At 40.4% G+C, this 144,179-nt stretch overlaps 1 protein-coding gene and 1 long non-coding RNA gene across 5 annotated transcripts; one reads left to right on the top strand and one right to left on the bottom strand.

The window, feature by feature from the left end:
• Positions 1-1,391: 1,391 nt before the first annotated feature.
• Positions 1,392-7,909, bottom strand: LOC118004133. The gene is made up of 2 exons (XR_004677494.1): positions 7,871-7,909; positions 1,392-1,518 (listed from the first exon to the last, which is right to left on the bottom strand). It is a non-coding gene; the product is annotated as an uncharacterized LOC118004133 (long non-coding RNA).
• A 53,371-nt stretch (positions 7,910-61,280) lies between these two features.
• Positions 61,281-143,554, top strand: RAB30 (RAB30, member RAS oncogene family). Of its 4 annotated transcripts, none has more exons than XM_034995399.1 (5): positions 61,281-61,465; positions 123,825-123,925; positions 126,976-127,059; positions 131,403-131,586; positions 135,745-143,554. In XM_034995399.1, the coding sequence occupies exons 2-5, from the start codon at positions 123,833-123,835 to the stop codon at positions 135,993-135,995; spliced, it is 612 nt and encodes a 203-aa protein (XP_034851290.1). In that variant the 5' UTR covers positions 61,281-61,465; positions 123,825-123,832; the 3' UTR covers positions 135,996-143,554. The 4 variants fall into 4 exon arrangements, with proteins under 4 accessions (XP_034851290.1, XP_034851291.1, XP_034851292.1 ...); XM_034995400.1 differs by lacking the exon at positions 61,281-61,465 and adding an exon at positions 96,588-97,001; XM_034995401.1 differs by lacking the exon at positions 61,281-61,465 and adding an exon at positions 111,494-111,799.
• Positions 143,555-144,179: the final 625 nt, after the last annotated feature.

The following is a 144,179-nucleotide window of genomic DNA, read 5'->3' as shown; positions in this document are numbered from 1 at the left end:
CAATCATAAGTAATCTCTTATGAGCTTTATAGTACAAGAAATGGGAGTCCACTGAAGGATTTTTATGGGAGAGTGGCCAGATGTTTGTATCAAAAAGATAATTCTGGCAGTGCCAGGTTTGGTAAAAATTAAATTACATTTCTTTAAAAATACTTAGGGTTCTCTTTTTTGTGTGTTTAAGGGGAAAATGATGTAGTACAGTGTAAGTTTCATGGGGGGTAAAGTGGATAAAAATCATGTTATTTTGTAGGTTTGTTTATAAAGTTTACTCTGAGAATTACATGAATTAGTTTTAATTAAATGCATCACTGTCTAAAATTCATTTCCCAGACTGTATGGTGGCTGAAATTCTGTGAGTCAAAATAAAAAGCTCTATTCTTCTTATCACTTAAGGAGTTTTCTGGTACTGACTTTTGCTTTGAGCGGCCCAGTTCATCTAATTCCAAGACTGTTCTGTGCCAGGAGATAATTTAGGCCAAGGCAAGAATAGAGCCTGTTATCAGATCACTGAATATGTACATGTATTGCTTGGAGAAACCATAGCTCAGAATAGTGGTTCAAAGTCTGATAAAATGGTTTCACTCCTGTCTGCAGCAGCTTCTTAGCCTGACGACTCTAAGACAGTCATCTAACTTCTTTTTTTTTTTTTTTCTAAGATTTTATTTATTTTTTTGACAGAGAGAGACACAACATGAGCAGGGGGAGTGAGAGAGGGAGAAGCAGGCCTCCTGGCTGAGCAGGGAGCCTGATGCGGGGCTCGATCCCAGGACCCTGGGATCATGACCTGAGCCGAAGGCAGACGCTTAACCACTGAGCCACCCAGGCGCCCCAGTCATCTAACTTTTTTAAGTCCCCATTTTCTTATACATAGAAAGGAATTAATGACAACTCTCACTTCATAAGGTTATTACGAGGATGAAATGAGATGATATACTCTGTATGACTTTACCATAGTATATTTGACCCAGCAATTCCACTTCTAAGAACACAAGATGGATTTTCTCACACATGTGGGAAACAAAATATGTAGAAGAGTATTCATTTTGGCATGGCTTGAAGTTGCAACTAATTGAAAATAACTGAAATGTCCATTAGCAGGGAATGGGTTAAATTAAGGTACATCTGTGCAATAAAACAGCCGTTCTCAAGCTTTTTAGCCTCAGGACCATGTTACACTCTTAAAAATGATTGAGGACCCCAAACAGCTTTAGTTTATATGGATTACATCTATCAATGTTTATCGTTTTAGAAATTAAAACTTAGAAAGTATAAAAAATATTTATTCATTTAAAAATAGCGATTATAAACCCTTTACGTGGAATATAAACAACATTTTTTTAAAATAACTCTGTTTTCCAACACACAAAAAATCAATAAGAAAAGTAGTCTGGTTTATATTTTTGTAAATCTCTTTAATGCCTGGGTTAATAGGAGACAGCTGGATTTTTATGTCTGCTTCTGCGTTCATTTTGTTGCAGTAACACACAACATGTAGGCTCTGGAAAACTCCACTGTACTCTGGTGAGAGTAAAAAAGGAAAATAACATTTTGGTGTTATTATAAATATAATTTCTACCTCAACACCCTCCTGTCATTTTGAGAATCACTGCATGGGAATATTACATGGCTCTAAAGAATGAGGAAGCACTATATGTGTTGTTATAGAATAATCTCTAAGATGCATTGTTAAGTGAAAAAGAAATAAATAAAAGCAAGGTACAGAACCCTGTAATAGTATATTAACAGTGCATTCATTTTAAAAAGTCAGGGAAATAGAACATATCCATACATATAAATACATATTATGTTTATATGTGCAGGTAATATCACTGAAAGAATATGGTAAAAAAAAAAAACTGGTAAATTAATTGTCTCTAGATGTGCAGCGTGGGACACAGGGTAAGAAGGAAACTTTTTCTTCATTTGCTTTTTTGCCTTTTGAACTTTCTACCTTATGAAACTATTAACTAATCAAAAAAGTAAATTTGTTTTTAAAGGAGGAGATGATATATATACTTTTCACAGTGGCTGGCAGATGCTTAATAAATTACACATAGTGTCTTTTTATTCTGAGGTAAAATAATTATTTTAAAAGCTTTTTAGCAATCGGAAAAATGTAAAACAATTGAAAATCTTTTATTCTGAATATACACACTCTTATTAAACTGACTTAGAATTAAATACACAAAATCTAAACATCCTGATAATTGTGGTTATTTTATTTTTATTATTTTTTTAAGATCTTATTTATTTATTTGAGAGAGAGCAAGAGCACGTGTGAGCAGGAGGAGGAGCAGGGAGAGGGAAAGGGAGGGGAAAAGAAAATCTTAAGTAGACTCCATGCTGAGCACAGAGCCTGACGTGGGGCACAATCTCACAACCCTAAGATCATGACCTGAGCCAAAACCAAGAGTCGTACGCCTAATCGACTGAGCCACCCAGGTGCCCCGATTGTGGTTGTTTTAGATTTGTTATTAGACTGACCATAACAAACATAGAGATAAGCAAACAAGTGTCTGAAAATAATGTCCAATTCAATCATGCAGCAAATAGATGAGCAACCTGATCCAGAAAGAAACCTTAGACAAATTAGAAAATTTCATAGAGCCAAATCAGCATTAAATTTTATAAAAATGTCTAATACTAACCATTGGTTTGAAACAGTTTAGCCGTATATCAAACAACTTTAAACTCTCAGGGGCTTTTATTTTTAAAGATTTATTTATTTATTTTAGAAAGAGAACACAGAAGAGAGGGGCAGAGGGAGAGGAAGAGAGAGAATCTCAAGCAGACACCCCGCTGAGTGTGGAGCCCAACAGGGGACTCGATTTCACAACACTGAGATCATGACCTGAGCCGAAATCAAGAGTCAGACGTTTAATCGACTGAACCACCAGGGCGGCCCCTCTCAGGGGATTTTAGCAACAAATATGTATTTCCTCTTTCACAGGTCCATAGGCTGGATGTAGCTCCACAAGGCTAGTGTGGAATCAGTTAGGCTTGACTCCACTCCAGGCTGCTGGTTGGGTGCAAGCCTGCTCTGCATGTTTCCTCCTTCTCCTTGGACCAGTGGCTACCTGGGACATGTTCTAGAAGTAACTAGAGTCCAAGAGATTAAGCAGAAACATAAGATGCCTCTTGAGGTTTTTGGCCTGGAACTGGCACGCTCGTTACTTTGGCCCATATCTCGTTGACCAAAACAAGTTAAAAGGCCAAGCATGTCATCATTTGGGGTGAGGAGAGATGTCCTCTGCCTCCTCTAGTGGGAGACACCGAAAAGTCCTATGACAAAGACATAAATGTAGAGGGGTGCCTGCGTGGCTCAGTTGGTTAAGTGACTGCCTTCGGCTCAGGTCATGATCCTGGAGTCCGAGGATCGAGTCCTGTATCAGGCTCCCTGCTCAGCAGGGAGTCTGCTTCTCCCTCTGACCCTCCCCCGTCTCATGTGCTCTCTCTTTTTCTCTCTCTCTCAAATAAATAAATAAAATCTTAAAAAAAAACATGAACATAGAATTCCAATGTAGGAAGGTCATGAAGTATTGGGAACAATAATTCAATCTATCATATAATTTTATTTAATTAATTAATTTATTTATTTGAGAGAGAGAATGAGTCTGAGCACAGGGGAGGGGGAGGGGGGAGGGAGAGGGAGAGAGAATCCCAAGCAGACTCTATGCTGGGCATGGAGCCCAAAGCAGAGCTCAATCCCACAACCCTGAGATCATGACCTGAGCCGAAATCAAGAGTTAAAGGCTCAGCCAACTGAACCACCCAGGAGCCCCTCAATCATATAATTTTTAAAGAGCTCAATAAGCTCCTTAATGTTTCAAGAATAAGGACTGGGTATATGCAGCCCAAGGTACAACATCTCTGGTCCATAAACCATCTTATCCTGCTGAACTAAGAACCTAGGTTCCCTTGGGTGGTAAACATAGAGACAATGAAGTGAATCAAACACTTTTGGAATAATCTGTATAGATTTGGTATTTATCTGAGGAAGAGGGAACCAAGATAGTGGCAGTAGTAGGGGTTTGTGGCCAGTATGAGCTGCCACTTTGCTCTGGCCTGAGGCTGGGTCCTCAGCTTTGAGCCTCGCTGAGCAGAGCAGCTCGAGGCGCCTCTGCCACCACACACTGGGTTGTCATGAAAGACAAGAATACCCAGCAGCAGGGGTTTTGCTATGTGCACGGCAGAGCATGCAACTGAAGGCTGGGCTAGATTGCAAGGACAAGGTCTTGTGGTACTTAGTTCCCAACATGCTACTAGAAGAGAGTCCTCTAATATACACAGAATCTATCTTTTCCTCAAGTCAAGACTAATTAAAGATGCAATCCATTCCTGACCATCTCAACTATTTTTTTTCCACCTCAACTATTGATTAGACCAAAGTGATCGGCGACTCATCCCAGAGGCCTAACAGACAAAAGGACAGGGAGGTAATATGTACTCCAATCTCTATGGTTTGGTTTTTTTTTTTTTAAACAATGGCTGACATAAATTAAAAACTAAAAGACTTGAAAAGAAGCAGGGCACTGTGACCCAAAAACAAGAGGAAAAAAGTCAATGGAAATAGATCCAAAGACGACCCAGACGTCAAATTAAAATAAAAGGATTTTAATACAGATATACCTTGTTTTATTGCACTTAACTTTAGTGTGCTTCACAGATAATATCTTCTGTACAAATTCGAAGTTTGTAGCAACTCTGTGTTGGGCAAGTCTATTTAGGCCAATTTTCCAACAGCATTTGCTTACTTTGTGTCTCTGTGTCATCTTTTGGTAATTTTCACAATATTTCAAACATTTTCGTTATTATTACATTTGTTATGGTGACCTGTGACCAGTAATTATGAGTCACTGAAAGGTTAGATGATGGTCAGCACTTTTTAGCAATCAAGTTATTTTTAAAGTTATTTTTACTTTAAAATTTTTTAACATTTTTTAGACATAATGCTATTGAACACTTAATAGACTACAGTATAGTGTAAACACAACTTTTATATGCACTGGGAAATCAAGAATGTTTCATTTGACTCACATTATTGCAATATTTGCTTTATTATAGTGTCTGGACCCAACCCCGCAATATCTCTGAGGTATGCCTGTACAGCTATTATTAATATGTAAAAACAAATTGAGGAGAAAAAAGAACAAAATGAAAGAAAAGAAAGAAGATTTTAATAGGTAAATGAATCTCTAAAAAATGGAAGTTACAGAAATAAAAGAAATAATATGAAGTTAAAAATGTAGCTCAGTAAATTTCTGGGCATTATTTCCTAGTCACCTTGATTCAGTATGTGAGATAGTTTGGTATAGCTGATAGACACCTAGATCCCATCGGCAACATATTAACATGCTACTTCTAAAGTAAATCTAAAGTAAAGTAAAGAGGATTTGTTTCATTCTCTTTATGTTAACAGATATGTTACTTTTTGCCAAAAGTCTGTGAATGCACCCTGTTTAGGACTCATGACCTTGTACACCTTCACCATCCAGAACATTTCAGAGTTCTATTATAAACAAACAAATAACTGTATTTACTTTAAAAATTGTTTTTGTGTTTACAGATTAATCCAGAAAAATCAGCTGCCCTACGATCTCGGAGGAACTAGGGTTCTCATATGCTTCTGTTTATTCAATTCATTTTAAATCAAAGAAAAATTCTGATTGTAAGACATTTTACATGGTTTGATTATTTCCATCCTTGAAATGTTTTTACTCTCCCTGCAACAAATCAGAGGCCTCAACAACTAAAGCCTTTTTTCTTTTCTTTCTTTCTTTTTTTTTTTAGATTTTATTTATTTATTTGTCAGAGAGAGAGAGAGCACAAGCAGGGGGAGTGGCAGGCAGAGGGAGAGGGGAAGCAGACTCCCTCCAAGCAGAGAGCTGGACATGGGGCTCAATCCTAGGGCTCATGATGTGAGCAGAAGGCAGATGCTTAACCAACTGAGCCACCCAGGAGCCCCCAAAGCCTTTTCTAAGAACATCTGCCTCTGAACCAGAACTGTGACACTATGCCTCAGATAATATTTTTTATACCTTTTATGATATGCTGAAAGAATTCTCATTGTTTTGAGATGAATAGTATTATTTAAATAAACTGATATTACATCAATTTAAGTAAGTCACTTTTAAAAGGTTCTATTTGTAGGGCACCTGGGTGATTCAGTCATTTAAGCATCTGATTCTTGATCTTGGCTCAGATCATGATCCCAGGGTCGTGGGATCAAGCTCCGTGTCAGGCTCCGAGATGAGCGGGATGTCGGTTGGAGATTCTCTCTCTCCCTCTGCCCCTCCCTGCCATGTGCTCTCTCTCTCTCTTTCTCTAAAATAAATAAACAGGGGCGCCTGGGTGGCTCAGTCGTTAAGCGTCTGCCTTCGGCTCAGGTCATGGTCCCAGGGTCCTGGGATCGAGCCCCGCATCGGGCTCCCTGCTCCACGGAAAGCCTGCTTCTCCCTCTCCTACTCCCCCTGCTTGTGTTCCCTCTCACTATGTTTCTCTCTGTCAAATAAATAAAATCTTTAAAAAAATAATAATAATAAAATAAAATAAAATAAATAAATAAATCTTTTTAAAAAGTATTATTTGTAACTTTACAGAATTTAGTATATTAGAGAATCTGACATGTAACTTTATAATTTTGAAACAAAAATATGTAATTGAGGGGCACTTGGGTGGCTCAGTCGGTTAAGTTCAGACTCTTGATCTCAGCTCAGGTCTTGATCTCAGGGTCGTGAGTTCAAGCCCTGTGCCGGGCTCCACACTGGGCATGCAGCCTACTTAAGGAAAAAAAAAATGTAACTGAGTAATTGATTTTAGACTTACAAAACAATTTTACTGTTCATAAATATTATTGCAATATTTAAAAGAACTCAGGAACTTGGAAAGGTTTTGCTTATGAGATCAAGCATTTAAAGTGCTTAAAAGAAAATAGAATGTACTAAGTTTACAAATGCAGTTTAAAAGTTTAAAGAAATGCAATTAACTATGTTGTAAATAGGGTTAGTTGTCTGATGAAGATTTATTTACTCAAGTGGAGTCGATTGAACTTTAATCAGGCAATTTGTAACATTTTTTAGGTGTATAAATAAAATAATCGAATTTGTTATTTTAACTTAAAGACATAATGAATACCAAGTTTCTTTAGTTGTCATCTTAATATGTTGAATATTAATTTTTAAAAACTTCAATACTGATAAAAAGTCTTTTCAATGTACAAAGGGACTCTTGGACAGTTAAAACTTTGCATTAATGAAGTCCTTTGTTGAACCGGGTGAGGTAATAAAAATTAAAAGTATCTCTGATTATTTGAAACGAATCTATCATTCTTTTGTTTTAAATACCACAATAATCACCCTGTTGGAAATCTTGGAATACATTCTTGACAGCCTGACCTTCTTCACTTTGCCAAAGACCTTAGAGGCCAAGCAGTACAGTGTAGGTTCCTACTTTCTCTATTCTGCAGTCAGAACCATCATTCTAAACATCTGCTGCAAAAACTTACACCCTTCCAAGCTTCCCATTGCCCCCAGGATCAAGTCCCTAATCCTCCAGTGCTTGTCTGCCCCTGAGGCTCAGGAAGTCAGTCTGCCCTGGTTCTCTATATTCCAGCCACTTCGGCAAAGCTCCAAGCCTCTTCTTTTCTCAGGGCTTTAGTGATGGCATCCTCTGCTTGGATTGCTCCCCTCAGTATTTCCGAGCCCCATCATGTGCATGGCTACTATCACATGCCCAAAGAGGCTTTCTCTGACCCTCCAGACTAGGTTAAGGACTCCTGGTTCTAAGTCTTCGAAAAAGCTCAACAGAAACCATCTCTTCATCCTAAGGTTGTTCAGGCAACCTTAACCAATCCCCTCTAAAGAGTACTTACGGGGCGTCTGGGTGGCTCTGTTAAGCGACTGCCTTCAGCTCAGGTCATGATCCTGGGGTCCTGGGGTGGAGTCCCACGTTAGGCTCTCTGCTCAGCGGGAAGCCTGCTTCTCCCTCTCCCACTTGCTGCTGCTCCCCCTGCTTGTGCTCGTGTGTTCTCCCTCTGTCCAATAAATAAGTAATATCTTTAAAATATATATATATACCTACATTGTTTATTGTGTTTAACAATTTTACACAATGACTCATTTAACATCTTTGAATGTTATTAATACACTACAACAGATGCTGTTGGCGCCCTGCAGATATTCCTTTGGCCCTCCCTGTTTCGTTATACTTGGGGATCTCTTTCTACTTCAAGCACTCAAGACTCCTCCGCCTTAGGCTTTCTCAGTGGGAGGAGAGAGTTTGGTCCAGGTATGGGCAGGGCATTAACAACCCAGCAGCCCACCATCCAATGATGGATGGGAATTTGTGGAAAACTACCTCAAGTTTTTGGGTAAGACACCTCTGAGCCAATTCTGTATAGTCCCCCTGAGTAGGACTGAGCCCCAGTTACCCTCAGTAGTAATCTGGTAATTAATCTTGCACCCTGTATGGCTTCTATCACTTTCCTCTCTCACTTCCCTATGCCCTCACCAGTGACTCAGGTCACTGTCCAAAGAAACCACCTACACTGAAATCCTCGTTCAGGGACTAGCACGGGAAGAACCCAGCCTAAAATATTATCATATATTTGCTTACTTAGATTCACTTGATAATTACTAAGGTAACTGGCTCAAGGGATAAGCATTTTAAAGTGTGATCTGTAATGCTAAATGGCTCTCTAAAAAAGTTGGTCTAAGGAATTCTTATATAACAAGGACCATTTAAATTAAAAAAATTTATAACATATATCCTATTTTATTTCACATAGAATTTGAGACACATTTGTAGCAGGATGCAACTGTTTGCCAAATTATTTACTAGGATGTTTTGGTAGCTTGTTATGAGAACAGGGGCTTTGGAGTCAGGTAAACCCAGGTTGGAGTCCCAGATCTACTTATTAGCTTACTTGTTAATCTTACTTGGTAACGATGTGACCTTGACAAGTTATTCACATCTCTAAGCATCATTTTCTTTATGTCTGAAACAAGTAAAAAAAATTTTTTTAAATAATAATACCAATTTCACAGGATTAATGAGATGATATAGTTTAAAAATTTTTAATAGAGTACCTGGAGAGCCCAATAAAGAGTAATTATTATTATTACTGGAAAGAAAGAATAATGACTTATTCATACTTATGACCTATGGTACCAAGCACAGTATATGGGACCTAGAAAATGCTCAAATGCTTATTGAATTGAACTACCTAATCTACACAGCTGCTGTAGAGATCAAGTGACAGAATGTGTATAAAAGTGTTTTGAAAACTAGAAAATACTGTAGAAATGTGGTGCTACCTGTCCCCTTGCCTGGTCAGGCAAAAAGAAGCCTCACTTCCTTTTCAGAGAATAGTTGGCTAAGTGGGTGTCACTCTTCCTGATATTCTGAAAATCAATATTTTGAGGCATTTTTATTTTATTTTGGGGGATCTATTTTCTTTTTTTTCTTTCATTTTTTAATTTAAATTCAATTAATTAACATATAATGTATTATTGGTTTCAGAGGTAGAGGTCAGTGACTCATCAGTCTTATATAGTACCCAATGCTTTGAAGCATTTTTAAACTTCACTTTGTGTGAAACTGCCAATTCTGGGCCCATCCTGCTTCCAGCAGCCCCGCTGATCTGTCAGGAGCAACAGCTCTGTGCAGACGTCTACTGCCAGTCATCCTAAATCAAACTGCCTGGGCCCACGGGTTTGTGTCACAGGCAGTCAGTTTTTTTTTAAGATTTTATTTATTTGTCAGAGAGACACAGAGAGAGAGCATGCGCACAAGCAGGGGAGCAGCAGGTAGAGGAATAATCAGGCTCCCCACTGAGCAGGGAGCCCGATGCTGGACTCGATCTCAGGACGCTGGGATCATGACCTGAGCCGAAGGCAGACGCTTAACCGGCTGAGCCACCCATTCATCCCTGACCCAGAATTTTGGGGACAGTCCGAGTTTTAAATATCCAAAGATTTTTAAAAGAGGTTTGTGAATAGTTCTATTTCTTTTTCCTATTAATTCATTATCAACGTATTCCTTCCTTCCTTACATTTTTATTGAATACCTATTATAAGATAAGCAAGTCACAATATTGAACAAGACAAATGTGATCCTGCCCTCATGGAGCTTACAACCTTGTAATTATAGGAGTCACTAGATAGGGTTTAATTTTTATGCTTTTGTAAGACTTTTTATATGAAGAAGTTGGCCAATTGAAAAAAAGTTTTTAAAGCTTATGTCCACATTTTTCATTTTAAAAAATATGAAATGGGGCTCCTGGGTGACTCAGTCAGTTAAGTGTCCCACTCTTGATTTCAGCTCATGATCTTGGGGTCATGGGGTTGAGCCTTGCGTTGGGCTCCATGCTGGGTGTAGAGCCTGCTTGGGGTTCTCTCTCTGCCTCTCTCTGCCCCTCCCCCCCACTCCTCTAAATAAATAAATAAATAAAGTAACAAAATAAAAAATATGGTCACTTTAGCTGTGAAGAGGTACAAAGGATCATATAAACTTTCCCAATAGGCCTCTCAAGAAAGAGGAGGAGGAAGAAGGAAGAGAATTTTATTTTAGAACCAGGCACTTCACTTAAGTTATCTAATTAAATCATAACAACTTGAGAGGAAGATGTTCTCATCTCCATTTTAAGAAGAACTGAGACTCGGAGAGGCTAAATGTCTTGCCAAAGTCTATCACTAACAAATGCCTTTGCTAAAATTAGACCCCAGCACTGCCTGATTCTCCGACCCAAGCTCTTTCTCCAGCTCCATTCTACCCCAAATTAAGCAACCAACTAGTAAGCCAAATAAGTATTAGCGAATGTTATGCATCATGGATGAGTACAAAAGAATGTGGTTCTTAAATTCCAGAGGCTTAAATCTGTTTGTGACACAAAAATAATAGGAACTAATCTAAGTGACTCCAAGTATGATAAGAGTTCCCAGAAAATACACATAAAAGTGATCTTGAATGGTTCAAACAGTTTCATAGAAAATAGATAAGTTGGCAGAGGACATAAATAGACATTTTTACAAGGAAGACATTCAGATGGCCAACAGACACATGAAAAGAGGTTCAGCATCACCCATCATCAGGGAAATACAAATCAAAACCACAATGAGATATCACCTCACACCTGTCAGAATGACTAAACTCAAAAACATGAGAAACAAGTGTTGGTGAGGATGTGGAGAAAAAGGAATCCTCATGCACTGTTGGTAGGAATGCAGACTTTTACAGCCACTGTGGAAGACAGTATGGAGGTTCTTCAAAAAATGAAAAGTAGAGGGGTGCCTGGGTGGCTCAGTCGGTTGAGCATCCAACTCTTGGTTCTGGCACAGGTCATGATCTTGTATCTTGGGATCAAGCCCTGCATGGGCCTCCATGCTCAGCAGGGAGTCTGCTTGAGATTCTCTCTCTCCCTCTCCCCCTACCCCTCCCCCCACTCATGTGCATTCTCTCTCTCTCAAATAAGTAAATAAATTTAAAAAAAGGAAAAGTATGATATGATCCCTGGGCTATTTACCCAAAGAAAATGAAAACACTAATTTGAAAAGATATATGCACCCCTATGTTTTTTGCAGCCTTATTTACAATAGCCAAGATATGGAAGCAACCCAAGTGTCCATAGACAGGTGAATGGATAAAGAAGATGTGATATATAGATATATACAAAAACACACATATATATACACATATACACAATGGAATGTTACTCAGTCATAAAAAAGAATGAAATCTTATCATTTTCAACAACAAAGATAGATCTAGAGGATATAATGCTAAGTGAAATAAGCCTGTGAGAGAAAGACAAATACCATATGATTTCACTCATATGTGAAATTTAAGAAACAACAACAAAGAAAAAAAAGGAAAAACCAAAAAAAAGAGTCTTAAATGTAGAGAACAACCTAATGGTTGCCAGAAAGATAGGTGAAATAGGTGTTGGGAACTAAGAGTATACTTATTGAAATGAACACTGAGTAATGTATAGAACTGTTGAATCATAATGTTGCACACCCAAAACTAATATGACACTGTTAATTATGCTTGAATAAAAAAATTAAAAATAAATAGATAAACTAAGGGTAAAAAAGAGAGAGAGAGAGCAAGAAAATATATAAGTTGGCCTAAATTCTTCCAGGCATACGTAGGTCCTGTGTGGCTCAGTGATATCTTTGGTCACATTGTATTCAATGAGTTTTCCTGCCTTCCTTCTCTCCAAGAATATGGGCTCTGTGGGGTGAGGAACCACATTCTTATTTCACTAACCTTTGCGTCCCCACAATCTAACATAATGCTTACTATGTAACAGATAGTAGGTGTTTGAGAAAATTTGAATTAAATCAAGACGGCTCTTGGGTATGGGTATGGGAGGATGATTTAAGATTAACAAGGGGGGCGCCTGGGTGGCTCAGATGGTTAAGCGTCTGCCTTCGGCTCAGGTCATGATCCCAGGGTCCTGGGATCGAGTCCCACATCGGGCTCCCTGCTCCTTGGGAGCCTGCTTCTCCCTCTGCCTCTCTCTCTGTCTCTCATGAATAAATAAAAATAAAAATCTTTAAAAAAAAAAAAAAGATTAACAAGGGAAGCATACTCGGTGGGGTGCGGGTGATAGTGGGGGCAATGGTGAGGAAGTAAGATTGAATACGGTGAGTGTGGTAGAAGCAGTCTGAAGGGAGTAGAGGGAGAAGGCTGAAAAACTAAACGCCATAGTTGTTGCAGTGTTCATGGGGGCATCTGTGACTTGGAAAGGAGGACTTTTCAGTCCAAACAACTAACCTGAGATTATAAGCACCATAAGGGAAAATGGGAGAAGGTAGTCACAACCATCATGAAAACAGAAGCAGTCGGAGCGCTGGAGAAACGTGCAAAATGCTCACGATCTCCGAACGGCAACGCAGACCCTCTGCAAGCAGCCAGCGCAGAGGAATCAGACTGTAGCTATCACCTCATCGGTGCTGCTAGACCGCATTCCAAGGCTGAGTTAGTGATCCCATCTTTCCATTTGATCCTAAGTATAGCTCTAGGTGAGGCCCATGAAAACATCCCTGCCCTTCTTCCACCCTCTCCACTAAATCATAATGACTCCCTCTCATTGGCTGAGTTATTAAATTCCTTAGCTTGCTAGAGCAAATCAAGGTGAGACTCAAAGGACAAGAGAGAAACAAAAAATGAGTTACACTGTTTCTCACCGAACTAAGAGGAGGCCAAGTTTTAGAGGCTGAGGGAAGCAGGGAGGCCAAGTTTTAGAGACTGCTGAAGCCATGTAACCCAGTTTCCAAGCACAAGAAGGGATTTGGGCTGTTATTTAGTGTTAGATTTGCTGAGGGCAAGGAAAGGCCTTGTCAGAAATATTAATCCTGAATGAAACATGTGCGTGTCCAGGACTGGCTATATCAGAGGAAAGGACAGATCCGAGATGAGGGGCCTCCAAACAGAGGACAGCGTCCCAGAGAAAGTGATGATGAAGCTAAAACTTCAGATTTAAGTAGGAGTGTGCCTGGGGGATGAGGGAAAAAGGCATTCCTGGCAGAACGCACAGCTCATGCAAAAGCATGCAGGAGTGAAACAGTGCGACTTTCTGGTGCAGCTCCTTCCATCAGCACACCCAGCCCTGCGATTTGTACCAGGTACCATTCATTTGTTTTTTTCATTCATTTCCCAAATATTTATCAAGCCCCTGCTGTACAACAGACTCTATTCTAGGGGCTGGGGCCACAACAAAACAAGCAAAATTCCTGCCTTTAAGGAACCTACATTCTAGTGGGAGGAAACAGGAAATAAAAAATAATACATTAGGAGGTGATAAGGGTTACGTCAACATGTATTCACCATAGTATAGAACCTCAGTTCCAGAAATACATTACTTAGTATTTGTTTGGCTGTCCATAACAGAAAAACCCAATATTATAGAGACTTACATAGTATAGAGTTTATTTCTCATGTAAAAAAGGTAATCTACTGCTGTAATGGCAAGTTACCAAGCAGTCAGAGACCCAGGCCCCTTCTAATTCTCTATTCCACCATCCTTAGGGTGTGGCCCTACTTCTCATGTTCCAAGACAGATGCTGGAGCTCCAGGAATCACATCATCACCCAGACAGCACGATAGAGGAATAGAGGAGGGTGGGCCCTCTTCCTTTTCAAAAGATATATGAAGAACAATATATCATTTCTACTTACTTGTGGTTCCACCTAGCTACAGGAAACTTGAAAAATATATTTTTTTAACTGAGGAGCAATGAACTCAGGTAAAAATGAGCATTCTGCTTCTGAAGAAGGGAAAAATGAATACTAGGAAGTATTAACAGTCAAGATCCCAACAGGAAACAATTAATCTCAAAATCAAGGCTGATTCATTTTCAAAGAGACTTTTTCTTTTAATCCCTTTCATCTATTTCACCCATCCCTCTACCCACCTCCTCTCTGGTAACCATCAGTTTGTTTTCTATAGTTAAGACTCTTTTTTTTCCTTTTTCTTTGTTCATTCATTTCTTGAATACCACATATGAGTGAAATCATATGCTATTTGTCTTTCTCTGACTGACTTATTTCACTTACCATTATACCCTCTAGATCCATCTGTGATTTGTTTTGTTCAAAATAGCAAGATTTCATTCTTTTTTATGGCTGGGTAATATTCCTCTGTGTGTGTGTGTGTGTGTGTGTGTATCACATCTCTATCCATTCATCTATCCATGGACACCTGTTGCTTCCATATCTTGGCTATTGTAATAAGGCTGCAATAAACATAGGGGTGCATATATCTTTTCAAATTAGTGTTTTCATTTTCTTTGGCTAAATAACCCAGTAGTGGAATTACTGGATCATATAGTATTTCTATATGACCCCGAGATCATGACCTGAGCCAAAGGCAGACACTTAACAGACTGAGCCACCCCGGAGCCCCTTGTTATTCTTTTTCAAGATTGCTTTGGCTATTCGGGATTTTTTGTGGTTCCATACAAATGTTAGGATTGTTTGTTCTAGTTCTGTGTATTTTGATAGGGATTACATTAAATCTGTAGATTGCTTTGGGTACTATGGACATGTTAACAATATTTGTTCTTCCAATCCATGAGCATGGACTATCTTTTCATTTTTTGGGGCATCTTCAATTTCTCTCCTCAGTGTTTTATAGTTTTCAGAGTACAGGTCTTTCACCTAAAAGGGACTATTACAAATGTGAAGATCAGGGTCCCACAAAGCACAGTGGGAGCTGGTAGTGTCAGCCTCGCAGCTGAGCTCTCTTGAAGCTCAACCAACCTCAAACCCAACGTCCTTCCTAACTAATATAGAAATGCCCACCATTAAAAGCATTAAATGAGGAAGGTAGGTCTGAACTAGGTGAAATAGAGGGAAGGTAGAGGTTTAAGGACCTTGATTAAATGAAACAGCTAAGAATAGGGTATAAATGTGTACAGATTATTTTCTAAAGTGTGTATAGTATTTTCTAAAATACTTGCTTAGAAATCATGGTTTAACTTTTTAATTACAAAAATTATATGTAGCTACAATTATAAATTACTGCATACTCATTAAATTAAATACAATTTGGAAAAACAGAAAAGAAGAAAAGATTAATTTCCCATAGACTACAAATTAAAAAGAACCACTGTTATATTTCAGTTATTTTTGTCCATTTTTATTTGGTAATATACATAAAACTACACTATATTTTGAACACCCTCTGTGGTTTTGCTGATTTTATTAATTTATACCCTGAGACTGTAATTCCCAAACTTTTCACCATTTAGGCCTTTCTTTCTTTCTCTCCTTCTTTGTACACATAGACCTTATCCCTGCCATCATGGATCCCAGATTTTGAAACATATTGTTAACCAAACTATACTAATTCACAATAATTACTTGTTTCATTATTTTTTAAATAGTCAAGACCATCTGTGATGGACCATCAGAGCTGATTTGTCCCACTGAGTCGACCATTACAAACCCAAAGTTACCACTTTCATTTCATACCCCTTAAATATCCAGGAACCTCATACCGTGAATTAGTCTTACAGGAAAGGTATTTGCTAAGCTAAGGTAAATTTACCCTAAACCCAGTCAAAATTATCACCACAAGTCTAAGTAGGTGATATATAGATTAATGAGGGTTCAGAATCCATTTGTTCTTATGCTAAGTGCTCAGTCCTCACCTTGGAACTAGAAATTTTTCTCATTAAAAACATGCCTTGAAATGGAATAATTTTAGAATCTCTTTTTGAATAGAGTAGAGGTTCTTCTTGAAAATATAAATGTGTGCAGGGCGCCTGGGTGGCTCAGTCGGTTAAGCTTCTGCCTTCGGCTCAGGTCATGATCCCAGGGTTCTGGGATCGAGTCCCACATCGGGCTCCTTGCTCAGCAAGGAGCCTGCTTCTCCCTCTGCCTGCCTCTGTCTCTCTCTCTCTCTGATAAATAAATAAAATCTTGAAAAAAAATTAAAAAAAAAAAGAAAATATAAATGTGTGGAAATTCTAGTGGTTACACTGCTTACTTCAAGAAAAGTCAGTGTCCCTAATGATTTCACTAAAAAATATCAACGTAAGAGGTGTCAACCATATTTCCAGCCACATCGTTGAATGTCTTCAGAGGCACACAGAGCAAAACCTACCCAGCAAGGTGAGATGTTAACATTATTGAATCAGAGTTAAATATAACCAGAATCCAGAGGTTTTACAATTGGTCTTTATCTTCAAGGTATTTTGGTATCATTAAATTGATGGATAGAGCCACAGACTACCTAGAACAAAATGCTCTCCGGCCCTTATCATGGCTTTAAGTTGGAGCGACTAACTTGGTGTCCCAAAGATTTACTCTAAACGTCATCCTCTTCACACCCTGGGGTGTTTATTATTACAGAGTCGCTGGCCCTGGGGGAATTAGACCTTTGACAGTAGAAGACAGCCCAGTTTCCCCGGCTCCTTTGCACCAGACTGGGTTGGAATTTTAGCCTATGTGCAAAGCAGCTAACAGTTTTGACCAAAGAATAGGTAAGGGGTGCTTTCCTGGGAGTGTGTGGTGGTTCTCTTTACTTTGGTCAAAGGACTTAGAAGGAAAGACTTGAATATCTCTTTGGTTCCTACTATGTGTGAGGCATGAGTGAGAAAAGTAGAACACAGCGGTTATGAGCATGAACACTGGTACTACATTCCCTGCTCTGCTTCTTACTAACTGTGAAACTGTAGGGATGTCAGTTTCCTCATCCTAAAATTGGAGTTATAATAGTACCTGTTAGGAGGATTAAATGAGGTAATGCTTACAAAGTGCTATCAGTAGAATAGGTGGCGATAGGAAGTGCTACGTGTTTGATAAATTAATTTTGATTGTATTTAGTGTTTATCTATGTAAGTCTTGTTTTTTTCCCCCCACTGAATTATAAAACCCCACGGAACGAATAAACCTGGGAAAAAGAAGGGGAAATTCACATTTCCCTTTGTGTTAGAGAATGCCTTTGTATCTACTCTGACTTAGATTGTATCTTATGCTTTACACACGTTTAATTCCAACCCTCTGAGACAGATGTTATCACCTTTTTACAGTCAAAGAAGCTAAAGCTCAGAGAGTACAGTACTGGAAACAGATCCAAATCTGGTCTAATGACAAACTCCATACTCACTACCTCAAGAGTTACAAGGATATGGAGGGAAAGATCTTGTGCTGGTCACATGGTCCCATTCTCCTGTTGTTCTCTCTTATCAGTTGCTCTAAAGTGTTCAGTGTATGTTTCTGAAAATATACAAGGACATATAGTTGGGGTGCCTGCATGGCTCAGTCGGTTAAGTGTCCACTCTTGGTTTTGGCTCAGGTCATGATCTCAGGGTAGTGAGATCAAGCCCCATGTTAGGCTCTGCACTCAGCACAGAGTCTGCTTGAGTTTCTCTCTCCCTCTCCCTCTTCCTTCTGCCCCTCCCGCTCATGCGCTCTCTCTTTCCCTCTCTCTCTCTCTCAAATTAATAAATAAATCTTTTTAAAAAATACAAGGACATATAGTCAATATCAGGCCAATGGGTCTTAAGCACAAAAGCATTCATCCTACTTTCCCGGAGTAAATAGAAATTTATGTGAGAGGAAAAGAAAAGAATAATAATTATATTCTGGGGGGGGGGGTAAAGGAGTGGGAGGGATAAAGGGGGAACAAGAAGAAGGAAAGGGGGGATATTTGGCTGACTAATAAATTCTATAAACTTAATTCATAAGACTGATGAACGCAAACATGCAGGAAGGATCATAAGGAACATAAAATGAGCTTCTGCCTGGAGGAAAGAAAAGGCCAACAGACAAGCATATCACAGGCCACCAGGAAGCACCCATGTGAACAGACTCAGGTGTGGTCAAGCATAGGCAGCATTCCGAGGACAGATGAGTTTCAAGCCAGGTATTAATAAAATAAGAACAAGAGTGAAGAGAAGACTGGGACCCATTGTCAATGCTGCTAACCTTCAGGTAAGGCTGACAAATCAGCGGCTTTTGGAGTTGGGCTTTGAAAATGCTGTTCAGACACTTATGAAAGATTGTTCCATAAGACAAGGAGTTTAATGAGAAGGAGAAAGGAGATTGAGAGAACAGATGTGGGCTAGGCAACAGGAAAGGAAGAAGGGAAAAAGAGAATAGGGTCAGTAGAGAAGACAATTAAAGGTACAGATTAAAAAGATCAGACCATCAGTCAGATATTTTAATTAAGGACCTACTATATGCAGAACACTAAAACTATCTGCTGAGGACACAGCAGAATAATAACACAGATACCACCATTTTCTGAATGTTTACAAAACATCAGGTACTACAGGGGTGCCTGGATGACTCAGTCTGTTAACTGTCTGCCTTTGGCTCAGGTCATGATCCCAGGGTCCTGGGATGGAGCCCTGCATCAGGCTCCCTCCTCTGCGGGAAGCCTGCTTCTCCCTCCGCCTCTGTGCGCGCACTCTGTCTCCCTCTTGCTCTCTCTCTCAAATAAATAAATAAAATCTTAAAAAAAAAACCCATCAGGTACTATGGTAACAAGTTACACACTTTTCCTGTGTTTTAATCTTCACAGCCCTGTGAGCCAAAGTCTCTAGGCTTGAGAGGTTAATCACAGCTAGTTAGTGGTAATCATGGATTCCTAAACCAGGTCTATTTGGCTTGTTTTTTTGTTTTAAGATTTTATTTATTTATTTGAGAGAGAGAGAGCATGAGTGGGAGGAAGGAGCAGAGGGAGAGGGAGAAACACACTCCCTGCTGATCATTTGAATTAAGATAAGGTACTCTCCTTCTCCTCTCTCCTCATCTATCTTTAATTTTTATAGGATTTTTTTTTAAATGCATTTGTTTATATTGTTAATCATAAAAAGGATCTATATTTATTGTAGAAAAACTGGAAAACACTATTTGTACGGTAAAAAGGTAGTAAGATTTTTCAAACTTTTGCTATTTTAAAAAAGTATAAAAAACATCCTCCTAAAGCATGTGTGAAAGATCCTGTTCTTGCACTCATATCAACATTTAAAAAATGAATAGAATAACTCATTTTTAAAAAATGCCCATTTGATAAAAGGAAAGGAAGCTCGTTGTTATTTTAGTTTGCATTTCTCTAATACTACTGAGGTTTTATGGCTTTCTATGTTTCTGGCTTCTTCTACTTTGTTCCATGTGTGATACACTAATATCTCTTCTTCATTTGCTTTTGGAATGTCTGTTTCACACTGATTTGTAAAATTATATTAAAAATATTAACTTTATTACATGTAGCAAACATTTTCCTAGTTTCTCTTGTTTCGTTTATAGGACATTTTGACATAAAGAAGCTTTTCATTCTTGTGTAATCGAATCTATTGAACAATTTGTGTTTTCCTCTTTTGTTTCCTTCCCCTTGGAACGGCCTTCTCCACCCCCACGGTTCACGGTGTTATCTTCCAGTGGGTTGGGTTTTGAAGGAGGCAAGGGACCTGGATTAACCCCGAGGAGGAGGAAGGGACTTAGGGACTCAGGGCAAATGCAAAGATGGGGCTGACGCAGCCAGCAGCAGGGATGAGGCCCAGGGACGGGCAAATAGAAATTGGATTGCCTCAGTCTATAAAAGGCCGACAAGGAGAGGAAACCATAGAGAGCTGGGGCCTGGAAGGCCGGGGTGCAGAGCCCAGTATTGATTGGGTAAACAGAAAGTGGGGACTCCCACCAGCTTCTCCCAAAAGGGAATCCCAGGTGGGAAAAGGACAGTAAATAAGCATAAATTTGCAGGAAGTTGCACAGATCCAGGGAGCCAGAAGAGCTGGGACACTGTTGCTGTAATCCAGGCCCCAGGTGATGACATACTGAATTAGCACAGCTAGCTAGAGAAGTGGAATGAAGAGGCAGGTCCAGGAACTGTTTCTGTAGGGAAAGCAACAAAAAATAAATAACAGCAATAAGAACAAACTCAGGACTCAGTGATTTGGTGCACTAGGAGGCATACAAAAGACAGAGGCTGTGATTTCTGGGTGTTGATGGCAGATCCACAACACCTATCCAGTGGCTGGCATGGGAGAGAGCAGCTCCCTGGTGGAATGAAGGAAGCTTGATGCAAGCAGGAAACCCAGGGGCTTGAGTCTCTCTTCCCCAACACATGACTGTGAGCAAGGCCTGTGCTTAAAGGAAGATAAAGCAGCTTTCTGTCTCCTTGGGGATGTTTGGGAACCAACTGATCAATGAGCACAGATTCTCAAAGGTGTAATTTTGAGAAATGACAACATCCATGTTGGTATCGTTGCTTATGGTAAGACCCTCTCAGAAGGGTTACCAGGTAAAAATACAGATCTCAGTTACGTATGAATTTCAGATAACAGTAAAAAAAATTTTTGGTACAAGTATGACCAAAGGCTTATATGGGAGATAGTTATATCTAAAAAAAGTATTTCTTGTTTATCTGAAATTCACATTTACCTTGGTGTCCTGAAGTTTTATTTGCTAAATCTGGAAACCCTACCCATCAGGAGAGATTCCAGAAGCCTCCAAGAATATGGTAATTTGTACTAGAGGTTGGTGACAGTTGGGAAATGGAAACCATGGCCGGAAATTTCAACTTCCCAAAGCAAAGAAGATGAAAATCAAGTGGGAGGAAGAGATGATAAATGCTGAATTGATGAATTAATCAATTCTTGTTTCTTGAGCACTTGCTTTGTGTTGGGCTGTGTACTTTGGGGGCTTCACTCAGGAGCTTACGGTGCATGTTAAATTAATTCCTAGAGGGCGCCTGGGTGGCTCAGTTGGTTAAGCGACTGCCTTCGGCTCAGGTCATGATCCTGGAGTCCTGGGATCGAGTCCCGCATCGGGCTCCCTGCTCGGCGGGGAGCCTGCTTCTCCCTCTGACCCTCCCCCCTCTCATGTGCTCTCTGTCTCTCTCATTCTCTCTGTCTCAAATAAATAAATAAAATCTTTAAAAAAAAATTAATTCCTAGAGTCAGTCACTTAACAAGCATGTATTGAGAACCTATGTGCTGGATTCAGGCCTTGGCACTAATGTCTCAGTCGAAGAAGATAGCGTTGGAGCTTAAAACAATAGGAGAGCTTAGAATAACTCAGGAAAAAACATTTGGAGACCAATTCAAGATGGAATCTAACTGGAAACGAAAAGCATGGCTTCTAAGAGCAACAGGGTGTGCTAAGAAGTGATGTCTCCTCCATCTTCAGGGCTTTCCTTAGTTAGCTTAGTTAGGCCATAGTTCAAGGGAAGTATCGATCAGCTGAAGGTCACACATTAATTAAAGGACAGGGGCTTTGAGGCAAGCCTTGAGTCACTCCGAAGCTCTTTCCATGACACCACACTGCTGCTGTAAGAAAGAGCTCATGAAACATGCCGATTGTTTGCCCTGATGTGAAGGTGGAAAAAGTCTGTTCTCCTCACAGGAATATCTTCTGAGGAGAAGTGCTGAGCAGGAGCATTCCTCCTCCAGCCTTCTTTCTCCCAAGACCCTGGATTCTTTGGGAGAGGAATTTCTTCTGTGAGACAGCTGAGAGTGTAGGTGAGTTTTCCTGATGAGGATGAAAGCTGGTGAAGGGGTCCTTGCTTGACCAACCTGGGATAGCTGACCTAGCCCTTCCTTGTGCCAGAGCTCTCCTTCATGTCCTCCTCCACCCTGAAATGTCAGTGGCTCAGCCTCTGACACAGAGTGGCTGGAAGGTTATGAGACATCCACAGTCCATCTGCTGGGAAACCTGGCACCTCCCTTACAGCACTGTATCCTTAGGGCACGACGAGGATAGGACCAGTGACAAAGGGACTAGTGTTTTTAAGAGTACTTCACGATTTATGAAGGGCTATCATCCACGTATTTCTCTTGTTACTTAGAAAAATCCTGGGAATTGTTTTCAGATGGAGAACCCAGATCTCAGAGATGATAGGTGACTAATCCAGGTGCTCACTGCTTAGAAACGTTAATTAGGGTTGGGACTTGGGGTGTAGGTTCTTCTAATTCTAAATCTCACACTTTGCTCACATCATAGCCGCCTGTCTTCTTGGCAATTCCTTCTAAACCTGCAAATAAAACTCTGTTTCTATGACCCATCTTCTGAAGACTTGAGCCCTTGGATATGAGAACTTATTACAAGGGATTTGCCTCTAACTCTCACCCTTCTTTCTCTGGCAATAAAAGCTACCATTTACTGGGCACATTCTGTGTAGCATGCATCATTGCGCTAAGTAGTTTACAGACTCCATCTATTTAATTCTTCACTACCATCATGTATGTGTATATATACGGCTTGTACATGTGTGCGTGTGTGTGTGTGTGTGTGTGACTTGCTCAACCTCACATGATAGTACTTGATTGGGCCAGAATTCTAGCATTCTATACTTCACTATTATTGTATGTATTTATATTATATACTTTCACATTCCTCTTTCTAGACCGTTGTCCTCATCTCTGAAAGGCACAAAGTGACAGTCAAACATGCTTTCATTTTTAAATTTTCAAATTTCTTTTGAAATTTGTTTCAAATTTCACATGTTTTGTCACAGATATAAGAAAAGAACAAACTATACTCCCCAAAAGGACATTCAAATTTGGGCTTGATTTTACTAGTTGACGAAGAGCAATCATTTGTGAATACAGTTTTAAGATTATATTTATATTTCTACTGTAAGTCAAAATATTTGTTTAAGCTCTCCAAAGCTTAACTATTGATTTATTTAGGTTTCAACATGTTCTTTTCCAAAACAACAAGAGTCCTCCTATCTCTAAAAATGTTACAGTCTTTCAAGAACCTACCTTTAATAAAGACTCTACCACAATTTCTCAATTATATGTGAATGGCTCACTTTTTTTTTTAAGAGAGAGCGCGGGGTGGGGGGAGGGCAGAGAGAGAATCTTAAGCAGGCTCCAGGCCCAGTGTGGGGCTCAATCTCATGACCCTGAGATCATGACCTGAACCGAAATCAAGAATCAGATGCTTAACCAACTGAGTCACCCAGGCACCCCAGTGAATGGCCCATTTTTTAAACTTCAGGTGAAATTTGCAAGGTTGGGATTTCAAGGAAGGCTCAAGTTTTTTGTTTAAGGCATATATCTTCTCACCTTTCAGTGAGGAGGGCCCTGTGTTGATTTTCCTGAAGCTTCAAGATGAGGGAGGAAGTCACAATGAAGCGGGGGGTTGGGACAGGAATGGGGGCCGATATAGCTCCTGGCAAGGAAGATCCAGAACAGAGTCCCTGTGTGCTCACCCCTTACACTTAGTTGAATAACCAAATAATTACTGAGCACCCTACAATGCCTATGTGCTGGCTGCCTAGATCTCTAGCCATACCCTCCCAGCACATAGGAGTAGACAGAAAAGTTAATAGGTCATTTCAAGTTTCTTCTTCCTACACAAAATGCATGCAGAGTATTATAAAGGGTCAGTGCCTGCCTTTAAATTCTAATCATAGATCCTGATCTACTGGTTGGAGACCATCGATTTGTCTTTTTTTAAGGTCACATATTTTGAGTTTTTAGCATTTGCCTGGTGATGTGCTAAATAGTTTTAGATTCTTCATCCAAGACTCTGTTTCCTTGTCTGTAAAACAGAGGCAATAAAGCTAGCCACCTTTCAGGGTAATATTAAATGAGATGATAATAATAGCTACAATCTGTTGAGAGTGAACCCTGTGCCAGGCACCTACGTGTGGTAATTATTTCATTTAACCCTTGCCAAGCCCATGAGGTGGGTACCATTTTTTGAACACATTTCATAGATAAGCACATTGAGGCTCAGACTGGTTAAATAAATTACCCAAGCTCACACACACAAAATGAGTGGTAAGAGTTTGGACTCTGATATAGGTTGGTCAGAGGTTAAAGCTATATGCTCAATTACTGATCCATGGTGTGTTCACATAGTAAAAGTACAAGAAGATTCTAAAGCATGGTTTAGTGATGGCTGCTCTCTGTTGGTTGTCTCCAATTCATTCTGCAACACTACAGATAGTTTCGAAAATTAACATCTTAAAATTTTCTCCATTAAACCACATTAGACAGACTTATTTTTGACCAAACAAATAGAAAAACAAGGCCATCCCTCGGGGGTTTGGAAGCTAAAGTGAATATATTTCCACTGCATGCTCCCTTTCTGCCTTAATTATTTTTTTTCTGGTTAAAAATAGGCTTTGGTGACCTTCAGGAGTAACCTTGAAGGGGAAAAATTCACCAAAGGGCAACACATACACTGAAGTGAAAGTGAGAAGGTGCAGAGTGGGAAGGGAATTAATATTTATTAAACTCTTGTATATGCTGGTTATCTTACGTATGTTATTCACTCACTTTGCTTAACAAGATTTATTGAGCACCTATTGTGTGCTTGGAACTGTGCTGATGATCTATCAAGTTCTCAGCACAACATTGTAAAATGAGGACACAGAACCTCAAAGAAGTTAAGTAATTTGCCCCAGGTCACATGATCAGTTGTTGACAGAACCTAGTTTCAAATTCTGGTCAGCCTACTTTCAATCTGTGCTCTTTTCTTTTCTTTTCTTTTTTTTTAAGATTTTATTTATTTATTCGAGAGAGAGAGAGAGAGAGGCAGGAGGAGCAGAGGGAGGGGGCGAGCCTGACGCGGGGCTTGGTCCCGGGACCCTGAGATCATGACCTGAGCCGAAACGGAGAGTCCGTCGCTTCCCGGCCGGGCACCCCGGTCCGTGCTACTCGCCTTAAAGCTTTCTGCGTTGCCCAGGTGACGTCGGGAAAGGATTCTCTGGGACTCTAAGTAGACAAGCCCATGGTTTTCTGTTTTTTAAATTGGATTGGATTGTATCACTTGATTTGGAGGATTTTTTTGCTCCAGATGTATTTTACAATGTGTGCTCAGGTAGATACTTTTCTTCATATACTTTATTTACTTATTTTAAAGATTTTATTTATTTATTTATTTGAGGAAGAGTCAGAGAGCAGAGCACAAGTAGTGGGGCGGGGCGAGGGAGAAGCAGGCTCCCCGTTGAGCGCAGAGCCCAGACATGGGGCGGATCCCAGGACCCCGAGATCACGACCGGAAGTGAAGGCAGACGCTTGACGGACCAAACCACCCAGGCGCCCCGACAGGCCCGCGTTTAAGTCCCAGCTGGTAGACCCGTCCCTTGTTCTCCATTGGTTGACTCATACTTCCGGAGAAGGTGGAAAATTAGGGGAGACCAATAAAAGATTTCTGTAAGAAATCTTTCTTATAGACTCAGGAAACTAAATGTTGCTTTAACACAATTTTGTAACATTTTCAGTAACTTTGAGTTTGGGTTTGAAGAAATGAATGCCTTTTAGGCATTGCTGATTGCTCTGGAAAGTCTCTGAATACCGTGGTTTCCCAGAGGCTGGAAGTACTGAGTGAGTGTAGTGTGTGCACATCTCAGAGGCAGGTCACTACAGTTGGGGGGGACACAGGCTTATTCACTGACATGTGACAGAATCCTCCAGCCACAAATAGGCTGGGGGCCAACCCCTGCTCTGAGCAGTCTCAATGGAGCTAGAAACAAGAGGCAAGGAGTAGGTATATTGAAGTGGAATAGTCACACAGAACAATTTGACAAAGTATGTCATTAATAAAGTGGTTTTGCAGAAAGGAAAAAAAAAAAAAAGAGGCAACGAGTAAAATGTTTCACAGGATAAACCACAGGGACAGTCTTACTCTTGCCCCTGTCAGCTATGTGGAGAAGCACATGTTTTTAGAAAGTTTTGAATTATTCTCTTATGCACTGGAAAACAAACATCCAAAAACCCAGCTTGCTCTTTAATTCTGTGGCTGCAGCGATGACCATCTCTATCTCATTTTTTCCTTCTTAAATTGCTTGGTATGATGAAGACACAAATAAACATAGTCTACCTGTCTGCCTGGTGAAAAAAAATGTAAATAGTACTGAAGAGTATGAGGTGTAAGCTCTCTACCCCTACTCCCTAATTCAGCCCCTCAGAGGCAACAACGCTCTCCAATCCTTTCTATATCACCCCAGAGAGGTTTAATACTTACAATATCTATCACATATATATCTTTTAAAATTTCATACAGATGATAGCATCCTATACATACCGCTCTGATTTTCGTTTTTTATTTTTGAGATCTTTGTATATGAGTACACATAGATTGCATCATTCCTTTTTAGTGGCTCTGTAGAATTACATTTTAAGGACATACTGCAAGTTACATAACCATCACTCCATTGATAGACGTTTTGGTTATTGTCCATCTTTTGTTGTTACAATGGTGCAATGAATATTCTTCACTTATATCTTTGCATGTATATTTCTGTAGGATAAACGGGATGTTGGGTCAAAGTTATGGTCATTTTTTTGTTTTTAAAGATTTTATTTATTTATTCATTTGACAGAGAGAGACAGCGAGAGAGGGAACACAAGCAGGGGGAGTGGGAGAGGGAGAAGCAGGCTTCCCGCGGAGCTGGGAGCCCGACGCGGGGCTCGATCCCAGGACCCTGAGATCATGACCTGAGCCGAAGGCAGACACTTAACAACTGAGCGACCCAGGCGCCCTTATTGTCAAACTTCTTGATCTTTGTCAAACTGATGAAAAATAATATCCTACTTAGTTTTAATTTTCAGATCTCTTATTTTAAGTAAAGTTGAACATTTTTATCATATATATATTTTTTTAATTTGAGAGAGAGAGAGTGAGCACAGGAAGAAGCAGAAGGGGAGGGAAGGGACAAGCAGACTCTGTGCTGAGCAGGGAGCCCGACGCGGGGCTGGATCCCAGGACCCTGGGATCATGACCTGAGCTGAAATTAAGAGTCCATCGCTCAGGGGGCCTGGGTGGCTCAGTTGGTTAAGCGACTGCCTTCGGCTCAGGTCATGATCCTGGAGTCCCAGGATCGAGTCCCAGGATCGAGTCCCGCATCGGGCTCCCTGCTCAGCAGGGGGTCTGCTTCTCCCTCTGACCCTCCCCCCTCTCATGCTCTCTCTATCTCAGTCTCTCTCTCAAATAAATAAATAAAATCTTAAAAAAAAAAAAAAGAGTCCATCGCTCAGCTGACCGAGCCACCCAGGCTCCCGGCACATTTATATCATATTTTTGAATCTTTTTTTAAATTATATGTTTAAAAGCCACCTGTAGATCTTTTTGTTCAGACATAACCTATTCCAATAACAGATAATTGAATAACATAATAGAAGACAGTGGTTAACATAGAACCCTGTTTGGGGTGCCCGGGTGGTGCAGTCGGTTAAGCGTCCAACTCTTGGTTTTGGCTCAGGTTGTGATCTCAGCGTCATGGGATCAAGCCCCGCATCAGGTTCCGCACTCAATGTAGAGTCTGCTTGAGATTCTCTCTTCCTCTCCCTCTGCTCCTCCCATTCATGTCCCCCTCTCACTCTCACTCTCTCAAATACATAAATAAATCTAAAACAAACAAAACAAAACAAAAAACCCCACTAAACCCTGTTTGACATCAAAGACAAAAGTTGAGGAATACAAGATCTGTGCAATAAAAATTGGACATTAAAAGTATTTAGACAAGGGGCGCCTGGCTGGCTCAGGTGGTGGAGTATGCCACTCTTGATCTCAGGCTCCTGAGTTTGAGCCCCATGTTGAGGGTAAACTTACTTTAAAAAATAAAATCTTTAAAAAAAGTTTCTCTAAAAAACAAAAGTATTTAAGCAAGAAAAGTTGACTCATAATCAGAACTGTGTTTTGAGAAGATCTGCACAGTGTGGAAGATGGATTAGAAGTAGCATTACTGGGAAAAAAAAGCAGCTAGACTTGGAGACAAGGGTGTAAATTAAAAAGTTGCGGCAATAATCTAAGCAAGAGAAAATAATATCCTGAACTAAGGCCTTGCCAGAAAGAATGGAGATGATGAAACCAATTTGAGAAGGCTTTTGGAAGCAGAATGACCCAGTAAATGTCAGATATGAAAGAAAGAAGTAATTTAGGGGCGCCTGGGTGGCTCAGTCGTTAAGCGTCGGCCTTTGGCTCAGATCATGATCCCAGAGTCCTGGGATCGAGCCCCGCATCAGGCTCCCTGCTCCGCGGGAAGTCTGCTTCTCCCTCTCCCATTCCCCCTGCTTGTATTCCCTCTCTCGCTGTGTCTCTCTCTGTCAAATAAATAAATAAAATCTTTAAATAAATAAATAAATAAATAAAAAGAAAGAAGTAATTTAGGCGAAGTAATGGATTAAAAAAAAAAGGAATACATGGTAAAGAATTTGGCCTCTAATATTACTAAATATTAAGTAAGGGTTTTGTTAAGTGTATATACATTTATGAAAATCAAACAAGGGGGGAACCTGGCTGCCTCAGTTGGTAGAGCATGTGACTCTTGATCCCAGGGTTGTAGGTTCGAGCACCCATTGAGGGTAGAGATTGCTAAAAATAAAATTAAAAAGAACATGCATTGCATTTATTCAATTTCACCTTATTAGAGAAAACATTATAATCCACTTAACTCTTAAAAAACTAAATTAGAAAAGTTAAGTAACATGCAAAATTAAAAAAAAAACCTGTCAGATTGTCCTGATTCACATCAGAATTCAAAGTCAGACATATCTGACTGCAAAACAAATGCTCTTTATGCTATTCCAAGTTACCTATGCTTAAAGAAAAGATTTAGGGAGAGAAAATTATCTTACATCATGCAGGGAAGTAAACTGCCCACAACACTTGCAAAACACCAGGAATTATTCCCTGAGCTACTGTATCATCAGTTTAGTTTAAATCTGACAATTCTCAGAGGAACCCATTATAATTCACAGCTGTCTCCATTCTGGATTGGCCAGGGTCATCCTCTTTACAGAAAAAAACCTCTTCCTTTCTCCCCTGTCACTTCTCTGCAACTCATTTGGGAAAACCTGTCAAATTGTATTATGTCTTTTGACACTGTAAATATAGTCATATTCAAATGTTACACAAGAATGCCTCACCAAGAAGATAACATGTTCATTAAATATATTGACCGTTAAATTGGATGGGGATTGTGAACACATAATTAACATAACTACTTTGGAAGAGTAATGGGCTGTTGGGGGCGGGGGGTGGAAAGCCTGATTATTTGGAACTGGATGTTACGTAATATGTGTAGAAGTAGACTCTATATTACTGCCTGTCTTGAAGAAATCATATATTTATATTTTACTCTTAACACTAATCAGCTTGCTAGCTTCCTTCCATGTGCATTATTATTTTATTCTCAGTCTTTTCATTGAAAAAATGCCTTCAGCCTTGTAACAACTAGGGTTTGCTGAGCCTAGCAATGTAACTGATTGCACGGCTATTTAGTTTTTTGTTCCCAAAGCTAATTATACACTTCATACGTTAAGTCCTTAATGAAGACAGTCTTTTAAAAAAGATAAACACTAAGCCAAAACCAAAAATATGAACAAAGTTATCTAACAAATGAACATTAACTTCCCAGGTATTGAATTATAAAATAAAGGTTAAGAAATGACATAATAACGCTTCAGAAAAGTAACACTGAACTACAAGTTTCAAGTTTCCCAAATTTGGATCAAGATAAAGAGGGAATCTGATGTCAGGTCAAGCTCAAAAAAAGGGGGAGGAAGGCTGCCTGGATGGCTCAGTCAGTTAAGCGTCTGCCTTAGGCTCAGGTCATGATCTCAGGGTCCTAGGATTGAGGCCCACATCAGGCTCCCTGCTCAGCGGGGAGTCTGCTTCAACCTCTCCCTTTGCCCTTGCCCCCCACTGTTTTTCTCTCTCTCTCAAATAAATAAAATCTTAAAAAAAAAAAAAAGGAAGAGAAGATGAGAAACCCCAAAAAGCGACGATCACCTTTGCAAACACCTGAGGAGTAAGCCGCCCACGGAGAGAGGTCAGTCTCGTTCTGAAAGAGGATTAAGACAGGAAACTAGAGGACAGGGTCTGCCAGGAAAGAGACCTTCGAAGAGAGTTGTTCCTCTCTCTGAGCTTTCCCAGGGAGGGCAGTGAGGGTTGGTTATTCATGTTTCCTAGAGCCCCGTATAGTACCTGACAAAGAGCAGGGTTTGTGGAGTGAAATGAACAAATGGAAAAGGTGCCATGGGAGATAGTGAGTTCTCCTTCACTGGAGGTGGTTAAGAATTTGGAGTGAATCCAAAAAAACATAGGGTTGGAGGACACACTTGATTATATTTATGGTCCATTCTAACTATGATTCTTAGGTTCTAAGGTTTCCAAGAAGTTGGCAAATTATTAGCATTATATAATCAGCCTGTTCTCTGCCATGCTTCAAAATACATTTCCAGTCTACCTGTTTCTGTCCGTCTCTGTTGCCACTCTCTTAGCTGGGGGACCATCTTTTGGTATCTGCACTATACTGTACTGGACTCCTAAGATGGTTTCTTAGCTTCATTTTTGCAGCCAATGTAGTCTTTATTATTGCAATCTGATTAAACAGCCCTCCTGTTTAAAACTCCTAAATGGAAAAAAACTAAGAGAAATGGAAAGTAGAAAAGAGGAAGTAAATTGTATGTTGTTTATAGATGATTTAACTGCTTACCCAAGGAAAAACAAGAGAATCAACTGAGTAACTATTACAGACAAAAGAATTTACTTTGGTGGTTGGGTTATAAAATTAACCCACAGAAAAATTAATATGCAACCTTTAAGCAAACGAATAATGACCAGTTTGAAAATATAATGGAGTAAATATTTTCATTAACAATATCAACAAAAAGGACAGATGTCTAGGGAGAAATTGTTAAGAAATGCACAAGGTCTATATTAAAATGCTAAGGAAGACAAAAGATTTGAACAATTAGAAAAGCAGCCCCTGTTCATGGATAGGAAGACTCAAGAAGAGACACAGAATCTATAATTTAAAGCTTACCTGGTGTGCCTGGCTGGCTCAATGGGTAGGGCATGTGACTCTTGATCTCAGGATCGTGAGTTTGAGCCCCATGTTGGGCCTAGAGATTACTTAAAATAAATAAATAAATAAATAAATCTATCTCACCTAATAAAAATTCTAACAGAATTTTCTTTTGGAAACAGATAAACTGGTCTCAAATTCATATGAATCAAATAAATAAGAATATCAATACGTATTCTAAAAATAAATTTAAAGTACTATCAGATATTAAAACATTTTCAAGTTACAATAACTAAAGCAGAAATCAGTGACCAGAAGAAAAACTATTAAAGATACAATCAAATAAAAAAATACAATCAAATATATGTGAGAATTTAATATAGAGAGAGGTCTCATTTCAAATTATTGGAGAAAGGTGGCTTATTCAATAACTGTTGCATAGAAATCAGGATATCCATCTGGGAAAAAAAATGGGCTTAAGGCATACCTCATACTGTATACCAAAAATAAATACCAGATAAATTGAAGATGTATCATTATTCTAAAATTACTAAGAGAGAGGAAGCATTTTATAATTTCAGAGTGAAGAAAAGCAATAAATAAGTTACCACTATTCATACACAATATGGTTATATACAAAGAAAATCCAAAATAATCTACAGATACATTACTAGAATTAGGCTATTGAATCACAGACCTGTACCTCTGAAACAGACAAGATCGGGCGCGCTCAGGGTGGGATGGCCGTAGATTGTACCTCTGAAACAAATAATATATTATATGTTAAAAAAACAAAGAAGAAGAAGAAGAAGAAGATAGCAGGAGGGGAAGAATGAAGGGGAGAAATCACTGGGTGTTATATGCAAACAATGAATCATGGAACACTACATCAAAAACTAATGATGTAATGTATGGTGATTAACATAATAAAAAAACAAAACAAAACAAAAAAGTGAGTTTAAGAAGGTTGCTGGATAAAGAGCCAATGAACAAATCAATTCTATTTTCTATATGCCAACAACAACAAGAATGAAATTTTTTAAAAAGATAACATTTAGAAATTGCAAATACTTAGGAATAAAGTCACATACACACAAATCTGCAAGACCTCTACATAGAAAAGCATAAACTTTATTGAGAGAAGTTGAAGAACTAAATAAAGGGATGGCTTTACTATGTTCATGGATTGGAAGATTGAATGATTTTTTTTTTAATTTTTTTTTTAAGATTTTATTTATTTGCGAGAGAGAGAATGAGAGACAGAGAGCATAAGAGGGAGGAGGGTCAGAGGGAGAAGCAGACTCCCTGCTGAGCAGGGAGACTGACGTGGGACTCGATCCCGGGACTCCGGGATCATGACCTGAGCCGAAGGCAGTCGCTTAACCAACTGAGCCACCCAGGCACCCCAGATTGAATGATTTTAAAGATGTGAATTTGCCCCTTATTATCTGTAGATTCAATGCAATTCCAATCCCAAGAAGACTTTTGTTTTATTTATATAAACTCTATAAGCTGATCCTAACATTTATAGAGACATGAAAAGGACCAATAATAGCCAAGACATTTCTGAAAAAGAACAAGATGGAAGTAATTGCTCCAGCAGATATTAAGACTTATTATAAAGCTATAATAATTAAGCCAGTATATTAATGGTACAAGGAAAGAAAATAGACCAATAGAATAAAACACAAAGCCCAGAAAGGAACTGCCAAATGAACACCTGATTTATAACAAAGGTGGCACTTCAAAACAGTGGGGAAAGGACAGTCTTTCAATAAATGGTGTTGGGTCATTAGATATCCGTATGCTAAAAAAAGGAAAGGCAATATATAAAACTATAAAGAAAAGCAAGAAGTTATCACTATGAAAATTCAGGATGATGGTTACATCTTGATGGGTGGGAGGGGGCATAAGGAGGTTTTGGGGATGCTAGCAGTGCTCTATTTTCCTGATACTGGTGGGGATTACATGGATGTTTGCTTTGTGATCATTCCCTGAGTTATACATGTTGTTTTGTGGACTATCCTGTACATGTTTGTGTTTCACAATTTGAAAGAATGTTTAAAAAAAAAAAAAAACCCTCTCTCTCGAGCGAAAGCAAAGGTGGCAAAATGTTAACTATTGCTGCAACTAGGTGAAGGGTGTATGGGTATTGTACTGTTCTTCCAACTTTTCTGTAGGTTTGAAGATTTAAAAACGTTGGAGGAAAAAAATAAAATAAAAGTAAAAGCAGTTAGAGGAAAATCTCTTTTGATCTAAGTTCCCCTGTGGCCACTGCCCCGTTTCATTCCCTTACATTATGGCAAAACTCCTTGAAGTATCTAGAGTCAGGGTCTCCAGTCCCCTGCCTCCAACCATCTCCCTGACATACTCCTACAGGGTTTTGCTTCCACGCAGCAGTGAAACTGCTCTTCTCAAGGTTACCAATAACCTCCCCGTCACTAAACCCAATGATCACGCCTCAGTCCGCATCTTTATATACTATCTGCAGCATTTTACACCGTTGATGTCTCTCCTCCCTAAAACACTTTCCAGCTTCCAGGACATTTACTTGACTTTCCTTTTACTATTCTACATGCTTCTTGTCTTTCTCCTTTCCTTTTCATCTTCCCTGACCTCTAAATACTGGAGTGCTTTGCCCATGGACAGCGTAGAAACACTTCAAATCTTTAGTTAAGTGTAATTTTTTTCAGGGACGCCTGGGTGGCTCAGTCAGTTAAGTGTCTGACTTTGTTCAACTCAGGTAATGATCTTGGAGTCCTGGGATTGAGCTCAGTGCTCAGCAGGGAGTCTGCTTGTCCTCTCGCTCTCCTCCTCCACATCCCCCTCATTACCCCCTCCCCAGCTCGCACTCTCTCTATCATATAAATAAAATCTTTAAAAATATATAATTTTTTTCAGTGAGGACTTGTCTGGCCACTTTTATCTAAAATTGCAACCCTATACTTCTTAACTCCTTTTCTTAGTTTGTTAAAATACTCTCCCTGGAGTGCCAGGCTGGCTCAGTCTGTAGAGCATCAGACTCTTGATCTTGGGGTTGTGAGTTCAAGCCCCATGCTGGGTGTAGAGATTACTTAAATAAAATCTTTAAGTGGCACTTGGTTGGCTCAGTCAGTTAAGTATCTGACTTTTGGTTTCAGCTTGGATCATGATCTCAGGTTTGTGAGATTGAGTCCTCCATCAGGCTCCATGCTGGGCATGGAACCTGCTTAAGATTCTCTCTCTTCCCTCCCTCTGTCTGCCCCAAACCCCCGCACACACACACGTGTGCAAGAGCTCTCTCTCTCTCTCTCAAATTAAATAAATAAAATTTTAAAAAGGAAATAAAATCTTTAAATTAATTATTATTCTCCCTAGCACTATCTAAAAATGCTATTTTACTTATTTACTGTCTGCCTTCTGTGATATAATGTAATTTTCAAAAGTTACTTTCAGTACAGGTGGGACTAATGCAAAATTGCTTGTCAACTATACTTTATATTAAAAAAAAATTTTACTTTCAATGTTACTGCTGCATGTTCAGAGCCTAGAACAGTGCCTGGTGTACATTAGGCGTTCAATCAGCGTTTGCTGAATATTTAATGAATTGAACTTAAAGTAAAATCCATACTCCTGGCTTATCAAATCCTGCTTTATTTGTCATCTGTCAGCCTCTCCCCTCTTACTTCATACCCCTTTAATTTCTCTACACATACCAAGCCCTACCCCCTACTCAGAGATTTTTGCATTTACAGTTCCCTCTGCTGAGAAAGCTTTTTTCTGGCTACTCACAAAACTGGCACCTCAGGGCTCACTTTAAATACACCCTCCTCAGAAAGGCCCACTCTGGCCACTCTTCACTTCCCATTCTATCTAATTACTCTTTTATACATTTCTCTGTTTAGTTCCTTCATAGTACTCATCTATCACAATTTTTTAAAAAGATTTTATTTATTTATTTGACAGACAGAGAGAGATCACTTGTAGGCAGAGCGGCAGGCAGAGGGAGAAGGAGAAGCAGGTTCCCCACTGAGCAGGGAGCCCAATGTGGGGCTTGATCCCAGGACCCTGGGATCATGACCTGAACCGAAGGCAGACACTTAACCGACTGAGCCACCCAGGCACCCCTATCACAATTTTCTTGTTAATTTATTTGATGACTTTTGTTGTTGTTGTTTGTCTGCCCTGGTAGAATGTAAGCTGCCTGAGGGTAGGGGTTGAGTCTGTCTCTTTTTCATTGATAGATCCCCCAGATCTAGCACAGGTTTGGCACATAGTTAGTGGTCAGTAAATGTCTATTGAGTAAATGAATAAACAACTAAGTAAATAAATGAAGAAAACAACTTTTTCGGGGCTTAAAGCAGGGTTCAAATAGACACAAAGAAGCTGGGCCATCTCTATTCAGAGGACAAAGGACATTTGTCCTGATGCATCAAGAGCCCAAGAAGCACATACTCAGCATTCTTTTAGAGTCAACTTCTTTACAAGATCCTTTTTCCGTCTGAATAGTCTGACCAGTTACTGAAGGATAAAGAGCAAATGTAAAAACAGTCCACCTGCACCGAAAGGGCTCCTTTTGATGTACCAATCAGAGATGCCTTGAAATTCTTGGTTATGGACAATTAAGGAATGACTGGCCTTTGAGACCCAGTAGTTTGTGCTGGAAACAATGACGACTGTGTGGGAAGAGGAGTGGGAGGGTGGCTTCCTGATGGGGGGCAAAGTACACTCTGTGTCCCACCCACTTCTCCATTTATTTTATTATTATTATATGTTTGAGAGCTGGTTTTACAGCAAATTAAGATCAGGCTTAAAGGGAAAAAGAAACCACAAAGAAAAATGCAACTTGGAATGGAGAAGTTAGAAGGACAGACAGCCCATCAATTCATGAGAAGGAGGAGCCACTAAGGGCCAGGCACTTCACTTAACTGACACCATAGGATCCTCATTATAATTTTTCACGGTAAGTATTTAATTCCCATTTAGCAGATGAAGAAATGGAGGTCTAGAGATATGAAGGATTTGTTCAAGTTTACACATAAAGTAAGCAGCACCTTGCTTTAAACTTCCATCCCTCTGATGCCAAGCATATGCATTTTTCACCATATTTGGCAGTGTACCTCCTCCTCTTCCCCCAAATGAACCCCCAGAACTGTGATGCCTGAGAAGACCGTCCCAGAGTTCCTTTTTTGTAGTGCTAACTTACAATATAATCTTCTCCATTCTCAATGACTAGCATAGTGCCTAGTACATTGCTGGCTCCTCAATAAAGATCTATTGCAAAAAAATTAAAATAAAATAAAAGAATGAACAAATAAACAAAGGAGATGTCTTATACAATATGGCTTCCTTTGTAACTCATGCTGAGAACCAAAAGCACTTAGTTTGTGGGGGCCTTCTTCCCCACTATAGCTCTCCAGAGAAAGGATATCTCTTTAAATACAGTACAAAAGACCTGGCAAAAAAAAAAAAAAAAGAAAGAAAAAAAGACTGCAGTCAGTTTGGCATTGTGCTTCCTCTACTCTGATCTGGGAAATATTCTGATTGTAAAACTTGTAGGATTATCTTCTAGTGACATAGTAGCTGCCAATAGCAATAGCTAGCATTTACTGAGCACATACTATGTGCTAGGCATTGTGCTATGCCCTTTTCATGTTTCACTTTAATCCTAAAAAGACTGAGAAAGAGAAAAATTTATTATCTCTCTTCACAGGTAAGAGAAAGGAGGTTTTGGCTTGACTATAAAAACGAATTGCGATTTGTGAGGAAACTACTGTAAAGTCCCTACTCTTCGCTTTCCTTGCTCTCCCTCTCTTCCCTTCCTAAAGTGTAAAGTATAATGCCTACAGAAACTCAATTGTTTGAGAATAGAGGCATAGGGAAAAGATTTGTTCAGTCAAAAGACTCAAGACCTTGAATTTGCCCTGATGAATGTACCATGATGATGGTACAACAGGGCTGCTCTAAGAAATGCATTGTTTTTATAGAAGATAATCCATCAAATTTGGTATCAAAGGCCCTGGATTCATGACTGACTGTGGGTCTTTGGTTGCCTCAGTATTCTTATATAGGAAATGGGATAATACAAATCCTTTCCTCTCAGGCTTGTACTAAAGGTCAAAAGAAGGAATGTGATTTGGATGGAGTGAATCCATCTATAAATGTTGACTATTCTTCTTCTGTTTGGAGATGAGCTGGGCTTTCCCAGAACTTTCAAAGATCAGGGTCTACCATGTAGACGCAGTACAGTCCTTGCTAGACCTGGTGACAGTGAGCTTGTTTCCAGGAATGGACACAACAGTGCTAAGACTATCAGGAGCTGTTTCTTTAGTTTTGCTTTCTAATACAAGTGTTTGTTTACAGCAACAAAGAAATGGAGGCAGAAAGGTCTCTGAGGCACCAGGACTTGGGTTCCAAGCAGGGTACTGTATTCAGAGCACTAAGAAGCAAAGTAAAGGGGTGCTTCGCTGGCTTAGTTGGTAGAGAAGGTGACTCTTGATTTCAAGGTTGTGAGTTCAAGCCCCATGTTGGGCATAGAGCTTAAATAAATAAATACATAAATAAATAAACAAATAAATAAATAAATAAAAGGCATACATGTATTTAAAAAGAAGCAGAGTGAAGAAGACAGTCTGAACATGGTACACTTCTCCATTTCTTTTTGTCTTCTCTAATGTCTCTGAACAAAGTTTTAGTCTTCCCTTTAGAGATAGACATCTTTTATTAGATTATTCCTAGGCTCTTGGTATTTTTAGTGTTTAATTGTAAGTTGTCTATTTCAGATACTTTTAAAAAACTATATATATTTGTGATATATAAAATGTAATTGATTTTTATATATTATTAGTCTTGTATCCAATGAACTTCCCAAGCTCTTTTTATTTTTTATTTTTTTTAAAGATTTTATTCATTTGACAGAGAGAGACACAGTGAGAGAGGGAACACAAGCAGGGGGAGTGAGAGAGGGAGAAGCAGGCTTCCCACAGAGCAGGGAGCTGGATGTGGGGCTCTATCCCAGGGCCCTGAGACCATGACCTGAGCTGAAGGCAGACGCTTAACGACTGAGCCACCCAGGCGCCCCTTCCAAGCTCTTTTTAAATTTTAATAATCTATATGTAGTTGTTTTGGATTTTCTTTCCTCCTGAATATCTATCTCTCTCTCTCTCATCTATCTATCTATCATTTAAATTTTTTTCTCCTTAGCTGGCTAGGATCTCCAGGACAATGATAAGTAAAAGAAGTTTCTTATTCTTTTTTAAAAATTATATTATATTTTATTTATTTATTTATTTATTTATTTATTTATTTATTTATTTATTTATTTATTTAAAAGTAATCTCTGGGGTGCCTGGCTGGGTCAGTTGGTAGAGTGTGTGACTCTTCATCTTGGGTTTGTGAGTTTGAGCCCCATGTTGGGTGTAGAGATTACTTAAAATTAAAATCTTAAAAAAAATAAAAATAAAAGTAATCTCCACATCCAACATGGGGCTCGACTCACAATTCCAAGATGAAGAGTCACATGCTCTACCAACTAAGCCAGACAGGCATCCAAGAAGTCTCTTATTCTTGACCTCAAAGGGAAACTTTTCATCTTTTTGTTTGTTTGTTTTTGTTTTTTTATTTTATTATGTTAATCACCATACATTACATCATTAGTTTTTGATGTAGTGTTCCATGATTCATTGTTTGCATATAACACCCAGTGCTCCATTCAGTACGTGCCCTCTTTAATATCCATCACCAGGCTAACCCATCCCCCTACCCCCTCCCCTCTAGAACCCTCAGTTTGTTTCTCAGCATCCATAGTCTCTCATGGTTTGTCTCCCCCTCCGATTTCCCCCCCTTCATTTTTCCCTTCCTACTATCTTTTTTTTTTTTTTTTTAACATATAATGTATTATTTGTTTCAGAGGTACAGGTCTGTGATTCAACAGTCTTACACAATTCACAGTGTTCACCATAGCACATACCCTCCCCAATGTCTATCACCCAGCCACCCCATCCCCCCCCCCACCACTCCAGCAACCCTCAGTGTGTTTCCTGAGATTAATAATTCCTCATATCAAGGGGCGCCTGGGTGGCTCAGATGGTTAAGCGTCTGCCTTCCACTCAGATCATGATCCCAGGGTCCTGGAATCAAGCCCTGCATCGGGCTCCTTGCTCAGCGGGAAGCCTGCTTCTCCCTCTCCTTCTACTGCTCCCCCTGCTTGTGCTCTCTCACTCTCTCTGTCAAATAAATAAATAAAATCTTAAAAAAAAATTCCTCATATCAGTGAGATCATATGATACATGTTTTATGCTGAGCGAAATAAGTCAATCAGCGAAAGACATGTATCATCTTTTTTTTTAAAGATTTATTTATTTGAAAGAGAGAATGGGGGGAGGGGCAGAGGGAGAGGGAGAAGGAGAGAATCTCAGACAGACATGGAGCCCGATGTGGGGCTGGATCTCATAACCCATGAGCTCATGACCTGAGCTGAAATCACAAGTTGGATGCTTAACTGACTGAGCCACCCAGGGGCTCCACTTATTTGTCTTTTAACCATTAAGTATGATATACTTTTTTAAAGTTATCCTTTATCAATTTAAGAAAGCTTTTGCTTCTTTAAGCATAATTTTTAAAATAGCTATACTTTGTCAATTTAAGAGGTTCTCTTCTATTCCACTTTGGCAGGAGTTTTGTTTTTATGAATGGATGTTAAATTTTATCAAAAATTTTTCTTTATCTATTGTAATGTGTTTATCCCATCAATCAGTTAAGATATAAACTACATTTTGATTTTTAAAAATATTAAACCAAACTGGGCGCCTGGGTGGCTCAGTTGGTTAAGCGACTGCCTTTGGCTCAGGTCATGATTCTGGAGTCCCGGGATCGAGTCCCGTATCGGGCTCTCTGCTCGGCGGGGAGTCTGCTTCTCCCTCTGACCCTCCCCCCTCTCATGTGCTCTCTCTCTCTCTCATTCCCTCTCTCAAATAAATAAATAAAATCTTAAAAAAAATATTAAACCAAACTTACATTCTTGATATAAATAAATGGTTATGAGGTATATTTTGGATTTGGTTTGCTAGTATTTAAGATTATTGTATCCATATTCAAAAGTGAAATTAGCCTATATATCCCACTTACCTTTGTAATGTGGGTTTTACCATCTCCATTTTAGTTGTAACTCTTAAAAAGTTGAATAACTGACCAACGTCATATATAGCTAGTTGGTGGCTATGCCGGGGTTGGAAATCAAGTCTGTCTGCACACAAAGCCTGTTTGCTTCCTCTAAGCCACATAGCTTCTGTGACCATTTATCAAGGCTTCAAAACCAATTGCCTACCTCCAGAATGTTTTGAAAATATAAGACTGAGGGGAGGAATTTGATAAGGATAATAGCAACAAAATGTCTTGGAAGGCTGTGCTACTATTCTAATTCACCAAAGTCAAGAAGAAATAATTTATCTGCATTTGAGGAGTAAATGTGAAGCCAGGAGCCTAAGTAGTTATCCGTGCAATTCCATAGGAATCAACTTTGCCAAATAAGTATGAAGGAGGAAGAGGAAAATACAATAGTAGTTACTACATAAAAAATATGATATGAGATCATTCAGAGACCAAGGCCAAATTATAGGAATTAAATTTCTCAAGATTAAAAATACAGCTCCAGCTAAGTACTATAATGTCCAGAAAATGTGTTAGAGCAAAGGAAACTACTCAGAGAGAAATGACTTGAGAGTAACTTGAGAGAGAAATCTAAAACACACATTTTAGCTCTTGAATTTGAATAAATGAGGAAAACTTAATCAAGATGGAGGAAGGAGGGGTGCCTGGGTGGCTTAATCAGTTGAGCACCTGACTCTTGATTTCGGCTCAGGTCATGATCTTAGGATCCTGAGATGAAGCCCTGAGTCAGGCTCTGGGCTTAGCATGGAGTCTGCTTGTCCCTCTCCCTCTGCTTCTCCCCACTACAACCCCGCTCTCTCTCTCTCTCTCAAGTAAATAAATAGAATCTAAAAAAATAAATAAATAAATAAAAAAGATGAAGGCTTCCCAGTACATGATTAAAAAATGTATTTGTACTTATTACATATTTTTATAAAACTTAGGGAAATGTGCTGAACTGATTTAGCAGGCTACAGAGTATGAGGTACTGCAGGACTGGTATCTCTATTTCTTGAGGTCTGCCCAGTGGTATCTATGAAAAGCTTTGGAAACCAGAGTGTATGTCAGTGATTCCTGACATTTTCTCACACTCTATCCAGAGGAGTTTTAGATAGTTGCTCATAAGCCCTCTCCTAAAAGTAACCTTCATGTTTCTTAATGAGGTTAATCAACTTTTTTATTGTACATCATGTGCCAGACACTGTAAACAATTTATCTCTCCCTTCTCTGGGTTCTTGTCAAATCTTGTTGTATTAGTCAGGATACGTTAACTGCTATGACAAACAACCCCCACATCTCAATGACTTAACACAATTAAGAGTTTATTTCTAGTTCATATCACAATCCAGTAAAGTTGGAGGCGGGGGGAGAAAAAGACAGGCCCTTGCACTACTGGTTTTGCTGGATCCTCTCCCAGATGAGAGAAGAGAGCATGGAGAATTAGAAGGGCAAGTTTCATGGGCCAGGCCTGAAGGTGATGTTGATCACTGCTGCTCATTTTTCACCGGCCAGCACAAAACAATGTGGCTGCAAGGAAATGTAGTCCTTTTGTGTGCCCAGGAAGAACAGGAAAAAAATTTTTTAAGATTTTATTTATTTATTTGACAGAGAGAGAGCATAAGCAGGGGGAGCTGCAGAGGGAGAGGGAGAAGCAGACTCCCCGCTGAGCAGGGAGTCCGATGTTTGGCTCTATCCCAGGACCCTGGGATCATGACCTGAGCTGAACGCAGATGATTAACCAACTGAGCCACCCAGGTGCCCTGAAAAGGAAAATGTTTTAGTGAAAAATTAGTTAGCTTCTACCACCCTAGTGTATCATGAAGACTAAAAGAATTCTTGTAAATAGTTTAGCTCAGCATCTCTGCACATAGTGAGGGTTCAATAGTATCACATTAAACTTCGTAGTGAGGTAAATACTGGCATTAATCATTCTTATTTCAGAGATGAGAAACAAACTACAAGAGGTTGTTGCTTTCCCCAAATTGCATGGCTAGTAAATAGCCGAACTGGGATTAAGCGTAAGTAGTACTGACATTTTCTTCAAAACTAGAATGTATTTCTTTGAAGCACTTAACGAATATAGGCTCTGCCTTTGTACAGACAGGCCACATTCTCAAAGTTCCACCTCTGCTGAGCTCTTCTGATTTCCTGAGAAGTCATATTGTGCCCTTCTCATTTGTCATTCATAAATGAATCTGGATCAGTCATTGCTGAAGATAAGATTGGATATTCCCACTTCATGGCCACAGGTCCTGTTGCTTAGACCACTGATCTACAAAATGGAGTGTGCTCACTCTACAGGTATGCAAGGCAATCTGAGGTGTGACAAGAGTTTTTCTTATACATGTTTCTTATTCATAAAAAAAAAATTAACCTCTATTAATATAGACTGAGTTTGGCATCTCCACATTGTCCCTGTATTTAGTGCTCACTTGTCACATGAAGTGTGAATGGGAGTTCTTTCACTTTCAGAATTTAGTGACATATTGCAGTTCCAAAGAGGATTTAGGGGCACCTAAGTGGTTCAGTTGGTTAAACGTCCCACTCTTGATTTTGGCTCAGGTCATGATGTAGGTCGTGGGATGGAGCTCCGAGTCAGGCTCTGTGCTCAGCGGGGAGTCTGCTTGAGATTCTCTCTTTTCTCTCCCTCTGCCCCTCACCCCTGTGCACACGCTCTCTCTCTCTCTAAAATAAATAAATAAATCTTTTTTAAAAAAGAGGATTTATGGATTTTTTCTAGTCTAATTTTTGCTAAATTAAATCTCACAAAATAAACAATTGATTTAAAAAGATTGCTTTAAAAAAACTCTGAATTGAAGATGATACATAAGAGGACCAAAAAATTGGCAGAACTGACACTTCTACTTAGTATCAGTCATATTATGATCGTAAATAAAATGATCATTTAATCAAAACTGACAAATGACCAAAAAAAATCCAAAACTATTAAGTAGCCTATTTGAAATATTAATTTATATCCACTATTAATAACAACATGCAGAATCCCAAGAATATTTTGCCCTGAGATAAAATAGTTTATTTCAACTTCATTTCATCCCTTACAATTTTTGGTTGTATATCTGCATTTCATAGTGGACATCTTATACTAGGAAGTAATATACATATATTGGGGGTATTTACCCAAATTAAGTGTACTTAATTTGAGATTATTGGTTTAGACAAAGTCTTTCCACCTTTCTCTAGTTAAAAGTTCTGCTCTGTGAGGGGTACCTGCATGGCTCAGTCGGGTAAGCACCCAACTCTTGATTTTGGCTCAGGTCAGGATCTCAGGGTTGTGAGATTGAGTTGGGCTCCATGCTGTACAATAGTCTCTCTCCCTCTGCCCCTTCTCTCTCCTCTCTCCCTTTCTAAAAATAAGAGAGTTCTTGCCTGTGAACACAGTAGTGACTAGTATCTAATGATCATGCAGTAGGAATTAGTTGCTATTATTGTTAGTTCAGTTACAAAGCCCAAGGAGGTACAGATACTTCTGATGCAAACAGACATTATTTGTATATAACTCCTACCATTCCACTTCAAGTAAACAACATAATCTGTGACTTGGAGACACAGAAAGACCTCTCTTGAAACCCCTCCTCTACTAGCAAAAGCTCCACTATTATTTATTTATTCCTGTGAAGATGATGAACCTTATTCCACCCAGGCACACCCCTGCCCGGTTCACCTTCCCTGTTCTCTGCTCCCAATCATGTAGTATAAACCTCAATAACATCACTTTGAATGTAGATATTTGTTCATGTGTCTGACTGCTTGCTGAATAATATGTTCCAATGGGGATAAAGTCTATTTTATTCATAGGTTTTGGAGTTACAGTTGCTGACTATACAATCTTAATCATGCTACTGAACTTCTCTCAACCTAGGGTCTCATTAATAAGGTAGGAAAATACTTTGTAGGGCACATTAAATGAGAAAATATGTTTTTAAAAATATTTGGCTCATTTTACATGTTCAACAAAAGTTGTTACTGTTTTCAGCATCCCTGCCACTGAATACAATAATAAATGCTTTTTGAATGTGTTAAGTAAAAGAAAAATAAATCAATTAATTTAAGCCCAGAGATTCTTATAAAATACGAGTTTTCTCTGAATGACTGTTTTTCAAGAGAATTTACTATGTCTCAGGTACTGTGACATATGCTTTATACTCACTTTAACCTTCACAACAAGTATATGAAGTAGGTACTTAATCCCCATTTCGCACATGAGAAAACTGAGGCCTAGTAATCAATTTATTCACAGGAGAGTGGTAGAGCCAATATTGAAATCGAGGTCTAACTCTAGGATTCATATTCTTAAATGCTGTATTTACTGCAGAGGAATACTTAAGATTTAAATACCCAATTTTAAGCCATGCTTAGGTCTGATCTTGTGGTTTTTATTGCTAAACCTAGAACAAGCTGTGTATATTTGGATTTAGAGCAAATACTGCCTTGGTCTTTTGCAAACACTTTCTGGAGGCCATCCTGTTCCCTCCCCCATAAGGTTCTGCCCTCTGAAAAACAACGTGCATAGCAGTGCCAGGAATCAGATCCTTTGAAGTATAAAGCCCATGAAATTAACCTGCCTGGGCTTTGGCCCATCAGCCAGCTCTGAGTCAGCTGGCAGGCAAAAGGGCCAGAGGCTCAGATGTAATCAGTTCCTGAACAGGTTCAACCATGCCACCTCCACCTTCTTCAACCTTTTTTATCTTTCCAACCTGATTTCAGCACAAGAAACTTGTTTGTGGGGGAAGGTACCACTTCTCTCAGAAAAGGCTCAGTAACTCCCCCTTAGTCCCACATTTATGGCCTCCCCCACTATGGACAGCCATACGGACTTCGCAAATGATTGCAAAGATTAATGGTTATATGCTAGAAGCTTTGGTAGTGTACTGGAATGGAGTACAGACTTCAGAGTCAAATCAGCCAGGGTTCAAAGTCTCAGCTTTGCAACATTGTTGGGCAAACTGTCTAATCTCTTTAAATTCCAGTTTTCTTATTGTTGGTGATGACAATGTTAACAGTATTTTACTGAGTTATTACAAAGATTGAGAAACATGTGAATGAAATAAATGCAAATGCACCTGGAACAATGCTTTTGCTTACAGTAAGCACTCAAATGTTAGCTATAACTCTGTATATAGCCTGGGGTAAGTGTACAATGGAGACTCTGTTATTCTTCACCCAGAAATTAAAAAGCTCCTGGCACATAATAAGTGCTTAAAATACTAATCCATTTGATCGACAAACTCCCTATTTTTCACTTTAAAAATATAATAATAATAATAAACAACTCAATTTTCCTCTATCACAAGCCTGGATGAGATGCTGTCTTGCTGTCAAGTAAAAGCACAGGAGATATTGGAAATTAGATAAGCATCCAAATAACTTCTCTGTACTAGACCCTGGATTTTATATCAAGGTAAGGGCCAGTTGTGTTTAGAAAACTGTAGAGTTTACACAACACTGTTTTCCTTCAACCAATTTGATTCTCACAACTTTATGGGGGAGTTCTCATACCATATTTGGAATTACTTAGAATATTTGTTTTGCAGGTCATTGTCTTCCCTTATGAGACAAGGTCATTTCTTTTCACCATCTTTCTCTACCCAGATGAAATTTCACAGATGAGGACACTGGCCTAACAATACTTTAAGTGGGTTTCTGAATGAGAAGTATTGAAGGAAAGGGAAGGGAAGGGAAGGGAAGGGAAGGGAAGAAACAGGGAGGGACGAAGGAAGGAAGGAAGGAATGAAAGGAGGGAGGGAGGGAGGAAGGGAGGGAGGGAAATAATTCCATTTAGAAAGCCAGAGATATGATACTCACATAAAATAAACTTTGGGACAAACCTAATTTCTTCATCTGTACAATTAAACAATTCCTACTTCAAAAATCTTAAAAATATAATGATCTTTGGTTGTAGCACATATTAATGAACCAAAATGCAAGTTGGATATAATTTCTGCTCATAAAAAAACAAACAAAACAAACTGAACAGTCAGGAAGCATGGTGCGATTTTCTCAAACCTATAAAGGACCAATAAAGATGACAACTCTATAAGCATTACAAGTTAATGTAATTAAGCTCCTAGGCTGTCTAGATATCCAGAGATGTTTCCAGGCCTGAGTTCTTAACCTGGGACACATGAATAAATTGCAGAAAGGCAGAAAACATTCCAAAATTATGGATTTTGCACAAATACAGACATGGAGGTACTTAGGGCAAGGAGAGGGAGTTGGCTGTTTTTTATTTTGTTGTGTTTGGGTAGTGAGAGAGGAGACATCCTAGGTGGGTCCATAGCCTTTATAAAATTCTTAGAGGTCCATGGACCCAAAGAACCACTATTCTAAGGACATGAGAAAAGTCCCTATTCATTCAATAAATATTTGCCAAACACTATGCAGAAGCGCCGTGCTGTTTGTGCCCTCATATGGGAGAAAGACATGAAAAAATATATATTCTGAATAATTCCAATGATTTGTGGGACGAAAGAATTTTTTCCTTTTTGTTATCAAGATAAATAGGCTCCCTTCCTGTCTGTTTTAATCAATGACCTAAAGAAGATAGGCACATACAAGGTACCTAGCACATAGTAGGTCCTCAACTGTTAGTTCCTTTCCCTTCACTTACCAATTGGAAGCCACACACATCTTCCTTCCCTTCTTCCCCTCTCTAATGCTACTTGTAATATTTACTGAAATGAGATCTTATTGTAGGGATATGTTATCCAGGATAGGGGTGGGAGGCATGGTGTGATTTTCCCATACTTGTACACCTATAAAAGACAGCAGCAGTGTAAAATTTCTTAAATAACAGAGGTCAAATACCATACATTAAAAATTCTGGCACACAGACGTACTGAATGAATAGTGACTAATACCTCAAAAAAGCAAAATCAGAATAGGTACAGACCCAGAGGAAATGAGAATAGAAATAGCACTGTTAAGTTTTAATGGGTTTCATGTTCATAAAATGGGAAACTGCAAGGAAACTTAAAGTATATCCAGTCATTCTACAAATGAGAACACTTGAGGGCCAGACAGCTAGATCACTGGAGTCCAAATGAGATCAGCATTAACTTTGCCTTGCAGCTTCTGACATCAAACTACATGACATTTTAAGAGATTTTAATACTTGTTAGTTTGATTGTTATCTACAGATGTGCCTCTACAGTTAAAATGGGACAGAAACTCAGAACCAACCCCCAACCCAGATACACATACCCAAAAGTTTCACCTCTAGTTGGAGAATACTCAAATAGACTTGAGAATATACTTAATCCAACATTTTTTTTTTAAATAGATAATGAATTTGAGGCCCAGAAAAGGAAAGTGACTTTTCAAGAATGAGTTACTAGCCGAACCAGTTCTAGAATCCCAGGACTGTAGTTCCAGATAACGATATATTGACCAATCTTTACGTGAAGACCACCCCTCTTCAGGACTCATCTCTTCTTTGGTGCCCCCTGAATCTTTGAGAACCCAGGGATCCTATTCAAACATGTTATCCTTATCCTTCTATGCATGCTATTCCACTGTCAGGCCCTAATCTCCTCCTCTACCCCAACTCCTTTCCTCTTTCTAACCTAATGTAACATACCACATACACCCTTTACCTTTTTGAGTCCTAATTCTTTTCAGCAGCTTGATCTACGTAGATGACTTATGATGGTGTAGTGATTTAGCCCTTCCTTGGATATATATATTCTCCAGAGGCTTATTAGAACTTATTAGAAAAGGTACTATCTTAACCCAAAGACATACTTTTTTTGATAAGGAAAAGATGTACATGAAACAGTCAAACCTTATTTTTGGAAAATAATTTTTTTTTACCAAAAATTATGAAATATATAAAATTATAAAAGGGGCAGTACAAAAGAACTTTTTGAGGTGATGGAACTGTTCTGTATCTTGATGGTGATGGTATTACAGGACTTTCATGCATTTGTCAAAATTCATGAAATTATATACCAGAGTGAATCTTACTGTATGTAAAATTAACAAAAAGGTTTTAAAAAGAGGGAAAAAGTAATTCCACAGCCCATTGATGCCCCTTAGTTCTCCTGCCCAGAGGCAATCACAATGCAATAATGGTCTTATAAAGAATGACATCCTAATGGTAGAAATTTAGTCACTGAGGCAAGTTTATTAGGGAGATATTTTTGGAAATGATTTTTTAGTCCTCTTAAACCAGGAAATGTCCTATTCCACTATAACATCATATTATACTGCAGGGTTTTTGGTTTTGTCTTTTTGGCTTACAAATATCTTTTTCCACCTCTCTCCCACCAGACAGATTCCCAAGGGCATGTCTGTACCTAGTTATCTTGGTGTTCCTAGAATCTACCTAGTATATCTGACACCTAGTGGATATTCAGTGAATATTTGCCGAAGAAATAAAGGTCCCGTTTTAAGCATACAGGAAATGCTCTCAAAGAAACGTACAATTTAGTGGTCAGGTACCTTCAATATAGTTACTACAAAAATGTAAGTAGGAGATAAAAGAGGGCAGAAGGTAGGGAAAGATTGAGTGTAGGCAAAATTATGGAAGCTTTCAACCTATCTTAATGTTCTATTACGAACATTAGTGCTATAGTGTGTAACAGGAGACTCTTTAATGTCCTTTCAGAGCTGGTTGAGGATGAAAAACATTACTGGGTAACAGGAAAATAGACCAGATGGATGCAGTCTATCCAAAAATGCTTTACCTAATTTTATTTTTTTAAAGATACTGAAGATGAAACAGTCTTTGACAAACTGCATCATTTTGGAATCTGTTACGAGAAAGAATCAGGTCCCCTAAGAAAACAATAATTAATGTCACTAAAAACCAAGTCATTCTGGGGTGCCTGGCTGGCTCCGTCAGTAAAGCGGGTGACTCTTGATCTCAGGGTCATTAAGTTAAAGCCCCACACTGAGCCTAGAGTTTACTTAAAACAAACGAACAAACAAAAAAAAACCCCAGGTCATTCTGGAGACATTTCACAAGCTTCCTTTAGAAGATAAATGTGTTATAGGAATGGCTTAATGGTCATGGCATTAAACACAAGGACATAAAGCTCAGCTATAAATAAACAAGATTTTATTCTCAAATATCATGGCCCTCTCTACCTCTCCCTTTCAGACTAGTTAAGATATACTGGGAATCAAGGACTCCAATTCAGTCTCCTGTCCAGGCCAGGGAAGGGGGGGTGGGGTGGCTTTCATCAATTAATTAAAGTTCTGTTTCCTTCATTGTCTGAAACAGTCCACTAGTAGAAAATCTGTCACAAAAGCATCAGGTGAGGGGTGCCTGGGTGGCTCAGTCGTTAAGCGTCTGCCTTGGCTCAGGTCATGGTCCCGGGGTCCTGGGATGGAGCCCTGCATTGGGCTCCCTGCTCTGCAGGAAGCTTGCTTCTCCCTCTCCCACTCCCCCTGCTTGTGTTCCCTTTCTCGCTATCTCTGTCAAATAAAACCTTAAAAAAAAAAAAAGCATCAGGTGATAAGGGGTGAGGTAAGTCAATGCTTACTTATAGGACTAAGCAATCCATCAAAATTTTAACAACTGACTTATCCATTAAACAATTGTTGCATGCCAACTGTGTAGGTACCAAGCAGAATAGCATGTTACCTACTGATAGCAATAACACCTGACTGGTTTATTAGCCAGTCACTTTGCAGCACCGTGCTAAAAGGAAAGGAGATAATGCTTATTTGCATGAAAGAAACTTTGGTTGTTGAAGTTGCTAAAAAATAAAAAAATAAAAGGGAAGGAGAGTGTGAAGATAGAATTAAGCTGTTTCCTAGATATTGTAATCAGCTTTGAAGGAGCACTGTGAATAATAAAGGTGATTTTCTAACCCCGCCTTTGGCCTATAATTAGTCACTGGTTCTACCTTTTTCAAGTCAATGAATGATAGTTATTTATAATTATTTTCAAAATATAAAACTGTCATGTGGCCTGCACAAGAACCACAAGTTAAAAAGAATGCTTGAGGGCGCCTGGGTGGCTCAGTTGGTTAAGCGTCTGCCTTTGGCTTGGGTCATGATCCCAGGGTCCTGGGATCGAGTCCCACATCAGGCTCCCTGCTCAGCAGGGAGCCTGCTTCTCTCTCTCTCTCTCTCTCTCTCCTTGTGCTGTCAAATAAAATCTTTAAATAGAATGGAAATAAGGTCCATACACCACATGCTGTGAAACGTCCCCAGTGGGGTCCAGGGCAGCACACTGTGATCAGTATTTCTGCAGTGAAGTCAAGGAATGTTCACTCCTAGTAACATAGGTAAAACCTATAAATGGCTTCATATTAGTACAGGTCAGACCAGGTATTATTTCCCAGCTATTCAATATCATCTATAACATGAAGTCCTGTTTAACTTCAAGTTATGGATTGACCAACATGACTGCTTCTGTGTTTAACTTCAAGTTATGGATTGACCAACATGACTGCTTCTGTATCACACGCTAATTTAGATATTGGTCTGGGTCTCCCTGTGTGACTCAAAAGTTGAAATCACTCTTCACTTTCGTTAACATTTTCTTAGTCCAAACAATGATGCCTTTGTCTAAACTGCTTTACTGCCTTCTAAACAGGCTAGGTGAAAACATACCCATCCACGGTGGGTGGGAAGAATGGGCATTTAAAAAGCTCTATTAGGGCGCCTGGGTGGCTCAGTTGGTTAAGCGACTGCCTTCGGCTCAGGTCATGATCCTGGAGTCCCGGGATTGAGTCCCGCATCGGGCTCCCTGCTCGGCAGGGAGCCTGCTTCTCCCTCTGACCCTCCCCCCTCTCATGTGCTCTCTGTCTCTCTCATTCTGTCTCAGATAAATAAATAAAATCTTAAAAATAAAATAAAATAAAATAAAAAATAAAAATAAAAAGCTCTATTAGCTGTAAATTACCAACACAAACCCCTGAAACTTTCAAATGCTTTTCTTGGAGGGTAGAATATAAAAGATGAAAAGATAACAAGTACATTGTGAACACAAAGCAGAAAAAATAACTTCAGCATAGACTGTAACTTACCTATATTTAAAGTTAAAAAAAATATTTTTAAAGACTTTATTTGACAATATTTCTAAATAAAAACTTTTAAAGATGTGCTTAAATAGCTATGGAAATTGTTTTGTTACCCAGTCTGTTTCACACGACTGTACCTCTTTGTGAAATGTGAAAGACCACGTTTGTGTCTTGGCCAAATGGGAGGTAAGATACTTAGGTCTGGGACAGTCATTTCGTATTGTTTTCCAATTCCTCTACTAGTTAATGGGTAACTCTGGGCAGATTTGTGCCTTAATTTTATTTTATTTTATTTTAAAGATTTTATTTATTTATTTGAGAGAGAGAATGAGATAGAGAGAGCATGAGAGGGGGGAGGGTCAGAGGGAGAAGCAGACTCCCTGCTCAGCAGGGAGCCCGATGCAGGACTCGATCCTGGGACTCCAGGATCATGACCTGAGCCGAAGGCAGTCGCTTAACCAACTGAGCCACCCAGGCGCCCTGTGCCTTAATTTTAAAATGATGGCAATTCCTATCCTCAAGGACTGTTGAATGAAAATGGTAGCTAAACTTACTAAAGGTACTAAACTAAACACGACAGCATTTATTAGCTTTCTGCTGAGGAGAAAATAAAATATCCCTCTTTATTCACTTACTGAATGTCTAAGGAAGAGGAGCTATTTTTAATTTCTAGTTTGTGATAGGTTAACGCTAAAATGTTTCAGCAGCATCTAGAGAAATGGAGGTACACAGATCTGAGGCTGATCAGGTAAGTAGATTAGCTGTGTGGCAGGCACTTTCCTAAATTTTTGGAATAGATCAGATACAATGAACAAAACAGACAAAAATCCTACCCTCACGGAGCTTACATACTAGTAGGCCCACTTGAGGATGGTAGCCCTACTCGATTCATCTACAAGTGACATCACTTGGGTTACAAACAACCCCTCAATCTGTTCATTTATAGAGCAATGAGCATCTGGTCCCTATTATAGTATTCCACACATGGTGTTGTACCTTAATTTAATGTTCTCTAAAATTATGAACCCCTTATGGAAAAGATAATGCATTTTATTGCTATTGAGCCCTTACTATATACCCAGTGTGGTAGATACAATCTTAAATAATAAACCCATACTTTCACACAACTGCAGCCTCTCCTCCTGTTCATCCGTGATGAAACAAATGAAGTACTTTGGTACTTTTTCAGAAATAACTTTGTACTTTCTAAAAAGTATCAGAGTCTTCACCAGGAAAAACAATTGCATTAATCTACTTTATGGTGTAAATATTGATTTTGAATTGCATCACAAGTTTTTCAGTGCCTACGTACCTAAAGATCTTACTTAGGCCTTGCATACAGCGTGAAAAAGAGAAAGTTCCTATATTAAATAGTTTAACCAGGGTTCTTAATAGAATTCAGTGGGCCCATGAATTTGGATGGGAAAAAACTGCATCTCTATTTTCAATAACTTCTAATAAAATTTGAACGTAGGAACAGATCACAGTAGTACTAGCAGTAGAAGATAATTTTTTATAGTTCAAATTGAACTATACTTTCATATATTACAACTGTTGGAAACAACTTGAAATATCATTTATGCTCACCACTGTTGAAACTGCAGATTAGAGTTACTGCTAGATCTTGTCAATGAGTTAATAAAGCATTTATATTTCTATATAAAAATTTTTGGTAACTATCACTGGCTCCCTTTGTAATCCAATATACTGTACTTTATACATTTTAAAAACTTTTTTGGAAAAGTGATCCATAGACTTCACTAGATTGACAAAGGGGTCCATGACACTAAAAACATTAAGACTGTAATGTGTAGAGGGTCATAGTCCTCTATCTCCAGGGCATTTAACTTGGGAATTCCTCAATACATACAGAATCAAAGAAATGGATTTAGGATTGAAACTGTGCCCCCAAATATTGACACTTTGGATGTCTATAATACTGTAGGGCTTGATTTTTTTTTATCAAATGCTTTAGACGAAGATATAATTTGTTCATTTCCCTAAAAAAAACCTGTATTACATACCTTAATTAAGCAATACTTGTTCATGTGGTTGAGTTTGATTTTTCACTGAATATATGTATGCAGAAGTACTTTATAAATTTTGGCATCTGTGTCTTGGAATAACAGCAGGAATAAGAGCTACTGAGCATGAAGGAAAGTTAGGAACACAAAAAAAGGGGGCCTATCTTTAGAAGTAACTATGGCAAGTTATTTCACCTTGGTGCTTTCAAGTAAGATTAGGTAGAAAGAAATCATCTGGTGAATTTATTTAAAATGCATATTCCCAGGGGACACCTGGGTGGTAGTCAGTTAAGCATCCAACTCTTGGTTTCGGCTCAGGTCTTTTTTTTTTTTTTTTTTTTAAGATTTTATTTATTTATTTGACAGAGAGAGAGAGAGAGAGAGAGCAGGAACACAAGCAGGGGGAGTGGGAGAGGGAGAAGCAGGCTTTCCGCAGAGCAGGGAGCCCGATGCGGTGCTCCATCCTGGGATCATGACCCAAGGCAAAGGCAGACGCTTAACGACTGAGCCACCCAGGCGCCCTCGGCTCAGGTCTTGATCTCAGGAGTCTCCTTGAGATTCTCTCCTTCTCCCTCTGTCCCTCCCCCCATATGCTCATGCACCGCATACGTACTCTCTCTAAAATAATCTTTAAAAAAAAAATAAATGCAGACCCCTGATCCCACCCTCAGATTTTTAAGCAGTGTATCTAGGTGGGACACCAGCATCTGCATTTTTAGCATGTATCCCAGATTCTGATGCTGGAAGCCTGTAGATCATACTATAGAATGTCACCGAAAACCATGTATTTGATGTTAAATGCTACCAGATTCTTAAACACAGATTCAGGGGTGCCTGGGTAGCTCAGTTGGTTAAGCGTCTGCCTTTGGCTCAAGTCATGACCCTAGGGTCCTGGGAATCCAGCCCTGCTCAGCAGGGAGTCTGCTTTTCCCTCTCCTTTGCCCCTCGGCCCACTCCTGCTCTGTCTCAAATAAATAAAACCTTAAAAACAAACAAACAAACAAACAAAAAACAGATTCAAAGTTAATTTGCCTAGGCTGACACCTTAGTTAATAATTATCAGACCAGGAATCCAGAACTCAGGCCTGACTCCACAGTATTTCAAGCTATGCCTTTGGAGGTTTTTTTTTTTTACAAATTAACATTAAGTGGGCCATAAAGGCTTAAGTCACTTCAGGTATTAGCAGACCAAACTCTGAAAATGGTTTTTAGACAATACTTCTTTATCTTCTCAATCTTTAAACTGTGTGATACAGTTCTTCAGTTAATTATAAATCATGATATAAACATTATATATAATACACATTATATATACACACACACACACACATTGGTGAGAACATGCTGTTAAAATATTTGTGAACTAGTTGAGGTCAAAACAGAACTACAGCCTATGCTGTAGTGTGTATAATGATATAAACATTATACATTTTTTTATATACACAAATAGGCTGTAGTTCTGTTTTGACCTCAATTAGTTCACAAATATTTTAACAGCATGTTCTTGTATTACTGGAAAAATTACTTTCCAGTTACCTGCGGACTATTAAGTGCATTTGTTTTTTTTTAAGATTTTATTTGAGACAGACAGTGATAGTGAGAGAGTGCATGAGCAGGGAGGAGAGGGAGAAGCAGGCTCCAGAGCCGAAGGCAGATGTTTAACTGAGCCACCCAGGTGCCCTATTAAGTGTATTTTAAGTGCATTTGACACAGTACCAAAATATATTCCAGAAATTTAGGGTTATCTCAAGTTACAATGGGGTCCTATGTAACTTTCAAGTTTCTACTTAGATTACTGAAAACCAGAACGGGCTCAGGCACATGAATGAACGCCTATGTAAAGTCTACCTCTTAGCTTGGACAACTGAGCAGGTAGGTATTAATTAATAATTACTTGCATTAACTTGGTAGTGTAAGCAGGAGTATCAAATAGGTCTCTGAATCTGGGTATAACTTTGGTCCCATGACAATAAACAATTACACAGTTAACATTTGTTTTCATGTCTTTCCCTCCCTCCAGTTGGAAGTGGTAGAAGAGTGCTGTATAGGCTTACATTCATCAGAAATAGGTATCAGCTTGGATATAAAGTGTTAGCTAACTGGGGGAGTTACGCTGCATGTACAGTGCCTTGCACTATGCGTTGTAGTTTGAAATGTAACTTGTAACAGAGAGCAACTCAGTTGGTAGCCACAAGTGTCTTTTTTTTTTTTAAGATTTTATTTATTTGCGAGAGAGAGAATGACAGACAGCATGAGAGGGAGGAGGGTCAGAGGGAGAAGCAGACTCCCTGCCCAGCAGTGAGTCCGATGCGGGACTCGATCCCGGGACTCCAGGATCATGATCTGAGCCGAAGGCAGTCGCTTAACCAATTGAGCCACCCAGGCGCCCCACAAGTGTCTTTTTAAAAAATACCTCAAGTTGGGGCGCCTGGGTGGCTCAGTCGTTAAGCGTCTGCCTTCGGCTCAGGTCATGGTCTCAGGGCCCTGGGATGGAGCCCCACATCGGGCTCCCTGCTCAGTGGGAAGCCTGCTTCTCCCTCTCCCACTCCCCCTGCTTGCGTTCCCTCTCTCTCTTTCTCTCTGTTAAATAAAATCTTTAAAAAAAAAAAAAATACCTCAAGTTATTTCTTCTGGTGCCTATCTCATCAAAGGAAATGAAATCACATTTGGACAGTGAGTTACAGTGTCAGGATCTAGTAATAACCAATCTCTTTTGATATTTTTGATTATACTGAATCCTTACCTGTCTTGGCTATTCCCTTCTTTTGCTGACATCTTTCCATTTATTTTGCCCGTTTTAGTTAAACCTCTGAGGGGAAATGGCAGCTCACTTAAATTATTAGGTAATGACAGTGAATTCAAGCAATGGAATAGTTCATAACTGTCAGAACTGGATTTTCCACTTTTTGTTGAGAGTTCTGTTGCTGTTAATAAGTTAGTTGATGATTTTCTCTTGTGCATTTTTCTGTTTCTACAATCACACCTTCCTCCCATAAATAATTAAAAGAATCTATCTCAGACTTCTCCTCCAGGTAATGTGTCTTGGTAATCATAGCTAGGCAAGGACAAGTTTTGTTCAAGTTTAATCTCCTAGTCAAATGAGCAGTTTTCTCTAATAGTGGTTGTGAGGATCCCAGTCAGGTTTGGTTGGTAAGTATTAATGATACTGGTATAAAAGGCAAATACCACCTTTTTAGGACCAGTAATTTCTCAAAAGAAACCTAGACTCTTGGTCATTGCTACGCTTTTTTGGAATGGTCATAAAAATGCACTATTCTTCCAGCAGAAGGTTGGTTAAATATGCAGCCATCAAAGCCTTGAAGGTACACGAACAGAACAGGAATGGAAAGGAAAAATAATCAAATGAAAAGTATGGAGTATTCAGAAAAAAATTACCTAAGTACTTCAGAGCTCTTCCACTTTTCCCCTGGCTCAATCCTGATTCCTTTGGGAAATGGTCAAACTGCCCTGAAGTAGACTGTGATTTTGGCCTCTAAGTAGGAAGATTTAAATAAAAACCCTCTTCATTCCCACATACCCTCTTATTATTTCTCATTATTTCTTGCCTCTTCCAGAGCCAAACTTCATAAAAATAAGTTCTCTACATTCAGTACCTATTTCTTTTCTCACTCCCCAAACTCCTGAAATGTGGCATCTTAGTACTCAATTCTTCAACTTTTCCATTACAAGCAACCCAGAACTCCAACAAATGCCAAACAGGTCCCAGGAATGTGAAAGAGAAGAGCAGAGTTTATCTGGAAAATGAAAAAATCCAGCAACCCATTTCAGGCAAATACACAGCAACATGAAAAGCAACAAAAATTGCTCATAAATTATCTCAGGACCAGCAGGAAACAAAGAAGAAAACAATTTTGGAAAGACTCACAAAGATGAATACTGAAAACTGTTCATGGGACTGAACTCAAAACAAGCATAATGCCCAGCATTAAATATACAAAGAGTAAACAAAGCAGACTTGAAATGAACATTCTTGCATTGAGACTGTCAAATGTAAAAGGTAATAAATGTAAAATTCATCACCAAAGTAACACTTAACTTTCAACACATTCACAATTGTTGAGACAGAATAAATGTACCATACTATTGTTAGTATTCCATTGAAATAGCAGAAGACGGGACGCCTGGGTGGCTCAGTAGGTTAAGTGTCTGCCTTCGGCTCAGGTCATGATCCCAGGGTCCTGGGATCGAGTCCCGCATCGGGCTCCCTGCTCCGCGGGGAGCCTGCTTCTCCCTCTGCCTCTGCCTCTCTCTCTATCTCTCATGAATAAATAAATAAAATCTTAAAAAAAAAAAATAGCAGAAGACTGGTAAAGGTCATTTACTACTACACTTCTGTAAGATGCTAGTTTCAATATAGCAATTTTAAGTGCACTAGTATGACAATGTTGTTTGCAGTTTACTTTTATGTTACCACTTCTGCAATTACTTTATTTCACCATGTGTGAAAACTTGAAGAATTTAAGTTTTTCTCTATTTTTGTCTTATATATAAAATAGTAGGAAACACAAGGAAATGGCTCTAAATATACCTACATTGAGCCAAGAGAATAAACGCCATCTAGTTTGATGAGGACAATTACTAAGAAACTGTAAGATCCCACTTCATACTATACTAACAAGTAAGAGTCTGCAGCGAGAGGGTAAGGAAGGAAGGAAAGCTGAGTTCTGGGCTCAAAGTGTTAAAAAAAAATTGTCACTTAGGTTATATCAAAGATTATGGTTCCTAATTTTTGTCTTCTGGTGGTGGAGTAGCTCAAACAAATCCCCAGGCTATTCAATTTGATAAAGACCTATGTGCTAAATTCATCAAATCAGGAATTAGGTGTTAAGAGGGAAAGTGATGAACATTTCCTAAAAGGTTTTAAGATACAACTCACTGAGAATTAACCTTTACAGCAAATTCAAATCCATATAGCATCCTCAAAAGACTCTATATCAAGTTAAGAATTTTAAGTATGTGCCCACTTGCATAATTGCTTACAACTGCACATCTCTATAGTTCCCTTAAAAGGCTTTATATTCATAAACATTTATATTTGATTAAATTCATCTTCACATACTTACTCTTGCAAAGAAATATTTACTAGTGCTACAATTATCCAAACCTATTAAAAATTGAAAAATAGAATCGTAGAATAAACAGGGCTCACTTTTCTGGTTAATCATTAACTCTGCACATTTGGATTTTAAATCTTGACCCAGGGATATTTACTGCATTTACCTTCAGTGGCCTATAAAATAAAGCAGCTAAAATTATGCCAATTTGTTACAAACATAATGGGTCAACTAAATAAGACTAGGAAACATACATTTCAGTTATTACTAGTGTAATGCACCACAATAAACACAAATACAGGATGTGGAGGACAACTGTACCCTACCCCCGTATACTCAGTTTTAAAAAATATAGAATAACTGGTTCCAACCTGGCAGAATAATTCAACAGGGATGAGTGGATGATAGCTATACATTTTTAGAGTTCTACAGGTGATCCTGACACTTAACACTGCTGAAAAAACTCTTGCCTTAAGAGCAAATGACTCAATACTCTTTAATGAGCTACCTATAATTATAATACAAATCAACACCCTAATTGTAAGTTGTTTTATCCGCCTAAGGCATTCTTAATCCCACTTTTCAGTTCTTCTAACCCAGTGTTTTCTCTGGGACACTGAGGTTATTCTTTCAGAAGCTGGTATCACCAATCCTCAAATATTAACTTTGTAAAAATTTCTAAGGAAGACTGCAGAATTTTTTCCCTAAAAGTTAAAGGTTAAATCATGGAGTTTTTTTTAGATATTAAATAGATGTTTCATTTCATTATGGTTAGATGTCCACCGGATAGAAGCCTGGAAAAACTTCAAACTACCCAAACATGTGACAAATTATAAATTATAGAAATCACTGCATTATATAGGTCTAGTTTCTCACCCATAAGATATCTAAGCAATCTGCCCCCACCCCCAGAAAATTTGTCTTCCATAGTAACTCAGACTGAGGTTATTGCTTATATAAAGAAATATTTTATACCACGAACAAGAGTCACTATAGGTTTGTAAAATAAGACACACCAGCGAACCACCAACCCATAAAAATAATTTGAGTTTGAAACTAAGCCTAAATGCAAAGCTGTCCACTGTTTTCCTCTGTTAAATGTAAAATACCTCTATAGTTATACTGAAGGTCAGAAAGAAAACAGCATTTTGTTTCCTTTCCTATACTTACCACAATTACTTGCAAAGGTGTTTCTGAATAACAGAAATATTTGTATGAACCTTTCCCAGTTTGTACTGCATGGATGAGACCAACACATATTATATCACCTTTGTCAAAAATGAAACAAAGCCTTTCATCTTGTGACTTGTGTCCAGAAACATGACAGACGATGATTCTTCTGTTTTTGTAGTTATCATCTGTATACATCTGAAAGACTGTTTCTACCATGTTTTATTATTTTCAATCACTCTGCCTAGCTTTTCCGGATAGGAGAATCCATCCATCAGCTGTAATATTACTAACTACTAACAGAGAGGTGAAATGCATATCCTTAATGACCCAAAGTAACAAGTTAATTTTGTCTTCAGAATAACTGTGCAAAAGGGAGGGAGAAAAACATAAATATATCGCATTTTTAACCCTTCAGACACCCTCAGGAGGAAAAGAAATTTTCCATCTTTCATAGTGTAGACTCTGAAAAAGAACAGATACACAGCATTGTTTTAGTAACACAATTGGAAAAAAAATACAGTTCATTTGAGATACTGAGCAAAGTAACTTAAAGACCAGTAACTTTGGTTTCAGTTAGTTAAAAATAATTAGTTCTTAAGGTAATTGTATATATTGAGTACCACAAATTAAACACTAACTGTATTTTTAAAATAAGTTGGTGATCCATGCTAATGAACATCCTGCCTTCTCAGTACCTACACTCAGTCTATCCAGGAACCCACGTTACTTCGGAACCGACCGCCAGCGGTCAATAGGGCTATCATCAATAATACCCCTGGCACTTTAAACCGGCTGTTACTCCTTTAGACCTTAGTCTTTTCTTAATTGGGGCGCCAAAGCACCGTCCCTTTCCAGGTTGGCTACTAGAGCCAAAATCGATTTCTTTCGGCAAGTCATTCTTGTATGAAAAACCAATGAGGGTCCGAAACCTTGCGGAGGAGTAGTAAGGATGGTTGGAATATAAGTGACAAAAAGATAAAAATAAAATCGGGAGGTACAACCCAATTCCGTGGGTGGAAGCTGGCTTCTCCGACCGAAGTGTGAAGGGTCGCCGTCCCGGGTCTCCGCACCCCAACAAGGACGCCAAGCGCTCCAAGGGTCCTGCTAGCGTGCCTAAGTGACGCTCTGGGCCCAGAAGTAAACTGACTCCCTCAATCCCTTGGTAAGGAAAAGGACCAGGACGGGTAGGGCGCCTATACAACCTGCTGGACCGTAAGGCCGAGGCCCCGTCAACCTCTTGATACTGCCTCCAGCCGGATCCGCCCTACAATGTCCCCAGTTGCCGCGTCCACACCCGGGTCCCCAGGTTTGGGCCCTAGGCTCTCCAACCGGTTTATCCTCCGCCTCACCGTCCCCACCGCACCACCAATCGGCTCGCGCGCTGCCTAAAACCTCGGCCAGGCTCCGCCGACTGTTCCCGGCACTCCTAACATGGCGGCCGAGTCCCCTTCGCTCCTTTGGCCCACTCTGGGCGCGACCGACCTTGGCGCATTTTGGGCATTGTAGTTCCCGCGATAGCCTCGGTGTCCTGCCAGGCCTTTAGAAGACTACGATTCCCAGAATGCACCGCTCCCGAGCATGGCTATTGGGGCCTTTCGGACAGAGGGATGATGTCATTGCAAAAACCCCACTGCATTCATTGTGCTACGGTCTATCCACCCCCCTGCTGCTGCTGGGCTTGCGATTGCCGCTTGCTCCAGCTGAGCTAAGAGTAGCAGCAGCACCAGGGCAGGGACTGACTCCAGCCCTTGGACTTAGGACATCGCAACACGTTCCCTTGCCTGCGTGACTCATTCGCACATCAGTTCTGTTTATGCCTGGGGTGGGGAGAAATATCCCAAACCAGGTGAGTTGAAGTGATTTATTCAAACGGTTCTACCAAGTTATTCCTCCCGCTTAATTCTCAAGGCTTTCTTTTGGGAAGATGGGGGCGGGAGGATTAGAGAGGTGTTCGCAAGTGCTGCTAAGTGAAAAGCTCTGTGCAATTTGGGTCAGTGCAAAGAACAACTCTAGCAACCTTCCCCCGCCGGAGGACCGATTCCTGCCAATTCCCTAGTCGCAACTCCCCTCAACCTTTTTGAGGATTGGAGAGGGGGGCTGGGTTGGGGAGGATGTTGGGAAGTGCTCTTAGAAAATCAGAAGAAGGCAGAGGTGGGGGACTGCAGTCCTGTCACATACGGCCCCGAGTGCTGAGGTTTGAGTGGGAAGGGGTGACGCGTGGGGAGAAATGGAGACAGTGATTTAATGTGGTTGCACTACTTTAGAACATTTCTATGTCGCTTGGGCAAGTACACGCTATTTATTTTTAAGATGAGCGTGCTTCTGAGTAGGTTAAGTTTCGTGGGGCTCTATTTCGTGTGTATGTGTCTGTGTCGTTTGTCTCGCCTTTTCTGCTGATTTGAGGTGACAGTGTCCTTTAATGGTGCACTCCCCTGCCAGTCAGAAACATTTCACGTGTCTGGGGAAGCTTCTTTTAGGCTGCTGGAAGCAGCATTTTTGTTAAGTCTTTTTCTTCTTCCCACTGCAGGATTGTTTGGAAGTGGACAGATTTGTGCTCGTGTGAGTGTTTTAAATTATGTTGCAGTAGGCTCCTTGCCACTGACAATGGTACCATAATGAGCTGCCTTTTCGTGAAGCACAGTCACCAGTCACAACTAACGGTTTGGAGAAGGGGTCATTAGGGAAACCCTGGTTCATTTTAACGCATTAGGGAAAGGGAAAGTTAGAAGCACTGTTAACCTTCATTTGCCATTACTGAAAGGTACCCAAAAGGTACCTTCTGAGAGGGAGAGTGATCCTAGCCAGGGAAACCAAGGCGCATAGAAGTGGAGGTTTTTTTGGTTTGTTTTTTGGGGTTTTGTTTTTAAGCGAACTGACACATTTAATAGGACAGAAAGCATTCTGGCTTACATGATTTTGGCTCTTGTGAGAGTTATTAGGATGATTAGTGCAATAAATGTTACTTTGGAATAAACAGCTGGCTGACTCCAGAACAGATGGGGCCAATCTTAGCTGAGAGATCTACAACCTTGGAAATGAATGGACTTGGGGTCAACCACACCCCCTGCTGGAATGTCAAAAGAAGGAGAAATGCCAAAGTATTTTATGCTTAACTCTAAAATGCCAAACCTTTTTATAGCCAGGTCAGGCATTGGGTGAAAGTCATTCCTGGTTCGCTTCTGCTGCTGAACAAATTTTCTTCATTTTCCATTCAGACCCTTAGGTCTCTAAAGTTGCAGCTGGGTAATGCTTCGTTAAACGCTGCTTGTTACTGAATGCAAAGGACAGTCCATTGTATGGGCTTTGTAGTAGAGTGATTTATTGAGATGCAATGAGCAGCTTTGGGATTTGGGAAAAGACTGCCTGGCTTTGCTTCTCTCTATGTTTCTCTGATGCTTACTGTCTATTCTCCTGGGCACCTTACCCTTTTTGCCTGTACCTTCCTTGCCCCACCCCTCTATGTCCCTTGATGTTCTTTCAGTTTCTTTCCCTGTTTCTCCATTTACAATTCTCACTTTTCCTCTCTGTTTCAAAATTTCCCTCTTATCACCAATACATCAAGTCTCTTTAAGTCTTTTTCCAATCTCTGAATACCCTCCCCACCCCTTCTCTACCTCACCCAGAAACTCCAGGGTAGAGGTAGACTGTGTATTTATTCCAGAGTCCTCTTGGAAGCTTTGACTTTTCTTTTTCTTGCAGTGGGTGCTAGGCAGGATGAGCAGCAACGAGCCTGACACTTTGGCCTGGTTTGTGGCTTCTGTGACAGACATAATTTGGCCTCAGCAGCTTGTGGACAATGCAATGTTGCAGTTGAGCCCATGTCACTGTAGTTTTCATTGGTACCTGTATTAAGAACTGCCAGTGCATTAGCAAGGTTTTAAAATACTATATATGAGGGGCACCTAGCTGGCTCAGGAGGAAGAGCATGTGACTCTTAATCTTGGGGTTATGAGTTTGAGCCCCACGTTGGGTGTATAGAGATTACTTAAATAAATAAAAACTTAAAAAGAAGGGGCACCTGAGTGGCTTAGTCAGTTAAGCATCTGCCTTTGGCTCAGGTCACGATCTCACAGTCCTGGGATCGAGCCCCGCATCGGGCTCCCTGCTCCGTGGAGAGCCTGCTTCTCCCTCTCCGTCTGCCACTCACCCTGCTTGTGCTCTCTCTCTCTGTCAAATAAATAAATAAAATCTTTAAAAAAGAAAAAAAACTTAGAAAAAAAAATCAAATGCTTTACATGAAATGTTCTCCTAAGTCCCAAAGGAAAAAAAAAAAGACTTCAAAGGGCTTCTTCCTCATTTAATACTTTTTTTTTTTTCCTGATTCCTGCTCCAGTAAGTGGTGCGAAGGCCATCTTTTCTGTTGATTGCTGAGGAGCAATCCAGGTGGACAAACTGCCCATTTGTTTTATTTTTTTGAAGACACTTGGAGTAACAACAGTGTTGCCTCCTGTGGTGTCTTCTTTATGGATGAAAAAAAATTTTTTTTATTTGTTCTCTTAAGGAGAAGGGTGTGGTGGTGGTTACGTTTGTCTGTTTTAACGTTTATGCTTTATCAGGCATAGAGAGTCTAACTGTTGTTGGTATGGAGGCAACTAGTGTGACAGGCAGATTCAGAAGTTGTCTTCCTAGACCTCTCTCTCACCACCTTCTCATTCCTAATTTTCTTATTCTAAGATGCTCCATCTCCTACCCATGCTGTTCAGTGTTTTGGGGGGACAAATGGGCTAAATGATGGGTTAGATTTGTCTCCATCACTATGTCTGTGACCTTGAATAACTGTGCATTTCTTTCTGCCTCTGTTTACATATTTGCAAATGGATAATGATCCTTGCCCCTTGGCTTACTTAGCCTCATGGCATAGCCTGCTACAGTTTGCTCCTAGCCCATAATTCTGATGACAAATATTAATTGAGCAGCTACTGTGTTTTAAGAACTATGGATACATCAGTGGAAAGAGAAGCTTCCCTGGGTGCCTCAGTTGGTTAAACGTCTGACTCTTGTTGGCTCAGGTCATGATCTCAGGGTTGCGAGATGGAGCCCCACATTGGGCTCTGCACTCAGTGTGGAGCCTGCTTGAGATTCTTTCTCCCTCTCCCTCCGCCCCTCCCTCTGCTTGCTCATGCACATGTGTGCTTTCTTTCTTTCATTTTTTTAAATTAACATATAGTGTATTATTTGTGTCAGGGGTACAGGTCTGTGATTCATCAGTCTTACACAATTCACAGCACTCACCGTAGCACATACCCTCCCCAATGTCCATCACCCAGCCACCCCATCCCTCCCACCCCCCTCCACTCCAGCAACCCTCAGTTTGTTTCCTGAGATTAAGAGTCTCTTATGGTTTGTCTCCCTCTCTGGTTTTGTCTTGTTTCATTTTTCCCTCCCTTCCCCTATGACCCTCTGTCTTGTTTCTCAAATTCCTCGTATCAGTGAGATCATATGATACTTGTCTTTCTCTGATGACTTATTTCGCTTAGCATAATACCCTCTAATTCCATCTACGTCATTGCAAATGGCAAGATTTCATTTTTTTGATGGCTGCATAATATTCCATTGTATATATATACCACATCTTCTTTATCCATTCATCTGTCGATGGACATCTAGGCTCTTTCCATAGTTTGGCTATTGTGGACATTGCTGCTATAAACATTGGGGTGCATGTGCTCCTTCGCATCCCTACATTTATATCTTTGGGATAAATACCCAGTAGTACAATTGCTGGGTCATAGGGTAGCTCTGTTTTCAACTTTCTGAGGAACCTCCATACTGTTTTCCAGAGTGGCTGCACCAGCTTGCATTCCCACCAACAGTGTAGGAGGGTTCCCCTTTCTCCACATCCCCACCAACAGCTGTCATTTCCTGACTTGTTAATTTTAGCCATTCTGACTGGTGTGAGGTGGTATCTCATTGAGGTTTTGATTTGTATTTCCCTGATGCCAAGTGTAGCTTTCTAAATGAATAAATAAATAAATAAAATCTTAAAAAAAGGAGCGAGAAAGAGAATTTTCCCCTGCCCTTATGGAGTTTCTGTTCTAATAGGGAGACAATCATTGGACAAGTAATCACAGTGTGATGAATGTTACTGCCAAAAGGGGATGTACTATATGGTGGAATAGGAATGCCTCACTGGTACTTTCACCTTCTCTAGGGAAAGCAGGGAAAGATTCCGGTAGGAGGTGACACTTCAAGAAAGTTTTAAGAGTGAGTGGAAGTAATTTAGATTGGCAATGAGAGGTGATTACAGGGAGACAAAGAGGATTTCTGACAAGGGAAACTGCATGTTCAGAGTACAAAGGAAAGAGTGGTAAATATGAGGATTCGAAAGGAGGTCAGTCTGTATATGGGAACAGAGCAAGGGGAGAGAGACCAAACCAGACTGGAGAGGTGGGCAGAGTCTAGAAAGTGGACAGTTTTCTGAGCCTTGCGTGAATTTTGGTCTTTATCCTAAGAGCAATAGGAACCTAATAAAGGGCTTTAAATAGCTAGGTGAATTATATATGTAGAATGATATGAAAAACATCACCTTGGCTGTTAAGTGAAGAAGAGATTGGAGAATATTGGCCAAAGTCAATGTGTGGAGGACAAGTAGCAAGTCATTCTTGTAGTCTATGTGAGGGATAATGGTGGCTTGGATTTAGAGTGGTGGCAGAGGGCTTGGAGAGAAGGAAAGAGATTAGGGAGATGCTAAACTTGAAGATTATAATTGATAAGATTACTGATGGATTGGATGTGGGGATAGGGAGAAGGGGGAGTAGAGATGTCCTTGAATTTTTCCTTGAGCAACTGGCAATGCCATTTTCAGAAAAAGAGAACACTGGACAGAGACCAGATTTTTGTTTGTTCAAGGAGGGACCTTTGGCCATCTTGAGTTTGAAGTTCCAGACAGACATCTAAGATCTTTCTCTCCTTCACCCTGTCCAAGTGTAGGATGTAGCATAGTGGACTTGAAGGGAGCTCTGGTGAAGCTTGCTACATTTTTATTGCTGTATGATGTTGGACGTATTATATTCTTTTTCTGAACTTTAGTTTCCTTATCTGTGAAATATGTTAGTCTGCTAATTTATACTGATTTCCCCCTAGCTGTATATGTATGGTGCTAAGAATACAGAATTGAATAAGATAGTGTTTCCTTAGAAAGAATTCACTCAGGTGAGGGAAACAAACATAAGTAGCTACATAAAAAGAGTTATGTGGGCCATGCTAGGAGAGCACAGCCCCAAGGAAGGCTTTCCTTCTTTCTTATTGGTGAGAGGGGCTGGAGACCTTTGACCTGAGACATAAAGCAAGAAGGAGCTCTCCAGACCATTCCCAGGCACCTAATAGCATGTCTTGCAAAGATTAAGGACTCTGAATGTTTGTTGAGTATATTAACTTAAGCCACTGAGGGTCCATTCAAAGGAAATATCAATACATTGGAAGAGGGCATTTAGTAATGCAAGTGTCAAATCTGAGACACTTTTAACAAATCCATTAAAATGTATTCCTGAGACCTGCACCCTTTGAGGTGTTATGTAGATGACTTGTAGGGAAATTCAGATATATTTCAGATCTGGTTTCTTTTTGGGCTGAACTTCCTTTATTCAAGTTAGTTTCTCAAAAAATAATTTTATAATTGTATAGAGTTCCCTAAATCAATGGGTCTCACACTTATGAATTGTATAGATAAGCAAAATTACAAAAAATAAGGTAAAATTGGCTGAGCTGTTGACAATGGTTATTTTTCTATAGTAGAGATAGATTTTTTAAAAAATGACCCCTTCACTTTTATCTCATAAAATAAAGGACATTTAATAACAAAAATTGAGGGAGACCATACTTTTAAAATTAACAATATATTGAGCTTTATGAAAAATTCTCTACATTGTCTTTATTTTTCTCATTTTGTTGCAGACTAGTAAAAAAAAAAAGATGAACAAAACATTAGAATGTTATAATAATTTATGGAACCATTGCTGTATTTTCTTGGCTATGGTAGAAATGTGGCCCATCTCCAAATAAGAACACTTCCAAGTATGGAAGAATTTTGTACAGACCACAGATAATTTATTTTCAGTTCCTTCTCCATAGTAATCTAATTGCTGAAAACTAGATAGGTCTACTCAAGATGTGTCTAAGGTCACAGTTCTTCACTTGTCCCTGGAGGATCCTCACGAAGACCATGATCCCTGGGATCATATGTTAAAGTGTGTGTGTATGAGAGAGAGAGAGAGAGAATTCACGTGCATATATTTTTCTATCACTATATATGTGTCTTTGGGCAAGTTATTTAACTTCTTTGAACCTCAGTTTTTTTGCAAGAGGTTTAAATGAGATAATACATTTTAAATGTCTGGCACTATGCCTGGTATAGCTGATGCTCATAGTAACTGTTTTTAACATTATATTTATTTATTTATGTTATTTTTTTTTAAGATTTTATTTATTTATTTGACAGAGAGAGACATAGCGAGAGAGGGAACACAAGCAGGGGGAGTGGGAGAGGGAGAAGCAGGTTTCCCGCGGAGCAGGGAGCCCGACGCGGGGCTCAATCCCAGAACCCTGGGATCATGACCTGAGCTGAAGGCAGACGCTTAATGACTGAGCCACCGGTTTAAATATTTTATTTATTGGCTGATCCTTGCTTAGTACCCATAGTGGTAACACAAAGAAAAAGATAACAGTGTAACTAGACAACCTGATGCAATGAGAAGTAAACAACATCACTGATGCAGAATTCTTGCCAGAAATGCTTACCCTAAATCTAATCATGAAGAAATAATCAGGCGAATCCAGACTGTGGGACATACTGCAAAACAGCTGGCCTGCGATCTTTGAAAATGTCAGTGTCATGAAAGACAACCAAAACAAAATAAAACAAGATATATAGGGGACTGGTCTAGATTAAAGGAGACTGGAGCTATGACAACTAAAAGCAACATGTAACCCTTGATTGGATTCTGGACTTAAACAAACAAACAAAAAGCTGTGAGGGACATTTTGGGGGACAAATGGGGAAATGTGAATGGGAGTTGTATATTAGATAATCAGTAACAATGTTAGTTTTCTTGGACATGATAATGCTTCCATCTGCTTAGCCTGACATGCTGTGGATATTGGTGTCTAGATCAGTTGCCATTCCTGAATGTCGTCGTTAGGAATGTCACACCAAAGCTAGAAGACATCAAGGGCTGCTTCAGAAGGTAGTGATTTTCTTGGTCACTGCAAGTATTTAATCAGCCTACAGGCTGTAATACCACTTACTGGGAATATTGTAAGTGATTTTTAAATGTCCTTTCTAGGGGTGCCTGGGTGGCTCAGTTGCTTAAGTGTTCGACTCTTGATTTCAGCTCAGGTCATGATCTTGGGGTCCAGAGATCGAGCCCCACATTGGGTTCCACACTCAGTGCAGAGACGCTTGTGCTCTCTCTCTCAGATGAATAAATAAATAAACAAATAAATAATCTTTTTTAAAAAGTGTCCTTTCTAAACACTATCCTGTCATTCTTCTGCAAGAAGAATGCAAACTTCTAGAGCTGGTACTCTACCTTTGATATCACTAGAGATAGCAATACAGGTGGAGTACTAGCTGCTTCCAAAGTGAAGAGGAAAGAATGGCAAGGGGCACATAAATATATATATCTTAAAATTTTTTTTGAGTCTAGACGTACGATTAATCAAAATTTATTTTAGAAATACGCAATGAACTGGATAGGGGAAATTCCCCTTAATTCCACCTCACAAAGATAATCAACTTTGAGGTTTTGATGTATATTCCTCTGTCATTTTTTTCCCCACCCATATACTAATGATATTATTATATATAATTCTGCTTGCTGTCTCTTAATATATTTTGAGCAGTTGCCCCACATATTTGCATGTCGCTCTAACTTACCTGTTTTCATGGCTGTTAGGCACCGCTGCAGTGAGCATTTGAGAAGGCATCCTTTTGTGATGAACTTGTGGGAATATTTTTGTAGAATACATTTCTGGGGGTAGAAATACTGGGTCAGAGTTCCTCTTTAATTGCCCCCTGATTTAAATTCTTATCATTTCTACATACCTTTGCCAAGTCCATTAGCCACTTGAGCTAAACTCTTACTAAAGGAAGGAAGTTGTGATGGGTGAACAGAAAGTGGGCAAAAATGGAATCACAGAGTTCCTGCTGGTTTTTGTGAAGGCTATAATAATAAAGGTTAGTATGTAAATAATATGGAAACCTCTGGAAAGAGACATAAAATACATCATCTCTACCTACAACACAGCATGATATTTAAAAAGTGAACTGAAACAATAAAGCAGCCAAGAGTTTTCCCCAGAAAATTCTGCAGAAAATTTTTATTTTTGAGTTATGATTAGCTTCACTAAAATGTGGCAGCATCAACCTTGAGATGAAAATAACCCCTTCTGCTCACTTCCTCTCTATCTCAGTCACACCACCACACTAGAAAGGGGAATTTAAGCTCCACTTTTTAAATATCTGAACCAGGTGGGTAAAAGGTCTGATTTTTATCTTTCTGAATATTGATAGAGGCAATCCCAGGGCAGATTTTTGGCATTTTTCTGTAGAACAGGTATGAATTTAGGAGTGGTCATCAGTGACTCACTGTGCCCTAGCAGAGACCCTGGGGAAAAGACTGTGAGAATCACAAGCTATGAATTATTTCTATTCTTATGTGGCTGGGTGGAGCAAACACAGATTTGAGCTCTGCACTATGTGGAAATTTATCTTTTCAAGTCTCAGTTTCTTCTTCTGTAAAATGGGGGTTATTGTGACACCGAGATGAGATAATGTATATAAAAGGACTTTGGCAAATTTATATGTGCGTGCTGTTGTTAAGGTGCTGCTGTGTCTGACTGGGCCACCTCATGTCGTTCTTTCCTTTAATTCCAATGGCATTTGTATGCCAAAAGATTTTTTAAGGCATTCTGTCTCATAATGTCTTATTGTTACTTCTTCAACATTTTTGAGCATAAACTAAATGCGAGATTCTTTTTTTTTTTTTTTAAGATTTTATTTATTTATTTGAGACAGAATGAGAGAGAGAGAGCACATGAGAGGGGGGAGGGTCAGAGGCAGAAGCAGGCTCCCTGCCAAGCAGGGAGCCCGATGCGGGACTCGATCCAGGGACTTCAGGATCATGACCTGAGCCGAAGGCAGTCGCTTAACCAACTGAGCCACCCAGGCGCCCTAAATGTGAGATTCTGTGCTGGGTTTTCTGGTAAGTAAATAAAGATGAAACCATCAGGAGCCTTCCTTCTTCCCCACTTTTATTCTAGGAGACTAACATCTTTTAATGAGAGTCTTCAATAAAAGATGTTTTACAAAGGTATATTATGTATGCTGTTTTATAATCTTAAACTTAGGTGGTAGATTTTAGTTCCATTTTTTCCAGATAAATGAGGAAATAATTCTTAGTGAGGTTAAGTAACTTTTTTTTTTTTTTTTTTAAGTTACCTAGTTTAAAAAAAAGTTGCAGATGGAGCTAGGTAGATTTTCTGGAAACAAAACCAAAATAATCTCCAGCTGCTTCCTATTTTTGCCTTGCCTTCTGATCGAAAGCATAAGCTTCATGAAGGCAGGACTGGCTGGTGGCATTTACTTTGATATGGCTCATTTTACCTGCAGGCACACAAGGAGGAGCTTTCCTTCTGCCTGTTGAGTTTGTTGAGTTAGTTGAAGCCATGATGTGAATTATCATAGCATCTATTAGGTGCCAAATGGTTTACATGTTTTATTTGATTTATTTCCCCCAACTCATTTTGAAAAGTTTCAGATATGTAGAAAAATTGCAAAAATTTTACCATGAACATTCATATACCCTTCATCCAGATTAATTTGCTTTCTCTTTCTGCATCTGTGCACACATGTGCGTCCACACACACACACACACACACACACACAGTTTTCCCCAAGAAATCACTTAAAAGTGAGTTGCAGACATTATAACACTTTATCTCTGCCCACTGGAGCATGTATCTCTTAAGATGCAGGAAGTTCTTCCATCTAACCATAATACTGTTACCCTGAAACATTGAAATTTTGAAGAGTCCAAGTCTGTTGCCTTGGTAATTGGATTGGTCTGATTGTTTTCTCTTTATCAGACTCAGGTTCAACACTTGTAGTAGGAATTCCAAATAGACAGTGTTGCATCTTTTTCTTTGTATCACATTAGGTGACACATAGTGTCAGTTTGTAACATCACTGGTGATGTAAGATTTGGTCATTTGGATGAAGTGGTATTGCCTGATCTCTTCATTGTAAAGGTACCTGTTTCTCTTTGTAATTAATACAATAGTCTGTGGGGAGATACTTTGAGATTGTTTGAATATCCTGTTCCTCAACAGTTTTTATCCACTGGGTTTGACATCTATTGATAATCATGGCCTAGGTCAATTGGCATCTATAAAAGGATGATTTTCTAATTTGCTCTTTCCTTCTATATTTATTACCAGGCATTTTCTGATAGATCAGCTTTCAGCTCCTTTTCTTCCTCCTCCCCCTCCTCTCCTCCTCGTCCTTTATTTAAGCATTATCTGGACCCCTGGATTATTTTTTACCCTCAGGGTGTTATAATCCATTACCAACCTTCTGCCTTTTTCCTCAGAGATTTTGCCCATTTTACAAGTGAGGAAATTAAGACCCAGAAAATACAAGTAACTTTCTGAGAGTTCCAGCTAGTTAGCAGAGAGGGCCAGACGCAGACCTAGTTTTGATTAACTCTGAAGTAGTTTCTGCTCCTTTGTGCCTCGCAGCAGTCCAGGGACAAAAGATTACCTGATGAAATCAAGTTAAAAAGAAAAAACAAGCATTGCATCATTGTTGCTAATAGCAAATGATTGGAAACAACCCTAAGTGTATCAGTGGAAACAGGTTAAATAAATGGGTATGTTCACACAAGGGAAAACTATTAAACCACACACAAGAATTAAGGTGTTCTCTAATACTGATATGGAAAGATCTCAAAGGATATACTAAATGAAAGAAGGAAGAGTAGGTATTTTGTGAAAGAAGTGGGGAGAAGAAAGTATATTTGAATTTGTACAAAGAAACCCTGGAAGGATATAAAATAACAAAGTAACTTGTTACTGGAACAGCACTGTAGAAGTGAGTGGGGTATGTGTTGTGAGATTTCTTAAGATTTACTATTTTATAATGTTAACTTATAAAATAGCTTTATTGAGATACAATTCACACCTCACACAATTCACCCAATTAAACTGTACAATCAGTGGTTTTTAGTATGTTCATAGAGTTGTGCAACCATCACCACAATCAATTTAGAACATTTTCATTATTCTAAAAGGAAACCTTTTACTCATTAGCATTCATTTATCATCTCCTCCACTCCTGTACCCCACCCTCCCAAACTGCCCCAAGCAACCACTTTCTTGTCTTTACTTTCTGTCTCTATAGATTTGCCTATTCTGGACATTGCATACAAATGGCATCAGGTAATATGTGGTCTTTTGCGACTGGTGTCTTTCATCACTATGATCTTTTCAAGGTTTATCTGTGTTGTAGCATGGATCAGTTCTAGTTTTATTACCAAATAATATTCCATTGTATGCATATACCACACCAATTTATGGACATTTGGGTTGTTTCCCCTTATTATATTATATTATATTTTATTTTATTTTATTTTAGAGAGGCAGAGGGAGAGGAAGAGAAAGAATCTTAAGCAGGCTCCACACCTAGCGTGGAGCCTTATACAGGGCTTGATCTCACAACTCTGAGATCATGACCTGAACCCAAATCAAGAGTTGGACACTTAGCCAACTAAGCCAGCCAGGCACCCCTCACTTAAAAGAAAAATTATTTAAGTAATCTCTACACCCAACATGGGGCTTGAACTCAGGACCCCAAGATCAAGAGTCACATGCTCCTCTGACTGAGCCAGACAGGTACGCTGGCTTGTTTCTACTTTTTGACTATTAGGAATAATGCTATCAACATGTACATACAAGGTTTTATTATTATTTTTTTTTATTTGAGAGAGAGAGAATGAGAGAGAGCACGAGATGGAGGAGGGTCAGAGGGAGAAGCAGACTCCCTGCTGAGCAGGGAGCCTGATGCGGGACTCGATCCCGGGACTCCAGGATCATGACCTGAGCCAAAGGCAGTCGCTTAACCAACTGAGCCACCCAGGCGCCCTACATACAAGGTTTTAAATGTACATTTGTTTTTATTTAATTTGCATCTGTACCAGGAGTGGGTCAACTGCTAACTCTATGAGTGAACTTTTGAGGAACTGACAAATTGTTTCCAAAGCAGCTGTACCATTTTACATTCCCTCCAGCAGTATATGAAGGTTCCCTTTCTCCACATCCTTGCCAATAGTGCTGGTTACTATTTGTCTTTTTCATTATGACCATTCTAGTGGGTATGCCACATTGAGTTTTGAATCATAGGAATGTAATACCAATGTATTTCAAAAATAAAATTAAAACAAAAAATTTAGAAAGGAATGGCAGCTCAAAAAGAAGTTTCAGTTGGAGAGCCAGAGGTCAGTTTGTGACGAGATGGCCTTCGGGTAGGGATAATTTTAGGTTTTCCTTGTTCAGCCTGGTGTCCTGATGCATATACATTTCCATCTTCTGCATTTTAGTACCAGCTGACTTCTCCTCCAGTGCTCTCCTAGATTCATTGTCCAGAGAGTAGGGGGCTTGGGTATAAAGTACTGTCCTCAGAATTTCTAGCACTTTAGAAGCAGTTCTAGAGATTCAGTGGCTAGGACCATGCTAGTTCTTAAGACCAGAGAAGTACCAGGATTCTGTGGGCCATGATAACCTCATACTGTTTTCCCCAGTGCTGATAGTAAGGGCATTAGAATAAGATGCTTTAGCTATTGGCGACTGGTCTAGGAAGCAGTGGGATGCTTTTGAAGAATCTCAAGTGTGAGAGCCACAAAATGGAGTTTGAATTTGTGTTCTGGCATGTTTAAGCTGTGTGATCTTGGACAACTCATGACTTCTCTGAGCCTCATTTTTTTTCATGAATAGTAGAGGAGCCTACCTAAAGTATCTCCTCACAAGATACTTATTGGGTATAAAGGAGGCGAGAGTGACTTTACAGTGGAGAAACATGGCAGACACCACTTTTACTAGATGATTAAAGTTAATACCAGTGATGGGACAAATCATCATCTGAGAAGGACACATCACCTGTGTGGCATTCCTGCCAAAAATGCATAACTTGAATCTAATCACAAGGAAATACCAGATAAATATAAATTAAGAAACGTTCTACAAATCAAATGGACTGTATTTTTTAAAAATGTCAATGTCATGAAAGACAAAGACAGGAATAGTTCTAGATTAAAGGAGACTAAAGTCACATAGAAACTAAATACAACATATGATCCTGGATTGATTGGATCAGAGAAAAGTTTTCTCTTTCTTTTTTAAGATTTTATTTATTTATTTGTGAGAGAGAGAGTGCGAGCACACGAGTGGGGCGGGGGGGGGGGGGAGAAGCAGAGGGAGAGGGAGAAGCAGACTCCCACTGAGCGGAGAACCCAATGCAGGCCTTGATTCCAGGACCCCGAGATCATGATCTGAGCCAAAGGCAGCTGCTTAACTGACTGAGCCACCCAGATGCCTGGAAAAATTTTTTCTTTTGCCATAAAGGACATTATTTTATTTGGTCAATTGATGATATTTGAATAAGGTTGAGATTAGATTATATAAGTATTAATATTAATTTTCTGATTTTGATCATCATATTGTGAAGATAAAAGAGTATGTCCTGATTTTTAGGGAGATACTATGTTTAGGGATAAACTAATATCTATATCAGAGAGAGAGATAAAGCAAAGTGGTAAAAAATTAACATTTGGGTAATTTGGGTGAAGGGTATATATGAATTCTTAGTAATTTTCTTGAAGTTTTTTTCTTTTTTAGTTTAAGTCTGAAATTAATTAAAAATAAAGAGATAAAAAAGGAGGGAAGGAAGATGCCAGTACTTAGAGCATAGCGTTGCCATGAGGATTAAACAAGGCCCTGTATGTCAAGGCTCAGTATGGTGCTATCACCTGGCAGCCTTCAAGTACACGTGGACATCCTGGGATGGGCATGGCAGCCAGTCGCTCTTAGCTATTATTGGGGAGCCAAACTGAAATTGACATGTGGCATATGGTGACAATACTGTTCCGAATCCAACATTGGGATTCATGGTCTGAGAAAGAATTTATTTAATTGCAAGTCTTACCAAAAAGAAAGAAAGAAATACATATATACATATATATGTATATAGAGAGAGAAATACAATCATATTTGGTTACCCATTTAATACATTATCTCAGTATAGTGTTAAATTTACAAGAAGGCATGATTATCCTAGGAAAGTTAGGGGTTATGGTCCCTTAGGGCTATTTTTGGACCAATATTAGCATTTGGGTCACTTCCTCTTACCTTCTCTCTCTTTTTTTTTTCTCTTCCCCCAACTACACAATCAAGTTTCTGATTTTGTCTGTGAGAGTCATTTGAATTAGCCATGTCAAATGTTAGTTGTTTTGGCAGAGAAAAAGAAGCTTGGATAAGCTTTTCCTTCTAAGACTCAAAAACTTGCCTTTCTAAGAGCTAACTTTGGAAGGAATGTTTCTGGTCTGGAAAATTCGGATAGCAACCTCAAAAGGAATTTATGTCCTAGAGGAACTGGGAGTGGGGTGGGGAGCTCAATTTCCTCTGAGACAGATTGAAATAAATTCTTCTGTCTGAAATAGTAATAAAGATCTATTTATTTCTTTCATCTTTTTACTAAAAGCTTCAAAACATGAATTATGATTAAATTCAAAATAGATTTAGCCCAGGCACCAAAAAAAACCTCAAGTAATCCTGATTAAAAAACATTTATGAGAATTTGGACAGGCTGCTTTGCTGAATAAGATGATCCTTAGTATAACGTTTAAGTCTGCCCCTTTGATGTGACAAAATTTCCAGCTCGTGAGCTGCAATTGTATAATTCAAGATTCCACATTCAGTGATACCAATCCAGATTCATTGTTGCTGCTGTAGTAGGGGCTTTCTGTGTTGACTGTTACCTGCTGTAAATTGTTTGGTCTCAGAATTTTTCATATTCTTTGCTTTTAAAGTTACCATGGCCAGGAAGCTAAATGGCATGTTTGTATGTGCAAGTTTGTTTGTTTGTTTGTTTTAAGTAAGTTCTATGTCCATCGTGGGGCTTGAACTCATGACCCTGAGATCAAGTGTCGCATCTTCTACCGACTGAGCCAGCCAGGTGCCGCCAAGTTACTTTTATTATAGAACTTAATAATAATAATAATAATAATAATAATAATAATAATAATAATAATAATGGCAAACATTTTTTATGATCTGCCAAGTGCTGTTCTACTGCTTTCCATAAGTTATAGCATTTAGTTGTGGCAAAACCACATGAGGAATCTGAAGCTCTGAGAGCTGAAGTAACATGCCCAAGATTATATGACTAGTAGGAAGCAGATCCAGGGCCAGAAATCAGGGCAGTCTTACTGCAGAGCCTGTGCTTTTCTGCTGTGTGATTTGCCATTTTGCAGATTTTTTGTGGAAGATGATTACTTTTTTGCTTCATCTTTGGAGCAGAATCCTGTCTTAAGTGATGGGTATTTATTGAGTGCCCATCACATGTTAGCCACCTACAGAAGATTGAAACCCAGGCTTTGTCATTAAGAAGTTCACATTCAAGTAGAGGAGATAAAACACATTCATTCCTATATATCCTATATATCCATGTTCATAACATTATTCATAATAGCCAAAGGGTAGAAGGAACCCAAATGTCCATCAACAGATGCATGGATAAGCCAAATGTGGTATGTACATATAGTAGAATATTATTCAGCCTCGAAAAGGAAGGAAATTCTAACACATGCTACAACATGGATGAATCTTGATGACAATATCCTAAAAGAAATAAAGCAGACATGTATGGATGAATATTTTATGATTCCACTTATATGAGGTTCCTGGAATAGTCAAACTTATAGACAGAAAGTAGAATGGTGGTTGCTAGGGGCTAGAGGGAAGGAGAAATTGGGGAGTTGTTATTTAATGTGTGTAGAGTTTCAGTTTTGAAAAAAGAAAAAGTTCTGAAGATTGGTTGCACAGCACTGTGAATATACTTAGCACTACTGAACCCTACACTTAAAGATGGTTAAGACTGGGGGCGCCTGGATGGCTCAGTCCGTTGAGCGTCTGCCTTCGGCTCAGGTCATGATCCTGGGGTCCTGGGATCGAGCCCCGCATCGGGCTCCCTGCTCAGTGGGGAGCCTGCTTCTCCCTCTCCCTCTGCTGCTCCCCCTGCTTGTGCACTCACTCACTCTCTCTCTCTCAATGTCAAACAAATAAAATAAAACCTTTTAAAAAAAAATGGTTAAGACTGTAAATTTTATATTATGTATATTTTATCACAATTTAAAAAACGCAAACAGATATACCCCCCTACTATGTGGTAGAAAGCAATTAGTGAGACAAGAAGGACTGATGAAGTCTTAAGAGTTAGAGAGGCTTTCTAGACAGGATAGATCTGGCTAGGCAATGGAAGATGGGTCAGATTTATGTGGCAATGAGGAAGGTGGAAAGAGCAACCCAGGTGAAGGGAACAGTGAGCAGTTATAGAGGTTTGGTGCTGCTTAAAGATCCAATCCTAGCAAGGAACAAGTCTCCAAATGGCTCTGTAATTATGGGTGTCCCAGCCACCTTCCATGTGGGCAGACTTAAAAGCAAAGTCTAAACCAGGTTCATGAAGTTGTGGTGCACTGGACAGGGACTCATTCATGATTCATTCAGTCAACATGTATTTAGCACATAGTGTCCGTGCTATGCTAGTCACTTTATGTATGTTGGCAGATGCAATACTCCCAACAACTCTGAAGTTATTAATAGCCCTAATTAACAGATGTAGAAATTGTGATTCAGAGAGATGGGGTAATTTGCCCAAAGTCACATGACTGATAGGTAGCCGAAGCAAGACTTGGCCTGTGGAGCCCGTGCTGTCTGTGTCCACGAAACTACACTATCTCCTCTTGGGGGTGAGTGTGAAGTGATGTCTGCCTTTGAACTCACAGTAAAAATGGCATGTGACTGCTAACATTTGTCATTCTCTTGCTGCTTTTGAGACTACCTTGGCTGAGTTACCGACAGGTCTGAGACTCTGCTTCCCTATTTGCGAAACGAAGACCTTGTATTGGACTAGATTATTTCTAAAGCTTCTCCCAGATCAAAACCCCCTATTTATTCATTCATCTAATCCATATGTCCATCCCCCATCCAACACCAGTTTGGTATCTATTATATACCAGGTACAAGCTGGTGGGTGCTGGGACTGGGAATTGAGGTTTGGCCAAACACTGTTCTTTCCTGAAAGGAGGTTGTAGAATAGTGAAGGAGATGAAATGGATGGTTATTGTACAGTATGGTCATAGCACTGGTAGGGGTATAAACAGAAGACTGGAGCATAGAGAAGAGGCACCTGTCCCTATCTTGGATAAGGGGATGTCAAGAGGAGAGGAAATCATCCCAGAGACCAGGAGGGTAATGAGGAAGACTGTAAGAACCTCATCCTTCCTGTTGTTCTAATGGTTGTAAGCACAGTACAAATTTATTAAATTCAGTTAAGCTTTTTTTTTTTTTTAAAGATTTTATTTATTTACTTGACAGAGAGATAGAGAGCACAAGTAGGCAGAGCAGCCGGCAGAGGGAGAGGGAGAAGCAGGCTCTCCGCTGAGCAGGGAGCCCGATGTGGGGCTCGATCCCAGGACCCTGGGATCATGACCCAAGCCGAAGGCAGCCGCTTAACTGACTGAGCCACCCAGGCACCCCTAAATTCAGTTAAGATTTGTTGACCTTAGAGCTCCTTTTGATTTTAAGCCTTGTAGAAAGTTTAGTTGAATTTAACAGTTAAGTGCAGCCAAACATTGATATAGTTTGGATTCTCTTTCAGATTGGAGAAAGATTATAAAGTTGAAGAGAGACCTAGGAGTTAATTTTTTTTAAAATAGAATTTAGGAAGCATGGGGTAGACTAGTAAGAGGCCTAAGGGCCCAGGGTTATTTGAGGTGTTCACAACTAAAGTCACAGATGATTAAATTTCAAAGAGACAAGTGAAATGGCCAACATATTGGATAACATATATGATTCTTTCAAGACTACTAAGGACCAGTGGATTGCTAAGAATTAGAATGACTAAATATTAGAATTCCAATACCAAGGAATTGAAATGAGGGTTGAGGAAAGGAAGTTAAAAGAGCTAACATGTATTGCACAATTAATATGTATAGGCATTGTGCTATGCCCTTTACGTTTATAATTTTGTTTTATTCTCCCCACAGTCTTACAAGGGTAGGTGTTCTTATCCTTCACAGATACGGAAACTGAGGCTCAAGGAGGTTTGACTTGCTTGTCATAACTAACAGGAGACTGAGCAGGGACTCAAGCCCAAGTTTGTTAAGATCAAGGCCTTTGCCTTTTCTACCCCATGCTTCTTCAGGTTTCTGGAATTTCTACTTCTGGAGAAACTGCACCAGGGTACAGGGCTTCCCTCTCATCCTTGGAGCATAGAAAGTAGTGATATTTAGGGGTGGTCAGCTCTTAAAATTTTCCAACATGCCAAAGGATAGCTCCCCCAATTTCCTATGTCTTCCTTCTGAAGTGGTGGGTCACCAGCTCCCAGAGATAAATGGCTCTTACTAAAATACTAATCCTCCCACTCCTTTTTTGCCTTTCCCAGGTAGTATATGAGTGTTTGATCTTGGCAATTTGTCTCTTAGAAGTGGCTCATAAAAGTCATCTGAGAGAATGCTGATTGAGGCCAGGTTAGTTTATGTATTTGATCCCTTCTCTTTCCCCAACAAAGGGTAACTTCAGGTCATTTGCCCCAGATTCTGTCTTTGGGGTCCTGAGAGAGCTTGTTGCCAAGCTCTCAGAGACCTCCAACTCTGAAGTTCTGACAGGATCACACGGAGGTCTCCACCATTAACCCCTTATATTTTAGGCTCCTTCCTCCTCTCTCTCAAGGTTTCCCCGTGGGCAAAAACTATAGTGTCTTCTCAGGGAGCATTTTCCCAGCTTATTTTGGAGGCCGGCCAGGCATTTGGCCCTGGGCCTTTAACCCCCTAGAAAATTCCCACATGTGGCTGCCCAAATAGCAAACTGTTCCTCCAAATGGGTTGATGAATTATGGCAGTGGGGAAAAGTCTCCAGCAGGCCATTTCTCTGCCCTCGTATTCCACAGTTTGGGCTACTACAGTGAAATGGACAAAGGATGTGGGGTAAAGAGATTGGAGCTCAAGTCTTGGCTCAAGGCACAAATTCTGGGGCTGTGAGACTTGACCTGTCTGAGCCTATGTTCTTAGCTCTAAGTGAAGGACTGATGACAATCCTAACTTCATACTGTTGTTGTGAGAGGCAGATACCTCGATGTATAGTATTGAAGTGCTGTATAACAAGCCCATAGAATGTATAACAGATGTCAGTGCTTGTTGTTATAAAACACATTTGGCTCAATGAGAGACATTTCTGGAAACTGAGCAGGATGCATGCTCTGTCATCTCTGGCCCCAGTTCCTGGCAAATCTTTTCATTGCTCAAGTAGGCATGCATGATATTATTCTCATGTTTATTTTTGTAATCTTTTCACTTATAGTCATAAATACTCCTAGAAGCTTTGGTGATTCTTGAGTATTTATCTTTGAAAACTCTGGTCAGGGTTGTACACTCATACCCAGAGCTAGTCACCCCAGAGCAATTATTTGGATTCTCAGAGCTGTATGTGGATCCATTTCCCAAGAAATCCTGGGACAGCAGAGTTGGCTGTGTATGATAAATGAGGTTTGTCTTACTTGCTAGGATTCAGATGGTTGAGAACTCCTAAGGATATTTGATTGTAGGTATAACAGGACTGTTATAACTTCGTATATGTTTCTGGTAAAAAAATGAGAATGGGAAGAGAGTACCTTACTGTAAGTGGTTTGTGAGTTTAGAGCTAGAAACCCTTGGAAACTGATGAGTCTTTTGTGTATTGTCATAAATTTGTTTGGATTCTTACTCTGTTCTGAGAAATTTTCTAGGTATTCCTCAGACACTTGGGGATTGTTGCTTACCACTATATTCTTGCCATTTCAAATGGTTGTAATTCATTCTTCTTGGCTATGTTTCTCGGAACTCTTTGAGTTGGTAAATGAAAGAAGTCCAACTCAAACTAGCTTGGGCAAAGAGGAAATTGATGGGAAGAATACTGGGTATTTCATATAATCATAGGAAGGATGGGTGCAGCTGGAACCATGACATATTAGAGCAGGTAACTGCCCTAACAACCCCCAAATTTTGGTGCTTAATGCAAACAAAGTATATTTATTGTTTATACAGCAGTTCAGCATAGTTTCTCCTGGTTAAGCCACTTTCTGTGTTTTGGGAACACAGGCTCCTTCCATCTCCCTTCTCCTCTAGATGTGTCAGAATTCTTTCCTTTTAACCTGCAGATGGAGAGGGAAATTCAAGGATCTCATGTGGGAGATTTTCATGGGCCAAGTCTAGAAGTGGCTTATATTATTTCTATACTCATTCCACCAATTATTATTCAGTGCATGCTTCCACCTAATGGTAAATGAGGCTGAGGACTATGGCCTGTTTGCCCAGGAAGAAAAAGACATTTTCTTTTGGTGAGCATGTAGCTAGTTTGAACCACACAGGCAGTCAGATAATGTCAAATTCTGTCTTTTGCCTTTGCTTCTCTCCTACATGGCAGGGAGCATGGCCACGGAAAGCTCCTGAACTTTAAATCTCACTATTGTAGAAAGAAAATAACAACAACAACAACAAAAATCTCACTGTTGTTAAAGCAGAGATGTGACCTATATTCCTACTGGCTCTAAGTAAAAAAATTCAGTGATTGGCTCACTTTGGATCATGTGACCATCCCTGAACCAGTCAGTGGTGGGCAGTAGGGCAGGGTTATTTCGCATGGATGTGGCCACTAGGGCTGCTCTTAGAGAAGGGGAGTCCTTGTGAGCCACATAACCTCCCCATTGACCCAGCCACTAAAAAGGCCCATCCTCTTTTTTTGTTTCTACTCTTGTGGAAAATTCAGTACAATTTTATAGCATCTTTCCAGCCCCTCTTACTACAGCTTTTATTTCCCTGAATTGGTAACAACCATCATTTCTTTTTCTCTCTTCTTTCTTTTATGATTTTATTTTTAAGTAATCTCTACACCCAACGTGGGCCTCGCACTCACAACCCCGAGATCAAGAGTTGCATGCTCTTCTGACTGAGCTAGCCAGGTGCCCCAGACACCATCATTTCTAGCATGTATGACTATTCTATGCACCACTGAGAAAAAAAGAAAAAGTAAGGTTCCAAATAAACTATGACACCATGCCAAGATGCCATCCATTGTAAAAATGCATCCTAATTTCCTGTCAAAATGTAAAAAAAACCATGTTTTGGAATTGATGAAAGTTGACATTCATTACTCTACAGCCAAGCTCTATACTTTCATGCCTTAGTACTGCCGTTCCTTTGTTTCTTCAGCCCATCCATTAATTCCAAAAATATTTATAGGCCAGGCACCAAGGAATAAAACATTCAGTTTGAGCCTTCTTAATGTTTACTGCCTATTCTCCTTTTCCATCCTGTTGTTGTGAAGCACCTGCTGTGTGCTCTGTGCTGTGTGCTGTTGAGCATTGAGGGCTCAAGAAGGAAGATGAAGTCTTTGTCCTTAAGAGACTTAGAGCCTGGGGAGTAGGAACAGTGGAGTGCGGGAAGACAGTCATACAAACAAAAGGGTAAATAAAGGATCACAGGTCCCGTTACTAAGGCCATTGCAGGGTACAGTGGGCCCCCAAAGTAGAGGGGATGGTCAATTCTGCTTTGAGGAGTGAGAATGGTTGTACTGTGTTTAAGATGACTGTGCACTGTCGAAAGAGGAAGCAAGTCTTATTTGAGTAATAATATGCAATTTTTCCATATATATATATATATATATATATATATATATATATATATATCTGATAATAACTAAGTAGGCCAACATGTTTTCCAGTGCCTATTTGCTCAAACTTCGTATTAAACTTCACAATCAAAAGGCACACGTGGGTCTCTTTTCTTTGCGCAAACATTAATGAATAGTCTGCAAAGGCTTTTTTAGAGACAAAGTGAATAAATATCAGATTTACCCTATGGTGGAGGCAGCCTGCACTTCTGTACATTAATTACCTAGACTCCTTCCAGGGATTCTTTTTAATGGTGTGATGATTTTTCGGTCCCTAGTGGATGCTCTGGATCACATCCAGGGGGAGAAGAGCAGGAACATTGAAGGGCTGATGCAGTCACTCAGAGCCATGCTGGGTCCCCACAACAGGGTTTACAGTGATGGGGTTTGGAGAAAATGGGGATGAGGCTGTTTGGGCCTGGGAACAGAGAACAGCCACTGCAGGACTTTTTTTTAGACAGTTCCAGAGCTCTGACACTATAACCTGAGTGCTGGATCCTTGTCTCTGGAGCAAGGGTGCCAGCGAAGGTTAAACCCATTTTTATTGGTTGAAAAACATGAAAACAAGACGACTCTGGGAAGTGAAGAGTTTTTGTTTTTGTTTTTGTTTTTGAGGTTCATGCAGAGGTCCGCAGAGGGTTAGTGTCTGTTTGACTGTTCTGGTGGCTTAATGAGTCAGGAAAAAGGGGGTGCCTGGCTGGCTTAGTTGGTGGAGCATACGACTCTTGATCTCTGGGTTGTGAGTTCGAGCCCCACATTGGGTGTAAAGATTACTTAAAGACAAAATCTTACAAAAAAAAAAAAGTCAGGAAGAGAATCTAAATTTAAACTATTCTTCACTCCTCTGGTTTGTGAAGAGCCTGGAAATGAGCATTGAGATATACAGGGTTTTTTTTGTTTTTGTTTTTGTTTTTTTTTTAACTTTCCAGGCCATTATGTCTGGAGCATAGTGCCTGGGGGTGGGGGTGGGAGTGAGATGTGTGAATCCACTCATCTTTGGGTGTGGGGGGGGGGGGCTTCCGATTTCTCAGGTCAGCTGAGAAAAGAGAGAGCTCTAAGTAGCTTCTTTAGAGGAAAGTAGAGAGGGTGGAATCTGTCCATCAACTTTGTAATTCCTGAGGAATAGTCTGACAATGAAATACGTGGTTGGGGTTTACTCTGCCTATCCTAGAGGTGCTTAATTGAGGGATGGCAGAAAAGCATCCCCAGCTCCTTTTAGAACTCCTTGTAGGCATACAGAAAGAGGAAGAGCAAAGGGAAGGTTTTAAAAAACCCCACAAGGGGTGCCTGGGTAGCTCAGTCAGTTAGGGGTCCGACGCTTGATCTTGGCTTGGGTCTTGATCTCAGGGTCATGGGTTCGGGCCCTACCTTGGGCTCCATACTGGGCATGGAGCCTACTTAAAAAACCAACAGCACAAAACCAGAAACCCATCCTTTGAAATCAGCACAAGGTATATGCCCAGGAGTGATTTATGGGTGCATGGAGAAGGAACATTAAAAGAATAATTGTTGGCTGTTTATTTTGGAAAAGTATGTTACTGAGAGCAGAACCAGGGAGCTTTATTTTCTCTTTTACCTTGCTCCAACTTCCATTAGTGTTAATAGGATCATATATTCTAGACCTTACTTGGCTTCCTGCCTCACATAAATGTTTGAATTCATTGTTTTGGTATTATATATGAACAGCAAAAGGGAAGGAGAAACAGAATGTTGAAAGCTCAATTATTCTATATGCCTTATTGTGAATGGGATTTATTCTCTTGGGTCTGCCACCATTAAGCTTATCTGATCAGATGATCTGTGTTTCTGATAGCTACATCTAGACAGCTTTATAACTTGTTTGTTTGAAGCAGTTTGTTCACGGGATGGTTAAATGTATTTTTTATTTGGTGGAACAAGGTGAGGCTTAATCGGGTTATCTGAGCTCCAGGCCATCACAGGTGTCACTGTTACCCAAAGTGCCAATAGAACTGTGTGTTCCCCTGTGGCGAGTCGACCCTGGGGGCATTTGTTAGGTGGTCATTTGATACACATTGACCCAACTTACCGTCCTGGTTTGGGATTCAGTTCCTAAGATTGCTGCTACAGATCCATTTATTCAATTAAACAAATAACAGTTGAGGTCCTGCTGTTCCTTGGGTATTGTTTCAGTCTTGGAAATACTCTGTGCGAGGAGCCAGCATCCGACTGTTCAAGGAAACCAGTAGAGTTAGAATGCTAACATTTCTGGGTTTGAAGGGACCTTAGAGATAATCTAATCCAGAGTCTAATCCAGAGAAAAAGCAAGCTTTTTCTGTAAAGGACCAGAAAGTAAGTGTATTTGGTTTAGGGGGCCATATATGGTCTCTGATGCATATTATTATTTTTTTTACTACCATTTAAAAATGTAAATATCATTTTAAACTGGAGGTGGGAGACATAAGCAGGATTGGGCCCATGAGCGATAGTTTTCCCACCCCTGATCTAACCCATTCCCCCCTCCCGTTTTTTAATCAAAGAGGAAACTGAGAGCCAGGGGGTGAAATAATCCCTCTTTGTACAACACTTCCCACCACCACCAGCAAGAACACAGCCAGTTCTTGATACTGCTGGATTGTTGACCCTTAATAAAGGATCCCTAGAGGTTCAGGCCCACAACTCAAACTGCCTACTTACTTTGCAAATATATAGTTTTGGTCCTGAGGGAAGTATGAATTTTTTTTTTTTAAGATTTTTTACTTATTTAATTGACAGAAACAGGGAGAGAGGGAACACAAGCAGGGGAGTGGCAGAGGGAGAGGGAGAAGCAGGCCTCCCGCGGAGCAGGGAGCCCACTGTGGGGCTCCATCCCAGGACCCTGGGATCCTGACCTGAGCCGAAGGCAGACGCTTAATGACTAAGCCAGCCAGGTGCCTTGGGAAGTATGAATTTAATTATTCAGTAAGTCATTAGGTGCCTACCACATTCCAGGCACTGTGTTTGAAACCGAGGATGTAAAATTCGCATGACAAAATACCAGCCCTCCATCAGTTCGGGCAGATAAGATGGCTGAATGGAAGGTACCACGTGGAGATCAGGAGTGGTTGTCTTAGGAGCACAGGAAGGCATTCCTCCCTCAGTATGTGGGATGCTTCTGTGGGTGTAGAAAGAAATCCACTCATTCATGGCACCTCCCACACTTGTGTTTTGGAAGCCACCACCAGACTAAAGAAAGGGGACAGAGACGTGGCTTCCTCCATACTTGCTTATTTTTTTCTGTGGGGACCGATACCTTCTGTACATCCTGTGTATGCATGGGTGGGTTATGAGATGAAAGGAACTAAGGTGAAAAAGGATAAAGACAGTTTATCTGGCTCTTGAGCCAGTTTATCTAGGCAGTGGCACTGAGACACAGATGAAAACATAAAAGATCAATCATAGAGCCTTTTAATATTTTTGAACTGGAAAGGATTTTACAGGTCACTTGGCAGATAATGAGCATGAGGCCCAGAGATGTCAAATTTCTTAGTGTGGGTCACACAGAATCTCAGAGTCATAAAGGCCCATAACAGGTTTAGTATAGCTATCCAAATAATAATAAAGAACAATAATCAGAGCCAACATTCTTGAAAGTTTTTTGACATGTAATACATATTACCTCATTTAATTCTGACGATAACTCAATGTAATAGGTAAGATTACCATCCCCATTTTACAGCTGAGGAAACTAAGCTTGAAGAGATTAAGTAAAATTTGTCTGAAATCACCCAGTCATTAAGTAGCAGAGCCAGGATTCAAGTACCAAGCTCAAGTGCTTAACCTGCTCAGAGCCCTTTACTCCCACTTAACTGTGACAACTGAATGGGAACTCAGTGGCTGAGGAGACGCATGCCAGGTCTGTGGATGTCTCATCCTTTCGCCAGATGTATATGCTAATATGCAGATGTGAGCCAGGAAAGCCTCTTGCTCTGAAGCTGTCTTTACAGTGGCACAGAACAGTTCTGAGAATTAATGTGCACAGAATTCTGTTTGAACATCAAAGTTCCCTTGAAGACGGGAGAGCCTGGTTGGTTTCCCTGCATCTGATGAAGTTTGTGGAGGCAACTGGAAGATTCTCTCTGCATGTGTTACCTTCTTCCTTTTGCACAAGCATTTAGATTTAAAATTGTAGTTTCAAACTGTAGTCTGAGGCATCCTGGGGTTTGTGGGCTAAAAAACTGAGGGATTCTGTAGGAAAAATTGGTCGTGGATTTGACTTTGATCCAAATGATGTCTAAAACAAATATCTTTGCTGCATTAATTTTTTAGATCTGACGGATAAGAATAACCAACTAATTAGATGTATGGTACCTTGTGATGCTTGTGGTGTTTTCTTGCCTTCTGGTAGAAGTTGAATGTTTTTCTCACCTGACAATGGTAATACATGGATTTGCTTGGAGTTTTTTTGTTTAAGTCAAAGACATTTTTACAGATTTGTAGAGGTAATTCTAAGAAAGCCCTCGTTACCTAGATCACTTCTTTATGTAAGGAACATTGTGAGTTTGTTTGCCATTCATTCATTGTAAGCAGTTTTTCTGTATGGCATAGGAAAGCCAAGGTTCTTAGATTTCAGCTCAGAAAGCTCTATCCTTTGAACCTAGGCCCCTGGGTTGGTATGTATAAGTCAATACACAGCATTATAAAATTGCTGCATATCACTTGGAGGAAGATCCAAATTAAATAAAGAAGGCTTTCATTAGGTCGTGAAAAAACAGATTTAGGCTATCTTGGTAAGAATCTTGAGGGATTTTGCAGAGGGAAGAAATGTAATGCAAGATGGTCTTCTCATTTGTAGGCGTTTGAGAAATCCCTTAAAATAGAGAAACACATGAATATTTGTTTTCTAACAGAAAATAATTCAAAGACCTGCCCATGTGTCTTGCCAAAGCTTTTTTTTCTTTTCAAGCCTCAGCCAACCCGCCAGAAGTTTTTTTCTGATTATATCAGGGAGAAACCTCACTTAGTGATTATGTGCTGTTAATACCTACCTTATTTTTTTTAAAGATTTTATTTATTTGAGAGAGAGAGCGCACGAGCACCCAAGCGGGGGGTGGGGGGCAGGGGGAGAAGGAGAAGCAGACTCCCCTCAGAGCAAGGAGCCCGACGCAGGACTTCACCCCAGGACCCTGAGATCATGACCTGAGCCAAAGGCAGGCACTTAACCCACTTACATTTCTTATCTATTAATGATTGTTTCTTTTAACTATACCAGGGCATATCGCTGGTTTACTGCAGCTTATACCTACTCCACTTCCCGCTTGAGCAGCAGTGATCACCTTCAGAAGGAAGAGTAGGAGGTAGACGATAGCTTAAAGAATGAGAAGGGTCTGTTCACTGCATGGTAGTGTGCTGTGTTACCAGATAAATATTCAGCGTCACCATGTTCTGGAGATAGGTGTGCATTTTTTTCTTTCTATCTTTTATTTTAAAAATTTCAAACAAGCAGATTAGTGAAAAGAACATTCAAAAACTCTTAGATCTATAAGTTGTTAACATTTTGCCACATAGGCTTTATTTTCCTCTCTATAGGCAGATTTACATTTGGGTAGGGGGGGCAAGACATCATGATACTTGGTTTCTAAATATACTCGTATTTCTCTCCAAAGTGTAAGGACATTCTTCTTCATAACCACAATAGCATTATCATGCCCTGGAAACTTAACATTGATTCTATAATATTGTCTAATACACAGTCTCTATTTAAATCTCACCTTCAGGGTGCCTGGGTGGCTCAGTTGGTTAAGCGACTGCCTTCGGCTCAGGTCATGATCCTGGAGTCCTGGGATCGAGTCCCGCATCGGGCTCCCTGCTCGGCAGGGAGTCTGCTTCTCCCTCTCCCACTCCCTGTTTGTGTTCCCTCTCTCGCTGTGTCTTTCTCTGTCAAATAAATAAATAAAATCTTTAAAAATAAATAAATAAATAAATAAATAAATAAATAAATCTCACCTTCAATCAGTTGCTTTTTTGCTGTATAACAAACTATGCCAAAACTTTGTGGTTTAAAACAACCACCATTTATTAATACTCATAATTCTGTGGGTCAACTGGTTGGTTCTTCTAATGGGGATCAGGCTCAGCTGATCTTTGGCTGGGGCTCTTCAATGTCTGCAGTCAGCTGCTGGATCCACTAGGGGCTGGCTGGTCTAAGTTGGCCTCAGTTTGGATGGCTTGTCTCTTCCCTAGAGGATCTCTTATCCTCCAGCAGGATAGCCCACACTTGCTTCCATGGCACTGAGGCAGATTCAAGAGAGAGTGGAAGTGTGCAAAATGTTTTGAGGCCTAGACTTGGAGCTAGCACAGCATAGCTTTTGTGTCAGTCTTTTGGCCGAAGCAAATCACAAGTTCTTGATGGGAGGAACTGCAAAGTCGTATTACTCAGGGGCATGGATACGGGGGAGTGAACAATTGCAGGCACTTTTGTAATCTATCATCCCCCTGTTGTCCAAATAATATTAATAGTAATAATGTTAATTTGATAATGCTAATAATATAATTGTTGATCTGTCTTCAAAGATCCAATCAAAGATTACACATTAAATTCAGTTGTTATGTAATCTTTAGTCTTTCTCTCTGTTCTTTAGTCTTTTTAATCTATGATTTTCCTTTTTTATATTTTATGAAATTGATATTTTTAAGATTCTAAGAGTATCTCACAACCTTATTTGTCTAGTTATTTCTCCATGATTATATGCAGGTTAAGCATTTTTGGCAAGAATTCTAAATAGCTGATTTTGTATACCTGCCATTGCTGTGTGAGGGGAAGCACATAATGTTAGTTTATCCCCATTGTTGGCCATGCTCAGTGCAATCACCTGGCTAACGTGGGGTCTGCCAGATTTTGCAATCATAAAGGTGCCATTTCCAGGAGATAGATTTGCTTAAGTCTGGTGCTAAAGTTCTCCCAAATATGTTAACATATATTTATTTTTTTAGATTTTATTTATTTATTTGAGAGAGAGAGTGCATGCATGAGCATACAGGGGAGGTGGGACGGGCAGAGGGAGAGAGAGAATCCCAAGGAGACTCCATACCTAGTGCAGAGTCCGATGGGGGGCTTGATTTCATGACCCTGAGATCATGACCTGAGCCAAAACCAAGAGCTGGTGCTCAACCAACTGAGCCACCCAGGTACCCCATCAACATTTATTTATTAGATACCTACTGCACATCTAGCCTTGCATTTAGTAGTGTGATGAATCTAAAAGAATTGCAAAGAATGTTGCCTGTCTGAAGGAATATGTAGTTTTCTTGAGGTTCAGTTACTCTTTTAAAAACTGACAAAAAGTATAGGAGTGGTGATTCTAAGTTAACTAATTTATAAAAACTTTTTATTGACATATATGTAGAGAAAAGTGTACTTGTAAGTGTAATAGCTTGATGATGTTTTCTTTTTTTTTTTTAAAGATTTTATTTATTTATTTGAGAGAGAGAATGAGATAGAGAGCATGAGAGGGGGGAGGGTCAGAGAGAGAGGCAGACTCCCTGCTGAGCAGGGAGCCCGATGTGGGACTTGATCCCGGGACTCCAGGATCATGACCTGAGCCGAAGGCAGTCGCTTAACCAAATGAGCCACCCAGGCGCCCCTTGATGATGTTTTCAAACTGAACACACCAATGTACCCAGCACCCAGATTAAGAAATGGAATATAGGGGCGCCTGGGTGGCTCAGTCAGTTAAGCATTCAACTCTTGATTTCAGCTCAGGTCATGATCTCAGGGTCTTAAGATCAAGTCCCATGTTGGGCTCCACACTGCGCGTGGAGTTTGCTTAAGATTCTCTGTCTTCCTCTCCCTTTGCCCCTCCCTCCCCCAAAGAAATGGAATATAAGCACATCTCAATAAGCCTGATTTTTTTTTAAAGATTTTTATTTATTTATTTTGAGAGAGAGAGAGAGCATGAGCAGATGGGAGGGGCAGAGGGAGATGGAGAAGCAGACGCCCTGCTGAGCAAGGAGCCCTATTCGGGACTCAGTCCCAGGACCCTGGGATCATGACCTGAGCCAAAGGCAGACGCTTAACTGACTGAGCCACCCAGGTGCCCATCAATAAGTCTGATTTTTAACTGTGTAGAACTATATCCAAATGATGGTTGACTTTTTCTATAGCAACTTATTTATGAGTGGCCCAAGGAAATCAATATCATTTTAAGCTTAAAATGGTGTTCCCTAACTTGATTGGTTTGGGGATCCGTCCAGCTTGATTCAGAGTAATTTTCACAGTGTCCATCCACGATAGTCTCTCCTCCTTCATTCCTGTCTCAGAACAGAAGATGACCTCTCCTTTCCCATGGGTAGCCTCTCCCCTGTGCATTCCATCCCACCCCTCTTGACTTCCTTGGGTCTGGTCTTTCTTTTTCTTCCTTGTGTCTCTTCCATGTATCATTGGTCTTTGGTTTCTCCTTTCCTTTTGATTCCTCTCTTTCTTTTTTATCACCAAACTTCTTAAAAAACAACCTCCTCTTCCTCTTTAAACCGTTCATCCAAATGCCCTTTGAGACTTGGTTTCTTTCCCCACAATTCTAGTGAAGTTCATAAGCAAACTCCTGGGTGTTAAGTCAGCCTTTTTTAAAGCCTTTGTTCTCTTAGATTTCTCCTTCCTATTGAAGTCTTTTTCATCTTTTCTGCGAGACTGTCTCCTCCCTTAGCTTCTATTTGTGTGCTCTTAGTTTTCAGCTACTACTCTGAGCACCCCTCTAACGTTGGACTCCCAAAGAAAGAACAGTAATTCTGGCTTCTTTTGGTATGTCTGAGAATGACATTTCTTAGGACCTTTCTTCATGGGTTATGGATCAATATCTGAATTTATCTATGACTGGAAGGTAATGGTTTTAATGGCAACCTCTCAATGAAATGAATGTAAATTCTGTGTAACCCTAGTTTCTTAATGCTGTGCCTGGTAAGAACTCAATGTGTGTTTGTTGGAATCATTTAATCATTCAGTTATTCATTTATATGTTCAATAAATATTTACTAAATGTCTAGTCAGTGAATTGATTGTTAAGTTCCACAGTAGGTTACATTTTTTAAATATCTAAACATCTATCTAAATATGTATTCTTTGTCTTTTTTTTTTTTCTTTTCATTTTGTTGACTTTTTTTTTTTTTCCAGTTGAGCAATTACTAACTATATGACTCTTAGGCAAGTTACTTAATCTCTAGAAATCTTTACTTTTTAAAACAGGGATAACGGGCGCCTGGGTGGCTCAGTTGGTTAAGCGACTGCCTTCGGCTCAGGTCATGATCCTGGAGTCCCTGGATCGAGTCCCGCATCGGGCTCCCTGCTCTGCAGGGAGTCTGCTTCTCCCTCTGACCCTCCCCCTTCTCGTGTGCTCTCTCTCATTCTCTCTCTCTCAAATAAATAAATAAAATCTTTAAAAAAAAAAAACAGGGATAACAACGGTATCTCCCTCCTGGGTTGTTGTAAAGATTAGGTGACAAAAAACGCACAAAGAGCACATAGCACATACTAGGATATAGCAATGACTCAATAAATGTTAGTTATCATTATTATTCTTGCTGTAATGGGTCAGTAGTGGACTTTGGTCCTCACAGCAAACATCCTGAATTAGGCATTAGTCTTCCCATTTTTCAGAGAGAGTAACGGAGACTCAAGAGGATTTAAATAACTTGCCACAGGTCACAGAGCTAATAAATTGCAGATCTGGGATATCTGATTCATATCTTGTGCCTTTTACAAAACTACACAAAAGTATACCAGTATATACTATACTTTCAGCATCTTGTAGGACACTTAGAAGTAAACTAGAGGTCACTTTATAGTAGCTGAAATAAGCTAATGTTCTCGTTTGCCTTCTAAAAGGTAGGGCATACCAAGGAAGTTTTGCCTGATTGGGGAAACTCCAGCCCTAATGGTCAGATTAACAAAGATTGTGTCTTAAAATCACAGGATCCTAGGGGTTAGAAAGATTTTAGGCTTAGAAGGAATTGCCCACCTGATTATTGAATTTTCTTGCTAACCGTCCAGCCAAGGGGTCATTTGATTTATTCTTTAACATTTCCAATGACAGGGAAGTCATTGTCACTTGGAGGCAGCTCATTTCCCTTTCCACAACTCTGTCTTTCTCCATCCAACATCCATCTGAGCTTCTCCTGTGTCTGCCTTCCACCCACAGGTCCCAGCTTGGTTGTGGATGGCCACATGAAGTACGTGGAACCCCTGTTTCTTAGATCAACCTTTCAGGTTCTTCCTGTTTATTCTCCATTTTCATTCCCAGCAGCTCTTCACCAGGTTGAGCAGCTTCAAGCCTTTAATTTACAGCTTCCCCAGAAAAAACACAACTGGGTCTACTCTTTTTTCTTGGTGTAAAAGAGAATAAAATGCATGGCTATCTCATGAGCATTTTGCTTTTCCTTCAGTCTTTCTCATTATATTTGTAGTACCACCGTCCACCCAGTTGGTCAAGCTAGGAACCTAAGAGTTTGTTCCCTCACTATTTACATACAGTCCATCAGCTACTCTTTTCAGTCCTATCTCCAAATATAAAATCCATCTCTTCTACCATCACCCTGGTCTAAGCCACCATCATCTCTCCCCTGATTCCTAACTCCGGACCCCTCCTTGCACACAGCAAGCAGAATTCTCTCTTTAAAGCACAAATTCCGGGGGCGCCTGGGTGGCTCAGTTGGTTAAGCGACTGCCTTCGGCTCAGGTCATGATCCTGGAGTCCCTGGATCGAGTCCCGCATCGGGCTCCCTGCTCGGCAGGGAGTCTGCTTCTCCCTCTCCCACTCCCCCTGCTTGTGTTCCCTCTCTCGCTGTGTCTTTCTCTGTCAAATAAATAAATAAAATCTTTAAAACAAAACAAAACAAAACAAAAGCACAAATTCCGGGTGTCTGGGTGGCTCCATGGGTTAAGTGTCTGAGTCTTGATCTCAGCTCACGTCTTGCTCTCAGGGTTGTGAGTTCAAGCCTTGCCTTGGGCTCCACATTGGGCGTGGAGCCTACTTAAAAACAAAAAATCAAAATCAAAAGCACAAATCAGATCATGTCAGTCCCCTAATTAAAACTCTTCTTTGATTTCTCATTGCCCTTACAACAAAATCGAGACTCTTTTCTGTGGTCAACAAGGCCCTGCGTCATCTCAAATATTCTTTCTTCCCTGTTATTCATTCAGCCTTGGTCCCTGGTGGCCTTTATGTTCTCTAGACATGACAAGCCTTTTCCTGCAGCCAGCCCTCCTACTTCTTGTAACTTCTGCCTGATCTTTCAGGTCTCAGCTCAAATACCACTTCCTCAGAGAAGCCTGCTCTGATCACTCATCAAAGGCCCTAATCTCATTATTTTGTACCTGTCTTTCAGATCTGCGCTGCCTCTCTTAAGAGCATAAGTTCTTTAGTGACTGGACACAGGCTATCATGTTAGCAACCATATTTTCTGTATGTGGCATAGTAGGTGCCCATAGAAGGTGCTCAATAAATAGCTGCAGAATAAATAAATAGCTCATGATTGACTAGGTATAAGGGTGTTGGAGTCATATTAAAAATAGATTCAATTCTGAAGTTGCCATTTCCTGTGTGATTTTGGGCAAATTATGTTACCTCTCTGGACTTCAGATGCCTTATCTGTACAAAAGTAATCCTATCAAGAAAAAAAAAAGCAGTCCTATCTACCTCATGAAATGTTGTGAATATTTTCTTTGGATGTTGTATGAATTAAGATATTGGCTGCGAGTGCACCTGCCATGGTACCTGGCACAGTTTCTGTGGTGTGCCTGGGAGTGCATGACCCATAAGCCTGGGTGTATCATGCCTGCATCTTCTCTCAGGTAACGCTTGCCTGGCTGGGAAGACAGTTCTAACCCTGGATATCAGCTGTTGTGCTGCGTGATGTTCAGTCTGATAACCCAGAGGTGCCAGGGCCAGAGCCTTCACTGGGGTGCTGAACACAGACCCCAAAACCCTAAACGATCAAACCTGACATTGTGTGGCCCATTTCTTGTCAAGATGGATTGGGGTGCTCTGTCTAGACAGTCATCTCCTTTGGGAAATCACGGTTGCTCTAAGAGGAGGCACATGGTCTCCTGTTAAGAATACAAAATAGGCCTGTGAGCTGTTGGGGAGGGGAGGAGTTGCCGTGAGGTGGGTGGGCCGGTGCAGCAGAGCCTGCAGAAAGGAGCTGTCAGCTTCTGTACTCACAGGCATCTGGGGATCATTGCTGGGAGCCTTCTCCTTCACCCATGCAGTGTCAACAGAGCCCCCCAGTCCATAGGAAGGTACAGATGTCACTGTCAGCCGTCCCAGAGCCAGTGACTCTGTGTCCCCACTGAGGAGTGCTCAGATGACTTGAAAGGTAACCCTGGAATGGGGATAGCCTGCTGGGAAGGGGGGCTGAAGTCTTCGTGCAACTTGTTTGGTCGGTACGATGACCTACGTGATTCTCCTGTCAGTTGTTAAGAGTGAGTATTCTAACATGGGGCTCTAGAATTAGATAGACCTGGTTCAAATCCTGGCAATGTCATGACCTTGGCTGAGTTACTTGACCTCTTGCCTTAGCTTCCCCATCTAAAATGGGGATAATAAGGACTCCCTATCTTATCTGGTCACTGTGAGGTTTAGGTGATCTAGTACATGCAGAAATCTTAGTTAAGTTCCAGGCACAACTGATGTTCAGAAATGATTGTTCTCTTTATTAGGCAGGACAGGTTGGAATTTTGAGTTTATTCCTGAGGAGCCTCACCCATCTTGAACTTTGGGCCTTGATTCTCTGTTTGCCAGCTAGGTCCCTGGGACAACTTGTCTAACCTCTCTGTGTCAGTGTTTTTATCTCTTACATGCAGTTTATAATTCCCACCTCATAGTGAAGGTTCCATGAGATCAAAGTGCCTGACATATGTGTGAGCACATTGTAAGTGCTCACAATACTCATTTCTTCCACCTTTGGTTATGGAGTATCTGAAATACGGTCCCTTTAAGCTTGTTAAGATTCCTCACTAGCCTTGTATGCAGCTGTGTTCAGACAGCTTTGGCAGAAGGAAAGGCTTTTTTTTTTTTTTTAAATAGACTGTTTCATAATCTGTTGGCTCAGATCTGTTGCTGCTGCACCGTGTGCTTCTCAGGGTCCCTGGGTCCTCCTGCAATCAGCGTGTACCTTGCCTCTCACCTAAACGACCCTGGAAAGTGACTGCCTTGGAAGATGTTGCTGAATGCAGAATGGATTTTCCTCCCTGCTCTTTGGGGTGAAATTGGCTCAGGGATTCTAGGCTGCAGGGAGGAAGGGCTGTCGGGCCTGGACTGCAGTTGGACTTAGTGGCCAAGAGTTTTCTGGTTTTCATTAAAATTCTCTGGCTGTCTTTCAGGATTGCTCATTGGATATGACTACATTGGAGGTGGTTGTGCTGTTTTCTTGACTACACACACCCAGCAAATCACAGTGGCCCTGAGGATGAGAGAAAATTGAAGGTGGAGATCAGGCTGGCTCAAGGGTCTTGCTCAGCAGTCTTTGTGATAAGGCCCCCTTGTCTACAACTGCATATCATTAGTTTTACAAACTCTTCGATACAGATGGGGAAGCAGGCATAGCCAAGCTGGGAATGGGGTGCAGAAAGAATCCTCTCACACCTTACTCTTGATGACAGACTTGCTCTTCAGGGCAGATAGAAGTTTCCTGGCAGCTGTCAGAGGGTCCCCCAAATGTGACATCAATGACTGAAATCAGTCTGATCTAATCATTTTTCCTGAGGTGCTTATGCCCAAGGGGATGGGGGTTGAGTGGCAGTTCTCTGAGGGTGACAGACTGACATAAAGAAGATTCTGTTTTTTGGGGCACCTGGGTGGCTCAGTCGTTAAGCGTCTGCCTTCGGCTCAGGTCATGATCCCAGGGTCCTGGGATCGAGTCCCACATCGGGCTCCCTGTCGGCAGGAAGCCTGCTTCTCGCTCTCCCACTCCCCCTGCTTGTGTTCCTGCTCTCGCTATCTCTCTCTCTGTCAAATAAATAAATAAAATCTTTAAAAAAAAAAAAAGATTCTGTTTTTTAAGAGTTAATTGCTGGTAGTTGAAATCTCACTTGAGATTAGAATTTGAATCTGAAAATCTGGTTTCAAATGATGACTCTGCTATTGACTTGCTTTGTGATCTCGGGCCACTTACTTCCGCGGGATACATTATGTAAAGCTTGTGGCATATCATATGGTCTCAGTAAGTGGTAGATGTTGGTATAAAGTGTGCTAGATTTGACCTGTCACTCCAGCTCACCAAGATGTATCCCAGTTCTGTCATCTAAAACATTTGTTCTACATCCCTCCCAGCTTTGTGTCACTTAAGAATTCGAGGCAAATGTGTTCCCTAGGGCAAGCTGACTCTTCTTTCACTGGAAAAATACATCAAAACCATATTATTATGTTTCCCAGTGAGACGCTTACAACGTTGGATATGTCATCTCTAGGTAACTTAGTAGAAACAAAAAAGGATTTTTTTCTGTCATTCTTGATGGATAGATTGTGAGAGGGCCATTTTAATTGATCTTGGGTATAAATGCCGTAGCCTCCCAAGAGAGCATGACTAAGGCAGCCATTTGCCTTCATCGTAAACTCTGTTTCCAGTCTTTTCTCCTTTTCTCTACTCTTCAAACCCTGTGTTCTAGCCAGACTGGACTACTCACAAAAAAAATAATCACTATGGAACATATCATGTATACCAAAAAGTGTTCTGAAGTGGACTTACAGCTTGAAGAACAATAAAATGAGAATTGTGCATCCACCATTCAGCTTATAAAATTGAATATTATTGGTTCCTCAAATGCTGCTTTTGTATCTTCCGCCCCCAAATCATGTCCCCTTCTCTCCTTGACAGAGTCAGTGTTTATCCTGACTTTTGTGTTGATCATTCCCTTACTTTTTTTTATGATTAACCACACACATTTATATTACTAAACTGTATACTGGTTAGTTTTTTAAAATAAGGAGCAAGTACAAATCTAGCAAGCTTTGTGAGCAAAGGGTGGTAGTGCCACTACTAGGTTTAAAAATCAGCTCATTTGGGTTCATAGTCTGGCTTTAGCTTCTCTAGAGGTTACAAAAGGTCCTAATGGGGAAGTCATTGGGCAAGATTGTAAGTGGATCCTAGGAAATTTAAAGCCCACCATTATTAGGGCATCTGATGGGGCTATAGTGTGGGTCAGGCACTGAATATCTGGTAGGGTATGGTCACAGAGAATGGACTAGTCTGTCTTCTCTACCTCTCATTTCTCCAGCTGTCAGGGAGTAGGTCAGAGAAGAACTCCTCTGTGGGATGAAGTGAATGCCATCAGCTAACCCACACAGCTAGTATGGAAGGGATGAGCAAGTGCTTCATTAGCACAACGTCAAGACAAATAGAATCAGAAAAGAGTCTGGACCAAGTTTACCTATCATTCTTTGGCAAGTTAAAAAGAGAGTATGCAGTTACTATCTATGGAATTTTCTTACCTAAAACTTGACCCCTAAATCTAACCAAACCCTTAAAGCTAACTTTGATTTATTGGAAAGATGGAAGAAATTACACGACACTCTAAGGAAGCAAACAGATAAATGCAGATTGTTGGACGACTGAGTTGGCTTTTGCAACAAGTCAGTGGCATGAAAAAAAATAATGTAACATAAAAATTATGATCAGTGTAATGTATGAATCTTTTTTTGGTTCAGATAGTCTCTGTATTAGTTTGCTAATAACGAAATACCACATATTTAACAGAAATTTATTTTAAATTTTTTAGATTTTTAATTAATTTTTTTTTTTAGGGAGACAGAGATTAGAGAGAAAGAGAGAGCATGAGCTGGGCAGAGGGCAGAAGGAGAGGGAGAGAGAGAATCTTAAGCAGCTTCTATGCTCAGCATTTAGCCCGATTTAGGGCTTGATCTCATGACCCTGAGATTATGACCTGAGCTGAAATCAAGAGTTGGACGCTTAACCAAGTGAACTGCCCATGTGCCCCAGAGATTAATTTTCTCATTGTGCTGGAGGCTGGAAGTCCAAGATCAAGGTGCTGGCAGGTAGATTTTCCCTGAGGTCTCTCTCTTTGGCTTAGAGATGGTCTCCCTCTTCCTCCCTCTTCCCATGGTTGTCCCTCTGTACACATGTGGCCCCAGTGTCTCTCTATATGTCCTAATCTGTTTTCTTCTTATAAGGATATCAGTCATGTGGGATTAGGGACCACCCTGAAGGCCTCATTTTAACTTAGTTCCTTTTTTAAAGGCCCTATCTTCAATTATAGTCACATTCTGAGATACTGTGGCTTAGGGCTTCAACATATAAATTTGGGGGTCAGGGGAGACACAGTTCAGCCCATAATAGTCTAATTATAAAAAAGCATTTTTGAGATGTTGGGGAAAATTTTATTAGGGACTGATATCAGGGGGTTGCTGTTAATTTTTCTAGGTATAATAATAGTATTGTGATGTTAGAGAATGGGTAATAAAGAGGTGGGTTCTGAAGTACATTGAAATGAAATGATGTGGTATGGAATTTGTTATAAAACATTTGAACAAAGGAAAAATAGAAAAAAGGGGGTAGATTAAGTTAACAGACCAAAATGTTCATATGTTGAATCAGTGATGAGTATCAAGGGCCTACTTTTCAGTATGTTTGAAAATTTTATAATCATATATTTAAAATATTTAGATCAACAACACCGAACAGGGTTTAATGGCAGTAGGGTTTTTGGTGATGAACATCTTCAATATGTCTGTCCCTTGAGCTCTACTTCTTCCAGTCTGGTAATAGTCATTTTGCGGTCTTCCACTGATGGTCTCTACTCAGTCCTCTGTTTCTTGTATACCACTTGGTGAAAGATATCCTTCAAGAACTTCTTAGGTGAATGGAATGTGAATTTCTGAGATCTCGTATATCTGAAAATATTTTTGTTCTCTTCTCACACTTGATACATAGTTTGGTTAGAAGTCATTTTCCCTCAAAATTTTGAAAGTATTGCTTCATTGTCTTGTTTTTATTGATGATGGTGAGAAGTTGGAAATGTTTTAATTTCTCATTCTTTGAATATAGCCTGTTTGTTTGATTTTCTCCTTTCTGACAGCTTATATAATCTTTTCTTTGTCTGTGGTTTTCTGAAATTTCACAGAAATTTCACACTGTGTTTAGTGTGTGGGACCCTTTGAATCTGGCAACCTGCATGCCTTAGTTCTTCAAAGTTTTATCAAATTATATTACAATTTTTCTTTCTTTTTTTTCTCTTCTTTCTTGGGAATTTCTTTTTTTTTTTATTTAAAGATTTATTTTTAGAGTGTGTGCGCGCATGTGCAAGTGGGGGAGAGAATCTTAAAGCAGACTCCCCGCTGAGCAAGGAGTCTAATGCGGGGCTCCATCTCATAACCCGTGAGTTCATGACCTGAGCAGAAACCAAGAGTTGCTGCTTAACTGACTGAGCCACCCCGGTGCCCCCTTGGGGATTTCTTTTATTCAGATATTGGACTTTCTATCCTGGTCCTCTAGAATATTCTTAACTTCTGCTGATTTCCATATCTTTGTCTTCTGATTCTACCCTACAGAAGATTTTCTCAACTTAATCTTTCAATCCTCTTATTGAGGTTTTTTAGTTTCTGTTTTTGTTTTTAAATTTCTGCTACTAAGTTGTCAATTTCCAAGAGCTCTTTTTTTGTCCTCTTGGTGTTTCCTTTATATAGCATTCTATTTTAATTTCATGGCTGTAATTTTATTTCATTTTTGTGAGAGTATTAATGGTATTTCCCTCCTGCCCTGCTCCCTGCCTCATATAGTATCTATTTCCTTCAAGCTGGTTTTTTTGTGTGTGTGTGTGTGTGTTTGCTGTGGTCTGTATCTTCATTAGAGGCTTTCCCAAGATGTCACTCTGAATGTGATCCTTGGCTGTGTGGTCTAATTAAGGGTGGGGGTAGGGAGAGGGTAGGTTAAAAAAAAACAAAAAACAAACCCAACTGTTAAGACCTTGAGTGGTAAATGAAGGAAGCCACTCACAAAATACCACAGAGTATATGATATCATTTATATGAAATTTCCAGAATAGGCAAATCTGTAAAGACAGAAAATAGAGTAGTGGTTGCCTGGGGGGAATATGGATGGAGTGACTGGTAATGGGTAATGCTTTCTTTGGGGTGATGAAAATGTTCTAAAATTGATAGTGGTGGTGGTTGTAGAACTCTGGGACTATACTAAACACCACTGAATTGTACATTTTAAAAGAGTGAATTGAGTGAGTTTATCTTAATAAAGTTTAATATTTTAATAAACCATCCCAGTGGTGATGGTTGTATAGCTCTGTGAATATACTAAAAACCACTGAATTGTACACTTTAAAAGGGTGAATTGAATATGTGAGTTATATCTTTATGAAGCTGTCAAGAAAACCAAAAAGCTGTCAGGAAACTGAGTATGGGCTGGAGATCATTAACTGGGGGCCTCACTGAGGTGTGATGGGGGTGGGCTGTTTGTTGGAAACCCCTGAGGCATCATCTTCAGGTTTAGGAGTCTTCCCATCTCTTTGCTGGGAGGGGGAGGAGGGAAGTCTCTAGAGGAGAGGGCCTAGGAAACTGTTGTACTTCACCTTCACCAGACATAGTGCCTTTGTCTTTTTTATATTCCCCGTTAACCATACTGGGTACTCCTGGACTAGAGCCACTCTTACTTTTTATTATGGAAAATTCCAAAGATTACAAAGTAGAGAGGATAGTGCAATGAATCCTCATGTTCCTATCACCCAGGTTCACCAGTGATTGCTCCATGGGTATTTTTGTTTCATCCGTGTCCCCCCACCCCCTTTCCCCAGATTCTTTTAAAAACAATGTTGGACGTTTGTTTTATGCTCCCTAGCATCTAAGCCTCCAGAATTCTGTCAGTAAGGAGAAGGATCTAGGGATTTAACTTCTGTTCAAGCAGCTCTCCCTGTTTTCTTCTTCACATCCTGCCCTGCTGCTCTAGGACACGCGATTACTGCCAGTCCTGGGCCAGGTAAGGACTCCGTGGTTCCCAGCAGCTGCACACTCAGCTTTTCCTGACTCTTGTTTAGGATTCAGATTTCTTGCATCTGCGGTCAGTTACTACTTGTTCATCTGTTTCCCAAGCTTCCAAAATTTGACACCATTATCTTCTCTTTCCCTGAACTTGAATGGTTTTGTTATTCAGACAAAAAAGTCTATACTGGATTTTTGTAGGGTTTCGGGAGCAAGTGAAATTAGATGCAGCTGTTCAGCGTGCTACTTTCCCAAGAAGTTAGCTGCTTCTTTTTTTTTTTTTTTTTTTCAGTTTTGCTCTATCCTACCTGATTTGACTCAAACCTAGAACCCTATTGGTAGGTAGGTAGGTAGATAGGTAGATAGATAGATAGATAGATAGATAGATAGATAGATAGATAGATAGATAGATAGATTTGCCAGGAAAGCTCCTTTCCAATCTTCTGAGAACTAAGAGGAATCTTCTTATTTTAACACACCTCTCTTTTGACCTGAAGCCCAGGCAGAGTGAAGGAGTGCCTGCCTTTGTGTTTCACTGGCATTTCACACCCACCTCTTATTATAGAATTGTCTGCTTGTACTTTGAATGCTGCATTGCAGTTTGTTTACCTGCCTGTCTTCCCTGTTGGCCTGTGAGGCCGGACTTGGGAGCAGGACTATGTCTTGTTTCTCTCTGTTATCTTGAGCACAGTGCCTCACTCCCAGTAAACATTGGTTAACTCACAGACTGGAGAATTGAGCCCTGCGCCTCCAGGGTGGGGACAGACAAGCGTACTATGCCCCCTTCCTCCTGGTCCCTTGCAGGCACTACTGTTTGGTAAATATTAAGGAGGGAAACATCCCTAGTTGGCTCATTATGCAATGCCATTCCCTTTGCTTTTAAGTCTGGTGTTTTTTTACCCAGTCAGCATGTTGGGGAGGGAGGGGGGGCCGTATATGAGTATAAACATCCTACCATAGAAGGAATGGACTCCAGCAGAGATGGGTTCCTTCCCTCTCTCCCTAGATAGAAAGGCTTGTGGTCTGCACACCGCTTCACACTAAAGGAGGCAGTTTGTTCTGTCTCGACAGCTACTTCTGCAAAGTCTCCCATTGCTTTTCCTTTTGGACCACGTGCCAGGAGAATTTTTTAAATTGCTGATTACATTGTTTAAAAAAATCTGATGTTAAAATATTATCTAGGAGAGGTCCTGTTCAAGTGCAAACATACAACTCTAAAAGGGTAACAGTGACCTCTTGTTTTTTCAAGTACGTTCCTTAAAATGCTACAGATAGCCTCCAGGGGAAAAGGAACAGAGAACTAGTGGGCAAACAAATTTGGGATACAGGATTAAACACACTTAATTAGGGTTCCGTACTTCAGGACTCATCAGAGCCTCCCTCCTGTGAATTGTGAATCTCCTAGGGGCATGCAATAGGCTGCATTTCCTGTTTACCTTACTTTCCGTGGGAGGATCAGGAACATTTTGGTGTTAAGTTTTGTGGAAAACACGCAACTCTGGAAACAGCCCCTCGGCTCTTTAAGGTCCGGGTGAAATGCCACTTTCTCTAAGGCTTTCCTGAATTTCCCCAGAGATACATAACCTTTTTCTTCTTTGAATTGTCTTGCCTTCATCTATCTCCCTGCCTCTTCCCTTACCCCCCAGTAGATCATAAACTCCCTGTGCATGTTGTGTCCCTTCTGCATCTGGGACCTACCTGGCACAAAGGTGCTCAAGAAATGTATTTGGTACTGCACTAGTGCCTTAGCTGAGTCATCCTCAGAGTTCAGAGGACACGGTCATGGGGGGGAACTCAAGACAGGTCTGGAGCTTGGGACCCTCGCTGATCAAGGCTATGGTTGAGGGAGAGGGCTCACAGCAAGGACCCAGGGCCAGTGTAAAAGCCTGGTCCTAAAAGGACAGAATAGGAAAGCAAAACCAGGAGATGCTGAGAATATAAAATCAAATGTACTGATGGCTGGTTATATATGCCAGACACCTGTGGTCAACTCTGAATATTTAAACTTCATTCCATCCCTTCGAGTAGGTGATACTCTTTCTATTTCATAGATGAAGAAATGGACATCACAATGGTGAAGTAGAAGTAAGTACTGGGGTGCCTGGGTGGCTCAGTCGGTTAAGCGTCTGCCTTCGGCTCAGGTCATGATCTCAGGGTCCTGGGATCGAGACCCTTGTCCTGCTCCCTGCTCATCAGGGAGTCTGCCTCTCTCTCTCCCTCTGCCCCTCCTGCCCTGCTCATGCGTGTATGCTCTCTCTCACATAAATAAATAAATAAATAAATAAATAAATAAATAAATAAATAAATAAAATCTTAAAAAAAAAAAAAGGACGTAAGTACCTATATGCAGCAGGCACTGTGTTGCTGAGGATACAAAGATGAATAAAATTCAGTCTTTTCCTTCAGGGAACCCTTGTTTTATGGCATAGATAGTCCTGTAAACAAATAAGCAATGGGGTGAGTGCAGTGATGAAGCTATGATTGGGGTAATATGGGAGAACCTACCTGAGCAAGGTGGAGTGAGGGTGCAGAGACTGAAGGGACCAAAAGACAAAGCATGGGGTGAGAGATACCATGATAACTTCGTTGTCCTCAGCAGGAAATGTGAGGTAGGCTAGGAGTGAGGAGAAGCTGATAGGATGTTGTGAACAGGTTGAAGCATTTCAGACCTGGTTTTGAAAACCACGGGTTTGTAGAGTTTTCAGCCAAAGAGCAAACTGTCCAGCATGTTTCAGATACATACCCAGGTGGTGGGAGGTCGTCGTATTATTCCTATTTTCTAGGTAGGGGAGCTGCGGTTTGGAAAGTGACTTGCCCAACGTTACTTAGTGTGTTAAGAGTTGGAACAGAGCGGGCGCCTGGGTGGCTCAGTTGGTTGAGCGACTGCCTTCGGCTCAGGTCATGATCCTGGAGTCCCGGGGTCAAGTCCCGCATCGGGCTCCCTGCTCAGCGAGGAGCCTGCTTCTCCCTCTGACTCTCCCCCCTTTCATGTACTCTCTCTCATTCTCGCTCTCTCAAATAAATAAATAAATCTTAAAAAAAAAAAAGAGTTGGAACAGAGCCACAATTTCAAGCCAGATCCACCTTGATCTTTGTACTACTAAGCTACCTCTCAGAGTAACAATGGCCAACAACCGTATTGAATTTCTGACTGGAAAGTACTCTTACTCTCACTCTGATACTTGAATCAGAGAATAGTTTTAAGACTTCATATGATCAAGAGCCAAATTTATGTAGTACTAGTTCTTAGCACTATCAAAGTTCAGAAAAGGAGAGATCAGGGAGTAATTCATGGGGGAGATGACATCTATATTGCCCTGAAGGAAGAGATAAACTAGAACAGGTAATGGGAAGCCAGGTGTGAGAAAGGCGATGCTGTGCCACCATGTGGTCAGGCAGGAGTGGGCCTGGGCCAGATGACGAGAAGCCACTGCTTGGCATCATCACAGTCTCTCGCTTCCTAAGATAGCTGTGTAAAGAAGAGAGAAACAAATGACCATGTACCTCAGTTCCCATCTTTGCTTTTGCTGAATATAAACACACAACTGGCATTAAAAACATATTTTTTTACTTCCTTATTATAGCCACTGGAGAGTTGATTCAACAGTGTGCCCCCTTACACTGCACTGTGATTTATCTCAGTGTCCCTGTCCTCTCCTCAGTCCCACTCTGAATATATAAGGGAAACAACGGAAGGTCCTACAGCTAGTAGAACCACAACCAGGTGTGCAAATAGAAATGACATTTTGGGGCGCCTGGGTGGCTCAGTTGGTTAAGCGACTGCCTTCGGCTCAGGTCATGATCCTGGAGTCCTGGGATCGAGTCCCGCATCGGGCTCCCTGCTCGGCAGGGAGTCTGCTTCTCCCTCTGACCCTCCTCCTTCTCATGCTCTCTGTCTCTCATTCTCTCTGTCTCAAATAAAAAAAAATAAAAATTAAAAAAAAAAAAAAAAAAGAAATGACATTTTGCCAGTCTGTGGGATGAACAGAGCTTGCTTATATAGAAGGGGGTATATGTTTGTGTTGGTGCTCCAGAGTTCTCTTAAGATTCCTTCTAACTCTGTTCTGATTATCTTGAGGCCTGGAATTGGGATCTTTTGTAAATGCTACTGTATTATATTACAGTCAATGGTGTGGTGAAAAAAGGATGCGCTTATGAGTCAAAACAGTTCTGGATTAGCATCCCAGCTCCCCAGACTACCAATTCTTTTACCTTGGGCACATTATTAATTTTGTTAAGATTAAGTCTTGTAGATTTTTGATCTTGTAATTATGCCCCTTCTCTCGACCATCATCAGATTTACCCTCATCACTGGATAATTCTCAGTAGCAAATAAACATGCCCCTGTATTTCTTATCTGAAAATGAACAACAACCCCCTCCCCCCACCATCTGAAATCCCAAAATGTTTTCTAATTTTGTCCCTTAACTATTCCAAAATAAATTCACTAATTAGTTTACACCTCTGTTGACATTATATCCCCCTCTAGCTGTCTTCAAGATCCTTTTCTCAGTAAAACTTATAGGTTGTCCATAGTTTGGGTTTTGACGCCTTTCCCTCACTCTAATCTCTTCCCATTGTTCCACCAGGACTACTCTTGTCAGTGTCAATCAATGAATGACCTTCATGTGACCAAGTCAGTTTCTTTTTTTTTTATTTCATCGATGAATTTTTTTATGTTAATCACCATACATTACATCATTAGTTTTTCATGCAGTGTTCCATGATTCATTGTTTGTGCATAACACCCAGTGCTCCATGCAGAACGTGCCCTCTTTAATACCCATCACCAGGCTGACCCATCCCCCCACCCCCCTCCCCTCTAGAACCCTCAGTTTGTTTCTCAGAGTCCATAGTCTCTCATGGTTCGCTCCCTCTCCGATTTCCCCCCCTTTATTCTTCCCTTCCTGCTATCTTCTTCTTTTTTTTTTTTTTTTTAACAAGTCGGTTTCTTTTAATCTTACTTTTCTCAGCAGCATTTGACAAGGTTGATCGCTGTTTCCTTGGACACTCTACTTTCCTGGGTCTCTCCCTACCTCTCTGGGCTCTCCTCCTTCTCTTCTCCCCCTCTAAATGGTGATGTACTCCATGTTCTGAAACAGCCCCCTTCTCTTCTCTGAGATATAGATATCCTCATCTAATCCAATGACTTTCAATAGCATCCATTTGCTAATGACCTTCAAATTTGCATCTTTATCCTCAAACTTTCTCTGCAACTCCAGACTCATGTCCAGGTAGATGCCTAAGAGGCATTGCACCATTCACGTGGCTGAAAGAGAACTCTTGACTTTGGCTCCCCTCAAAACTTGTTCTTCCTTCAGTCTTCTGCACCTCAGTAAGTGGTGCTACTGTCCCCCACCCACCCCAAGTGCTCAAGCCAAAATAGCCAGGCATTGCTTTTGATTTCTTTCTTTCTTCCCTATCATTATCCGCTCCATCAGCAAGTCCTATCTTTTCTGTCTTCAGAAGCATTCCCAAATGTATCCCCTTCCCACCATCTCCAGCACCCCGCACCCTAGTCCAAGCCATACCACCCTCTACCTAGACCACTTGCAATGGTCTCCTAACTAGACTTCTTGCTTCTACTTGTATCCATACCATAACAACCTCCATCACAGAGACCAGAGAAATCTTTAGCACTGTTTCTCAGTTTGTGCCACACTCCCCGCCCCCCTCCCTGCCCCAGGTAGCCTCCCATTGTGCTCAGAATGAAACCCACACTCCTCACCCTGGCGGACCAAGGTCTCTGTGACCTGCCCTGTGTCACTCAGCCCGCTTCTCATGGACAGTGCATCAGCCTCACTGTGCTGGCTTTGGTTCCTTCAACTTGTCAAAGTCCATTCTCATTTTAGGGCCTTTGCCCTAGTTCTTCCTTCAGCGTGAAATACTCTTCCTCCAATCTGCATGTGCTTGATCTTTCTTGTTCAAATCTCATCTTAAATATAGCCACCTCAGAGAGACCTTCTCTGACCTCCCACTCAAAAATTGCTGTCTAGTCACTCTGTTCCCTTCTTCCTATTTTAGTTCTCTCCTAGTTCTCTACATGTGAGAACTTGGCAGTATCTGATACTTTCCTTGTTCATTAATGTATGTGCTCATTTCCCCATTCATTCATTGCTCTGTTGCCCAACTGGAATGTATACTCTGAAGTGGGGGGACTTTTTCTGTTGGCTTATTGCTGTATCCTCTGCTCCTGGGTCAGTATTTGCACATAGTAGGTGCTCACTAGAAATATGTGGGGTGGGGGAATATGTTTTCCTCATCTGTAGAATGGAGAGGCTAATACTTATGTCTCAGAGTTGTTTAAGACTTACACTATCAAACTTGATAATGCACATGAAGTGCATAGTTCTGTGTCCAGCATATTGTATTTAATAAATAGAAAATATATTATTTTTTAAGTATCTGGCTTATCATAGACACCCAACAAAAATTAATTCTCTTTCTTTCTTACAGTCTAGGTCTCCTGTAGTATTTTATTTTATTTATTTTTTTCAGAGACTATGGACTTCTGTAGTATTTTATATTGAGATAGCCTGCATTCCTGGCAAGGTGAAAGGTTGTCCCCAATCAGCTATGACACTACATTTTTCTGAAGAAGAGGTTTAAAAAGTACTATTCAATGAATAGTCAGCATCAGCTAGTTTAGAACCATTATTAATGTCACTTCTGTACCCATCCCCTAATACACACAGACACTGCATTATAACAAGGTTTGGCTTTCTCCTGGGAAATCATAATTTTCTTCTTCTCTTTGGTTATACGATCTTTTCCAATTAACTCTCCTTAGAGTCAAAGTGTTTGGGGATTTGATTTCTAAATCCTGGTGTTTAGGTTCTCTGAAAAGTATTTCCAGCTTTGTGTGTTCTGATCAATATTTCTTTTGAATTTATATAATAAATATTTAGGGTCGACTGAATGGCAGGCAATGGGGATACAGTTAAGAATTCATAGGGGCCTCTGTCTTGAAGGTCTAGTGGGGGAAGTAGGATACATAAATCAATGAGCATAATAAAGTGTCTATGAAGAGAGTCTTAATAGAACTTCGAGGAGGCACAAAGGAGGGAGTGGCTAATCCACTTGGAGGGGGAAGGAAGGTTTCAGAGATCTATGGTTGCTCACCAGCCAATAAGAAGAGAATGGCTGCGTGAGTAAAGGTGTGGAGGAGTGCAGCTGCCTTGGGGTCTGCACTCTGGGAGCCTGGCGTGGCTGCATGCTCACAGTGGCAGTGGTCATTCAAAGGTCACAAGAAACAAAACTAGAGAGAGGAGCAGGGCCTGAGTCACCGATAGGGCCTGAGTCACGGATGGCTCTGTATGCCCTGCTGGAGAATTTGAACTTTCTCCAACAATAGCAATAATAGGAATAGCACATAACTCTTACCGAGGGCTTCCTTTGTGCCGAGGGCTTTTCTTTGTTCTTTATTGATCCCTTTCTTCTGCACCACGACCCTATGAGGTGGGTACTGTTGCTATCCCTGTTTACAAATAAAGAAACGCAGGCACCAAGAGGATAGGGAACTTGCCCAAGGCCATTCAATTCATAAAGGGCAGAGGCAGGACTCAGTCAGGCAGTTTGGCTCCAGAGTTTGCTCTCTTCACTGGGGCACTGGACTTCCGCTCACAGCTTTGGGCAGCCGGGAGCCCCTGAGGAGATGTAAGTGTGGGAACGACGAGGTCAGATTGGTTCTTTGGATGGGTTGCCGTGGAGTTGCATTGCATCTTGTACCTGGGTTAGCTTCTAAAAGCCTCTAAGGCGAAAGAATGCAGTTACCTTTGTCCTTGAAGTGAGGAGTATTTGAGTGAGGCTTGCTATGCAAGCAGTAGCATCTCATGTCTCACTCAGCTCAAGGCCCCAGCCTTTCCCCTAGCCTTGGAACAGAGGGCAGTCTTTGGTAGAATGCATGTACGAGATGAATAGTCGGTTTGTGTTGAGGGGCCCTGTTGTTCAAAAAGCACAAAAGCGTCACACTCCTGCAGAAACTGAGCCCCTCCATAGTGACAGCAGACTCAGCCTTCCCTCTTACTCTTTCCAGGCCCACACTCACGGAGGGGGCAGCAGAGCTCATGCGCTGCTTGGTGATTTTCCCCGTCTCTGTGTCTCTGTGGAAGGAGTCCACATGGCCTGGATGTGGGATGGGGGCAGCTACTGCCAAGGTAGGAGAGGTTGGCCCCAATGAAGGTCAGGACAGGTGGACAGGAGAAAAAGGACGTGAGAGATAGAAAGGAGGTTAAATATTCTGGGCCTAACGGCCAACTGGATTTGTTCCCTTCACGCTTTTTTGTGAAAGCTTGGTACATTGTTGTATTTTTTTGTTTTCAAACTCTGGTAAAATTGCTTCCAGTTTCCAACAGTGTCAGCTTTGGTAGCACAGAATTCTCCCTGCTCCTGACTTATGGTTACTGAAATAGGCCTAAGAGTCTCTGCAAGTGTTGAGGAACTTTGATCAATCCATCTGTTGTGACAATGGCGCAATAGGCCCGTTTTTTTTGTTTACAAATAGACATTCTGTTAGGTAAATTCTCCTGATAACGCTTGAGAAAACCCACTGCAGTGTTCTCTTGCAGGTCTTATGGGAAGTTCACTGAGTTTTAAAAAAAATTGAAATGATTTTGTAACTGCTTTAAAGAAAACATTGACATGATTACAGTGATAAAAACCAAACCAAACCACCTAGTGCCTAGGAAAAAGAGGGAGGAACACATCAAAATGCTGACAGTGATTGTGTTCCTTTTGGTAATTTATTTTCCCCTTTTCTGTGTTTTTCATGTTTTAAAAAATGTGGCTGTGGTACACACAAAATGTCAAAAACTTGTAAAAAAAACAAAAAAGGACAAAACTTAAAAAATAAAAAAGCTCCCTGTGTTCTTCCTTTTGAAAAGTCCTTGTTCACATACATGCTTATTCTTCATAGCTGCAGTCCTGAGAAATGCAGCTTTGTGTATTTTCTTTATTTTATAGCCTGTTGTCAACATTATTTCATATTTCCACATAGTTTTCATAATTGGCATTTCTAATGGCTGCCCCGCATTCCATGGTGTTGATGTTCCATATTGAACGATCCCTTGTTGGACATTTGGATTGTTTCCAGTTCTTTTAGATAAGACGTAATGAGCATTTTTGTTCATTTAGCATTTTGAGTTCAGTTCTTTCCTTAAAGTAAATTCCCAGCAGTGAGCTCGCTGCATGAAACGTTTGAACTCTGTTACGGCTTTTGGTTTGTACCTAGTAAGAGCCTGTTTCCTAGAAGAGCAAATTGAATGTGGATGGTCACTAGCTGTGTACGTATGTGTCTGTCCCATGTTTCCCTCAGAGTATCGAGCCTCTATGATATTTTAATAAGGTGTATTATCTCTAAATGTCATGTTTATTGAAGAAAATTTAGAAAAGATATAAATATATAAAGAAGAAAAGAAGCTATCTATAATCCCACTACCCAGAGGTAAGGTAAGCATTTTAAAAATGTATTTCCTTCGGGGCGCCTGGGTGGCTCAGTCGTTAAGCGTCTGCCTTCGGCTCAGGTCCTGATCCCAGGGTCCTGGGATCGAGCCCCGCATTAGGCTCCCTGCTCAGCGGGAAGCCTGCTTCTCCCTCTCCCACTCCCCCTGCTTGTGTTCCCTCTCTCGCTGTGTCTCTCTCTGTCAAATAAATAAAATCTTAAAAAAAAAAAAAAAAGTCCAATCTGAGATTCCTAATAAAAGTTCCAGTAAAACAAACTTAAAAAGGCCTATGTTGTCAATTACCATTCTTGCTATGGCTCAGTTGTTAAGCGTCTGCCTTCGGCTCAGGTTATGATCCCAGGGTCCTGGGATGGAGCCCCTCATCGGGCTCCCTGCTCGGCGGGAAGCCTGCTTCTCCCTCTCCCCCTCCCCCTGCTTGTGTTCCCTCTCTCGCTGTGTCTCTCTCTGTCAAATAAATAAATAAAATCTTAAAAAAAAAAATAAAAATAAAAAAAAGTATATTTCCTTCCAAGTATATATTTCATAATGTTACATCATGTGGCTCAAAGAAAAACCAAAACAAAAATATAACCTCTTCTCTGTTGTATAGAGGTTTTACTCCTCTCTCCATTCTGGAGCCAATTCTAAGTAATACTGGAATGAACTTTCTTGGGAATAAATCTTTGTACACATCTTGGCATCATTCCTTAGGAAAATTTCCAGAAGCAGAATTGTTGGATCAAAGGGTATGGACATTGTTAAGGCTTTTGATGAATATTGAAAACTTGCTGTTGAGGAATGTGTGCCACTTGCTATACTTCACCTGTTTAGAAATTCATGGCAGTCTGGCTGGGTGACAGTGGAGCTTCGGGCTGGGCCTGAGCCAGCTTAGTGCGGTAGGGACAAAGGTGGTGCCAAGGATGAATTCAGGCTACGTTTCTGACAGAACCTCGCAGGCCTTGGTGACAGAGGGCTTATGGCATGCTGTGTGTGTGTGTGTGTGTGTGTTTTGAGGGGCCATGTTGAGGGAGAGTTTCACATAGGAATTTGCCAGGATGCAGGTAAGACAATTTACAGGGAAGCATTAGCAAACTTGGGTTGCTTTATAGGTGTAAACGCTTATTGGTAGTAACAGTAACTAAGAAATCCCCTCCTCCCCCCCAGGCTGTTTCAAGGGTGAAATGGCCGGTGTGTGTAAAATACATAGGCCCGCAACAAATAGTCATTCTCGTGAGGACCTGGCACACACTTGGGAGAATTCCTGCATTTTATTCTCATCCATTTGAGTCCCAGACCACGTGGACACTTGCTGCCCTTTCCCTTTTTCTCATGCTTTCAGTGAGGAGGGAATCTGTTTAAACAGCTGAAGGAAGGGTCCAGCCTGGAGTGACAGTCTTCTGGCTGGGAAGGAGACACCTCTGTCCTTGAAAGGCTGTGGGTCCCCAAGGCTAGGGAAGTGCTGGAGCCCACCTGTGGGCCGCAGCCCTGCCCCCTGGCTGTCTGGCAAGCCTGCTTTGCGTGCTCTGCCTGGGGGAGGAGGCTGAGGATGCTGATAAGGAGGCCCTTCCGGTCCAGCCAAACAGGCACAAGAAAGCTTCTGCAGAGGAGAGATTAGGCGCAGTCTCCAACTTAGAGAACACAACGGGGCAGGCATTGGAACAAACCCCGGAGCACTTTGAGGGCGATATTGTTTATTGTTGGAGAGGGACAGCGGAGGGAGCCCGGCCTGCTTGTGCAGAAGACGGAAACAGCAAGTTGGGTCTGGAAAGACCTTTTTTAGAGCAGTTCCACAAACATGTTTTGCATAAAGAAGCTCCCCATCTTGGAAAGGGATTAATGAGCAGGAAAGGTATCTTTCTTTTCCCTCAGGAAACAAGGTGCCAGTATTTCCTGGCGCATCCGAGACTCTTTGTCAAGCACCTGGGCCCGAGTGCTATGGTGTAAAACAAACTAGTACTGCCTGGGGAGCTGACCGAATGGGGACCCTCTCTCCTCCTCTTACCTCTGAGGAAAATCAGATCTGTGCTCAGTGCAGGGATGCTTTTTCATTAGGGAAGGGGAAAGACCACTATGTCTTCAACAAAAGAATTCAGACATTTGCCTCGGGTAGTGCCGATGAAATGCTGTTTCATGGATTAACTTTCATTTTCCTTACTTGCCTGGTATCCCACATCTGTTGCGTGTTTCTGGAAAATAGGAAGATATAAAGGTGATATATGCGAAGAATAAAAGGAAATGTTTTATTGTAGAGCTCTCAGGCCTACTTTATTTATTTATTTATTTTTTTACATGTCTGAAAAAATATTCCCCGGGGCTGCTTTTGAGCTCTCTCCCACCTGTGGGTCCATGGCACCCTCCTCTGGTGTTTATGCCTGCAACCTTGCCCAGTAGGGATTTATACTTGCAAACCTCGTTTGTCTGGGTGGCAGCTCTGAGTTAGAGTCAGGGGACCCGGGTGTGTGTTCTTCTGGCTCTGTTGTTCACATGCTGCGTGGCCTGAGGCAAGTCACTCTTTTGATTTCAAATCCCTTTTCTGTGAAATGGGGAGAAAAAGATAGGCCCCTCCTCCTTCCTCAGGAGGATTCTGTGTCGGAGGGCAGTGAGTAATTTCTGAGCTATGATTCATGATACATATGTGGGAGAGTTTTGTTTTTACTGGTGAAATAAACAGACTATGGTTCTATCCGTTGTTTTTGGCTGCCATGCAATGGAGGCTTGGTTTTGAGGGAAGTTGGTATGAAAGAATGAGTCCACCATGTAGGGACTTACTGGGCTGGGACATGGTTTAATAGAGAAAGCCGTGGCACGCACAGTGAGCTGGGAAGGGCAGCCCTACAGGCTGGTTGGGACATTCCTTCCCTGTCATGCAAAGGGGTGCATCAGAGCAGAGAAAGAGAAAGACTGAAAGATTGAAACAGAGCACCCCAAACAGATTTTTTTTTTTTTTTTAAATAAGGACTTCTCTCACTGTATTAGGAAAACTGTCTTGCCTTGCCTTGCACACACTGCTGCAGACTGAGAGGAAGGTCAGAATACAATTTGTTGAGTTGGAGGTTACCCTCCTTCCTACAGCTAGATATGACAGCCTCCCCAGAAGCAAACACTGTTGCTGGTTTTCTTGTGTCTCTTTCTGGAGATATTTTATGCATATGCAGATAAATAATTAAATGCCCCCTTTTCATACTATGCACACCATTTTCCACCTTGCTTCTTCCACTTAATGCATCTTGCAGATGTCCATAGCAGGCTGCATGGTATATTGATGTATAGTTTTCATAATATTACAACCATTTTCCTGCTGATGGACTATTGGGTTGTTTTTCATATTTGTTAGTACAGACGTTGTTGTAATGAATATCCTACTACATGTGTCTTTGTGCATGTGTATTATGTTTAAGTGTAGGATAGATACTGAGAATTAGAATTGCTGGGTCAGAGGGTTTGTAATAGTCTTTTTAGTTTTTAATCAATATTGCCCTCCATAGAGGTTGCATTGATTTACCTCCTACCAGTGGTATACCGGCCTTTCTCCATACCCTCTCCTTCACAGAATGAACTCTGCCAATCTGAAATGAAAAATGGCTTCTGATTTTGAATTCATTATAGTTTTCATTATAAATTATCATCTTGTTTAAAATTGTAATTTATAATTATCATCTTAATTGTTTAAAATTATGATTTATAATTATAAATTATACATTGGAGTTTGAATTTACTCTCAGGAGTAAAGCTGATCATTTTTAAAAATATGTAAGTGCCATTTTTATTCCCTTTCTTATGAACTATCTGCTCGTGTTCTTTGTCCATTTTTTTCTATTGATTTATTCAATTTGTCTTATTTTTTTTTAAGATTTTATTTATTTGACAGAGAGAGCACAAGCAGAGGTAGAGAGAGGGAGAAGGAGGTTCCCCGCTGAGCAAGGATCCCGATGTGGGACTCGATCCCAGGACCCTGGGATCATGACCCGGGCTGAAGGCAGCTGCTTCACCAACTGAGCCACCCAGGCATCCCTCAATTTTTCTTATTGATTTGTAGGAACCCTTTAAGCATTTAAGGAAATTAGCCCTTAGTTATATGTATTTCAGATATTTTAATCAGTTCATCTTTTCTTGTTCTGCTATGCAGAGTTTTTAAAAATTTATTTAGTCAAATTTGTCAATCTCTTTATTTTATGGCCTTGATTTTGAGTAATTCTTGGAAAGTGTTCCCCACTTTAAGATTTTATATAGACCCTGCTTTCTTCTAGTACTCTTATGTTTTCACTTTTCAAAATCCAAATCTTTAATCCATCTGGAATTTATTTTAGTATAAGGAGTGAGATAGAGTTCCAACTTGATTTTTTCCCAGAAAGATGTGTGGGTTTGAATCCTGGCAGTTTTGCTCATTAGCTGTGTAATTTTGATGGAAGCTTACAGTGTCCTTTTCTGTAAGCTGGGGATAATAATAACAGTACCCACCTCCCAGGATTGTTGTGAAGTCTGAATGAGCACAGACATGAAGAAGAGCTCCTGGCACATAATAAGCATTGAGGAAGCGTCAGTTATGATTACGGGTATTAACAATGATAGAATGTAAATTCCTTACATCCTCGGTGGCTAGGATGGAGAGGCCACGTTGCACCTCACTAGTGTGGGACTTAGGGTGACACTTCATTACCTCAACTCTCAGTTTCCTCTCTTGCATAATGAATGATAAGAAGCAGCTCATGAGATTGTTGGCAGCTGCAGATGAGATCATGTCTGTGACCACATTTTGTGCACGGTAAAGGTCTGGGTCAGAATGCTGGAGACAATGGCCTGCTGAGTGAGGAGCAGCCATGGGACAGGTGGGTGTTTGACATCCCTGGCCAAAGAGAATAATTAAATTGCAATAACATGAAATAGCAGCTTATGTAAAGCAAGTGAGCTTGCAGCACTTGATTATAGTAATGTTTAGTAATTACCTTCTAGTAATTAAGCACTAATGAGCTTCCTGAGACAGAACCTTGTTAGAGTGAAAGATCAAACACTTTGAATTCAGTGTCTACTTGAACGTGGCCCTGGAATATGCTGGCACGAGTGTCTTGTTGAAGCATGGTCCTTGTCTTTAAGGACAGTCGGGGCAGCAGATGGGTAGAGCACATCCCCCTCCACCAGGCAGGTGCTTATGTGGAGATGGATGTAGAGGAAAGGCCACAGTGCTCTGAGACTGTCCAGAAGGGAGAGACTCCCCTGCAGAACCCTGTTCTATGCCAGTCTGAGCCTGGTCCCTGGAGTCTGGCCTAGATTCTAAAGTACGCAAGCTCAGTAAATGCGTTCTTCAAATGTTACTTGTTGCCCTTTTTTATTCCTCCGTTTGCGGTTTTGGATTCATCAGGCATATCTTGTTTCTCATGCCCTGCCTGTCTCCCTCCACAACTTCTGGGTAGGCATGAGATTGTGTTTAGGGCCTCTGGTTGTAGTATATCTGACTACTCAGATTTTCTCTGGGAAGGATTGCCCAGTAAATTTGAATTTCAGATAAACAACTAATAAACTTTTTAGTATAAGTATGTCCCATGCAATATTTGGGTTACACTTACATACTAAAAAATTATTCATATGTCCCATGCAATATTTGGAACAAACTTATAATATTAAAATGTATTTGTTGCTATCTGAAATTGAAATTTATCTGGGTGTCCTCTTTCTTCATTCCCCTTCCTTTTTCAAAACTTCCTTTCCCTTCTCTTCCTTTATTTTCTTTTCTTTCATGTAGCAACCCTACCTGGGTGGCAACCCGGGTTTCAAGTGCTATAAAATAACATTTACTATACTGATGTTTCGTGGAGCCCTAGGAGCTAGAGATTTTTTTGTTAAGAGGTGTGATATAAGAAAAGAATTCTCAGCTAAAATCACATTTGGTAAATCCTAGGTTAAACAAAGCCAGTTTTCTTCATTATGGGAATTTTTTGGACTTTTAAGTCTTTAAGATTGAGTTATAGTATTTAGTATTTCTTGAAGTTATATCACCATGAAGCTATCTTCTTGCCACCCCTTTCTTGAGTATGTAGGGTCATAGGAGCAAATGTTGAAGGAATGCTGAGGGTCTTTGGTAGTCAGTTCTGTTATTAGACCATGAGTTTTGATTTTTGGGTTTGGGGAAAATACCACTCTATAGAAAACAAAAAAAAAAATTGTATGTTATAATTGTTTTGGTTTTTAAAATCCATACATTTAAAAGTCTACACACATACAGATGAATGTATATAAACAAAAAAACCTAGAAGGATGTATACCAAAATGTTAACTATAATTATCCCAGGAGGGGATTTGCTTAGGGAAAGAGATTATAAATGATTTTCTCTTTCTTTTTGTTTGGCTGCATTTTCTGCAATCAGTATATATAACTCTTGTCATATATGACTTGTCAAATATAACATTTGATTATTTTTTTAAATGTCACTTTACATGTATTATCTTATTTGCTTCTGAAGCAGCTCAGTGATAATAGATTCTATTATCCCCATTTTATGGATGAGGAAATTTGATACAGCTCCTCAGCAGACCCAGGTCTCTCTCTCTCTCTTTTTTTTTAAAGATTTATTTATTTATTTGAGAGAGAGAGAGTGGGGGAGGGAGAGGGAGAGAATCCTCAAGCAGACTCCCTGCTGAGGGGAGCCCGATGTGGGGCTCAACGTGGGGCTCCATCCCATGACCCATGAGACCATGACCTGAGCCCAAACCAAGAGTTGGACGCTCAACTGACTGAGCCACCCAGGCACCCCCAACCCAGGTCACCTGATGTCAGTACCCATGCTGCCTCTTTGGTATGAGAGAATGGCAGCACACGCTGTCCTTAGAAGAACCATGGGGCCTATTCACCCAGCCCCTTCAGTTTACTGTTCAAGGTTGAGACCCTGAAAGGAAAAGGGATTTAGTGAGGACACATGGTTTTTGAACAAGGACAAGTCCCCAGAATATAATTTTCTGGAGCAGGGCTGGGGGAGGGGATCAGGCCTCTATTCGCCAGAATCCTTGACTTTATCTGTTATACTGAGCCCTGAAGGGCGAGGGGAAAAGTGTACTGATGTGCAACAGTGAATACAGTGTCATTTTTTTTAAAAGGTCACTTTGATAAATAGTTCATGTTGCGAAAATCACATTGTTTTAGAATTTTTTTTTCTTTTCATAGTATATCGTGTTTCCTATATCTTTTCTAAACTCATTTTTTTCTTTTTCTTTTCTTTTTTTTTTAGGGGAGGGAGGGGTTGAGGGAGAGAGAGAATCCCAAGCAGGCTCCATGCTCAGTGCCGAGCCCAACGCAGGGCTTCATCTCCAGACCTTGAGATCATGACCTGAGCCAAAACCAAGAGTCGGACGCTTAGCCAACTGAGCCACCCAGGCACCCCCCAAACTCATTCTTTTCTTTTCTTCATCTATTTTTCCTTTTTTGAATCTTATTCATATGTCCATTTATTTTGAGCTATTGTGGTAATTCTGATATTTGGGGTTTTGCTGGTTCATCTGAGTAGTCTTCCTGTTTATTGCCCTTGTGCCCAGTACTTAGTTACATGGATGAATGAATTGTGGGAGTGGTATCTGGGGGCAAGTCAGCGTCCAGCTCCTAAAAGAGACCTGGGCTCGGAGGGCACAATGAGGAGCAGTGCTTGTATGATCTGGAATCAGCGTGTGGCCCTATCAGTGCAGGTATGCTGCTTCATGAGGAGGGAGATTCTAGAATATTGCAGCTCACAGGGGCTGGGGGTTCCATTCATCTGTGCCTCCAGCTCTTAAGACAGTGCTGACTACCATCGGGCAGGGGACAGTAGCAGCCTATTTTAGGAGGAGCCAGGCTTTGGAGTCAGACGGATCTGGGTTTGAATCCTGGTCCTAAGACTGACTAGCTGTGTGACTTCAGGATAACTTCTCTGTGCCTCAGTTTCCTCTTCTGTAAGCTGGGGATAATGATGGTAATAATACCCACCCCATAGGGTTGTTGTGAGAATTAAATGAGTATATGCAGAAGAGTGCCTGGCATATTATAAGCACTGAATAAGTGTCGGTTGATTACTACTATTAACAATGATAGAATATAAAATCCCTAGAATAGTGCTTGGTCAGTAGCATATCTTATGACATGTTTGCTCCCCAGACAAAGTATGACCTTTGTTGTCAATTTAGCATGTCACTAGCTGATTCTGAATGGTTTCCCCCTCCTGGGATGCTGTCTTATCCCATGGTTATTGGTGATGCCTGAGCTGTTACCTTACTTCCCGATCAGAAGGGCTTCCTCAGAGCATAGTTTTCAGAGCATCTTGTGAGCTTTTCACTGAGCCATGTGATTCCTATTAGAAACAGAACAGTAACCACCGCAGGTAACCTAGAGTTTACAGTCCAGCCTTAGTCACAGACGGTCTGCATTTTTAAAGAGACCAAACATTTTCCCCAGAGGTTTATTAAACACACACACACACACACACACACAAAGAAACAAACAAAAAAGCCCAAAACATTCAACAGAGATTATAAAGTAATTTCTTAGAGAAATGAGGAGGGCCTTAACGTCTTCTGTGGCTCTCTCTCTCCGGGTAGTAACCACATGAGACGTGACTGTGAGCACGGACTCGGACCAAGTAACTCTTCCCCTTTTCCTGAAGGTGCAGAATTCGGGCACTGTAAACTGCTTAGGAGCCCTGTTTCTCAGGCCTTTCTTTTTGGACATTCTCCTCTGAATGCTCTGCTTTATGTCTTTGACTTCTGCCAAAGATGGAGGAGTAAATGTGTGGCAAACAACCTAAGCACAGAAGGATGCTGTCCAGGCCTATGCTTCCCGTGTTCACTGGCTAATGACAGCTGTGAGTTGTGGTCCATGTGGGGCCCACAGAGCCTCACGTCCTCCTGCTTATCCTTGTCCCTTTCCCTGAGTTTTCTTTTCTTTTCACTTTTAACAGCTTTCTTGAATTGTAATTAACATACCACGTCCCTGAGTTTTCATCCGGAGTCTGTCCTTGATTCTTATTTAAACTACTACAATGTGGTGGAAAGAGTTTTGGATGTGAAGCCAGAGGCGAAGAGAAAAAGGAAATCACATTTTATTGCGTGCTTGCCCTTTATCGTTCAATTCACCAGATTTTTCTTAAGCTCCTGCCACAGGCCAGGCATTGGGAAAGGCACCACAGGTAGTGTGTCAAGGACGTCCACCGGGGCTGGACCTCGGCTACGTGCGTTTGCATTTCAGCTCCACCAGCTAAGTGGGACCTTAACGACTTCTTATTTAACTTCTCCTGTGCCTCAGTATCCCTATATATCAAGTTAGGATGCTAATGGTGTCCACCTGTTAGGAGTGTTGTGAGGATTAAATGAGTTAATAATATAGAATGAGATGAGGATGATGATGATAGTGGCAAGGATGACAGTGACTATAATGGGGAGGGGGTAGGATGCGGACTCAACCGGAGAGACACATCACTGCTTCCATGCTGCTCCCGGTCATGCACATGTGTGCGTGTGTGTGTGTGTGAACGTGTGTGTAGGATGGGGTGCTGAGGGATGGGCTTGGAGCATAAGACAGATGTCAATAAATAAATACAGTAAAGCATGCTGAGTATGACTGTAGGATGGGGAAGGGTATCATGTGAGCTTATAGCAGGGGGTCGGCCTCCTCCCAGGTCAAAGAAGCATACTAGAGAGTGATGTTTAAGTGAAATTGAAAGGAGAACTCAAAGTTAGCTGGGCTGGAGGTGCTGAGGGGAGGTTGTGTGCTGTGTTCTGGGCAGAAGGAACAGTATTTGTGAAAGTCTGAAGGGGAAAGCCGCCCTATGGCATTTAAGGAACTAAAGAAATCCAGTGAGCCTAGAGCACGGAGTGTGAGCAGAGTGGTGAGAGGTAGGTGCTGGCAGTGAAGGCGGAAGCCAGACCATGAAAACCGTGGTCATATTGAGGAGTTTGGGTGACTAAGAACCAGGTACTGTCCTTGGGGGACAGAAATCCCTTCAAGCATCACAACTCTGTGGTAAAGGTGTTATTAGCCCCATTTTGTTGATGGGGAAGTTGAGACCCCCCCAAATTTTCGCTTACCCAGAGGCATAGACTTAGAAGATAGTAGCACCAGGATTTGAATCTAGGTTTCTCCAACTCCAAGGCTAGAGTTCTTTCGGTGACACCTGGCTATTAGCTTTACGACTTCAGGCTCCCCTCAGTTTACTTACCTGTAAACTAGGTAACATAGTAATAAATACCAGCCTCAGAGACTTATAAAAACAAATGGAAATATCCCTAAGGTGTCAAGTATAGTGCCTGGCATATTAGTGAACTCAACACTGCTTATGGCCCCAGATTCTTGACCGAGAACTGTTTTCCTTCACAATCACAGTGAACTGAGAGAGAACCCCATGAGCTGCCACAGGCATTTTGGCTGGGTTGTCAGTCATCTTTCCAAGGATAAGTTAAAACCCACACAGAAATCATCTGTGCACATAGGGATCTGCTCCCCTAGCTACTTGACTGGTTTCCGTGCACTGGGCTCTCTTTCGATTCTGTGACCCTGCAGACACTTGAGCTTCAGCTCTGCTGGTAGGAGTGACCCTGGGGGCTTCTTCCAGCTCTCCCAAGCACCCTTTCCCTTCTGGGCTCGCTGGTTGTCCTTCTCCTCTTCCTCCAGAGTCCACGGGCTTGTTCTGCCTGCACCTTATGAAATGAGCTCCACTGCTGGTTTGAATTGTATTTAACTTTGTGGTGGTTTTTAGCTTTTCTCACATTAGTCTCCAGGGCAGAGACTGGCTCATCTCCATATTTCCTACAACGATTAGCACAGTACTATAGTAGGTACTCAAGAGATAATAATGGTTTTCACCAGGATGGAGCTTTGTGGATGCCAAGGCTCTTTTGTACAGTTTTTAAAGTCTTTACAACTGTTCTCTGAGGTAGACAGAGCATGTGGTATTCTTTTTAGCACAATTGGAGAAACTAAGGCCTAAGCTTCAGCAATAGGCCTATTAATTAACTCTTTAATTCTACAGAGTACACATTTGCTAAATATAACTGTCCCATGTGTGGGCTGGGAAAATAGAGCCGAAAAATATAATCCCTTTCCTCAAGGATGAGGCAGGCCTTTAAAGTTTTAGGACAGAGGAATGATGAAAGTGTTTCACTTTATTTGGGGAAGAGCAGTGAAAAAGTCAGAGAGAAAGAGTTGCTTGCATTGGGCCTTACCAGGATTGACTTGGTGGCACAGAAGGGGTGGGAGGGAGGGCCTCCTGGGCAGAGGATGTGACACATGCCACAGCCCATAGGAATGAGCAGACAGGCACTTGGGGAGGTGCTGCAGGGTTAGCCTGGCTGGCAGAAGGTGTGTAGCCACGGGCTGGTGGTAAGGGGAAGATGGCCATTACTCCCACCGTTAAGACCCCAAGATGCCCAGGACTTGCAGGGGACTGAAAGGTTTCTTCCTAGTTCCTTCCCCTTTGTTCAGTCTCCCGGTCCCTTGGCATACACTGTACGCAAATAAACGGCTTTAAAGCTTTGGATGGGCTCCCCCTTTGTTTCTGCTTCCTTGAACCCCCGGCTTATCTGCACATAGGCTTGTAGTCTCCTTTCCATGCTGAAAGAAAACAGATCTTAACCACAGGAGTGACCTGACGACTTGGAAGAATAAAGGTTACCAGGTGAAAGGACATTTGTGTCATATACTCTGTGTGGCATGAGGTGACTGGGAAGGAGTAAAGTTCGTCTGTGACCAAACACCTGTGTTCCTCTCTCAGTGTCGAGATCACCAGAGGGAAGCATTAAATTGCTCTTCACATGAGTCAGATCTGTTGTTCCTGAGGAGACAAGGCTGGTGCAGCTTGAGCGCTGTGGGCAAGTCTGACCAGGTCCCATCTCATTCTTGCCTGTGTTTGCCTTGCAGCTGCGTAAATGAGTATGGAAGATTATGATTTCCTGTTTAAAATTGTTTTAATTGGCAATGCTGGTGTGGGAAAGACGTGCCTAGTCCGACGATTCACTCAGGTAAGAGAACTTGGAAGTCCGGGGTTGGGTTTCTGAGTCTAACCTGTGGGGTCAGGTGGGCATAAGAGAATGGAGGACTGGGCCCAGTGCTGGCCTCTCAGCTGCTGGTTCTTAATGTGCCCTTTGAGAGTGCACTGACTTTATAGCCTGGGCTAGAGTTTTTTCAGCCATCTCCAGGGAGTCTGGCTCTGGGGTCACCACCAAGCCTCCCCCATCTTGTGTGCTTCCTTTATGAAAGGAGCAAATGGTTTGCTTTCAGTGAATACTATCAAAATCAGATTATTACATTAAAATAGATTATCAATCAATAATCTAAAGGTGTTAACAAATGAATCTGTACTTCAGACTAAACCTAAATATTAATTTAAAAAAACCCTCAAATACAAATTAAACCAATCAAACTCCCTTCCTATGCCCTCTCACATCCTCCTAGGCAACTGAGTGAGTCATTCTGGTTTAGAACCAAATATGCTGATGTTTTTAAGTCTCTTAAATGGGAATGAAACGAGAACAGTGAAGGACTATCTGAACGAAATTAAATGTTCCCTCTGGACTGAGTCCTTATCGTATGATCGAAGTACAAGTCCCCTTTGGGGCTGCCCTTTCGAGAGTTACTGCCAGAGATTATATGCCTGTTTTTATACAGAAATGAGTGAGAAATCATTCTGAAGTTGACCTTCTTTTGTGTTTTCCCTGGAAAAATATGAATGGCATCCTTTTCAGGATTATCGTGCATACATCTTGCATTTTCATAAAGTGCTAGTTGGGAACACTGAGACTAGCCCCACTAAGGCATAAGACGGCCGGGTGCTGTGGAAAGAGCACCAGCTGGAGTGTGGAGACTAGGGTTCTGGTCCCAGCTCTGCCCTGGCTCATCCTGTGAACCTGGGTTCCGTTCCCTCTGCTGTGTGGCCTCCCTGTCTCCCTGCCACACAGGAGAGGCTTGGTGACCTGCAAAGCTACCTCCAACGCTGACAGTCTGTGGTTCTGTGCAAAACTGGACAGGATAACACAGACCGCTTTAGGGCAGAGAGTCACCTTTGGAAATGCCACGGTTAACGAACCCAGAAGGGAACTCGTGCTTTTTACTAAGCCTGGGCCTGGTGAAATCAAAAGTAAGATGCTACCAGGCATCCTCGCTTAGTCAGCCGCCGTGCCGTGATACTGGAAACTCCAGCTGGCTTTACTTCCACCTAGCAGTAATCTTTTCTGCTTTTGGCAGGAAGACAAGCCTGCAGAGACGTGGAGGAGTTTTTAGTCTCTTTATCAAAAGTTCCCTTGACCTTGTCTTATTATCTAAGGAAAGATCCCTTAGAGATTATTCAGTCTACTCCTCCCGTTATACAGATGCAAAATTGAGGTCTACAGGGACTAAATGACTACTTAGCATCATACATCCTGTTAGTGGCAAGGCTAGGATTAGAACCCACGTCTCCTGGTTTTTAGCCTGATCATTTTTATTTTTGGTGGCCTAACCTCTGAGACCATAGGAATCTGGCTTTTCTCTTTAAAAAAAAAAAAAAAACCTTTGTCATTAAAGGTAAAAATGCTTCCATTTTGAAGACTAATTTCTACCAATAAGCACACCACCCCTCTCTTTTCTACTTTTTACCCCCCCCCCAGCCCCTTAACTCCCCCCAAGAGTCACATTCCCTAGACAGTATTATGCTTGGTTTTGTTGTTTAGCAGGCAGTTAAAATGAATTGGATTCAGCTGTTTTTGAGGCATGAGGAGTTGGGGAACAAAATGATGAGGGAGACATTGGGAAGGATTTGTTTTATTTTTTTTTGGCATTTATTAGACTGCAAAACAGCTGGAGTGATAAACTCGAAACTTGGCAGCCTTGTGTTTGAGCCAAACCAAAATAGAGGAAAATTGATTCAATATTTTTACGTACAGTTATGAATGTTTATATTTACATCTTTTGCGGACATGCAGTGGAATATTTTCTGTGGGTTTGAAGCTCAGTCTTTTAAGTTCAAACTTTAATTAAAGAACTCGCTTGTTAGGGAACAGACTTAGTTAAAGATGCCCCAATCTTAGCTGCCAGAGCTAATAGAGTCCATTTTACTTTAATTTCTGGCAATTCAGGAATATCAGTGGAAAGGGAATAGAAACTAGGTGAAGAACTCTTCCTTATTAGAATTCCTTCCTACCTCCAGGTCCCTCCCTAAGCCTCCAGGAAATATTATATACCAGTAACCTACATTGTACATGTAATCTTGCTAAAATCCTATCTTTCTAGCTCAGCATCCAGTTTGAGGTACAGCTTTGTTTTATTTTGTTTTCTTTTGAAATGCTCATTGAATTCGAGGCCCAGAGAGGGGGACTGATTTGCCTGAGGCCACATAGAGATCCTCCAGCCTCCTGATTTAGTGCTGTTCCTACTTGACTTCCTCCCGAATGATTTTATTTTTTTCCATGATCTTCCCAGGGTCAAGGGCCCCGATTTCATGTAATTACATATATGTGGTACATTGCATTAAGGGAAATAGTTCTCACCCTCAGAGCAGAGGGAAATTCAAAAGCTTCACTGCCTCGCTCATGTTTCCTGTAGCGTGTTCTTGTTTGTTCATGTCGGTGGTCCACTCCCATGGCTGTCCATGCCCTAGACTGATAACCAGTTTTAATCTTCCTGGATTGTACCTCTCTGGGAGCACCTATCCGTTTTGCTCCTCTTCTAACAATCCTGATTTCATCCCTGCGGCTTCATGCTCCTCAGTCTTATCCTTGTGTCTGAGTTCTGTTTCAGTCTTTGAAATCCGTCCCTGCCCTTTCCCAGTTCTCTTCCTTCACCCTCTCTGTCTTCCTCCCCCTTTCACGTCCCCCTTTCACTCTTTCCTCTCTTAGCATTCCTTGCTCCTACTTTCTCCCTCCTTCCTCCTCCCCTCAAAGCATACATACAAAATTAAATTCAACACGGCTCCCATGACTCTAAATCTCAACTCAGCCAAGGAAGGGGCTGGTGGTGTGTGGTGAGCGGGGAGAGGGGAGAGAATTTCATTTAACTGAAAGATTTGCTTAATTATTTTCCTTTATGTCATCTTTAGGGTCTTTTCCCCCCAGGACAAGGAGCCACGATTGGAGTTGATTTTATGATTAAGACGGTGGAGATTAATGGTGAAAAAGTCAAGGTAAGATGCTCAGTGCTCAATAAGGCTTTCATTGTGATGAGAGGAAGTAGTGTTTTCATAACGCTTATTAATTCCTAATTGAAACCCACATTGAAAATAATATATTCAGCCATGGTGACTTATTTCCGAATAGAGTTCTTCTATTCCATTTGTAGGTGTTGCATTTATTGATGGAAAGACAGAGAGAAGGTCTGAGGCAAGTGGGTCCTGTCTCCTGTCATGTCAGAGGTGATGTGAAAACAAGGAAGAAGTTTCTTTTCAGGAACTCCTGAGTTGGGCCAATAAGCAGTACTACCTCTTGAGAACAGTAGCTCCATGAAAGAGCCTACTGATTCCCACATTCGTTATGGGTCATTTGGTCATATGGATCACTTATTGGAATTATTGTGTCTCCCACTGTATCCCCTATTTGTAACAAGGGAGAGATCCTAAATGGGAGGTCCAGGAAGGATCCTTGAGCGCTCTCTTTCCCTCTGTAGCCTCTGGACAGTTTGGTACCTGTAAGAACCATGGTATATCTGGTAACCGGAGAAGGGAAATAGTGTTTATTGAGCACCTAATATGTCAGTCACACTGCTACGTGCTTTTATATGAGCTGTCATATTTAACTTAGTCCTCACTGTAACCCCTGTGAGGTAAATGGTAAGTTACCTTCCTTTTATAGGTTTCAGAGAGATTGAGCCACTTATCTATCCATGGCTACACAGTTAGGAAGGAGGTAGGCGGGATCTGAACCAGTTTTGGGAGTGGGTGCATCTGCTTCCTCCCTGGGGTCTCCCCTGTCAGGAGAGAAGAGGGGGATGAAGGCACAGCAGGCCTGTCACTTTGAAGCAAGGACAGGAGGAAGGTGATGGGAAGAAATATGGAATAGGACTGAATTACGTGGAAGGAGGGGAGGGAGGCTGATCTTTGGCTCTGTGCTCTACCTGCCTCTCAGAGTTAGTGAAATTCCACTCTCAGGTCGTTCAGAGCTGAGTCCCATGGGAAGAAGCAGTGGCCCTCGGATCAGCAGCACAATGAAAACTGTGGCATCGGATTTCCAGCTAGATCCCAACCTAAGCACCCCAAGTTTAAATCCATGTCTTTTGCATCCTTCTCCTGGATGTACCTGCACTCCTGCCTTCAGATGCCTCGGGAAGGGCAGAGAAACTCCAGCCTGCTCTTGCCACATTTCAGAGATACACCGAGAAGTATGTAGGGTGAGGCTCCCGAGTGGGGGACAGAAGCACTCCCAGGGTCTCTTCCAGCCCTGACTCCTCAGAGTGGTTCCTTCTGCAGAGACATCCACACCAAATACAATAGTGAATGGAGAGCTAGGGGCACTGGAAAACAAAGCAGGGTGTGAAATCCATGTCAATGCCAACCAGAAAGCTCAGAAAAATAGTGCACTGAGGTGGGGAGAAGGAGCTAGGGAGGGGGAGTAAGAAGGAGACAGGAGTGCGTGCATCCAGGAGGCATTGGCAGAAAGAGCCACTTGTAACCGTGATTCCAGCAGGGTGGAGGTGATCGCCACCCCTAGGAGTTGAGTAAAGGTAACTGCTGTTGCAGGCATTTTGCTTCCTGAAGTTGGGTTTCCTAGCCATATATACATACCTGTGTGAGTTCACTCCTTCGACCACAAGTGTTAGTGCCTCTGATACGTCAGGCCCTGGGCATGAATAAGGGTGACTAAGAAATGGTCCCTGCCGTTACAGAACAGGCTTATTTTTCTTTTCTGAATCCCTAGGTTCAGGGATTACATTTATTCCATTTTCTGCAAACCATAACCTCATTGTTAAGCGCTTATTACATTCAGCTAAAATCCATCTTTTCCTAACCTCCGATGCTGCCACGAGACCCCAAGCTCCTCAGGAACCAGGTTTGTGTCTCACTCCTCTCCCCATCCACAGCACAGTTCCTGTTCTCTCACCGCTTTAGGCCTCTGGACCTTCATCTTTAAACAGGAGGAGTTGGTTAATCTCCTAAATTAATGAGTCCTAATTAATTTGCTTGAGTTTCTTTCTAGCCATGTATGTGGAACCAAGATTTAGAATGACCCTCTTTGACCCCATTAATCCAAGGGCCTCACAACATGGAGACATGTGAGGAGCAACATCTTCAATCTTTCCGTAGAAGAGGACAGAGCTGCCCAAGCTTCACCGGGGACACAGTTGTCTCATCGTTGTCCTTGTTCTTTAACATTACTGAACCTCTCTTCTCGGTGATGTTTAAGTCTCTTTTCGCAAGTAGTTTGCGGGCTTTCTCAGAGTCCTGCAGAGTCAGTGGGAAAGAGAAGCTGCTGGTGGTTTGTGGTTTCTAATGATTGACAGTATTAAATTCAATGACAAGTGTTTTTCAAGGCTCACTGTGGTATGAAAACAATAGTCTGTTGTTCTAAGACACATCCTGGCAGAGGGGAACCATGTCCCTAGGTTTAAAGCAGAGCAGAGAAATAGCTTTTGTCCCAGCAAAAGCCGTAACATCTGTATGGTCGCCTTCAGCACACACAGACTTTCATGTACCTCATAAAGAGCAGCTGCGACTTCAGATCAAAGGAGAGCCTTGTGCCACTGTTTGGGGACAGGGACCACCGGTCCCTCATTAGTCTTCTCAGCTAAACTGGTATGAACAGAGGGTGACACCAACTAACTCATCCTCTTTGGATGCAGATGTCTATTAAAATCAGGCTCTGGGGGCAGAGGCAGCATGGTGGTGGGTTGCATCCTCAACTGGGAATAGAAAGCCTGGAGTCCGATCCCCAGCCTTGTGGGTAGCCAGTTAGGAGATGGAGGGGAGGCATAAACTGGCCTACCTCCCTGGGTTGTTGTAAAGATTAAATCAGACCCGCAATAAATATTTGAACATCTACTATCTGCCAGGTAGGCACTTTATTTGGTGTAGGGGATTCTGTGAGTAAAATGGACCACTTCCCCTACATGAAGCTTTCAGTCTAGTGAAAAAGACTGTTATCAAACATATTATTACAAATAAATGATTCAAGTGTGTCAGGTGCCATGAGGCAGAATTACAGGGTGGGTTGCCGAAGAGAAAATGTGGGGATGGGGAACCTGGCCTAATCTGAACGTTCCAGAAGGTTTTCCTTGAGGAAATGATGTTCTCTTAATGGTGTGAATGCATTTTGTGACATGACGTTTATGCAGTTTAGAAGGGAGCATTCTTACTATTGTTGATGTTATTTCTCAGGGCCTTCTGCATTGTTCTGCACTCAGGAGGCTCTGGAGTATGGCTCTCTTTGCAGTCTTCTGCTCTGTGCAGGGAAATCTGGGGAGAAGTGTTTTTTATTTTCTTCTTTATTATTAGAACCATCAGTTATTAGGTCTTAGAACTGGTAGATGACTTCAGAAAATATGAACTTCCAGTAGGCTTGGATATTACTAATGTCTTTTTATAGAGAAACCACTGAAACCCAGAGATCAAGTGACTTGCCCATGGTCTCAGAGCTTAAAAGTGGTGGAGGGAAATTATTTTATCTGCCACGCATTGTTCCTGTTTTCATTAACAAAGATAATATCTTAATAGATTCATTTGAGTTTTGAACTGGAAAAGGTGGCTGAGGTTGGATGTTCTCGTGCTCCAGTTGCTGACTGAAATGGCAGCAATCACAGAATGACAGCTTGCTCTGTCCCGACGTTTGTAATACGTCACTGTGGTTACCAGCACAAGCTCTGGGACCACAATGCCTGGTTAAATTGGCTCTGGGACATTGAGCGACTTAATTAATCTCTCCGTGCCTCAGTTTCCTCGTGTGAGAAATGGATATAGTTATAGTACCTACTTCAATGAGTACATTACATGTAAAATGCTTAGAGCTTGACACATAATTAATGCTCAGTAAGGTTTTTTAAAAAGATTTTATTTATTTATTTATTTATTTATTTATTTATTTATTTATTTATTTATTTATTTATTTATTTATTTATTTGACAGAGAAAGAGAGCATAAGCCGGGGAGGAGGGGAAGGGGAGAGAGGGAGAAGCAGGCTCCCGGCTGAGCAGGGAGCCCGATGTGGGACTCCATCCCAGGACCCTGGGATCATGACCTGAGCTGAAGGCAGTTGCTTAACTGACTGAGTCACCCAGGCGCCTCACAATAAGTTTTTTGTTTTTGTTTTTTTTAAGAATAAAAGAAATGCTTAGGTAATATAATAAAGAAAAAACCCCCCAAAACAAAGCAAGCCCCTCTCCATAATCAGATCTACCGCATTAAAAAAAATTTTTTTTGTTTGTTTTTTAGGGCAGAAAATAACCATGAAATTGAGCGAGGTGTTTCCATTTATAAACTAAAGCAAGGCAATGCTTTCTTTTCTGCTTCTCCAACCTGATCTTTGTCTTACACCTTTACAGCTTCAGATCTGGGACACAGCAGGTCAAGAGAGATTTCGGTCCATTACCCAGAGTTATTACCGAAGCGCCAATGCCTTGATCCTCACCTATGACATAACCTGTGAGGAATCCTTCCGTTGCCTTCCTGAGTGGCTGCGGGAGATAGAACAATATGCCAGCAACAAGGTCATCACTGTGCTAGTGGGTAAGTGAGGACTAATGAGGAAGGAAATTGATTTGTGGCCATCGGAGAATTTATAATCACATAGTGCTTGTGCCTTGGTACCTTCCAGTAACATAGTCTACAGCCATATAATTCATGAAATCGACATTCGGTCCTTCTGAAATTGAAGAGAAAATGAAATAGGTCATATCTCAAGGCGATGGTTTAGAAAAGTAAAGTAGAAAATATTGCTGATTGATTTTTCTGTCAATGAAGGCTCTAGGGAAGAAGGTAGACTGCCATGAAAGTTCTGTGGGCTGCTAAACATTACCCAAAAAATCTAGTTACAAAATCATAGAAACTGCTGGTCTAGAAGTAAAGCCTATCTCTTAAGTTAATAAAGAATTTATTCTTAAAGTAATTGCTTATTGCCTAAAAAAAATGGACTTCTCTTCTTACATTCATGCTGACTTGAGAAATTCTAACTTAAGAAAGAATCCACTAAGGGAAATTCTGCAGTTTGTTTCACCTTGTGGGAGAGTAGAACCCCTGTTTAGTAAGGGGGGAAAGCAGAAAACAACCCATGATTTTCTGTGGTGACAAACATGCCCATTAACAATGGGATTGCAGTGACATGGATTGGATTGTTAAAAACCCCTGTAGTGTGATGAAAAGTGTTAATAACATATGGCTGTTAAAATGTTTTCTTCCTATAAAGGAACATTGCTGTAGAGTCTAGTAAGACTTGAATTTTGGAAATCCAGGTAGAGAATCTCAGAAACATTGTTAAGTCACAAATTATGGTTAACATTAAGCTAAGTAAACACTTATAGTAAGCATTATAGCTAGCACCCATGTGCCAGGAATCATATTAGGAAATTTATGTGTAATGATTCCTAATTTACATATGAGGAAACCATGGCTCAGAGAGGTGAAGTTCTTTGCCCAAGGTTGCACAGCATGTAAGTGTAATGTGCTGCTTTGTAACAAATTGCTGGACTTTTCTTTCAGGCTGCTGGGTTAAGTATCTGCCTCTCTATGAGCTAGTGCTCTATGCCCACTCCTGAAAACCCTCTTGCACACTGGAGAATGTTTGTCATGAAGCACTTGAAAACACCTATCTCAGGAGTTGGGCTTTCTTTCTATTCCACAGAAAGCCCTTGAGAACTTGAGTCAAAGCATTATTCCTTGGGATTCTAAGGAAGTTAAATGGAGATTTGATGGGAGATAATTAGTCCATTCAGTATGAAAGAGGCACTGGCTTTAAAAAAAAATCTTTTTATTATGGAAAATTTCAAACACAAGCAAAAGTAGAAAAAACAGTATCATGAACTCCCATGTACACATCTCTCAGCTTCGATGATTATCAATTCATGGCCAATCTTATTTTATCTGCTCCCCCTCTATGTTGTCTCCCCTTGTCTTCAGATTATTTTGAAGCAAATCCCAGATGTTGTATTAGTTTATCTTTCAATATTTCTGTGTATATCTTCAAAAGAGGATTTTTAAAGAAATAGAACCTAACCACAAATCCATTTTTTTTTTTTTAAGATTTTATTTATTTATTTGACAGAGAGAGAGATAGCGAGAGCAGGAACACAAGCAGGGGGAATGGGAGAGGGAGAAGCAGGCTTCTTGCCGAGCAGGGAGCCCGATGTGGGACTCGATCCCAGGACCCTGGGATCATGACCTGAGCCGAAGGCAGATGCTTAACGACTGAGCCACCCAGGCGCCCCACAAATCCATTTTCACACCTAAAAATTATTAAGTTCTTTAATAGCATCAAAAATTTAGACAGTGTTCAGAGTTCCTTGATTGACTCAGACATTTCTTAAAAATTTGTTCAAATCAAAAATCCAAATAAGGCTCATATATTCTCATTGGATTTTGTGTCTTTTAATTCTCCTTTTGCCTGTAGGTTATCCCTCCATTTTTTCTCCCTTGAATTTATTTGTTAAAGCATATGTTTATCCTTCAGAGTTTTCAAGTCTGAATTTTGTTATTTTGTCACCGTAGTATACGTTGACATATTCCTCCATCACCTGTATTCCTTGCAGATTTGCAGGTAAATTTAGAGGCCTGGTCAGATTCAGTTTTTTTGTTTTTCCTTTTAGCAAATATACTTCCTAGTTGATATTCTGAGGTACAGTTCTCATAGGACAGCAAGAAAAATGCTTGATTCCCTTTTTTTAAATTTCTCACTTTTTAAAATGAGTTCTTTCCCTAGTATCTTCCAAAAGTAACTACTAAAATTTGTTTATATTTTGAATATTATTATAAGTTTAAATATATTCAGTATATTCTAGGCCCTTGCAACTGTTATCATTGATGGTCCAATTGTTCCAACTCTGAGAGTGGAGCTGCTTCAAATGGTCTCCTAGTCCTTTAGATATGACCTTTTGACAATGACCATCGCTTGCTTTCTGGTATAAGCGTTCCAGGCACAACTTGTGCGTTTCCTGCCCACACCAGGAATTAGCCATTTCTTCGAGAAGCATTGCTTATTATTAATGTGAAGTTATATTTAGAGGCCACACCTAAGGTGATAAGAATCTTCCTTATTAGTGGGTGGTCATTGCTTTTAGGCTTTTCAGTGGACAGAACTAGTGTGTGTGTGTGTGTGTGTGTGTGTGGTGAATTGTGTAGTGCCCACAGGGAGTTATATATTAGGCTCCACCAAACACTTTGACTGACAAGACTACTCGATAGGCCACACTTGGCATGACGTTCACTTAGATGAATACAGGACAGAAAATATGGCTTCATAGCAGGTCAGCATCAGACATTCCTCTTCAGGGGAAGTAATCCTCGATAGCAGTCCACATAGTGGTCCAGGACCTTCCAGGCCAGTTCCAGTATAAGGAAAAAGGCTCATGTCAGGCACCTGATGGACCTGCTGTGACCTAGAAGCCTTAGCAGGGACCAGGCTTTCTTATAACATCTCCATGGACCTAACTTTCAGGGTCTCTTCAAGTGAAGAGTCCCCCCACTCAGGGATGCCCAAAGTTGTGGCTTTCCACTAGAAACTTAGAATTCATACATAGAATTCCCAGGCCAGATGGAATTTATCAGTCAGGGGTCACTTTTACCATAAGCTGTGTTGCCAGATAATGCAGTTGATGTATCACTTTTGTCAGGTTTCCAGAACAGAGGTAGAAAAAATTTTAAAGATAAAATCCACCATGAATTGTTCACACTGATACTTCCATTTATCATTCAGGACTGTAAAAATTTTACTTTACCTCATTAATCTTTCTCTATTTCCTTTTTCTCATGCCCCAAATCTCAGACCCAGTGATACTAGTACAATTACTCATTTGCTTTATGCCCTAAAACCCACAGAGCAGCCTTAGAATAACAGTTCTCACACTGCCCCTGACAGGATGATTACTGTAACAGTTCAAGATATTTTCTTTCAGGTCTTTTTGTCCTTAGAGTATATACCACTGAGGACGCATGGTTAAAATCCTAGATCTTGAACTCACTTGGAATTGTTCCTCTCTGTGTGGTTATGCCATTTCATGATAAACAGGTTTATTTGTTTCATTTTGCTTTTCCATTGGTAGGGGTTGCTTTTTAAATTTAATTTTGTATTAATCATATAGATGTAACTGTATAATTATGTGAAACATTTCTAAGATTCTGAAGTCAAATCTATTAGGACAAGGTATATTTAGAGAGGTTGAGTTTCTGTCCCTCCCTATCTCCTCAACCTTGTTCCTTTCATGGGTAACCATTATTTTTAAAATTAAAATGTTGGCTTATTATCACATCAAGAAAATAAAGTTTGTGAATGTGCATGTGTGTATTTTTTAATCCCTTTTTCTTAGACAGTTGTATGTTCTATATCTTTTATCTGTTTTGCTTTATTTGCTTAACAGTATATCCTCGTGTCTCATTCCATGACAGTATATGGAGCCATTCCTCATTGCTTTTTACCGAGGCAAATCACTGTATTGCGCAGATGTACCATACTTCATTCAAGCCAGTGCCCAACTGATGGGCATTTGGGTTGTGTCCAGTTCTTTGCCATTACAAATGGCATTGATATCTTAAACATTCCAGTAATCACAGCCACATTTGCTTTGCTTTACTTGCCCATGTGTCTGATTTGACTTCAGATATGAAATTGAATTTTGATGCTTCCGAGCCTGTACAAAGTCCAATGATGTTTCCTTCTTTGATTTATCCCTGTTCTAGGCAACAAGATTGATCTGGCTGAAAGGAGAGAGGTCTCCCAGCAGAGAGCTGAAGAATTCTCAGAAGCTCAGGACATGTATTACCTGGAGACCTCAGCCAAGGAATCAGATAACGTGGAGAAACTATTCCTTGACTTAGCGTGCCGCCTCATCAGTGAAGCCAGACAGAACACACTTGTGAACAATGTATCCTCGCCCTTACCCGGAGAAGGGAAAAGCATTAGCTATTTGACTTGTTGTAATTTCAACTAAAGGCTGAGGCAAGGAGAAGCGAGAGGAATCAGCAGCTGCCCCGATGGGCCCCCAAATTGCTGGGGGAGGTCTGGTGATGACTATGGCTCCCGCTCTCAGACCTTCTGACTCCTGTGGGATCCGGGCTTACAAAGCATGGCAGCCCAGAGGTTTTGTCCACAGGCCAGCATTAGCAGAACATATAATGGTTTCACCCTTTTGCAGTCAGGAGTTGGAGCAAGGAGAAAATTGCACTAGGCGCTCCATGATCTGCAGAGCATGTTGCTTTTGTTCTTTTAAAAAAAAAAAAAAAAAAAAGCAAGTAAAAGCGCATTCCTGAACAGTCCAGGGGAAAATGTACCGTAGGGAGATCCCTCCTGCACGTCAGTGGGTGCATGTGGGGGTTGTGCTTTAGGGCTTCTGGGGCCCTGGCTTTCTTGTCTACCAGATAAACCCAAACTGGGAAGGCCAAGTACTGCCTCTGGGGTGTGTGTCGATGACTCTATGGAGACGTTGAAAAGTGTTATTTCTCTTGTCCACAGGCACTTTCAAGAACTTTGCGATGTAAAAATGAAATGAAACCTTTTCCCATGACCAACAGTAACCATCATTGGTTTAATAATATATATAAGCTCCATGACTCCTTTTGGTGCTAATGAGTCCACTCTTTCACAGACCAAACATTTTAGTACATTGATGTCCTTAAATGTATTACATTGAAATAAAAAAAAAAAATAAGGCAAGTCCATGAATCAACACTCTTTCTCAAAGTCTCATTACTACCTTTTCTAGGGTGGATTTGTTGGAAAATAAAATACTTTTCCTTTCATGTTCTTTCCCCTCTAAATCTCTACCATTTTCTTCTTCTATTCTCTCATCTGTCCAGCCCTTTAGGTAAATGAAAACATTAGAAAAAATGAAAAAAAAAAAATGGCTGGTGATATTCTAATATAAAAGACTAGCTCTAAGACATCACGAGTAGTATGAGAAAACAGACCTGATCTGACCAAAATACTGTGGATGAATGGACTGCGATGCAGAGTTCTAAGCAGAGCACAGTCCTCAATAGCAGGTGACATCTTTTACTTCCTGGTACTATCCATCTTGGACAGGCCAAGGCTTAGAATTTTGTACATGTTTTTGGTATCACAAGTGACAATAGCAACAGATGAAAAGTCTCATGAACCATTTTTGTATCTTTAGTAACCTTAGAAAAATTCTGCTTGTGGAAGCAGGTGGAGCTGGCATTTGTCAACTCATTCATGTAGTGATGTTACTCTCAGACTCACGACCATACATTCTTTCCTATTTCCTTTTCTTTTCCTTTCTCTCCTGTCTCCCCATTCTTTCCTCTCTTTTCCTCCCTCTCTTTATATGCATGTGTTACTGCAAATCTCCAATTCAAATGGAGGTGTATATGCCTTTACTTAGCCAATTTTAAAACAAGACTCGAAATGGAAGATGTGCTGCTGGATACGTGTTACTAATTTCTTTAGTGCCATACTTTGATGCCTTCCAATCTGTTCACTGATATAAATGCAAATTGGGGAAATAATTAAACCTGTATGCTGTTGATGTTGTCGGATGTTTCTGTAGCTTGCCGCTTGGCATCACTGAGGGATGCATAATGGAATAAGGGCAGGATATGCAGTTCTGTTGTTGTAGATGGTGGCAGTCTCGGTCCTGATATGTTGATGTTTGAAAGCTGTTTAATTTTAAAGAAATGAGGCGCATAGAGACACGACATCGATAAAGCATTTCCAGTGTTCCTCTAGCAGATTTCAGAGTGACTCATCTCTTGTATACAGATTATACATATTGTATAAGGGATTGATACTTTTGGTTGGCTTCACTGTGTTTGTTCTGATCCTATGGGTGAGAGAAAGAGATCGTAGTAGTTTGAATTGCTTTTATTTTGAATCTGTTTCTGTAGGAAAGAAAAATCATTTTAATAAATGCCAACCAAAATCATTTATAATAATTGTTGCTTTTCCCTCCCTGTTTCTCCACTAAGCCAGCAACTATAAAAGTTTTCAGAAAACAAGTTGATCAAGGTGGGAAGAAGAACTTCTCTGTTTAAACTGTGAGGAAATGTCCATAGGTTTAGATTTATTGTCTTTCATTTAGGGCAAAAATCCAATATCCCATATCATGGCCTAACTTTGTCTCCACAGCAGCAAGCATGTAGAAACTAAAGCTGCTTTGTGAACGTAGACTGTCAGGTTGGACAAATTTAGTCGTAGAACAACAGCTTCTAGAATCGCTCTTGCATTCCGAAATTCTTATTCCCTAGAGCCCTAGGGAATAGGCCATACTCATAGGGGATTAGAAAGTTCTGCTCTTGGTCCCTTCCTTCACTGTTACTCCTCGCAGCCTTTCCGTAAGGTACAATCACCCATCTGTGGCCCGTCAGCAGAGATACATGGGAATTTAGAGCTTTTCTCCCCGCCTTAGTTGTATGAATTCCACGTTAGGCCTTATGGACACTTATTTACTGATACATCTCTAGTTTTAGAACAATCCCTGACCATATTGTAGGTGCTCCATAAATATTAGTTGAATAAATGACTTAGTTCTGAGTGGAGCTTTGCTGATCACATGGAAATTTCTCAAATAGAACTTGAGAAAGGATACTAATTAAATGTGGTCATCTTAACCTAGACCAGGAACTAAACTCACTGGTTTGCTTACTGGTGGTTATTGCCATGGCAACATTTGCTAAGATGAGCCTTCTTAAATAAAAATGAATTTTTATTTCATGGTGGATGAAAAAGAGTTGCTTTCTCATAATTCAGTTTGGCTTGATCTGCCTCACACTGAGTCCGTGTCTGCTTCCATTTTTTTCTTCTTTTAATGAATTTACTAAATATATGGCAAAACTTCTCCATTTCCAATGAAAATGCATATTTATGTCATAGAGTCAGGTTTGGGAGAATCTGTGAAATCATATAGCTCGCTGACATTAATGGTATGTTATTATGGCTTTGTGTAGACTGTATCCTCATAGGATTTTGTGCTTTTTCCTTTACCTATACAAGGCTTTTTGTTTATATGCTTTTGTTATTTCTATTGTATTTATATTTAATTTTGATTATGCAGGGCCAATTGTCCTTTCTGCAGATTAGATTAGGCCATTAGCATTCCTGGCCTTTCTTTTTCCCTATCTTCTCTACTCATTTCATGTTACCATCTCTTCCTGAGTAAAGTGGCAAGAGTGTAACTAGAAATGAAAGTCAAATGGATTGATTTGGCAATGTGTCAATTTCTGAAAGAAGGGTAAAAACCACTGGCCAATATATTTGGATTAGGATTATTTGTTTTAAGCAATTTAGATTTGTTGGAGAGAGGAGGCAGAATTTAACAGAGGACTGGATTCTATACATGAATGATACCTTTGGAGGACACTGGTGATTTCCAGTGTTAGGTCAATGATTTGCCTCATTTATCTTCTCGGCTATTCCATAATTATTCCAGATTCAGCATCAAATTTCAGTTAATGAATCATTTTGAATAGATACCAGTTGCAAGTGATTTTGAATTGCTCTTCTGACTAAAGTGAAAACATCTTTTTTTCTAAACCAAGCCACATAAGTAAGATATCATCTTATAACCAGAAAAAAACTTTCATTTTCTTACCCACATATCAAACCAATGGCTCTAAAGATAGACATTTTCTATTTCTTAAGCCTCCAGAACTTTACATTTCATAGCCATCCGTACTTTAGGGAATACTGCCCCATTAGCTTCTGGAAGAGCTTTTAGGGTTTGCCCTTTGTTTTCTCTAGATTTTTTTTTTTTTTAACTGCAACTGGTTACTTACTTTCCTCAACCATGGTCCTGACAGATGCATTTTAAAGCAACTATAATACTTTTGAGACTTAACTAGAAATTCAAAACCAGTGAAAAGATGTGTATCTCATTGTTCAGACGAACAGTACTCCACACAAGCAATCTGGTTGAGCACTAATTTTGGGATAAGAGGGGGATGTGCTCTTTTCTTTCTTCTTTTCGAATTTCATTTCTGTTCCATGAGTGTATTTGTGTTTAAAAGGAAAGCTGCCTTCCCTTACATTCATCACACTAGGTAGAAAGCATACTGAATTAAGAAATTATCATCCCTTCAAACAGCTAATTGATATAGTAACCTTGGAACAAGAGAGATGACACTTCATCTTCTTTCCTAAGTCATCTTTGGGAGCTATCCTTTGAAATTAAAAACAAATTGAAGCATAACAAAGATGGTGAAGGAATTTAAAATTTATGACCTTTGAAGAATATTTGAAGGATTTGGAGAGATTTAGCCTGGGAAAGAGAGAGGAATACAATTAGTGAATTAGTGCAAGACTCTGGTTCAGAGGGGGTGGAATGAGGTCCACAGAATGAAGGCTATAGGGCCACAGATTTGGGCTCTGTGTCAGGGAGAACTTTCTCAAAAAGGTGGCTCACCATGGAAGGAGCTGCCTTAGGTAATAGTAACCATCAAGCAGACGCTATATGATGTGGAAAGGATCTCAGCATTGGTTGGAGGTTCGATTAGATGACCTATTAACTTATGTTGTAGCACTTTGCCTCTCACATGTTCAGTTAAATATCTGTTGACCTACAGCTAATGTAGGTTTTTGTTGTTGTTGTTGTTTTTAAGGGTGTTGCTGTTTTGCCAATCCTCCTGGAAGGAGGTTGGTTACATGTTGTTTGGCTAAGAGACTGGCTTGTCATTGTGGCCTAGGCTGGAATTGCTTTGTCAGTCCATTCACTGATGTCCAGTTCAAATCACAAACTGGCTCTTGAGTTAAAAAGAAGAAAAGGTATTATTTTAATAGAAGTTACGTAAAATCATGGAAATTACGTTTTTGTTACTTGCCAAACATGCTCAGTTTAGTGAATAACTGGTATCCAGGATTTCAGACCAGGCCTTTTTAGCAGAACAGAATCTTCAGTTAAAGATCCCATAAATGGACCAACATGAAGTTTTGCAGCTTCCATTAGAGATGGACTGGGGCGTTAATGGCATAAAGCAGACCCTAAGATCTATTTTGGCAGAATCTCAAATGACATTTCGTTAGTTGGTTTGATTCTCTTGAAAAAACATGTTCTGCAAATTATTTTAATAGAACCAAAGCCAAATTTCTTCATGTAGAAAAAGTAACAAAACATGGGTTTTCAGAAATCAGAGATAACTATAAGCAACATTTACTAATAAAGCCCATGACCACATGATTCCACCTACAAAATAACTTACATCCCTGTTAAGCTGATAGATGGCTTTTCATTAGTCTTTATAAGAAGTCATTGGTCTTGCATCAGTATGGTGAGAAACACTTGAGTTTGGGTAAGACTTTCTTTGACTCCTTGAATTAGAGCAGAATTTTTGGAGATGTTGTGTCCTAGTTCCTAATAGAATACTTGATTGGTTATAACTTTAACACTTCAAGGAGTGATGTAGGGAGGTGTGTGAAGGGGGAACACCAGGTTAGATATGAGGAGTCCTAGTACTCCTAGTACATGAATTAGCTGTATCTTTATGCAAAACACAATCTCTTGAGCATCAGTTTCCCCATCTATGAGCTAGACTCATTATACCTGTCAGAATTATTGTGAAAATTAGGTAAGATAAATTGAAAGGACAGTGCTCAGTAAACAGTAGGCAGTCAAATATTAGTTCTTGTCTCCTTAATTAAGGGCAGACTTTGGATGGTCTGATACAAGTAAAGATCCTTAGGACAAAACAAAGAACCCCTCTCAACTTCAAAGAAAAGAGCACCATTTCTGAAAGGGCCTTAAAAGGAAGTCGCTTATTTGATCCATCTTTCTGCCTTTGGCCATTACCTTCACCCAAGAGTCTCTTTATTTCTTTACATATTTCAGGAAAGGTATTCTTGCACTCTTTCCCAATGGGCAATTCCAGGTTGCAAACTCCTCATTATCAGGAAACTTAACTGTATTACTGAAATACCTCACAGTGCAATTTGAACCTCTTTCTTCTTGAGCCCATTCTCCATGGGAAGAAAAATGGGCTGATCCTATCTTCTTTTTAAGGGACCATGTTTGCCATTTATTGTTGCCCTTTGCCTCATTTTTCTCCTTTAACGACAGTCAGAAAAAGCTCATTAAGGTGATAATCATTATTCTCTTGGAGAATGTCAAACTAGGTATTTATAAATTCTTAGTTTCTTATGAGTATCTGATTTAGATCACAATCTTACTGTTGATTAATTCTTCAATTATCCATGTATTTTTCTTCCTTATATACTTGATAACAAAGTGTGCTTCTGAAGAATTATTCTGGTTGTGTGGTTGTTTTCTCCTCTTGGTAAAAATAGAGTCATGAATCCTAGTTTTGTCATCTGCTTTTAGAATTTCATTTTGTAGATGACGTATATTTGATGGACGTAATTACCAACATCCAAATTTAGCAGGGTTTCTTTCCCTTTCTACATGTGCACTGTATTCTGAAAGAAAAATTGGAGTACCAAATGCCTAATAAAGCAAAAACTCATGTACAGAATAACACAAGAATCTGGTCTGTTAGGATAATTTATCATTAGTTGAATGGTCCACAGCTTTGTTTAAGGTTATACAGTTATGCCTGGGTTAAATAACAATAGCAAAACTTGATAAGCCCTCTGAAAAACAGCTGCTAAACATATAGCTTTCTGGAATGTAATCATTAGAAATATTCTCTTATCCTATACAATTGCAGAATGCTAGTGGAACTTTCTTGTAGGCTATTTGACAATGAATGTCAATTGATTTAAGAAAAATTTTTAATCCTCTTATCCCTTTAAGGCATGTTGGGGCTTTCATGTCCCTTTGTGGAAAATTTCAAATGACTGGAATGCTGGCTTCTAATTTCTGCTCACTGAAGTGTCCTCTAGACATACCAGATGGTTGGAGCTCCTTTGATGATATGTAAGGGAGCTACATAAATGTATTTATGTAAATACACTTACATAAATGTAAGTGTGTGAGTAAAGTTGCTGTTTTCAGCAACACACATGCACATTCTTCCAAAAAACTCGGCTTTTAAAATTTCAAATAATAAAGGATTAAGAAGAGATTTTTGATCATCTAAAGGGAAGAAGTTGTGCCGCACATATATTGTTACTATACTTTAGTGCATGACTTTTAGTGTAGGGATGAAATAAAATGCAAAATATATCATTCTGGAGGTCTTCTCAGCAGCTAGTTAAAATATTTAGAGAAGCTGTTTTATGAAGACTTAGAGAACCCCTGATTTCCCCCCTTTCCTTATCTCTTTCCTTTAAAACATGGACCTTTAACATACACATAGTTTTAACAAACATGTTAATCATCAAATCTTATGAACTCCGTTATTAATATTTGGCTGGTTTTAAGCCTGGGCTCTCAGTAATATCTGAATACACCAGTGTATAAAATCTATCTGATTCAACACAGGCATAATACTTGGTTTTAAATGTTAATATGCAGCACACTGTATTGTCCTATGTGTTCATGTATTTTGTTTGTTTAATAAAAAGCCTGTTAGAAATATAAGCCCATAATGACCTGAGAGCACTTAGCTGAAAACACTCTATAGAAAGGCAATTGTATGAAAACTTCAATCAGCATTAAAAAGGGGGTATCAGGAACAGGAATGTGAAAAATTCTTTAATGAAGTTGCATCCCTCTTTTTAGAATTAAGATATAATTCACACACAATTCACCCCTTTAAAGTGTTCAGTTTGGTGTTTTTAGTATTTTCACAAAGTTGTACAACACTCACCACTATCTAACTCTAGAACATTTTCAGTATCCCCAAAAGAAACTCTGTACTCATTAGCAATTACTTCTCCACCCTCTCCCCCAGCATCTGGTAACCACTAACCTACTTTCTGTTTCTGTGGATTTGCCTATCTTAGACATTTCATACAATATGTGGTTTTCTGTGTCTGACTTCTTTCACTTGGCATAATGTTTTCAAGTTTCACGTTGTACCATGAATCAATATTCTTTTTATGGCTAAATAATATTCCATTGTGTGTATATTCCAGAATTTACTTGTCCATTTATCAGTTGATAAACATTTGGGTTGTTTCCATTTGGGGGTTGTTATAAATAATGCTGCTATGGACATTTGTGTACAAGTTTCCTGTGTGGGTATATATTTTCACATCTCTCTTAAAAGCGATTAGTCTAACAAATCATTTGTGTTCACTTAAGCAGAACCTCTTAAAACCCCACTTG

Source organism: Mirounga leonina, unplaced genomic scaffold (genome assembly GCF_011800145.1).
Source record: "Mirounga leonina isolate KUSES-001 unplaced genomic scaffold, KU_Mleo_1.0 Mir_92, whole genome shotgun sequence".
NCBI classification, from domain to species: Eukaryota; Metazoa; Chordata; class Mammalia; order Carnivora; family Phocidae; genus Mirounga; species Mirounga leonina.
Note: the sequence above shows the minus strand (reverse complement) of the source record. Positions and strands in the feature narration are given on the sequence as shown.

Excerpts from the sequence above, each read along its gene's own strand:
- RAB30 (XM_034995399.1), top strand. The coding sequence starts at position 123,833 with ATGAGTATGGAAGATTATGATTTCCTGTTTAAAATTGTTTTAATTGGC. Across the intron at positions 123,926-126,975 it reads TAGTCCGACGATTCACTCAG|GGTCTTTTCCCCCCAGGACA; the intron begins GTAAGAGAACTT and ends TGTCATCTTTAG. Across the intron at positions 127,060-131,402 it reads TTAATGGTGAAAAAGTCAAG|CTTCAGATCTGGGACACAGC; the intron begins GTAAGATGCTCA and ends ACACCTTTACAG.